Below are 127,181 nucleotides of genomic sequence, written 5' to 3' on the forward strand. Positions count from 1 at the left end.
TAATGGAATTTTCTTCTATTAGGAACGTGAGGAAGACGAAGAAGTTGAAAAAAGACCACCAGAATACCAGCCAGTACATGTCTCTCAGCCTCAAATACTTGATCACTTTTATCAGAATAGGAATCCAAAGTTTTATGATAAAAGTAGGATCCCTTCTGGTAAGATCCCTTGACATTGCACAATAATTGCTCTATGTTTTTTGGTCATTCTCAATGTCGATAACATTGCTGTTCCATACTTCCATTGTCCACAAACTGTGGTGTTTTTTTAGATTGTGTTTATTCATCTATATCTTTTTTTTATTTGAAATAAAAATAATTGCTGTTAATAATGGTTTTATGTGTCAACAAATTATTGAAATGGTATCTACAATGTCAACGGTCAATATAACTGTATGAATGATTGTTTCAGGCTTTCAGATACAATAAAACTAAAACATAGATTTCAATTTTTACTTGTTTCATTTGTGTGCTCAATATGCCCATATGAATTTATTTGAAAATTTCAAATTCAGTTGTTGCTCAAGTTATTGGCTTGTTTTCCAAACGTTTTGCAGGTTAGTTTGGTTTTCCTTCGTTGATCAGAAATAGGCTGCATCATTCCTTCTAAACTCCACTTGGTGAATCTTATAATGACTGTGTTCTGCCTGGTAAAAGATACTTTTAAACAAGTGATTCATCAGCAAAGAGTTTTAGGAAGAAAGGTATATAGAAAGGTTGCATTTCTTTTCTCATTTCAGTGCTAATACCTTGTTGATTTTCCCAGTTAATGCAAAGCATATCTCTTCTATCATTGTCTCAACCATGTAAACAGCATGTCAAAATCCTTTTGGACTATTCTAGAAATCCTAAAATATGCTTGGTTATGTTAACTATAGAATTAAAATGCATTTAGGGACTAATTATGCATTTACGGCAATGGACATGGTTATAACATTCGAGATTTTGTGAAAGTATTGTTCTAAGGGCTTGAACTAGTGCATTTCTGCTTGCTGACAAACAAGTTAGATATCAGTTTTTGATATATTAGACCTGTGAAGTAAGATTTTTTAATTGGATAATAAGTTTGACATTACATGCGATATTCTGGTTTCAGCTTGGTTGGGTCATTGATTTGACGAACACATCTCGTTACTATCAAACTACAGACCTGAAGAAAGAAGGCATTAAGCATGTAAAAGTGGTTCTTATTGTATTTTAATGCTATTCTTGTTGTTTGCAGTTCTGGTTTTAATTTTTCAGTATTTGTTCTAGTTTCAAAGCAGGGGCAGAGATGCTGTATCTGATAACTTGTCTGTAAATACTTTTGTTTATGAGGTAGATCTCCATTATAATTGTCTATCATTTCCGGAATCTACTGGAATATCTGCCTGTATATCTTCTTGAAATGTGATTCCTTTAATACATTCAGTCTCAACTGCCATGCTGCTTTTGTCACATGATGACCAAAGTTTTGGCTGGTCTTATATGTTCCCTTTCATCATGGCAATGCAAACATAGTACTATCTTGTAATCTCCAACATAAATTTGACCTTATGTCATACCGGATACTGTCTCCTTCTTTTGTCTCGTTCATCTAGTTCTCATACATTTGCTGATCTACAGAAGCATGCTAATTACTGAACTCGTGACTTGATTGTTCTTAATTTATTGCACTCATTTATGAGAGTTTTTATGTGATTTGTTTATCAGGTGTCACAATTCCTACTACGTCAGAAATCAAAGAAATATATTCTTGTCCATTGCACACATGGGCATAATCGGACCGGATACATGATTGTTCACTACCTCATGTGATCACAACCAATGTCTGTTTCTCAGGTCAGATACTGTTATATTTTGTCTTCTTCAATATCATTTTGATATCCTTCTTGGAGTAATATTTTCATTTTACTTTTTATTCAGGCAATAAAAATATTTTCTGAGGCACGTCCTCCTGGAATTTACAAACCCGACTATATTGATGCCTTTTATGCATTTTATCATGAAAAAAGGCCCGAAATGGTTGTCTGCCCTCCAACTCCGAGTGGAAGAGGTCTTCTAATCTTGATCTCAATGGTGAAGCAGTTCCAGATGATAATGATGATGATGGTGAAAGTCCAACAGCACTACCTGTACGGAATAACTTGCAGTATTATTTATTTCTCATCTATTTTAACTTTTTAGCAGAAACCTGGTCTTATGAAAAATATTATGCATGGGGTTATTTTTTACATGTGATGACATTAATGATCTTTGCTGGTGGTCAGCCTGCCTTTTCTTCTTCATCTTGTAAATTTTATAAGTTATTCTGTTTGTGTGTTATAAAAGTCTTAGTATTGTAATTGGTACTAAGATAAACTTGACTACGGTTATTCTAGTTTCATAAATGATGTTTCAGTTTTGCTCAAACTTCTGAAATTTCTGTCTTGATTTCACCCTCAATAAGCATTTTTCATTTCAGGAGAATCATGAAACAGATGTAGTGTTGACAAATGATGACATTTTGGGGGATGAAATACCTCAGGACCAGTTGATATCACTTTGACATTTCTGCTACCAAACATTTAAGGTAAATGTTGGGGTATGAGTTTGAAAGTCATTCTTTTCCTTTGATGTTTAGCTACTTATTTTAGTTGTCTAGACTATGGGACTTGGAGACAGAAAGTTTTCATCAAATTTGTGACATCATGGCATAGTTTTTTTATCCACATTTTATTTCTTAATTGCTTCTTTGCTTTATCTGTGATAATTTTGTAGAGGACAATCAAATGACTAGAGGGCTTTGAACATGTGGGAGTGACTGTTGTAATTATAATATTTGAAAAATTATAAAAACCTTCTCTTAATGATAACATTAAGATAACTTATTTTCATAAAACTAAATTTTTTTTAAATACTTTAGTACCGTTTTTTTCTAAGTTAGTTCTTTACTTTCTGTATTACTCGTACAGTTTTGGTTTAATATGAGCTCTGGCGTCAACATTTCTTGAAATCAGGTTAGAGGAAACACACAATTTCCAGGATCACATCCAGTTTCACTCAACAGGTCTTTAATGTGTTTGGTTTTATTCTATTTTTTTTATTGAAGTGGTCATATGTTTTTTTCATACGAGTAGTCTACCTATATGCTTGTTCTGATTGCTCATATTTGGCATGGCTAATTATCTCTTGGAACTGTGATCAGGCTTTTAAGCTATTTTTTTAACATGCAGGGATTCTCCTTGTTAAATTAGTAAAGAATAAAAGTGCTATGAAGCATAAGTATTCAGGAATTTGGTTGCCACTAGTAGTTATGTTTGATGCAAAGGTTATATTTTGAGAATATGCATCTACATTTTAAATAACCTTTTTATGAGAATACATTTGTTTTCCTAAGGTCTTATGCTGACACATTGATTCTCTATTTTCCATTTTTAGGATTAGCTTGGTTGAAGGTGATAATGAAAACATTTATATCATCTATATATATATTTCCCAAGGCTTTATGCTGACACATTGGTTCTCTCTTTTCCCTTTCTTGGGATTAGCTTGGTCCAAGGTGATATTGAAAGCATTTATATCATCTATTTAAATAAAACAAATAGTGAATAAAGATAAGAAGATAATGTAAAGATGTGTCTGAAGGTACAACACTGGTTCGGAAAAGTTCCTGAAGCTTGCATGAAGAACTTACCATTGTATAGAGTAGTTTTCTTTTACTTATACTTTTTCATCTTTTTATTTTTTTACATAAATCTTTACTTAAAACCGACTTCTTTATTTTGGACTTAGGGACAATTTACAACTTTTAAGGCAACGGTATTATTATGCCACTTGGAAAGCAGATGGAAACGCGATATATGATGTTGATAAGTGATAACTGTTGATGGATGTTACTTGATTGATAGGAGCTTTAACTTTCGCAGGGTTCAGATGAGGTTTCCATGCAGACACCCTACTGAAGTATGTATTTGCATCTCTTCTTTTCTGAGGAAAACTTTGGGCATTTATCTTTTCATTTTTCTTATTAATTTGACATAACTTTTTCACTTGTAAGGGTATAGGGGACGGAACTCATCATTTCACATTGCTTGATGGGGAAATGGTAATTGATACCATGCCAGATTCTCAAAAGCAAGAGAAAAGATATCTCATCTATGATATTATGGCACTTAACCATACATCTATCATTGAGATTGGTCATTCTTATGTATTAAAAAGTTATTTTTCTTAATGTTTGTCCTCTTTGCAGTTATACGAACCTGATAGTTTGTATCTTTCGAAACAGTTATCATACATAACTGTTGACTTTTGAGATTATATTTTGAACATTCATGATTGGGCTTGTAGAAATGCTTTAATGATTAGTAGACTTAATTTTTTTTTGGATAATTGTTGTTTTATTACCCAAAGAAGCAGAATTCTGCCACAGTTTACAACTCAACTCAAATACAACACACTACTCCACTATGTTCCATACTGTACATAAATGTAAATTCAAGTAGACTTAATTTTCTTTTGGATTTTGCTCTCCCTAACAAAAATTTCCAGCGAGCATTATTTAACGTGGGAAGTAGGCACTACTTGTCATCCTTTGGGGTAATCAAAGATTACAGTTAGATTACTTAATGATTGTAAAATAATATGTAAAGGGAGTTTATGTTGGTTTCCCTTATTAGTTTCTGTTGCCACTATTTTTTAGATTCAAGAATGGAGTTATTAGATGACAAAGTGCCATTTTAATTTTCAATCCATTTTCTCTTGTGAAAAAGAAAATACATGAAAGATATCTAGTAATCCTATTGATTGAACTGGTGCAGAGTCCTTTCTGTGAACGGTGGAAAATGCTGGAGAAAGAAGTGATTGAGCCGCGAAATTATGAACGCCATAACATCTACCAAAGCAGGAATCCTTATTGCCGATATGACGTTGAACCCTTTAGGGTATGTATTGAGGAGCTGCGATGTTTATTATATTGATCTATCTCCTACATTTGTGAGATGGGCTTTAAGGTTTTGCTTAATCTGTTATCAGGTGCGGAGGAAGGGTTTTTGGCTGCTCTCTACTGTAAATAAGGTTTTGAAGAAAGTTATCCCCAAGCTCTCTCATGAGGCAGATGGCCTTATTTTTCAGGTGCTTGAAGAGGATTATTGTACTCTAATTTTTCTAACTTGTTTGTTTTACACTTTATCCTTTTAATTTAAATGATCTTTCTTTCGGTTATTTAGTAAGTAGCTCACCACATATAATCATCTAATATAATCTTTTCTAATTTCACTGTGCATCCTGCCAATTCAGGCATCCTTGCATCGAAGTTTTTGTGATGCATGTCATTTCATTTTAATGAAACGGGACGTTTTGCTTATTTCTTTCTATCAGTACTATGTTGTTTCATCCTTGTTATCTGTCTTTTGTCTATCTTCTACCTATTTTCTTCTTCTTTCTGCTCGACCTTTCTTGTTCTTTGGATATTTGTAGTAACAGCTGCATCATTTTGTCATTTCACGGGAATTCTCTGTGAGGAAAGACTGTTATGCTTTTAGGCGCAAGTGGTCAGAATTTTTTTAAAAAAAATTTCAGGGCTGGGATGATCCTTATGTACCTCGCACTCATGAGGGTCTTCTGAAGTGGAAATATGCTTCGATGAACTATGTTGACTTTCTATTTGAGGTTTGCTTTCTCATTTCTCTTTTAGTTGTTTTTTTTTTTTTTAATTTGGCTATTTTGGTTTTAAAATTTTATTGTTGGTAGCACTGGTGCAAAACAATGTTTAGCAAGAAAAATAGAATCCCGTAATAACAGTGGTTAGTAAGGGGAAGTAAACTGTGTAGTAGAACAATTGTGTTAAAAGTAATTTTGTCTTGATTGATGTAATCGTAAATGGAAGTTGCCTCTAAAAGTTAATGACTCCCAGATTCGTACATCCCAAAGTAATAAGGCTCATAAACAATTGTTCCAAAGGGTTTTTTTCAAGGATTGTGGGATGCTTGTCTTTTGTCCCCTTTGCATTACCAACATTTACTGGCATTCGTCATCCTTAAACTAAAAGCTTCTATTTTGTCAGATTGATAGTGACGGTCATGAACATCTTTTTCTCTTTGAGCGTGGGAAAAAGAAATTGATGGAAGGAAACAAAGTTGAATTCAGTGGTTGCTGTTATTGTGTTCATTTCCTTTCGTCTGTTTTATTTGAGATCTTTAGTATTGGTATTTATTTTCAATTTCTTGGATTACCTGCAGATGTTACAGATCCTCCTTCGTTTTCTGGGAAGATTATAGAGTGTGGCTGGGATCCCGATGAACAGGTGTGGGTCTATATGAGGATCAGGACAGATAAGTCGACTCCCAACGATTTCAATACTTTCAAGGTCTGTCCCATTTGCCAATTTGACAAATAGTTAATTTCTTTCCATAGCTGACCGCATGAAGTAAAAGCTATTTTGTTTATGCAAGAACATGTTATGCGAAGTGTCCTAACGTTTCTCTGGGAATCCGTTAGACTTTAAAAATTTAGTTTTGGGGGAAAACGATGAAATTCGATTTGAAAACAATTTGATCTTGGAGTCGCTACCAACCTTTAAGTTTGGTAGATTGAAAACCTTAAACATCATTTTAATGAGTTTAGAAAAATCATTAAAAGACAACAAAATGGTATGCGTTTTACCAAAAATTTGTTTTTAAGAGTTTGGGAATTGGTTACGTGTGGGAAGCCCCAAAACGCCCAAATTTTGGTACCGAAACGATTATACAATGTTTAAATATTGGGAATTACAAACTATGAAATGTATTTAAATTTTGATCTTTTATTCATTCGAATTTATTTAAAATGTGAACAATCTTTAAAAACGCACTTACTTTATAGTTAGGAGACTTTTTCATAGATTCTCCTCATAAAAAACGTTATTTCACAATTTTTGACAAAGTTAAATAAAACAAAACAAAATGAAATAAAAATGAAAAGAGTTAAAAAAATAATCAAAATAAATAACATAGAACAAAAAGAATTATCGAATACAAACAAACATTTATGCGAAGAATCCTCGAAAAGATATCTTATGTATTCATAGATTTCTCTCACAATAAACATTTTTCCATTTACATATTTAAAAGACAATGATGATTTATAAAAGAGGGTGTTAATAATTATTTAAATATGCACATAAATAAGGGATCAATATGCAAGCTTTCTAAATTATCCATCGAGATTAAAAACACATCATATCGACAAGACTGTAAATAAATAAGACCGAAACAAAAATGTAAATATACCACAAACAAGATCTATGACTAAAATAAAATGAAATAATAAGTTAAGATGCCAAAATGTAAATATTGAAAACTAAATGCTGGAAATAAAAGAGGACTGAAATAAAATGCTGTAAAGTTAAAAGACAGAAAAGTAAAATACTGAAATTAAGGTTCTGAAAAATAAATTAATAAACAAAAATAAATTGCATAAATCTAAAAGTTAGTAGGCTAGTTGTGCAATAAAATAAAAGGTTTTAACTTAATAATAACAAGTAAAATAAAAATTAACAAGTTAGTATGAACAAATAAAATAAAAAGTTAGGATGTTAGTTTGAATGAAGTAAGTGTTAGAGTATTAACAAATCAGTGGCTAAAATAAAAATAACAAAAATTAATGTACCCACATCATAAATAAATAAAACAAAAAATATGGAATATTAGTGACTAAATTATGAATAACGAAACTTAAGTGCTAAAAAATGAAATATATCTAACATAGAGCTTTAGGGACTGGAATAAAAACACGGCAACATTAGAGGTTTTTAAATGCAATTTTACGCAAATATTTAGTGACCAATTTACAACAACTCGCTAAATGTTAAAGGGCTTCAACGTGAATAACTCAATACCTTAAGCGATTAATGTAAAGGATGATAAGAAATGGAGAGGCCATAGGTGATATTAACCCAAAAATCATTTTAAAACAATCTGCTTGTTATTTCAGTGAAAACCCCAAACAGATTGGCCTCATCCCCTTTTTTCACGCAATATTGACCAGGAAACAAAGGCCAAACTACCGACCATTCAAGCTCAACTTCGGCGAACGACGACCTACTTCCCGGCAACCTTGTTACTCCGACGAGCTCATCGGCAACCAGGTAAACTGAACTCCCTATTCTAATTTCAAAACTAATCATGCATATAAGAAAAAAAAATGAAAATACCTTTGAGAAAATATTGTTTATGAATCTGAAAATTTTTCATGTGTATTGATTTCTTGAGAAAAAATGGGAAGAAAATTCCCTACAATCTATTTTTCAGTTCGAATCGAGGGCCTCTCTTGCGTTTTTTCGAATCTCTCCCCTTTGTTACACTGAATTCGAGTTATATACCCTTACATAGAGAAATAAAAACAAAAGTGGAGCATGGGAAAGCTGCACTACATGGGCAACATTTGATGTTGTGATAGTGCAGGAACAACAGGGTATGGGCTGGCGTGGTAGGGTATAGTTAGGCACTTGAGTGGGGAACATCAAGGTATTATGCTGGTGAGTAGAGCATGGGCTGATGACAGAGTGGACAAAAAATGGTGTTTACAGCTGCTCCTCTTTGCTCGTTGCTGTGAAACATGAATGGAGCAAAGATTTAAAGCACCATTTTTGGCCCGAATTACTTAAATTCTCTAACCACTCGTTCTTTTCTTTATGAAATTCTTGTTTCTCTTCGGACGAGTTATTCTCTCTTCGACCAGCCCCATTTTCTTCGAATAATCGTTGTTTGTTGATAAAATTTGTTGTTGAAGACGACACTACTCATCCGCGATGAAGAGTTCTGATCGTTTTTAGGTAAATTTGGATATAACATGGTTCCTTCATGATGAGGAAGTCTGACTATCTAAGGGTGACATTGCTCATTCGCGTTGAGGAGATCATGTCAATTTGATGTTAAAGACGACATTGTCTGTCCGTGTTGAAGAGATCGGGTTGTTTTCGATTATGACGTTCTTCCTTCATGATGAGGAAATCGGGTCAATCAAGAGATAATTTTGGGACAATACGATTCCTTCGTGATGAGGAAGTCTGATTGTCTGAGGATGACACTACTCCTTTGTGTTGAGGAGATCGGGTCAATTTGATGTTGAAGATGACACTGCTCATCCGCGATGAAGAGATCGAGTCGTTTTCGATTATGATGTTGTTCCTTCGTGATGAGAAATCATGTCAATTTGGGGGACAATACGGTTCATTCGTGATGAGGAAGTTTGATTGTCTGAGGATGACACTGCTCATTCGTGTTGAGGAGATCGGGTCAATTTGATGTTGAAGACGACACTGCTCATCCGCGATGAAGAGATTGGGTCGTTTTCGATTATGACAATGTTCCTTCGTGATGAGAAAATCGGGTCAATTTTGGGGACAATACGGTTCCTTTGTGATGAGGAAGTTGATTGTCTGAAGATGACACTGCTCATTCGTGTTGAAGAGATCGAGTCAATTTGATGTTGAAGACGACACTGCTCATCCGTGTTGAAGAGATCAGGTCATTTTCGATTATGACGTTGTTTCTTCGTGATGAGGAAATTGGGTCAATTTAGGGACAATACGGTTCTTTCGTGATGAGGAAGTCTGATTGTCTGAAGATAACATTGCTCATTCGTGTTGAGGAGATCGAGTTAATTTGATGTTGAAGACGACATTGCTCATCCGTGTTGAGAGATCGGGTCGTTTTTTATTAAGACGTTCTTTTGTAATGAGGAAATTGGGTCAATTTGGGGACAACATGGTTCCTTCGTGATGAGGAAGTTTAATTGTCTGAAGATGACATTGCTCCTTCGTGTTGAAGAGATCGGGTGAATTTGATGTTGAAGACGACACTGCTCATCCGTGTTGAAGAGATCGAGTCATTTTCGATTATGACGTTGTTCATTCGTGATGAGGAAATCGAGTCAATTTGGGGACAATACGATTTCTTTGTGATGAGGAAGTCTGATTGTCTGAAGATGGCATTGCTCCTTCGTGTTGAGGAGATGGGGTCAATTAGATGTTGAAGACGACATTGCTCATCCGCGATGAATAGATCGGTCGTTTACGATTATGACGTTGTTCCTTCGTGATGAGGAAATCGGGTCAATCAATAGATAATTTGGGGACAATATGGTTCTTTCGTGATGAGGAAGTCTGATTGTCTGAGGGTAACACTGCTCTTTCGTGATGAGGAGATTTGATCGGTTTGATGTTGAAGACGACACTTCTCATCCGCAATGAAGAGATCGGGTCGTTTTCGATTATGACGTTGTTCCTTCGTGATGAGGAAATCGGGTCAATCAAGAGATAATTTGGGTACAACACGGTTCCTTCGTGACGAGGAAGTCCTGATTGTCTGAGGGTGACATTGCTCTTTCGTGATGAAGAGATCTGGTGGGTTTGATTTTGAAGATGACACTACTCATCCGCGATGAAGAGATCGGGTCATTTTCGATTATAACGATGTTCCTTCGTGATGAGGAAATCGAGTCAATCAATAGATAATTTGGGGACAATACGGTTCCTTCGTGATGAGTAAATATGATTGTCTGAAGATGACACTGCTCCTTTGCGTTGAGGAGATCGGGTCAATTTGATGTTGAAGATGACACTGCTCATCCGCGAAGAAGCGATCGAGTCGTTTTCGATTATGACGATGTTCCTTCGTGATGAGAAAATCGTGTCGATTTGGGGACAATGCGGTTCTTTCGTGATGAGGAAGTCTGATTGTCTGAAGATGACATTGCTCCTTCGCATTGAGGAGATCGATCAATTTGATTTTGAAGATGACACTTCTCATCCGTGTTGAAGAGATCAGGTCGTTTTTTATAAATTATGACGTTGTTCCTTCGTGTGGAGGAAACCGGGTCAATTTAGGGACGCTTGGTTATATGAGTTGACATTGTTTGTTGTGACACTAAGTCGATCCATTGGGCACGATATCCTTCTTCGTGAAGTTGAAATCGTGGGTGACTTCTTGTTGCTCGATCATAGTCAACTTTGGTATTCTTTTCATTTTAAAGACCTTGGTTTGAAAATTCAACTGGAAAGTAGTTCCTCGAGCTGAATGGAATTGAACTCGAAAGTTTTCATTGACAAATAGCTTTTCTCGACTTAACCTATGTTGCACTGAGCTGAAAGATTGTCCCAGATCTTCTTCTTGACTTGAAGACCTCGACTTCAACCAGAAAGTAATTCCTCGATGCTATCATGCGGTTGATATGCCATCCAGTTGAATGTAATCAAACTCAAAGGTGTTTATTGGCAGATAACCCTCCTCGCCTTGTAAATTCGACATATCCTTGAGCTGAATGTAATCGAACTCGAAGGTTTGTGTTGACAGATAGCTCTTCTAGCTTTGAGCTATGCTGTGAATTTGGCTGTACTTGAGCTGAATGAAATCGAACTCGAAGGTCTTTTATTAACAAATAACCCTCATCGCCTTGAGTTATGTTGTAAATTTGACATATCCTTAAGCTGAATGTAATCGAACTCAAAGGTTTGTGTTGATAGATAGTCCTTCTAGCTTTAAGTTATGCTGTGAATTTAGATGTCTTTGAGCTGAATGGAATCAAACTCGAAAGTCTTTTATTAACAAATAACCCTTCTCGCCTTGAGCTATACTATAAATTTGATATGCATTTGAGCTGAGTGTAATCGATCTCGAAGGTCTTTAGTTGGCAGATAGCCCTTCTCGCCTTAAGCTATACTGCAAATGATGCGCCTTTGAGCTGAGTGTAATCGAACCCGAAGGTCTTTGTTGACAGATAACCCCTTTAGCCTTGAGCTATGTTGTAAACGATGTGCCTTTGAGCTTAGTGTAATCAAACTCGAAGGTCTTTGTTGACAGATAACCCTTCTAGCCTTGAGTTATGCTATAAATGATGTGCCTTTGAGCTAAGTGTAATCGAACTCGAAGGCCTTTGGCAGATAACCCTTCTTGCCTTGAGCTATGTTGCAAATGATGTGCCTTTGAACTGAGTGTAATCAAACTCGAAGGTCTTTTGTTGGCAGATAACCCTTCTCGCCTTGAGTTATCATCCGTCGTTGAGTTGAAATTTGGCTTTTAATTGTAAAATAGTCGCTCTTCATTGAGTTAAGCTGAACTGGATTCGTTCTGAATTGACTCTCAAAACCATCTGAAGTTTATTATGAGATCTGTCGATATGTCAAGTTGGTTGAGGTATAGCTTCTCACTACTGAGTTAAGCAACCACCATCGGTCTTCAAATGTGGTTTTGAATCGAATATATGAATGGAGTCTCGTGCTTTGTCTGCCAATTCTCTATGTGGATGAAAGACCTTCAGAATATCTGATTGTTCACGCATCAAGATGTTGAATCCCTAAAGATGTCCCAATATTCGATGTTGAATCTCCAAATATGCCCTAATATTTGATGTTGAATCTTCAAAGATGCCCCAACATTTGATGTTGAATCTTCAAAGATACCCTCTATTGTTTCAGCATTGACTCTAAGCATGAGCTTTGTGTTTTAGAACCACATGTCATCTACCAATATCCACTCTAGAGAGATTGTCTTGTCTGAAAAGTGTTAATCTTCTTCTTTTATTTTCAAGATATGAAAATATCAATTAGAAGAATTTTGATAAATGCTTAATCAAAGATTTTGAAAATATTGCTCCTTTATAGGTTTTACAACTATGACAAATCATAAAACTAGAGTTCATTGGATATCAAAGAATTAATTACTTTGTTAATCCTTCAATAAATTATAGTTTTTTGACAAGTGTCAAGATCAAAGCTATCTCTGGGAAATGATTAGGTGAGGAAATGACAAGAAAGTCTCAGGTTATTGTGTTTGGTCAATGGTTTGGCCTTATTTTTTCTTTGATGTTCACTGATCTGATGGGGTAGCTTGTATGCTCATCTACTGGAAGTGTTCTCCAGCTCTCAGCTCTCATGGACATGCATTGTGCAATGTCTTATTAAGGAATTTGTGCGATCGCCTCAGCTGCACAATTTTTATATTCGAGCACCTTTTCATGTTTTCAACTCGAATCCTCATTTGGTTTCAAGATGTCATTCAGAATTTACGTCTTGAACCCCCCTTTGTTATTTTTCTCTATCATGCATTAAATATTTTAGAAAACCTTTTGCAAATAAAGATTAATCCTGGTGTGCGGAATGAAATCTAAAGATAGTCTCTTATGTTTAAAAACCCATGTATGATTAGAATGGACTTTTAAGGAACGTAATATAGGCCATGGTTCATGGTTATAAAAGAAAGGGATAAGAGGCCCAAACAAGTGTTTTAGGGTATTGAACCAATGATTAATTCCTTCTAATACTATGTCTTGGTTGATTTGAATCTGCTCGTATGTGTTTCCCTTGATTTTCTTTGGATGCTCCATGATCTTCGAGTGAAGTGGTTCTGGAATGATTGTGTTTAATCAATCTCATGATTTGAAGTTCGATGCGTCATTTGAATCGAGGAATTCATTCATGGTTCTTGTTTTCTTTTTCTTTGTTTCTTTTGATTTTTCTTTGTTTCTTTTTTCTTTTTTCTGATATATTTTTTCTTTTTTCTTTTTTGTTATTCTCTGTTCTCTTTGTGTCGATAACACAATTTGATCTTCGAGCGCTTCATATTTGGTCTACCCCGCAGTATCTTGTTATTTCTCACTTTATTTTCTCATGACTTACTTTTGTAGTGAAATCTGGATTGATCTTCACTCATGTGAGAAGATGTCCTTCATCTTTGCCCCCAGTGTGGAGGGTGATCCTTGGTTAGGGTTGAATCAGAAGAAAATACTATAGGCTCAAAATGGGACAACAAGGGATATATATATATACATATATGGATAAATGAAACAAAGTCGTTCATTATCTCATACACAAAAGTCTTCACAGAAGAGGTATCCACAGGGGGGATAAATTTTTAGGAATAATTTTATTTACATAAAAATATAATTAATGCATGATAGAATTATTAATTTTCTGCTTCTTGCTCCTAGCATGTCTCAATTTTCAGGCTCATTTTCAGGAAGTTGATACGAGATGCCCTACTTTGTGTCTTCTGGTATGAAGGTTCATGCTCAAGTGAACAACTCAGTGCCCTAGGTTCTATTGGTATAAAGATGTCGTGTTGCGTCTAAAAAGAGGATGGTGACTTTATTGACTCAAAGGTATCGGTACGACTCTTTTTATTTCCATGAATTATTCTGGGTAAAAAAATGAGGGAGTTTTTTTTAGACATGATAAGAAATGTTTTATCTTGCTATATGTCAAAAATCCATAAGTCTTGAAGAATTAAAAGAATTCGTAACTCATTTGATATTCAAATAATTAAAGATTAAAACTCATTCATTATTTCACCTTAGAAGGTAGCATAAATTCAGTCAAAAGATTAATCAAGTATAAAAAATCAAAAACAATTTCAAAAAAACAATGCTCTCAGTGCAATGCCCCCATCCTTTTTCGATCAATAGTGTTTTGGATCTTGCATCTCAATGCCTTACAATTCTCGGAGGAATGTCATGTGATTAAGACCACTTCATCGAATCTTCCATGATGAGTGCAAAAATGCTTGAATGAATGCAATGCATAATGCAAATGCAAAAGGTATCGATCTCCAAAAGTAACCATTCTTAGAAAAAGTTTCATTCATTCAAAAGAACTTTCATCTTTACAAGAAAGATCAATCTATGAATGCGGTTCGACCCTTTTTATTTAGCTCCGTGATCTTAGTTATGATCCCAACAACTTTTTTTTCTTAAAATCCAAACGGTGAGTAATTGATAGCAATATCTAAATCGTTGTCCCTCCAATCTATGGAAATCATTTAAGGATCAGAAAGTCTCTTTAAAGATAGCTAGTACATGATTTATACCTCTTTAATTTGTCAAAGAAATCTTCTTGAGAAAATGCCCCGAAAAGACACTATCTTTTGCTGAATGTGCTCTTCTATCCAATCTTCAACTTTAATCGTAATCTTCACCAGCTTGCTTTTGAAGGATTGAAATTTCGTTAGTTTGAAATGAATTCTATCTACCTGGAGGCTCTCGAAGTTGAATAAAATTGCATACTTTTCTACTGTTGATGTCAAATCTTGTCTATTTGAAAATAAATCAGTTGTATGCAGAATTTTAGCATCGGTCCAGAGCTTTAAGCAACAGATCATTTTCTTTATGCATTGGAGATATACCTTGTCTCCATATACCTTGTGAAATTTCTCCTTGGTAACTATTCTCCAAATATCTATCAGCTCTTGTATATCATTCTATTTAAAACTGACGTTGACATCTATGATACATAATCCCCAGGCAAACTGTCTCATTTTGCCCTTTGTGTTTCTTCAGACTAAGCTCAAACAGTTGAATTGGGTTCTTCCTTGTTATGAAAATTCTTTTCCATGTCAATGATCGCTCTTCTAATCTGATGATTACTTGGTTAATCAACACCTTTCTTTTATTTATGATGATCATGCAGAATGCGAAGATGCAAATGCAGATACAAAAGTGATGATCCTCTGACATGCAATGCATTCTGCAGAATGCGAATGCAGATGCAAAATTGATGATCCTCTTAAATGCAATGCAACAAGAGACGAAAAATGACACAAGAAAAAAACAAGATAAGTTAGTGTCGGCAAAATAATCAATGAAATTGAAAGATGTTATTTAAAGATAAATATAACACCTACCCAATCATTATATCTACCCGGCATGCTTTAAATAGATAACAATCCTACCTGAACATGTTTTCTACAAAAAAATGATTAATTTCAATGAAATGATCCTAACCGCATGGTATCTAGTTTGCATTCTTTTGTTCCACAAAATTTAAAGCAAAAGGAAAGGTTCAGAAACGTTTATCCTTTGTGTACACTTAATTTGGGTATCATCTGACGGACAGAGGTTCTGAATGAATTTTATCGGGGTGAGTTCGTAGGGCTTACTATATGCATGGTTTCGGCACTATAAGAAAAAAGTACTCGAATTGTCCTTGTTGGTGCCTCTTTAGGCTGCCAAACCCTTAATCCTGACCTATTACAGGCTCAAGCAGATCGAGTTCAATTCGAGATGATACATTCTTTTATGTCCATGCAGGGAAACAATTTATCTCACGTATACATAAGGTATATGAACCCCAAAGGTTACTTGCTAAAACCCTTGCGGAGAAAAAAATTATCTCACGTATGCAAAGCTTTCACCTCAACTTAAAAGGGACAAAGCTCGTAAGTGAGCTTATGATATGTAAATGCACGTGTTGTGTGTGAGGAGAAACTCACAAACCTTTAAAATATGACCAAAAATAATTCTTTCACAAGTCCCAAAATATGTTCAAATATGAGGATCACTTAAAATAAAAAATCAATTAGTTAAAAATAAAAATAATGCATGTAATGTTGAAATTCAAAATAAATAAAAGAATCATAGAACAAATACAATTTAAGTTTGTTATTCCCAAATATGAAACAATGTATAATCGTTCATGGCCTGACTCTCGAGGTCCCCAGTGGAGTCGCCAAGCTGTCATAACCATTTTTTACAAAACAATTATTTATTATTTTTAAAAAACAGTTACGATTTTAATTTTGGAAAAAACTGTGATTTGAAATTAAATTAGATAGATAATGTTTGATTTTGTCAAAACCTTCATGGCAGTTATCGTCCTAGGTTCCTGGATTCTTTTTCTTCAACAAACGGAAGACTGGATCGCATTTCTCCGTTAACTGAGATATGAACCTGGCGATATAATTTAACCTCCCCAAGAATCCCCGTACTTCTTTTGGTGTTTTAGGAGGTGGTAATTCTAGGATTTCCTTGACTTTATCGGGATCTATTTCTATCCCTTTCTCACTGACCACAAACCCGAGCAACTTCCCTGAAGTGGCCCCAAATGTGCACTTGGCTGGATTGAGTTTCAATTGATATTTTCTTAATCTTATGAACAACGTTTTGAGGACTTGAACATGTTCTTCTTCAGTTTGTGATTTGGTAATCCTATCATCCACATATACTTCTATCTCTTTGTGCATCATATCGTGGAATAAAGTAATCATAGCTCATTGATACGTTGCCCCTGCGTTCTTTAGCCCAAAAGGCATTACTTTATAGCAAAATGTGCCCCACATGGTTACAAACATAGTTTTTTCCATGTCGTCCGGATTCATTTTGATTTGGTTGTATCCTGAGAAGTCATCCATAAATGAGAAGAAAATGTGCCCTCTAGTGTTATTTACCAATGTATCAATGTGAGGGAGCGGGAAATTGTCTTTAGGACTTGAACGATTAAGATTTCGATAGTCAACACATATTCGGACCTTTCCATCTTCGTTGGAACCGGCACAATATTTGTTACCCACTTGGGGTATTTGGACACTTGTAGGAATCCGGCATCGAACTGTTTTTTCACCTCATCTTTTATCTTTAGCAACATATATGGTCTCATTCTCTGAAGTTTCTGCTGAATCGACTTGCATTCTGGCTTTATTTGTAGCCTATGTACCACAATGTCATTATCCAAACCTGGCATGTCTTGATAAGACCATGCAAAAAACACATCTTTGAATTCATGCAAGAGATGTATAAGATCTTGTCTCGCTTCTGCTGAGATCGAGGTACCAATCTTGACCTCCTTCTTATCATCAACTATCCCCAAGTTTACTGTCTTAGTCTTCTCTTGATGGGGTAAAATCTGCTTATTTTCTTGCTCAACTAATATGAGAAATTTAGGATTTAACTCGTATCCCTCATCATCTTTATAACCCTCCAATTCCTCTAGACACATCATTTTCAAAATCAACTCTTGGTTCAGAAAAGTCATTATTCGTGCAACTGATATCTGGAGACCTGCAAAGGGAGATAAATACATTTGGGCTAGGGACAAGGATATTTATTTATTCTCTTTTTTAACGACTAATGGCTATCATAAAGAAAAAAAATAAATGTTTGCCATAGAAAGAATGAAGGAAAATACATCATTTTATTAAAATAAGGATTAATAATAGTATGCCCTAACAAAAGATCCCTATTACTTTCGGGCTAAAGTAACAAGGTTGTTATCATGCATTACTCTGAGATTTGTTTGAAAAATACAGGGAGCTCCTCAACAGTATAGTTGTTCAGAACGTATCCAGGAGGGCATGGACGAATTGACTCCAGAGAGCATTCCCTACTAGTGTCATTTGTCACAGCGTTGATGCTGAGATCTTTCATCGGTGTCTCAATTTCAGTAGCTCCTTCCTCAATCCCTAGGAGCTCTATCACAAAACCCCTAGAGGTGAAAGTCTGAGTGATGGGCGGTATGACGATAGGTTCCCTGAAGACGTCATGGCCATGTGCCCTGGTCTTCTTTCTATCCCTGAGTTTCTGGGCATCTTTAACCCTGTCTTGATAGGTAGGTTTGTATCATATCCCGAAATAATTTCTCTTAGGTATGGGGCTCAATCCCTCGGTGATTCCTTGCAGCTCCTTCCCCAGTCTTTCCCAACTATAACTCCTCGGGCTAAAGTTTCCTTCAACTACATCTTAGTATTCTTTGAGAGTTAGAGATATGGTAATTTCTTTCCTTTAGGGACAAATGCGGCGTTGACAAACTCTAGGGATTGTAAAGAAGACTCGAGTGCACTCTCATTTACCTCTATATATGGCATATTAGTGGTTATCAAAGTCTCTTCCATGATAAATCTGAGTTTCTGGTGCAGTGAAGAGGGAACCGCTCCAGCCATATGTATCCATGGTCTTCCAAGTAGGCAATTATAATTCGGGTGAATGTTCATGACCACGAATTCTACCTCGAATATTGTAGGACCTACCCTCAGAGGGATTGTGATCTTTCCCATGATGCTCATTTCCCTACCATCAAATGCTCGGACATTATTGCCACAAACTTTCATGTGTGAGGTATCTACTGGAAGTCGATTCAAAGTTGCCCAGGGCATGACATTCAATGTTGATCCATTGTCTATTAATACTCCATATATGATAACCCCTTTACAGTGAAAGGTTATATGCATTTTCTTACATCTACCCTTACCATTCTCGGGTATTTCATCATCATTAAAATAGATAAAATTGTCGGCATTGATGTTGCCCACCAGCCTATCTAAACGTTCCACTGGTATGTCATTGGCTACGAATGTCTCATTCAATACCTTCATCAACATATTTCGGTGTACCTCTGAGTGTAGAAGAAGAGACAATATTGAGATACGTGCAGGAGTTCTATGGAGTTGTTCCACAATGTTATATTCCCTGTGCTTCAAGAATTTTAGAAACTCTTGGGTTTTCTCAATTTTGATAGGTTCATTCATCTTTTCTTCATTCTCATTGATTACAATAGCTCTAACCTTTTCTGTTCGATGAGCATAACATCTGCCACTTTTAGTGAAACCTTCAACCTCATCAACTTCACATTCCTTGTAACTGGGAGTGGTGATTTGACATATGTAACTCTATGGAACACTTTTGTTGTCTTTGTAGACAAATGGTTCCGGTGTTTTTATCATCACTCTTGGTACCACCTTTCCTTTGTTCACCTCGTAACTTGGCTTAGATATAACCAGAACCGACTTTTTCATCTTTGTGTCCATCTTTTCCGAATTGTCCTCGGAGGCATGAACATCTCCTTCATTCTTTGTTGGTTATTCTTCAAAGAATTGCATTTCCATCTTATCCATCAGTTTCTGGATCATATTTTTGAATTCATGGCAAACCTGGATCAGATGCCATCCTCACAATGGTATTCACAGTAATTTTTTTATTTCTGCCCCACTGATCCTTTCTTTGGACTCAACAATCCTCTCATGATCATCTGTTCATATACTCATCTTAACGGTGTCTCTGCTTCTTCAATGTTTTCTCTGACTCTACGACCTTCTTCGATAGCATTGATACCCTGATTTTGATGATTTGGGAGAGGGTTTACGGCAATGCATGGTGCCTCTAAGTCATTAAAGGACACGATCTTTCTCTTGATCAAATCTTCGACCATCCTTTTGAAAGCAATGCTTTTTTCGATTGTGTGTCCTCAAATATTTGTGTGATATTCATAGGTTTCATTTTTGTTATACCACTTAGGGAAAGGTGGTTCGAGCGGATCCAGATACTTTGGTAACACCACATGTGATTTGAATAATCCTTGGAAAAGTTCACTGTATATCTTTGGATAGATGTGAAAGTTGTTTTTTCAGTATTGTTTTCACGCTTGGTCGTTCCTTGAGGTGCATAATTTCCAGCTTTCGGTTTATTTATTGAGAAGTTCACATTGTTTACCTCTCCTTCCTTTTTCTTCATGAAGGGCTTATTCATTGAATTTTGGCCATTGACAATTTGGCTTTTCTTCAATGCCCTCTCGATAATTTCCCCACACATAACTATGTTGGAGAAACTTTTCGTGGCTACCCCCAGCATGTGATCAATATAAGGGGATTTCAATGTATCAATGAACATGGTTATGAACTCTCTTTCAACCAATGGGGGGTGGACCTGGGCAGCAATATCTCTCTAGCGTTGTGCATATTGACGGAAGCACTCGTTGTTCCTTATCTCTATATTCTAGAGAGTAACCCTATACGGCATCATATCGATGACATGTTGATATTGCTCTTTGAAAGCATTTTCTAAGTCTTTTCAAGACCTCATTTTAGCCCGGGTCAGTTGGTTATACTACATTACGGCAGATCCTGTCAGACTTGCCTGAAAGCAATGTATCAGGAGACTATCATCTTTAACAAAACCAGTCATCCTTCTACAAAACATTGTTAAATGTGCAATGGGACATGTCTTTCCTTCATACTTCTCAAACTCCGGCATCTTAAACTTAGGTGGTAAAACCAAGTCGGGAACCAAACTTAGCTCTACCGCGTCCATCCCATCTTGGGAGTCTTGTCCCCCATCTCTTTAAAGAAATCTTTGCACCAATCTTGTCTATTTGAAAATGAATCAGTTGCATGCGGAATTTCACATCGACCGGAGCTTTAAGCAACAGATCATCTATCTTTATGCAAAGATAGACCATGTCTCCATATTCCTCATTGGTAAATATTTTCTAAATATCTATCATCTCTTGTAGATCATTCTATTTGAAACTGATGTTGAAATCTATGATACATAATCCCTAGGCAAATTGTCTCATTTTGCCCTTTGTGTTTCTTCAGACTAAGCTCAAACAGTTGAATTGGGTTCTTCCTTGTTATGAAAATTCTTTTCCATTTCAATGATCGCTCTTCTAATCTGATGATTACTTGGTTAATCAACACATTTCTTTTATTTATGATGATCATGCATAATACGAAGATGCAAATGTGATGATCCTCTGACATGCAATGCATTATGCAGAATGTGAAAGCAGATGCAAAATTGATGATCCTCTTAAATGCAATGCAACAAGGGACGAAAAATGACACAAGCAAAAGAAACAAAATAAGTTAGTGTGGGCAAAATAATCAATGAAATTGAAAGATGTTATTTAAAGATAAATATAACACCTACCCAATCATTATATCTATCCGAGCATGCTTTAAATAGATAACAATCCTATCCGAACATGCTTTCTACCCAAAAATGATTAATTTCAATGAAATGATCCTAACCGCATGGTATCTAGTTCGTATGCTTTTGTTCAACAAAATTTAAAGCAAAAGGAAAGGTTCAGAAACGCTTATCCTTTGTGTACACTTAATTTGGGTATCATCTGACGGACAGAGGTTCTGAATGAATTTTATCGGGGTGAGTTCGTAGGGCTTACTATATGCATGGTTTCGGCACTATGAGAAAAAGGAACTTGAATTGTCCTTGTTGGTGCCTCCTTAGGTTGTCAAACCCTCAATCCTAACCCATTACAGGCTCAAGCGGATCGAGTTCAATTCGAGAGGATACATTCTCTTATGTCCATGCGGAGAAACAATTTATCTCACGTAAACATAAGGTATATAAACCCCAAAGGTTACTTGCTAAAACCCGTATGGAGAAATAAATTATCTCACGTAGGCAAAGCTTTCACCTCAACTTAAAAGGGACAAAGCTCGTAAGTGAGCTTATGGTATGTAAATGCATGTGTCGTATGTGAGGAGAAACTCACAAACCTTTAAAATATGACCAAAAACAATTCTTTCACAAGTCCCAAAATCTGTTCAAATATGAGGATCACTTAAAATCAAAAATCAATTAGTTAAAAATAAAAATAATGCATGTAATGTTGAAATTCAAAATAAATAAAAGGATCATAGATCAAATACAATTTAAGTTTGTAATTCCCAAATATGAAACAATGTATAATCGTTCATGGCCTGACTCTCGAGGTTCCCAACGGAGTCACCAAGCTGTCATAACGTTTCCCGTGGGGATCCGTTAGACTTTAAAAATTTAGTTTTGGGGGAAAACGATGAAATTCGATTTGAAAACAATTTGATATTGGAGTCGCCACCAACCTTTAAGTTAGGTAGATTGGAAATCTTAAACATCATTTTAATGAGTTTAGAAAAATCATTAAAAGACAACAAAATGGTATGCATTTTACCAAAAATTCATTTTTAAGAGTTCGGGAATCGGTTACGTGTGGGGAAGGGTGAGCACCCCTAAAACGCCAAATTTTGGTACCTAAACGATTATACAATGTTTAAATATTGGGAATTACAAACTTCGAAATGTATTTAAATTATGATCTTTTATTCATTCGAATTTATTTAAAATGTGAACAATCTTTGAAAACACACTTACTTTATAGTTAGGAGACTTTTCATAGATTCCTCTCATAAAAAACATTATTTCACAATTTTTGACAAAGTAAAATAAAACAAAAAAAATGAAATAAAATAAAATTGAAAAGAGTTAAAAATTAATCAAAATAAATAAACGTAGAACAAAAAGAATTATCGAATACAAACAAACATTTATACGAAAAATCATCGAAAAGATACCTTCCCTTTAGTTGGAGATGTCTTCATAGATTTCTCTCACAATAAACATTTTCCCATTTACATATTTAAAAGACAATGATGATTTATAAAAGAGGGTGTTAATAATTATTTAAATATGCACATAAATAAGGGATCAATATGCAAGCTTTCTAAATTATCCATTGAGATCAAAAACAGCATACCAACCAGAGGATAAATAAATAAGACCGAAACAAAAATGTAAATACACCACAAACAAGATCTATGACTAAAATAAAATGAAATAATAAGTTAAGATGCCAAAATGTAAATATTGAAAACTAAATGCTGGAAATAAAAGAGGACTGAAATAAAATGTTAGAAAGTTAAAAGACAGAAAAGTAAAATACTGAAATTAAGTGTTGAAAAATAAATAAATAAACAAAAATAAATTGCATAAATCTAAAAGTTAGTAGGTTAGTTGTGCAATAAAATAAAAGGTTATAACTTAATAATAACAAGTAAAATAAAAATTAACAAGTTAGTATGAACAAATAAAATAAAAAGTTAGGATGCTAGTTTGAATGAAGTGTTAGAGTATTAACAAATCAGTGGCTAAAATAAAAATAACAAAAATTAATGTACCCACATCATAAATAAATAAAACATAAAATATGGAATATTAGTGACTAAATTATAAATAACGAAACTTAAGTGCTAAAAATGAAATATATCAAACATAGAGCTTTAGGGACTGGAATAAAAACACGGCAACATTAGAGGTTTTTAAACGCAATTTTACTCAAATATTTAGTGACCAATTTACAATAACTCACTAAATGTTAAAGGGCTTCAACGTGAATAACTCAATACCTTAAGCGATCAATGTTAGGAACAACGAACCCGAACCCGAACCCAAAATGAATCCCCATCGTCGACCCCGACCCGATCCCCGACGGGTTTTTTATCAGGGAGTCCCGTCGGGGATTTTTTTGCCCCGTCCCCAAACCCGACCCGAAATATTATACCTAAACCGAACCCAAAAATATTTTATATATAATTAATATAAAAAATATAAAATATTATATATATATATATAATCGGGGTGGGTCGGGGCGGGATACCTTGCCCCGAACCCGACCTGAAAAAATCCCTGAACCTACCCGAACTTAATCGGATTTCGGATTTTCCCGTCGAGTTTGGGTCATGCTGCCATCTCTAATCAAGGTAAAGGATGATAAGAAATGGAGGGGCCATAGTGATATTAACCCAAAAATCATTTTAAAGCAATTTGCTTGTTATTTCAGTGAAAACCCCAAACAGTTGGCTCCCTCCCCTTTCTTCACGCAATACTGACCAGGAAACAAAGGCCAAACTACCGACCATTCAAGCTCAACTCCGGCAAACGACGACCTCCTTCCCGGCGACCTTGTTATTCCGACGACCTCCTTCCCGGCAACCTTGTTATTCCGACGAGCTCACCGACAACCAGGTAAACCGAACTCCCTATTCTAATTTCAAAACTAATCATGCATGTAAGAAAAAAATGAAAATACCTTTGAGAAAATATTGTTTATGAATCTGAAAATTTTTCATGTGTATTGATTTCTTGAGAAAAACAGGGAAGAAAATTCCCTACAATCTATTTTTCAGTTCGAATCGAGGGCCTCTCTTACGTTTTTTCGAATCTCCCCCCCTGTTACACTGAATTCGGGTTATATACCCTCACATAGAGAAATAAAAACAAAAGTGGAGCATGGGAAAGCTGCACGGCATGGGCAGCATTTGATGTTGTGATAGTGAAGGAACAGCAGGGTATGGGCAGGCACTTGAGTGGGGAACAGCAAGGTATTGTGCTGGTGAGTGGAGCATGGGCTGATGACAGGGTGGACAAAAAATGGTGTTTACACGAAGTATAAGGGATAACATCACGGAGGAAACGAGATTATTCGGTTGCCCATGTATGCTGATGAATAAGGATGGACAGCAAGGCACGCATGCGTTCAATTGCAGCTCGACGCAAGTGACGGATAAGCATTCTGGCTGGTGCACGGAGGCTTGGGTGTGCAGGTGACCAAGTTTCTTTTGGTTGCAACTTAAGAATTAGGTGCATCATGTAATTAGCTCTTTCTCTCCTTTTTCCTGTCTTTAAAGTTAGTGCTGTAGTGTGTGCTATGCTGATGAGTTGTACGATCCAGGGTGGTACGATTAGTCGAATAGTTCGGCCGCATTCAGGTCCGAAACTATTCTCTTATAGTTGTTCAGATCAAGAGGATTAGAATTAGGTTAACCAATGAATCAGTGTATTGTTCTTTTTCTTTTTTTGTTCCCCCTGTACCGATGATATATCGAGTTATTTTTGAAGTAGCCATTTCCCAACACGAAAACAGGACTTTCAGCTTTTGGATTTCTGCGTTTGAGATTCAGAAATTTGCTCTACTGATCCAATAGTGTAGTTAATGACTGGGGACACAATGATGTTGGTATGAGAGACATAAGATCATTGTAAACCATCAGTATTTTTTTTACTATTTTTTCTGCCATCTTCTTATATTATATGTATGGTTTTTTTAGTTTAACTATCTAAATTAGGAATTAAATTGTACTATGTAAATTTATATTTCAAGACTAGCAAGTCCGAAAAATGTCATTAAAATATAATAACAAGGATGAAGAACTCAAAAATTAGATATTAAATTTGATACCGGATTATACCATCCGGCGGCGGGGATCCCATCGAATCTCACAATTCATCTGACCAATGACTTTTTTGAAAGGTAAATAGGGCCTTGTTAAAACCCCTCATAACTCAATTAAACTAAAGTTTAACCACCATATCGGAAGGGGAAAAGAGTACCCAGAATTGAAATTAAGAAATGCCAAAGGCAATAACAACATTCAATATTCAACCAATGATAGTAGATTTCGAGCGGATTATACAGATAGTGCTCGTAGAACTATATCACGTCTTACAACTCGCGGCGGGTTTATGCGAGATACCACTGGTGCATGGATTGGGGATTTCACGAAAACTATACGGAGTTGTTCGGTATTCGATGCAGAGCTTTGAGTGTTGGAAGGATTATGCTTTGCATGGAACTTGTGTTTGCAGACTGTATTGTTCCACACATGTCTCTCTTTTGGTTCCACACATTGTTGCAATTATTCAGCGGTTGCAGTTTCTTCCGTTGATCTTCGAACTTTTACTTCTCATCCGGAAGAGATTGAGACGCTGCTGCAAGCCGAGTCACCTGTTGGCGCAAGTCATGCTGTGATGCTGGACTATTTTTACTGCTATTTCTTCTCTTCATTAAAAAAAACGATATCGGATTAAGATTAGTGTTAGGTTTAAGTTTCTTTTTCAAATTTAAACATTTTTAAATTTAAATTTATACGCAATAAATCTATCGTATATTAGATTAATTATTTTATTTTATTCAATTGAATTTAATTTCCCACATAATCTTTCGCCTCTACAAGTGTCAACTTTAAGTCTTTAACATTAAAGAGAAAAGGGGTTGTGAAAATTTTAAAAAAATATGTAAGGTAAAAAAACCATCTTTGCCTTTTCCCTACCCCTTTCCCACCTTTCAAAAGCATTTATATTATACTGATGAGTTACATGCATTACTTATACATACATAAACAACAAATGGGTGGTGAAAAGCTCTTTAATCTTATTGTAAATATCAAATCATGCCAGTCCAATGCTCAGCTCTCTTATCATTTTGTTATATAACACTGCAAAATCAAAGATCTGTTTGGAATATATGTGTGAATCCCCAAGAAAGGGCATGCCTTCCTACAAAATATTTATATATTATATAGTTTGGAGAGTCTTGAATCCAATGCTTGTCCCCTTGGCCCTATAATATACCTTTTTTGTCTTGCTTTACTAACATAACATGCCAAACTCACAATGGGATTCCTTCACTCCTCCCTCTCTCTCTTTATTAAAAGCTAAACGAGTGGCATTCTTTTCATCTCACCGTAAAAAAAACAGGGTTCATTCTCATTCTCACTGTAAAAAATGAGAGAAGAACACAACTGATATAAATCTGAAATCTGACCACAGAATCTTCAGTTGTTCACTAAAAAACAGCGAAAAAAACATTGAAAAGATTGTCCCCAAAACTCCCTAAGCTTTGTTGGCATGCCTCAACTGCTTTCCATGTCAACAGTGACACGAGAGAAGAAACATGCAGCTTAACTTTTAGCTTTGTGTTTATACTTTGTTTGATCCACTCCAAGTTCAGTAGTTTTCACCCTCAAATGTTATATATATATATATAATAGGATCAACAGTGAAGAATGGTGAAATATTTTTCAAATTTAGACATATAAGAATTAATAATAGAACTTTTTTGAATAGGGCAGGAACAAATAGAATTTCATGATGAGCACCATCAGTAAAATGAATAACTAACATATATATTCGCCATTTGATAGGATCCACTTAAATAGTGTAATTTTTTTTTATTTTACACAGGATCATTAGATAAGTAGAAATATAAGGTTGAGATTAACTTTTTTTTCGGTGTGTATCTTCTCATTTCTCACTCTAAATCTCAATATTTTATATTTTACTCATCGAACGGTTCTGAAAATGTGTAAAACAAAAAAAAATACATTGTTCAAGTGGATTATATATATAATTACACCCTTTCTTATGGACATATTTTATGTTGACTATGAATCTTTTAATTTTCTCAATAAATCACTTAATTATTAAAGTATTGTTAACCAAACTATTAACCGTTCACGGAGGACATTTCATAATTTGGAGGTCTCTTACGGAAGCTGCTCTCAACCTGGTGTTGGGGGTAACCTACTATCTTACCTCCCCTTACCCTATATATATGAGAAAAAAGGGACATCCATTTATTTATTTAATGGAGGAGTTGGGATGTCGTATAGGGCTCTATTTTAAATTTTCATAAAAAATATGATTGACAACATTGTAAGTTAGTGATTATTATTTATTATTTTAATTTTATTTAATGTATTTTTAATAAAATAATAAAAATAATATATTTAATAAAATTTATTTATGTTTCTATAATTTATTAATAAAATATTAAATTAATTTTTAAGTAATAGAATATACTTTATTTTATAATCTATTTTTTAGTTTTTGTTCAGAATTTCAAAATTTTTGAGTCGATTCTAGATGTGGATGTTAAAAATTAATATAATTATAAATTTAATCTTTAATATATATATTATATTAATTTGGTCAATTAAATTAAAATTATAACCAATCTAATAAAATATATAAATATTGAGAACTAAATATATAATTATACTAATTTTTAAACAAGCACGTCAACTCCTCCATATTATGTATATATATATTGACTGATTGGACAGATACATGCATGATGCATGGCATATAATGTTAAAATAATTATGTTAAATGTTTGAAAGATAGTGGTGTCAAATACATATATTTTGGGAATAATTGATATTTTAAGTAAATTCAAGAGTTTGAAGCATGACGTTTACGAATAAAATAAATTGGATTGGGAGGGTCACCCTCACTTCTATAGTACCTAATTTATATTAATCGATCAATAAATTAAATATATGTATTAGTGATTAATTAAAAAAATACATATGTTTTTGAAGTTGAAATAACAAAAAAAATAGCATTGGGTATGTAAGAGGTTTGGTGGGAACTGATAAAGTAAGTTGGACTGAAAATTGACATAGAAAAAGCTTAATTTTAAAGGTAAATGTTCCCTTAGTGGAACAATTTGGTATCATGTAAGCCTGGGCCTACACTGTTGGAATTTTTGTCCCAAATCTTTTTTTTTCTCCTTTTATCAATTAAATGTGGAGGTTTTTATTTATAAAAAAATAATTTTAATAGCTATTAATTTAGTATTTAAAAATTTATTAAAAATAAGATTAAACTCGCGGAAAATCACAGCTGATGTATCCGACAATTGCAATTAATCTGTGCCAAGAAACACAAAGCCTTAATTAAATTTAGGGTAAACAATATGTTTAGTATCTAAATTATTGTTTTGGTATCTCACACTTTATTTTTTTTAAATCGTACTCAATATTTAGTTTAAATTTTATTTTGGTACTCCGTCATTAAAAATTTTACGGTGATATTAACGTGTCACCACAAGATGATGTCAATTCATCATAAAAAAATTGAAAAAATACATCAACAATTTTATGAATTTTTTAACGATGAATATTAAATTAAAACCTAAACTAAACATAAGTATGATTTTAAAAGAAAAAAATAAACACTAAAATAAAATAAAAAATTAAGTATTAAACGTATAGTTTACCCTTAAATCTTTCCATCCATTAGAATAAAAGAAAGGGAAAGTAAAGGTGGAAAGGACACGGGATCCCTTTATTCCTCGTTCAATTAAAAAAGAAACAAACATACACTCCCTTGTACGTTGGCTACGGACCCACAATCACTCACACTCTCCTCTTAATATATTGGGTAAACTACACAAATTAACCCTTAACTTTTTCTCATTCCTATTTTTATCATTAAACTTTAAAAATTCACAACTTTGTCAATAACCTTTCAAAATACTCTTGTTTTATTCATTCAACAGTTATCTCTCTTTTTGCTGACATAGCTTTTTCTTTTATTAATTTTTTAATCATCCTGATTTGATTTAATGAGTTCAAACTTGACCTATGTTTCATTTAAATCCCAAAGAGAATTGAGTCCATTGACATATCCATCTGTACCCAAAATCGTTATCATTTTTGTTTAACTTTTATATCATATCACCTTATGTCACCATCATTGAACCGTCATCAACATCATCAATCACTTCCCTAACCATATGATTGTTCACCCTCATCATCATTCAACCTAAACTTTTCCAAAATCATGGACAACATCACAATCAAATGCTCAACACAACTCGTTACCCGAACCAAATCTTATCCTAACCCCAAAATCTATACAAAATCTCAATTGAACCTTCTATTCACTATCATTAAACCATATTTATCAACCAACGATCACCATCGTCTCACCAATGTGCATTTGTTCGAAACATCCAATAACTTTTATTTGAGACATCGGTGACCTTCAAACGAATTAGAAATCAAACTTGTAGAAAATTAAAAAGAAAAGTAAAAACATAAAACAAGTGGGGAAATAAGAGATAAGAAGAAGCAAAAGGGGGAGAGATGCTCATCATCTTTAGCTCATTGGAATCTTGAAGCTCAAGACCTCGATCACGAATCCAAACGGCTACGTATCATAGGATATCACATAGAATAACATAGTTAGGGTATGGACCCATCAGATGGTCAGCAGTAGGGGATTGAGTAGTTTAGATTTGGTTTTTGGCTGGATTTTTTTAGATTTTTTAGACTTATTTCTTTAAACTTTAAAGATTAAATTGTGTATTATAAAGCAAAGAAAAAATTATTTTTGGACCATCATTGATTGGAGGAAGCGACTGGAGCACAAAGATAAGATGACAATGCAAGGGTTTTGTTCCATTTTAGGGAACTTTGACCCACAAAGAGAAAGAAAAAGCGATAGCTTTCTTTTGGTGCCTAAGACAATGATAGGTGAGACCAACATGGTGGTCGATCGAGACAACTGATAGCTAAAATTTGGGCAATCAAAGAAAAAAAGATAGGAATAAAAAAGAAGACGAAAGAAGAAAGGAGATAAAAATGAAGAAAAATAGTACAAATTAATTTTTACAAGAAATTAAAATGAAGTAAATTTGATTTTTTTAAATGATGTCGTTTTGATGTCACATATCATTTCATATCATAATTGTCATTTAGACTACGCAATGAGGATTATATGGATGTAGAAGCACTGAATAAGCGGAACCAAGAACAAAAAGTTGATCAAGAAGCTTGTAAAGAAGTATCATGCCTTTTTAGCCTTTTGGGTCATAATCTCAATAAAACTAGCGACTTTTATTATTTGGAGCGCTTGTGTGTTTGGCAAGTTGGTGGTTAGAGTGGTGATTGTTGAAATAGCATCAACGTCCTCGAAGTTTCTCTATCAGAGATAACACACACAAAAATTAAAGGTGACGACGAGAAAAAAGTCGAGGATTAGTGTTTGAGTTAGAGAAGACAAATCTTTTAAGAACTAGATTTTTTTATGTTTTCTGAAGATGGTAAAATAATGAATTTTTGAAAATTCAGGGGTCTAATTGTAAAAATATTTTTTTAGTGTGAAATCATCAAATTAACTGAAGTTAACAACTTAGTGACCAAAATAAGTCAAATCGATAACCTAAGTAATCAAATTGTTACTTTCTTAAAATCGATGATCAAAATAAGATAAATTAAAAATAAAAGTAACCACTTGTGTATTCTACCCTGAAAATAATTAAGACATTGGAGATTAAAAAATATTCAAATTATAGCTTTCAATCATTTCAATACATGAGTATTTATAATCATGTGATGTACATGTATTTTCGAGTATTCAAAGATGCGAGAACCTGCTATTTTGAATACTAAGAAAAATATAATATGTGTCTCAACTCGTGAATGTACATAGAGGTAAATGTTTTATTAAATAATATATATATACACACACATGATTAATTTAATTTATTTGATTTAGGTGGTTAATTTGATTTAATTATCGATTTAAGCAAGAACAAATTGATTAATTACATGTACCTATTTAAATAAACTAAATTAAATATTTAATCTTAATATAAATTAAATGTTTTTGTTATAAATATGAATAAATATAAAGTAATATATGTTTAAATATTCATATGTAAGTGTACATACGTGATGCGCGAACTCAAGATATTAAGAGATAACAAATTCCTTTATCATTTGGTTTGTGCTAATATAGTGAATAGTTAAATATAAAATAATTTAATCTAAATATTTAATTAAAAACCAAATTAAAGAATTAAGTTTTTGAGTACTCGACTCAAACTAATATTTTGACTAGTGTTCGACCTTGACGCGTGTAACTTAAATTGGTGTTCCTTTTTTCCATATATATGGGGTAATGGGAGGTAAGATAATAGGCTACCTCCAACACCAGGTTGAGAGCAACTTCCGTAAGAGACCTCCGAATTATGAAATACCCTCCATGGAACTTGATCCCACGACCTCAAGGTTAAGAACATTGTGCTCTACCAACTGAACTGGATAGTCATTTGACGCGTGTAACTTAAAAGGCTCAAATACTCGACTCATAATTTTCGATTTTTTTAGAAAATTAATTTTTAAAAGGATTAAAAAGTTGACGACCTAAATTTTTTTTTTTGATAAATTTGAGATGAATATAATGTATTATTTATTTAATAATTCTAAAATATTTTACAATTCATATTCATGTATTTACACATGTGATGTTAGAATCTATAACCTTGAATAATAATAAATTTTTGAATCGCCTGATTCGTATATTTTTTAACACCATAATTTAATGGGATGGTGATATCTGATATCATGAGACATGGAGCACAATAGTGGCCCTACTCGCGTGGGCCCTTTTGGGCTTTGAGGGATTGAAACGTCCGTCTCACGCGCTACCCAAATCTATCTTATTTCTCCAAAATCATAAATTTTCTCTACTCTTTAATTTCTACGTTGTCTCTCATCCCATACGCTGCACGTTCTATGCGATCCCTACGCGGACACGTGTCGTCTGCCTCTCTCATTGTCTTTTACAAAATAAATATTTGCAGCTTTATTTACTTACTCTCATAATTATTTGATTTAATTTAAAATTTATTTAGTTTATAATTAATTTTATTTTTATATTATAAAATAAATATTTATATAGTATTAAATAAATACAATGACAATGTGTATTTTAATCCCATTTTTTTACTTGGTCCCAAAATATATATCTGAATGTGCCGTCATCTTAGATACCACGATCTATCTCATATATAAATATGCTCGTGTTTGTGCATAAGACATCTCTCAAAAATATTTTTTAATTTTATAAATCTCGCGATGTTTTGATAGAATTTCATATGACAGATACAATATATCTTTATTATTAAAGAATTTTATTGAGTGATCTCAAAGATAAAAATAATTGATGTTATTTTCGGAGGTTTTGAATTCGAACAATTATGTTTGCGCGGGGTGTGCTATAAATTAATAAAGAAATATTTTGTAATAATCTCAGATTATTTAAAAAAAGGTAAAATTGTCATTTATGCCCTTATAGTAGACTCAATTTATCATTTTCACACATATCGTATTTTCGTATCAGTTTAACTCTTGAGATGCTCAATTGCATCATTCTATATCCTACCACTCACTTATAACCCTAAATTAAATGTTTTAAGTTAAAGATTAAGGTTTAGGGTTTAAAGTTTATGAGGTTATAGTTTAGGTTTATCAATTTGGATTTTAAATTAAGGATATGGTATAAAATGATACAATTAAACAACTTTAAAGGTTAAATTGATAAGAAAAAACGATAAGGACGAAATGATAAATTGAGTCTACTACAGACGTAAAAAAACGATTCTTAAACCTCTAAAAAAATATTAAAGAATATCAATATGATTCTCAATAACAGGAAAAAGTATTTTATAGTGATGAATTTAAACTTTTTAGTCTAATGAAGGAAAATAAATACTACATGTAGTTTTGTTAATGAAAGAGAAAGGAGAAGCAAGTTTCCATATTTTATGAGAAAGGAACAGTCGAGCAGGGCATGCATGCAGATGCTGTATTGGTATGTAATATGCAAATCTATCATTTTATTATTATTAAAAAAAGCAATTCATTTTCTAAAAAAAAATATAAGAAAAAGAAAGAAACGACGTCACCTTAGGTAATATAGCACTAGTATAGGAAATAAACCAAGGCAGGAAAAAAAAGGTAAAGAGAAGGGTTTTGGTTAGAGAAAGTTGGTGGTGAGGATGCAGAGCAGAGTCCGATACTGATAGGAGAGATTTTGAGTTAGACAATGTCTGAATCTGCATATCATAAATAAATAAATAAATCCAAATGTGAAAACCATTTTAACTTATTTGGGGACACACAACACCATTTAAATTAATAAATTATTATCCACGATCATTTGATCTAGTAGATTGAAGTACTAGATTTATTAAGTAAAATCAGATATTTGAATCTAGTATTTACAAATATAACAAATTAAGTTAGAAAGACTACCCTTGTCTCTATAATTTTTTATATGAATTAATAGATTAATAGATTTAAAAATCAATGATTAATTTAAAAAATTAAAAAATATTTATTTTTTTTGAGAGAGAGAGAGAGAGGCAAAGCAGGATAGCGAACTGTGATGGAGAAGATCTCTCCCTCTAGTGACGGCGTGGGTTTGCTTTTGCTTTTTTCTTTTTCTTTTTCCACAGGAATCTTTGAAAATCCAAAGCCCTAGGTACCCCAAATTAATATTAATTCATCTTATTGTAAAAAAAGAAGAAGCAATTTATAAAGTGTTTATAATTGCCTTTAATCATGTGTCACTCTAAATTAAATAATAATTTTTCTGGAAGATGAATATAATTATAATATTAAATTAAAAAACATAATAGATGTGTTGTTATATATATTAATTATAATATTAATTAAATTTAATAAAGAATAAGGATCGATTTAAAAAAAACATACATATTAATAAATAAAATTATTGTTATATCAATACATAAAATCACAAAAAATAATTTTATTAATGGAATAATGTTAAAAACGCTAATAATCTTTTATTTGTGAATGAAATAAATTCAAAATTTCCACGAGATGAACAAAATTGTTTTAAGGATTAAAAAAATAGCCGAATTTTCAATGAGTTTCTTCGTGACGAAAATAGTGATAAGACATCTTCTCAGTGCAAAGATCTAAAAAAGTTACATAAATAATTTAATTAAAAATTCTTTCAACTGGACATCTAACAAAATTATGATCTTCTAAAGTTTTGAATGATAGTTCAAACAACGACATAATTTAATTTTTATTAAAATAGTTATTTTTCAAAGGAGGTAAGCTTCCAACATGTGTTGCGGACGGTATGGTAAAGTTGGCAGGAATGGATACGTATGGATGTTTTAAGTTCCAGGTCGCGCCAGGTGATGTAGCTGCTTTGCTCGAAGAAGACCTGCAGGTTTCTATGGCAGTTTGAGAAGTGCTTTAGTCGTTTCTTTACCCCCCCCCCCCCACACCAAAAAGAGTGCTTGATCAAATATATATTTTAGGTAAATCAATTTTTTATAACATTTACTAATTAATATATCATGTACGATAAAGATACATTTTGCCAAACATATTTTCTAAATCACAATTGATAAAACACGTTTTAATTCTACGTGACTAAATAATACTTCTGTAAATAATATTAAAAAAAATTATATATTCATATATTAACTTTTTAAAAAGATGATAAATCCTATTATGAGTAAATGATACCACCATGTACAAGTCATACATTGGTGTGCATGGGCGGAGCCACATGGGAGATTGGATGTCAATTGATATTTATTTTAAAATAAATTTATATTAGAATATTAAAAATTAAAATTTTAGAACTATAGCTTTTTGAATAGTTTAGAACTATTTTTTATAAAAATAAGAACACTGTTTTTTCCCTTCTAAAATAATAACCGTTTTCCATAAACTTAATTTTCAATTTATTTTCTTTACTAATAAAAACAATAAATAATGATTTTATATATTTATGAGACAAAATTTTTTCATTACTCTCTCAAGTTATTAGAATTTGTCTTGATTAATTCGGATTATAGGTGAATTTCTCAAAAAAAATTGTAATACATAAGATTCCGAATTAAGACACTTAAACAATATTAAACTATTTGTTACTTGAATCAACACTTTTATTTATCAGAAATATTTATACTTTTAGTATTATATAATATTTATGTATTTGTGTGATTTTCCTTAATTATTTTGTAATTGTTATATTTTCCGTTGCTTCATCATTCTGTTTTTCTCTTTCTTTCTTCTCACTGTCTGTTGGAACAAAACAGTTTTTGAGAAGGCTTATCGAAACTAATTATCCTCACATTTTAATTTTATTATTTTTCTTTCGCTGAAGCTTACTAATATGAGCAGACTGCTCTTCTCATACTACTACCGGTTATGAATCCCAACGTGGAGCCACCACTTCCTGGGCTACCACCGCCTCAGCCCCACCGTCCTTCCACCTCCTGTGACCGCCACCCTCGAGAGCAGTTCACTGGCTTTTGTCCCTCATGCCTCTGCGAACGCCTCGCTGTTCTCGAGCCTTCATCTTCTGCTGCCGCTTCTTCTTCTCGTAAACCTCCCATCGCCGCCACTACTTCCACCGCCACCGCTGCACTTAAAGCCATATTCAAGCCTTCTGGAGGAGGTGGTACGAGACCTGGGTTTTTCCCCGAGCTCCGGCGAACGAAATCGTTCTCGGCCTCGAAAAACGAGGGCTTCTCCGGGGTTTTTGAGCCTCAGAGGAAATCTTGCGACGTTAGGGCTCGAAATACGCTTTGGTCACTCTTTCATCAAGAAGCAACCGCAAACGGAAGGCTTTCTGGGTTTGCTGAAGCGGAACCTCGAAATTCGGCTTCTTCTTCGAGTGTTGTTCAAGACCCTGTTTTTGAAAGCAAAGAAGAAGACCAGAGTAAGAGTGAAACCGATCGCGAAGAAGAGGACATTGAGATCATAGAAGAACAACCACCAAATGTGACCGCTCCTACTGCGAATTTAATAGAAGAGAAAGTTGAAGAAATTGTGGAAGAATACGAAGAGGAACCATGTCAAGAAGAGGAGCTAAAGCCCATGAAGGACCATATAGATCTTGATTCGCAAACGAAGAAGGCTTCTGGCCGAGATTTCAAAGAGATTGCCGGGAGTTTCTGGTCAGCCGCTTCAGTTTTCAGCAAGAAATTACAAAAATGGAGGCAGAAACAGAAGCTTAAAAAGAGTAGATGTGGGTCGGTGAGATTGCCAGTGGAGAAGCCCTTAGGGAGACAATACAGAGAAACCCAGTCGGAAATCGCCGATTACGGGTTCGGCAGAAGGTCTTGTGATACAGATCCAAGGTTTTCCCTTGATGCAGCAAGGATGTCATTTGATGCAGCAAGGATGTCATTTGATGATCCGAGGTATTCTTTCGATGAACCCAGAGCTTCCTGGGATGGATATATGCTTGGGAGAATGTTTCCAAGGATGCCCACAATGGTTTCCCTTGTGGAAAATGCTCCTGTTCCCCATGTTATCAGGTCCGATACTCAGATCCCCGTGGAGGATGATCCAACTGCTATGAATTCCATCAATGAGGACGAATCGCTTCCCGGAGGGTCGGCTCAGATTAGGGATTATTATTCCGATTCTCGGAGAAGAAAAAGTCTTGATAGGTCCAGTTCTTGTAGGAAGACTGCAGCTGCTGTAGTAGCAGAGATGGATGAAATGAAGCCGGTTTCGAACACAAATGTTTCATCTGCAACTGTTGATTACTTCCATGGACCTAAACTTGTCATGCCGGATAGGGATTCAAACTCAAACTCTTTGAGAGATAATTATTCAGACACTTTTGAGATTGGTTTAAGAGACAATGCATCTGTGATTGGTAACGGGGAACAAAAAGAGTCGTCGAAGAAGTCTCGGAGATGGAGTAAAGCTTGGAGCATTTGGGGGTTTATTCACAGGAAGAGTGTTAACAAAGATGAGGATGAAGATAGGTATAGTAGAGGTAATGGCGTGGAGAGGTCGTATTCGGAATCTTGGCCTGAGTTTAGAGGGGATAGGAATGGAGATGTGAGAGGTGGGTTTAATCCGAAGGTATTGAGGAGCAACAGCAGCGTAAGCTGGAGGAATTCGAGCAGTTTCGGTGCAGGATTGTTTAGCAGTGCTAGGAAGAGCTGTGATGTCGAGCCAACTGGGCAGAGCAGGAAGAAAACAAATGAGTTTGTATGGGAAAGGAACAGGAGTTCAAGATATTCAGCAAATAACATTGACAATGGACTGTTAAGGTTTTACATGGCACCGAACGGCAGCCGGAGAGGCGGGTCGGGCAAAACCAGGGCAAGCCATGCACATTCTATTGCCAGGACCTTACTGAGGTTGTACTGAATTCGAGATCCATATGTTGTTTTCTTTGGTTTAACGTTGTTAATTCTGCTGCACTTGCTATGTAACCACACATGCCATTGTATTTTGCTGGTTGGTTTAGATGAAACAAAAGCATTCTGAAATTGTTGCCTTTCTTCCATGTTCTTAAAACATTTTGAGTCTTTCCGTTCTCCTGTTCTGTATTACCAGAAAAATGAAACATAAAATAATTTACACATGCTTCCAATTTGAACATAGTATATGTATGCTATAAATGCTGTAAGAGTATGTCACTCGTGGCATTTGACATGTTGAAAATTATTGATGAGACCAAATAAGTTACGATAATTATTGGCAATTCGTTCTTTTTGATTTGGGTAAAGAGTCGCATATGGTGTGGTGAGGAAAGTCATTGACGAGTGTTAATATTTTTTGTCTTCACGAAGAAGTAACAGAGAAGTAAACGAAGATGAGATAGTTTCATATATATAGATCATAATGGCTTTTGAAACTAGTGTTAGACATAGGATAATCATAAATAACAGTAGATGTAAACTAGGTGAATATTATCAAGTGATAATAAATTTGATTTCAATAAATCACGTAAGTTAGAAAGAGATTATGTCAAAGAAGAAACGATCTCTCAAAAGATGTTAAACATTTGAAATCAGTTTTTTTGAAGACGTTCTTTTTATATCTTTAAAAATGTTCGAAGCGAAAAAGATTTAGTGGTTGAAGTCTTCCAAAAACCTTCTAATACGGAATTGATGTGCGGAGAACCTTTCAACCGAGGTACAACAAGAACTACTACTAGGCTCAGTTGTCATGAATTAATCCATATAGGACAAGAATCAAAACAAATTTGAAGCAAGCCTTGTAATTATGAATTCTGCAGATTGCAGTATAGCCCCTGAGCCTGAAATGACTCCATCTGTGACTTGGGATCTTCAAATTTATGTGGTAGCACTTCTTTGATTCACATGATCATCTAATCATTTTTTTTCCTTTCTGAAATATTTTCGCTATAACATTGCTTTTTCACAATTATGTTGAGAAGGCTGAAGCAATGATTATTTCGGCCATTAGCAAGGGTTATTCTTTATTGAAGGAATCTACATTTTCAGTCAGAGATAAAAATCATGTTTTTTTTTTTCTTTTCTTCTCCTTTTATCTAAACATGCAAACTTTTGCCTCTAGAGTCAAAAGGTAACTGAAAAATAATCCCACAAGGGAAATACAAAACTCAGAACCCAATGTGTTCGTCACCTTTTAAATAATCAATTAATCTACATAAAATGAGGTGTTCGTCACCGTTTTCCCTCGTAAACCATTACATGTGTTCAACTAGACCGGAACTGAACTCCACCGGCTTAATTTGCAGACAAGAAATGAGAGTAGCTTATAACTTTACGGTATAACTTCTTCTGCAAGGTACTGGGATCATAGCCCCTGGGAACCACCCCAATCCACTTACATGGATTCATTTGCATTGGCGTTGGTAAGGGACTCGGATACCATTAAATTTCACATGCTTTTTCATCCATGAATTTGTTATTTTGCAATGAAAAATCAATTTTAGTCAAAAACACATTACTAGCCGACAATACTTCTTTTTATTATTATAACAAAGGATTTATCATCTTCCCAAGAAAGTTTCTTTTCTCTTTAATCTCTGAACTTGGGGCTTCAGGTTTCAGATACGCTGTTAACTGTTAAAGAGATCTTTTAACCATTTGCTGCTTTAATGTTAAGGAAAAAAAACATCTTTAATTCCACTTGGGCAGACAAAGATAACCTTTTTAGCATTTTAATACAAGGCTCAAAACAAGTGCCTTTAAGCTTTCACGACTTGGCTAAAATTTTGTCGATCTGCAAAAGCAAATAATAAAGCGTATTTAACTTGTAGTGTTTATATATATATTGGGATTCATCCTTCTTGAATTTTATTTAATACTTTAATTTGATTTGAGCTGCAACTTTGAAAACATATTCTAGTCGTACACATGGTTTTGGAGGGTGGGTCTCATAACAAAAATTTTCTGCATATTGCAAAGACTTGAACTTGAGACAATGCTTAAACAATATCAAACTGTTTATCACTTGAATCAACCCATGTTAATTAATTAATGAATTATAAAAGTATAAAGTATTGCGATAACTGATAACATTAATTAATCGAATGATTAATGGTATTTATATTATCCAGCTTGATGTGGATTGGAATCTCAACATTTACCTTGATTAATTAAAGTAAGAGTAAATTATAAAATTCGTCAAACAAGTTTACTTTTATTGTAGAATTTATAATTTATCCTTAAAAGCAAAAATGTATACAAGGAAAGAATAAAAGCAAAAGCAAAGCTGAAAACTTAAGGTCCCGTTTGGTTCACGGTATATTTATTTCCTGGGAGGAATGTTGTTTTCCCGGATGAATATACCCATGTTTGGATAGACTATATTACCAAGTGCCAGGAAAAAATTAATACAAACAGGAATTTTTTTTACTTCATTCCCGGGAATGTTTATCCCTCCTCTCCCTTAGGTATTTACTCATTCCCGTCCCCGTTGTCTAAAATAGCCTTCTCCCCTCCCCTTCGTTCTGCTGAAATTTTCTTCTTCTTCGATTTAGTTTAGATATTTGCTTCTGGCGTTCATATTTCAGTTTTTATTTTCGACATATTTCTTGGTTATGAAAGAACCCAGAGTGGTGCACCGCTTATCCTTCACTTCTGGGCTTCTTGGTGTGAGGCTTCAAAGCAAATGGACAAAGTCTTTTCCCATCTCTCCATTGATTTTCCCAACGCTCACTACCATAGGGTTCCTCTTCTATTCCCTTTTTAAGCTTCATAATGCAGGGTTCCTTGCCCAAAAGCGCCCTGACTAATGGGCTTAGGCACAAGTTATACTGAAGCCGTTGCTCTCATTGCCACTCAGGTGATTCCTACACTCTGCGATTTTGTGTATAATGTATATATATGGCAATGTCAATTTGTTATCCAGACTTGGGATAAGTGTTGGATACTGGTATATATTTGATTCCTAATTTGTTATCCGAACTTGGGATGGGTGTTGGATACAGGTATTAGTATATGTTTGATAAGGGTATGTTCAAACCAAGTGTTTTCTTATATATGAAATATCATGCCCTCATACTCATGTTCGGGTATGTGTTTGACATAGATGTCGGACACAAGTTCTTCAGGAAAACTGAAGAGTCTAGATATACTAGGAATGATTGAAATTTGTGGATATTGTATGCTGATTATGCGAGTTTTTCCAACCTGATGATTTATTGCCCGATTCTGTTGAGTTTTTCCATGAACGGGTCTATTTGTGTATTTTTTTTAATTATGTGTGTTTTTATGCAATTGGTATTCTCATGCTTCAGGATATCCAATTTCATTGTTTCTTAGTAGCTATGTTATTTAAACACAGATGTGAGTGTCAAGTTATGATTTTTTTGCAACATGTGTACGTTCAATTTGTTCTAATATTTTCTTGTATTTTAGGATCTTTGGAGGATCATATTCTATACACATCCAGATAAGTGTCTGATATATTTCCCAAATACATATACTTCAAGAAAAAATGAAGAGCCAAAGCCATACATCTTCGTAAAGCGGAGTAGATAATTTAGGATTTTGTTCGAAATTGTTCATAAATAGAGTTATTGGTTTTCAGAGCTAAGTCAATCACATGCCTGTAATTTGCTGTGTACCAGTTTTCCCTTTTTGATTTTTTCTTAAAGAAGTTTAAGGAAAATCCGAAGTTCACATCCCTTTTGATATGTTTTTTCCACCATAGATTCTCGAGTTTGTTCGTGATGGTGACAAGAGTGTGGCTGAATTGATGGACGTTGGCAAACAACTTTTGGGAAGGTATGCAACCAGTTTGCTTGGATTCTTCATTTCTCTTGAACTATTGGTGTCCAATACTACTATCTGATACATTCTGAGACATGGATATGGAGATGCAATCCTAAAATGACATTTCAAATACATGGAAAAAACTAGAAAGACTTAAATATACATGTGTGGGACACATACCCGAATCCAACACTCGCTTCGATATCTGAGTAACATAAGCATCGACAATGTTTTGCTTTGAACACATGATATATATATATATATTATTTTGTAGAAACGAATAGTAATTTCAATTGATGTATAAACAGGAGGCAGGTTTTTTCATCGGTGCCATATTTATTGGATTCTGTTCAGGTAACTATGCTTTAAATAATCATAAATGGAATTGATTTTTCCTTTTGCAATTCTCATGTTTTATATCCTAAGTGTTATGTTTTTTTAATCTTCATTTTTGTGGAAGTAATCAGGTCCCAAACATTGTTGTGGAGATCTGACCTCTAAGGATCATTCAAATACTTGTAAAGACTTTAAAAAAACTAATCATGTCATGTCAGTGCAGGATAAGGGTATATATTCGACACGGATATGGTTAGACTTTTCCTGAAAATTTTCATATATTTGGAGGTCATATCCTCATTCATGTGTTGGACATGAGTGTTGTTATGGACACATTAAGAAACATAAAGAATTGGAGCAATACATGCCTGAAGAGCCATTGTTCCAGATTTTTCTTGGCTCATATTGTGAACTCTTTTTTTCTGTCAAAATCAACAATGCAGATTTAGTATATTATGCAGATTAGTTAGAACTTGGAACTGGTCCAGCTTGTGAATATGAAGTATCCCAGTGGGAACTAAAAAAATATTGATAATGCAGTGCCTTCTAATGAGGAACCCGAAATGGATGATAAAACTGTTCCCGATGAAGTGATCCCAAAAGGTGGGACGATTACACTTAATTCCGGGAGGAGAGCAGTAAGCCTCAGAGTCACTAACAGTGGAGATAGGCCGGTTCAGGTGTTGCAAACTCTCTTCTTTTATTCATATTTTTTTCTTGTTTAGAGTTTGATCAATTCCACACCAGTTTCAGTTCAGTCTATATTATTAGGATTTGAGTGCAAGTGTTAGATAGGGATAATGGTTAGGTTTTTATATATTAATAGGATGTAAGCGTGTGTTAGGTCTTGATATGATTAGATTTTTCTAAGTTTTTCTAGAGAATCCCTGGAGGTCATATCTCCGTATCCATATGTTGAAAATGAGCATTTCAAGACGAATGTTGGGTGCCAACAGCATAGCTTTCGGTACCACTATATCTATGTGTACGTAGCTATGTAACTTGGACACGTGTGTGAGTGTTGGATACGAGTATGTGCATGTTCATATTTTTTCCAAGAGTTTTTCGTTTATTTTGTCTTCATATCCATATCCGAAAATGTGTCTGACATGTGTTGGACACGGTCTTAGTAACATAGGTACAGAGAATTGACCTACAATATAACTAACCAATAAACTTCGGTTAATTTTTTCCAAGGAAGAATTGAAAGATCTCTGTGCTAACCCTTTAACATTTTTTCAGGTAGGAAACCATTATCACTTATCGAGGTAAACCCTGACTTGAATTTCGATCGAAGTAAAGCATTAGGCATGCGGCTAAATATACCAGCGGGAACAGCTTAAAGATTTGAGGTCGAGCGAGCATTTTAACCTTCATCTGTTGATAAGCTTGTTGTTTGATCATTGATTAAGTCAATTAACGGTTATTCATTGATCATGTTGTGGGTGTTGGTTATGTATATGTGTCGACACAGGTACGTTCAGTATTTACTATGTTTTTCCATATATTTAGAGCTAGTGACCATTGAATATATATATTCACACTGAAGTTGATTTAATCCATGAATGTATATGTTTGAATGCTAGTTGCTAAGTCAATCCAATTACTTGATTACTTGTTTTCTTGCAGAATATAATCATTAGCTGCTTGTTATTGCATTTGACAATCCTAGGCTAAGAGTATTTCACTGAACACACACATGAAGATTTTCTCTTTTTAGATTCATTCAATCATTTCCCTCAAAATGTAGAGAAGTGAATTTAACTAAACTTGCCCAGGAACACATTTTTCCAACTTAAATAAAGGCAATAAATATTCATATTGATAAGGCTGGACTATCCAATTGTGTGGATGTTCTTCCTTTAATATCGCCCTTTGATAATTTGCTTGAAGTCTAGGTTTGGTTAATATTCGATTTTTCTATTTAAACACTCTTGAAAGATAAATAAGGTTGGCCATTTGATTGTTTCTGTCAGGATGGTATGATTTTTGATAAATTGGAGGGTGCAGATCCTTCCAGTCTCGCCAAAAAAGTTGCCAAGGTTACTGGGCTTATTAACCCTGGAGAAGCTGCTGCTCCTGCTAGTCTTGGGATGGCTGCCGGCCCCACCGTCCTTGAGACGGTCCAAGATTTGGCAAAGGTAAATGGTTCATCCCAGACAGGAAATCAAGTGCAAACTGGTCTCGACGACAAACTTAAAAAACGCTTACATCCTTTTCTTTTCCTTGATTTCATTTTTTTTCTCGAGTGATGATTGCAGAGTTGAAGAAGTCGTTGCACGTTGTGTTCTCACAATTCGGAAAGATACTGGATGTGTTAGCATTGAAGACGCTGAAACACAAAGGTCAAGATTGGGTTATTTTCGAGGATGTTAGCTCCGCTACCAATGCTCTTAGGCGAATGCAGGGCTTTCCCTTTTATGACAAGGAGATGGTATATGTATTTTTGCAATTGGTTTCTTGTTTCTGTCATTGATGGAGACTGCAACAAGTTTCCAAGCTCCGCTTTTAATATGTCAAAATTGTTTTTCCTTGTTTCTGTCTATGAATTATTATTAAATTCTCTATGTTTTAACATTTGTTGCGATACTAATCAGGTTAAGTAAGTATGAATCAAATGACTAAATTTAGTATATAAAGAGATTGTATTAATTGTACTTTTTTTCAGTTACACAAGCAGCAAATATAATGCAATTGTCACTATCAAACAATAACACAACTGGTTGTGAAGCTAGACCCTAGGTTGGATCAATCTCAAACGAACTATAATCCAAGAGATTAGCATATCATTAATGCTTAATTCTACTCGGCTATACTCTCTCCAATTCAGTATTATGTTTAACCAGTTGGTCACTCAAATCCTTTCTCCATCCTTGGATCAGTCTCTCCTGATTCTTGATGATCTCGGACTTCATTTTCAATTCTTCTTCCACTGTTGCAATCTCCTGTTAGAACAAGAAACAAGTTAAATTGAGCTTCTTTGGAGTGGCTTAATCATACACCGCAATCATCTACAATAAAAGTTGTTGGGTTTACTTTTCTGAGCATTTCAGCTTTGGTTGGTTGATCCTCACGTTGCAAGCCAAGGAAGTATAACTGAAACTTCTTGGCAGCCTCCATGAAATCTCTAGCATGCCTCTCCACATCAACTATGGCAATTGCAAATAAAAACACCATTTTAGAACACAAGGATTTGATCCAAAAAGCTTATATTAACTAAATTTATCTGAACTTTCTGGGTACTACGTTAGTAAGTTAATGCATTCATTCAAGTACATCTATCTGATTCTGAACAATGATAAAATATGGAACCAAACATCAGAATAAGAACAAGTATCAAAAGACTATCACAGAAGGAACATGACAGATCATCTATATATATATATATATAAATGGAAATGCTTTGGGAATTAAGGAGAGGGTGAGAGCTACTGACTCTGATGAGAAGGGTGGGGAGAACGATCAATAGCTTGAAGCTCCTTGGAGGGCAAGCATGACAACAAAGTCGTCTCCAACGCAACCACAATGTAAACATTAATATATTTTTACCATAAATTATGTAAAATTTAATATTAATTAAAATTAAAATAATACATGATATATTTAAATACTCAAATAATATATTATCAACAGATAAAATTTTTATATAAATAATTTTTATTTAAATATTTAGAATTTTACTTGTTAAAAATATAGAACAAGGACAATTTGGTAAAATATACATTCCATTAATCTTTTATTCCTTCAACCAAACACGGTAATCTTACATTCCTGCCAAACCAACCAAACACAGTAATATAATATTCTCAGTAATCCTATTCCCTGGTAATCTTTTATTCCCACCGGTAATCTTACATTCCGTGAACCAAACGCACCCTAAGGGTATATGAGCTTTGCTACAAAGATGCTTTTGCATTTTTATTCTCCTTTATTTCAATCATTAATTTTCACATCTTTCTCTTGCCAAGCAGACGAGTTAATGGAAAACGAACTGAATAAATCACAAAATAAGAATATAGTAATTTACGATAAAAATTTTAGATGAAAAAAATTTAAAGATATATGTTAAGAATATTTATTATGATCGATAAAAATATTATAAGAGACATGAAAAACATTCTAATTATATATATAAAAGTGTATGAACATTAAACCTTAAACAGTAAACTTGTATGGTCTTGGGAGTAATATCATTTTGTAAGATTTGAAAGATGTTTTGGGATATGATGTTGGAAGTAATGTAAGTGTTTGATTTGTACTGCAGCTGACATAATTTGTAAATAAAATGAATAAGGAGACGAAATGCATGACAAACAAATCCAGTACAACATATCACTTGATTTAAGATTATTGGAAGGACAATGAAAGAAATTCAAAAGGGAATAAAAAGTATATATCAGTGGAGGTGATGCATTGCTTGCAACTATTTTTCACAGCATGCTATCAGCTAGAGACGGCAATCTGCGGAAGAAATTGCTTGGGAATCTGGGATGGCGGAGCCAGAATAAGCCTGCAACCAGAGCTATTATCTTAAATGGTGTCACATACAGTGTCAGTGATGCAACTAGGCAAAATACAACGAATAGGCTGGTTGCCCTGGGGTCTCTCCAACTGAGTAGAGCCAGAAATCTCTCACCCTGAGTTGGCATGTCTCCCACCACTGTCTGGATTCTTCCTGCCACACTTCTAAGCCTGTCATATCTCATCCTCACAACATCCTGAGGTTTCGATGTTGGGAAAGTATCGAACTCTTCGTTGAGTTCGTCGGGGTTAACTACTTCGGCCCATGAAAGGTTGGTATCCATGTGAGGAGGATGCCTCGCCCGGTATCGGTAATTCCAAATCCCGATGAGAAACATGTATAGGAACATGGTGGGGAGGATTAATTCAGGGTAGCATATCAATATGAAAAACAGAAAATGTACTAGAATTGTAGTGACAGGGTTCTTCCAGTAGCAAACCTCACCAAGCCACTTGCTTATGGCAATCAAACCAGAAAAAAGTGACACAATTTTGAAGAAATTAGCTTTGCTTCTTCTCATGCTCCACATGTGGGAATCCACGTCCAACATATACTCCACGACCTCTTTCCGAAGTGGCGGTTCAGCTTGTCCGAGCCTCACCGCAACAATCCTGATATCTTAGGCTATCTAACTGGTTCACAGTGAAAGGATGCAAGTAATGCATTTTTGGAAGCAAGGGCTGCCAATAGAGGTAGATCATATTAGCAAGAGAGAGGCATGTGAATCGAACTGCTAGCTGAAGCTCCCCCATTTTCTTCAATCCGGATGGTTGTAGAACGAGAAGAGGGTACGAGTGCGTATAAATCTAATCTGTTTCGAGTGTTGATAGTTGAATTCTTACCTTCCCGATTCGAGAATCGTTTTTACCTCCACTTCCTGAAGCTGGTTTCTCACTTCCACCCAAGTGGCAGTTGTCAAAAACTCCCAATGTGATAACCGTGCAAGGATCGTAGACCTCCCAAGTATATTGCTCATTCCATTTAAGATTGAAGCTTTCGATTATAGTTCGAGTCCTCACCCATTTCTGCCCGTATTTTGCCACACAATAAGCATATGTGGTTCCTTTACCGTCTTTGGTTTTCATCGGTTGATGACCTTGAGCACTTAAGATGCCCACTTCCAGGATTGCGATCGGGTTCTTCCAAAGCTGCCTAGCAGTTGGCCTTTGGTCACTTATATACATGGTTGATTCATCCAGCACATGGTAATCTCCTTCAAGGCAGACTCTAAGGTGAATCCTAGTTGAAAATTTGAGTTCATGCCTCTTGTCACCCTCCAGCGCACCGAATCCGAACTTTTCGAGATTGAACCATTTCGAATGAACAACCCGATGATCCAACCGTCTCTCGAAGATGTTAAGGGGCAAGATTAACCTCCCTATAACTTCATCTTTTGCATCAGACACCTTATTTTCAACTGTTAGATACAGTTTTTCCTCGAAAGGCTCGGCTGCTACTAATATCAAATCTTCATTCCACATGGGATTTATATTCTTCTCGGGACATAACTTGGTTTTGAGTATTTGATTTCCAACTTGAGCCTTAACGAAAGCCTGTGGTAATTGGCTTTTATCATGTGGCTCAAGATCCTAAGCTTCAATAACGTTTACTCTAAGGTACCATAGCTTCGGGGAGGCGTAAACCTTCAATCGGATATTGAAAACACCCTCTCCTTGAACAGAGCTAGCATCTGTATGTCATGTTTCCTGAAATGCTTCATCAGCTTGTGTTCCCATCCAGACTGCAAGCATAACCTCGCCTTTCACCTTGCTCTCGCCTCGACGGTCTTCTAACCGATACCATTGCGGTTCTAAAGGGCTATCAGGTGGAACCCTTGCAGGCACTTCATTCATGTCGAAGATCACCCTCCCTATGTAATCGTCTCTACCAACCATCTCTCTGTCTCTAATAAACACCTCTAGGACCGAAGACTGAATCTTGTCCTTGGAGAATGCAAACACTTGGTGCCATTCCGGGTTCGGTTTCTTCTCGAAATGCTGTGTTTTCCCTTTATAATTCCCCAGCTTCACTTCGACGTAAGGATCGATGGTTCCGGTAACCGGATTAGTAGGCAGATCTTTGGCTTTAACAACCCTTACGTAAAGGTAAACATTTGTTCAACAAGGTCATATGTGCTTGTTGCACTTTCACTGCTAATCCAACCACCTCCGCCGCGGATTCCGCCATGGGGCCATCGTTCCCCTAGCTGCGGCTTCGTGTCCTTCAATTTGAACTCTTCTTTCTGGTTAGCAGCAGCCGTAGAACTCATTGGCTACAGGCTTTCAAACTCACCACTTGAAAGAAAATTTTGGTTGGCGAGCAAGATGAAAAACACTTGTTTTTCTAATTGGAGTTGTTCATATTCGTCTCTCATGGATTGACTTGTATCCAAAAACAAATGGATTCTTATCTTCCCAAGAACGTTTCTTTTCCTTTTCTCTTCAGATATCAATCGTTTAATTGTTCTGGATTTTTATTCCTCTTTTCCTTTTTCTCTTTGGCAGAAAGCAAAAATATATATGAAAAAAAGAATAAAAAAAAATGGCAGAAAGCTTAAGGGTATATGACCTTTGGTACAGAGATGCTTTTGCATTTTTATTCTCCTTCTTTATTCCATTCTTTAAGTTCCACTGGCATCTTCTGTTAGTGCTTAGCTGGTGAATTTCTGAATTTCGCAAAACCTTTTTCTGCAAAGCCAACCACAACCCTATTTATATTAAACCCTAAAGTTTCCAACTCTGTTATCACCATGCATGCATAGTTTAGGGTGACAAATTCCATGGTTTCTGCCAACATAATTTCTAACTTTTTTAAAAGTTAGTAGAAGCACATAACTTCCGACAATTTTCTACTCTTTATATTAAACAACTTAAGCGGTTAAAACGATAATTATTATTTCATTTATTGTAAAATGGTTAAGAATCTTTTGAACCTCTCTCTCTCTCTCTCTCTATATATATATATATATATAATGCATACTGTATATAATTATAGAAAACTGTTTAAATTGGAATAAAATAGTATCATAACATTATGAATATTTAAAATTATATTTAAACATAAATTCTAATAGCTCAACTTGACGAATTGTATATTTTTAAAATAAAGTTAGAGTTATAAATAAGATCTGTCAATTCAAATAATTCAATTTTTTGACTCGACTCGATCAAATGTTCGCTCTTAATCACAATTTCTTATATTTGCATATCTTAAGTGAATCTAAATGCGCAAACAGAGGCCAAGTGCTTAAGGGAGCTGAGGGGATTTGATTGAAAATTAGAATAAAGTAGCCAAAGTTCTTTCCCTGTGCAACTTACAGGAAAAAGAAATGATCCTCTTGAATATCGTCGAACGCCAGCTTCTAAACTCCAGAACAAACACACAGCTATTAGGGTTCTGTTGACTTTTTTTTGAATAATTTAAGTTTTATTTTATAATTAGACTAGAATTTAATTTTTTCGAGTCAAATCAATTTTAAAATATTATGATCCAGTTCAAATTGAGTCAAATTAAAAAATTCAGTTTTTTTAGTTGAGTTGAATTTTGCTTACCTATAATTATGACTAAAAGGTTTTGCTTTAGGGTGTCTTGCACAATCAAAGGTGTTGGACTTAATAGACCTCTAATTTTGAGTTTGGGCTGATCCACTTCTTGGTACACCACTTTTCTTAAAGTCATTTTAGATGTAAATTATTAATTGACTAATTATCAATATAAGTTATTGACGTGATATTTTTATATGTATTAAATTTTTGATGTGACACATATCATATCACTTAACGTGATGACAAGATACCCAAGGTGATGACAGGAATTATGCTATATTATTTAAAGAGATAACATCTCATGTTTATGTTAGTAATTAAACACTTGTAAAAAAATATTTCGTAAATAATTGAAACTGTTTTATTAGAAATTAGAATATTAAAAATTAAAGTACTTTAAAAAGATAGAAACAAAAGGTTGATGCTAATTTTGATATTATATATTTAAAGTTCAGGTTTCATACAATACAACCATTCTATTTTATTCCAAGATTTCCATAGTCTACAACATACATACAACATACAAGGCCCTCTTTGAAGCCTTGAACAAGTTCTGCAATCCCCTGTAAACATGCTAAATTCCTTCAAATTCTACCCAGCAAACCTAACATAATACATCCAAATCACCTCGACTTGATTTCATGGGACGGGAAAAGGCGTCCGGCAAGCCACTGCATAGGTCCGGTTAGCTCCGCTCGCTTCTTCCGCCAGAACATAATGGCATCGTTGTACTGCTCGTTGCGTATCGTCTCCGTGGCTGCTTTCCAATCGTACTTCTCCATTTCCTCACGTGCAGCTCGGCCAATGGCTTCTCTCAGCTCCTTGTGTAACATGGGCACCAGTTTGCTCATGCAGTCATCGATATCACCGGGAGCGAAGAGAAAGCCAGATTTTCCCTCCTGGTCTGCAGGAATTATATCCGGGATTCCTCCTGCACGAGCACCTACCACAGGGATTCCTGAAGACATGGCCTCCAAAACGACCAGTCCGAGCGTCTCCGATTCCGAAGGCATCACAAACACATCACCACTTGCATATGCCTGAGAGAGCTCTTCCCCTTGTATCATCCCTGTAAAAACTGCAGGCATGCCTGTGAACAATTTCTCTAGCTCTCCCCTGCAAAGAAATGCATCACATTTTTGCCTGATTCATTTAATACAATATACACATATTCATTGAGATTTACCTGTACGGTCCATCCCCAATAAAAGCAATTCTTGCTCCTGGAAGCCTGTCCATAACACTGTACAATCATAGATTCACGAATGATTATAAAGGAAGATATCAGCAACAATGTTTCATGCAATTCATAAATGGTACCTTTTGAGGAAATCTAAGCTCTTCTCGACTCCGAAACGTCCAACATGGATTATCAATGGTTTCTCCGGTTCACCGTTGCTGTATAAAGCATTATGAGAAACATTACTACACTGCAACTGAGAAGAGAGGAAGAATATAAAGATCAAGCAGACCTCAATCTTAATCGCATTTCGTGAGAGCGATACCGAGGGTGGAAGCTTTGTGAATCGACACCCTTGTTCCATAGACGAATCCTATTAGCTGGAAGTATTGACAAATGAGAAGCAGGGTCAGTGTAGGACATACAAGAACAAATAAAGCACAAGATGATAATGAATACATTTACCTGCAGTTACCTTTTCTGCTTGGAGATCTCTAGCAATTGCAGCTGACGGAACCAGTGTGAGATCGGCTGCTCTATGAAGAAATTCTAATAGGAAAGTGCAGGAAAAACTGTCAATGGCTCAAACTTTGGGATGAAAATTGACTAAAAAGGAGGGAAAAGAAAACGTCTTACGTACTTAATACCCACCACATAGGTTTCACCAACCAACTAAATGTGTACCTTGGGATATACCTGTAGAATGAAAGAGAAGTAGCAAATAGTTAGAGTGAGCATGAAGGATTCAACAGGTGAAACAAAGTAGAATCAAACTCACACTGGTACATGTGTGTGGTAAGACATCACGATGGGAACCGATAGTAGTTTCGCGATAGCAAGAGCACCGAAAACCTGAAATGCAGTTAGTATGAATCAGGATTGTGTCTCCTACCACTCAATAACATTTCGATCTCGAGACAAAATTGGAATCATCTCTCAATAGCTCACATAGCAACAATTAGAAATGTACCATAATCCCAGGTGAAGAGGCATGTATTATATCAGGCTTAAACTGTGAAACTGCTGAAATTATTCTTGGACTAAGTGCCAAGGAAAGGGGCACATTCTGATACCAAGGACAGGGGAAGCTGCAATGAGGAGGAGGAAGAAAAATTATACAAAAGAAAAGGCTTTAAATCATTAATTCCCGATTATAGAACAACGAAACTAACTAGATTTCTGCAAACTATAACTTGAATCTGGTTGATTACAGTAACTAACCTTCTTGATCCAATCAACTGCGCCCCATAGAACTCCGACGGAACCCCTTCGTGTGTCGTTACAACCATTACCTATTACGACCAATACCATTACTTTTAGTTCATCATTTCACAACATTTCTTCAAACTAAATAGTAAACTGAGAATGAAGCTCCTACAACATTACTACTGCCATCAGAAATTACTCCAATCAAATCACAAGGTACTGAAATCAACTCAATCTTCTTAATTTTCAGTGGGAATGTAGGGATTAAAGGTACTGCCATAAACTAATTTAGCTGACCAATTAGTTAGCATAACATCAGAAATATAATGAGCATACCTCATCTCCCATTTCCCTTAAATATCTTATAAAATTCTGGAATCTGTTTTTATACCCAGACACATATCTGCAAAATGAATGGAGAAAGAAAATGAAATCTGTGACTGCCACGTTTTGACATGGTAAGAGGAGAACAGAAGGAGTGTACCACTCAATCACTAACAAAACCATTAGCAGCAAATTAAATACGGAAAGGAATTGGTGTCTTCAAGCAATGGGGGAGAGAACTCACGAGAAAGGAGAAGGCTCAATGAAAAGAGCAATACGACGAGGCCTGGAACCATTCTCAGGATCAATCAAAGGAGCCTCTATATCGTCTCCTCTCACCTCTGTGGTAGTCATTGTCACACGCTCTAAACAACAACAGCTAAACTTCAATCTCTCAGACTCTGGAAACCGACTTCTTTTACAAATCAGGCCAAAGGGTATCGATGAAAAAGAAGAAAAAGGCAAAGTTTTGACAGAAATGTGAGTGCATAATGTAAAAGCAGAAGAATGGTAATTGCATGAAAGGTAGGCAAAGAGTGGAGGAGAGAGAGAAGGCTTTATAGAGAGAGAATAACATGTACCGGTTGTTTATAAATTACAGCGGGAGGGGTCGGGTTGGAACGTTGAACAATCAAAAGGGTAGACTTCTTTTTGATGAATTAAAAATGGAATAGAAGATTCGGTAAAGGAATTTTTAAGGGCTTATGGAATATATTCTATCAAAGCTGAGACTGAAAGGAATATAAGAGGGAAGCTCATTGAGCATGTGCTTATTGTTAGAATAGAAATGGTATTTGCAAGTGTATTATTCAAATTCAAAGGTTTTTTCCCCTCGCTCAAATTGTTAGTGAAGCACGAAACTATTGATATTTTTTAAAGTTTTGAATTTGAGTATCAAGAATATAAGCGTTTAGTATTAAATGATTAAGAGTTATTTTTGATACTATCTCGTACTTATTCTAGATTAATCAAAAGAATTTAAGACCTTTAAATGAGTGAAAATAGATGGCTAAGACTGACTTATTGTTTATATTTTGTCATTTCCTATTGTTAATTTCTATTATCTACTTTTATTCATCTAACGGTTTTAAATATATATAAATTTAAAAAAAAATATATATTGTGTAATAGGATTATATATATATATATATATATATATATATATATATAGTACGACGTGCTTAAGCTACGTTCAAATCTTCAATCTATTTTTTAATTTATAATAATAAAAATGTAAAATGGACCCATTTTTCGGTATTTGATTGGGGACATGTGATCAACATGGTTACTGTCCCTTTTCGTAATACACAATCCTCTTTGGTTGTAATTAATTTTTTAAAAATTGAATTTAGGAAAATGAATTACTAGAATTTAAATTTTGAAAAATGAATTATATTTTTAGAAATTTTTTTTGAAAAATGTTTTCCGTAAAATGAATTATATTTTTTTGGAAAATATTTTATGATGTTTAAATCCTTTTTTTCCATTAGTTGATTAATTTTTTAAAAATTATTTATTATAAATATTAAATACAATAAATAATATTATTTATCATAAAACGCAATATTATAATTTTTTAAAATATTAAAATAATTTATTTATTATTAAATATTATTTTTAAAATTTTATTAATAAAAATATTAATATTGATATATTTTATTGAAATAAAAATATTATAAATTATATTAATTATTTATTAATGTAATAGTGTTATATTATATTTTAAAAATATTAATTAGTATATTTTAAATATCTTTATTAAAATATTATTAGATTATTATATTAATATTAAATAATATTATTCATTATTAAATATTAAATAATTTATTATATATTATTAAAATAAAATTATAATATCTTATATTATATTATTATAATATAATTGATTATTTTATTATAATATTAAAATTATAATATTATATTATTATAATTATTAATAAATATATTTTAAATATTGTAATAATTAATATTTTGATTAAAATGATATTAAAATATTTTATTAATATTAAATTCATAAAATAAAATTATTCTGAGTATTTATTCTTTGAAGTGAAAAGTTCGGCAGAAAACAAAAAGGAAATTCTGTTGATCAAGAAAATGTTTTACGTTGATCAATCAGTTTTCATTCAACCAAACACTGGAAACCATTTTCTGAAAAACGAATTACGTGAAATAAACACGAGAAAACATTTTTCGAAAAACGAATTACTTGAAACAAACACTGAATTTCAAGAAAAACCAATTCAGTAATTCATTTTACGGCAAACAAACAGACCCTAATTTCACAAGTAAAAAAGATGTGAACCACATGATCTGCAAGTACGAAGTATAGCTACTGTTTGGACACCAAATTTTAAACACCACACAATGACACAAAACATATCTAAGGTGTCTTCACTCACCACCATACCCCCCTCAAATGCTGAAGCACCACTCAGTACCATTACAATAATGCAGTACCACAAAACACTTTAAACCATCCCCTCCACAACATTTATCACATGTCATCCTCTTGGACCATATTTCAAATTAAACTTTCTCAGTCTCTTCAATACCGCGAAATCGACAAACAGCACTCATTGTACCTTTAGTGAAAGCATTTCGTGGGGTTTCAAGATGATTCTTAGAAAAATAATCCCATAAAATGATGTCGTTTTAAGTCTTTTAGGTATCAAAATAGTTACATTAAAATGATATCGTTTTGGTGTAACGAGCATCGTCATGTCTCGTCTCATTATTGATTTAACAGTTTAAATATTAGTAGACTTATCAGTAACTAATACATAGCAAAATGAGAAATTCATCCCTTAACAAGTGAATGAATATGAAAGTTGTTAAAATGAGAGTAAACATATAACACATGACTAATCTCTTCTCCAAATGAGTTCCACGATAGAATGTCAGTTTAGTTAATATACCTTGAGATACCGGTAAATACTCTAGAAAAATGATTTAATATTTTTCATAAAAGTTGGTTAATTCTTCACACTTAAATAGATATGTAATTTCATTAACTCTATCTCAATATAAATTATCCGAATTATGACTATGGAATTGTTAAAAACATTTAATAAGCTCAATCTCTCAAATTTAAATTTAATGAATTCATCAAATTACTCTCAGATTATCCAAAACTTGAGATATAAATTCATTAAGAGCAAAAACTTCATCAAGTACTTCTCAATAAGATCAAGCAACCTCTGGACTAATCCTGTTTCCGGAACAGATTCAAGATCAAATGGCCAACAAAAGCAAAAGTAGGTCATGACAACACCGCAAAAGCAACGCTGATTTCGAGTGCTTTTCTCCTTTAATTGTGTTTTCCTTGTTAGTTGCTGCTACTCTTTTCTTTATTCTTTTGACCAAACCCTGCAAAAAAGAAAACTTCTTTTCATATTACCTAGCTTCAATTTCTTCTATGCACCTAGCGTTCTTTGTATTTGAACCCTAATTATAGACAAACACTGGCGTATGATTTTGTATTTGATGGTGAGTTTTGGGTACAATTAGTGTGAAGAATTGAAGATAAACAGCCAATCTTAATTTATACATTCAAACATGGCAAGTGCATGGCTCATGCACGTATCACTAATCCTCTGTCGAAAACTGGAGTTACTCACTTTAGTTTCTATTTCTTTTATAAGTATTTTAGTCCATAACATTTAGGTTTTTGATTAAAATGTTATATGTTGGATGAAAATAATTAATTGACTAATGATCGATATATATTATTGACTTGACCATGTCAGTAACATGTGTTGACTATTAATTAATAGTTTTTATATAATAAGGACCATTTTAATAAAAAAAATAAAATATTGAAGATTAAATTATTTTTAAAAAATAGAAATCAAAATCATCGTTCCAACAAACCTCGAGAGTAATTTTGAAATTATGTTTTAGTGAGAATGTTCTACAGTCAACATTTTCTTTTACCTTTTCAGTTTTTTTGACTGTTCACAATATTCATCAATAAATACCCTCATAAAACCTCACCAACTGCCCCTTCTTCCTTGTTCATATATCAGAGCTCTTCTCTTATTCCTCCAAAATTTCTTCTGTTTCTTTCCCGATCTTCTGAATGCCGAGAAGAACGAACAAGCAGGTGAGTTTCGATATCGACGGAAGTCCAACAATGTTACTGAAACAAGGGGGCAGTGGCAATGGCAGAACAAGATCGGGTCCTAGAAAAAGGGTGGTTGTTGGGATTTTCATGTTTGGGCTCGTCAAGAGCTCGAGATTTTTACCAGCAAAAGGACTATTGAGGCGTGTCGGAGCTAAAGTTGCGAGTGCTTTTCGTTTCGAGTCCATCATACGAAGGAGCTCTTCGTATAAGGTTTCTTCTTCGAATCTACATAGGTCACGATCACTGGTGGAATCTATCGACTCCCATCGCGCCGAGGCTATAGAAGATTGCATTGAGTTCTTGAATTCTTCTTCATCTTTGTTGCGATCAAACTCGGTTTCTGCTTGTTCTTGCTAGAATTGTTATCCATATATGTAAATATGAAGGAAAGCAAAAGGGATTCAATTTGCATAGCAGTGTAGAAAAATACATGCAAATACTAAACAAAAGCCCAAATCCATAACATATATCTATTTTAAATTTTAGGGTGTGAATCTTGAAAAGGAAAAACTGGATTTGTTCCGTAGAACATTGGAGGACAAACATCTATAAGAATCTTCAAATCTAACCCTCTGCTGATAATAAATTAAAGAATAAAATTTGATTTTCAAAAATTAATTTGATAATTTTTTCAGTAATTACTTTTTTATTCAGTTGCGAATGAGCTTACATGAATGAACGCTTTTGTTATTCTTTTACAAGCTGATAAGAGCACATGAAGCTTTAATTGGGAGAGAAGGCAAAGATGGTTATAAAGGGTATACTTCGCAAGTTCTTTAATTTTTATCATAGGATTTTCTACTTGAAAATGTAGAAAAATTAAGAAATGTAAATGTAGAATGCCAGCCATTTAGGAGCTTTCAGTTTTTACCAATATAACAAAGAAAATGAAAACAGTGATGTTTTAAATCTAGGGGAAAACTCAAATGATCGATTCAATACAATGTATAACGCTAATGGAGATGCACTTAATTACTTCAGTCTGTAGTTGTATGAAAAAAATAAAGATTTTAAATCATGTTTGGAGCCTGGTGATCTCTATGAAGGATACAAAATCACAGGAATGTGGAATCCATGAAATGCTCGAGCTTTTGTCATGGCTGGATCTGAGATGACATTTGGCTTCAACTGGCAGCTTGGACAGTTGCTGGCTTTGCGTCCTCGACTTTCTCATGTTCCTCGTTTCGCATCTGAAAACCAAAATGTCAGTCAAAAAAACCATCCACGAGCTCGATCATGGTATAACGGGGAATTAGGAGTTGGTTTTTCACCTTGTTATTGATTAAGTTATGGAGTGCAATTACACTTCGAATGAGAGATGACAGATATATAACCAACATCATATCATTTGTTTTTACTGCATAATAAACAGAGAATGTGAATCAGAACTTCAAAACTTAATAAATATCCGCATCTAATCTGCAAAGGTGAGCATTTTCAGCGGGAAGTTAATTTTGCATTTTTACCTGCAAAAGCCTTGATTAATTCATTTATGTTTAGGTTTGGCAGTAAGTTAAACACATCCTGCAGGTTTAACACGGTAGACCACATGTAAGATGGACATTAACCAGAACACATTCACAATTATGTACTCTACCGCATATTCAGAATATGTTTTAATCGGGTAAGTAACGTCAAAGGGACATTTAGCTTATCCAGGATATTAAAACTTAAAGTTCACAATTGCAAAATGTCTTAAGCTTCAATGTTAACTTTCACAACTTAGTTTACCTGTAAATGGTAAACTTAGTTTACCTTTCTATAAAAAAAAACTTAGTTTACCTGTAAATGGTAAAGTATTTCATGATTCAATGGAAGCTTCTCATCAATAACAAGATCAAGGTAAGCACATATCTCTCGTAACCTTGCATCCAAACCCTTCAAAGCTGTGAGTTTTCCGGTGACCTGTAGAAAAGACCAAGGTCTATGTACACTCTCTTTCTCATAGTTCAAAGAAAGCTTCAACACTAAGAGCTTTTATTATGAATGCAATTAGATTTGACAGTAAAATAAAACTAAGAAAGAAAGAAAGAAACCTCATTTGCTAGTGTACTGATGGTTGTATCCTTTACATCCCTAAGCAAGTGTTCCACTCCTGTTTATGAGTGAAAAAGGAGTAATAAGCAACCAAATTAATGGTTAACTAATCCAATCTATTAGCATCTTAACCACAAGGATAATATCCTGAAAAGATAACACTAAATTTCATCAAATGGCATACCAATCTCCTCAACTTCGTGAGCAGCAATTTCAGAAGGAACGTGAACAAAAACCTTTTGGCTCTTTTGAGTAGCATTCTGCAACAATACTGGCATATTAGTAAAAATGCTCCCCATGTACGACCAAAGGTGACAGCTTCTTTAAAAAATTATATTTAGTTGCAGTTATTCTCAACATCCAAAGGGGTGCATGTCTGCCTTAACAGGTAAGCCCCTTGGTTCCACAAGATAAAAAGAAAAAGATGCACTCAGATTGTTCGTACCTCCTTAACCTCCTCAACATCATAGTACGCCTTAGTGGGTATCCCCAACTCCTTAGGTTGGACATCAATAATCACCAAGACAGGATTTGGGACATAGCTGAACACCAAAAGAACTTGATTAATCGAATGAAGTAAAAAATAAAATAAAGAACAGAATAATAAGCGAAAACTAATAGTCTTACTTGTGGAATAATCTGTGAATGTCTAGATCATTCTCCCGCAATTTTGGGCCTGTACTATACCAACCAACAACATGCTCCTTCGCTGCAACAAATATCAGAGGTTCACATATCATGTAATGAAGGATGACACTTCCCCCTCCCCTTCCCAGACAAAACAAGAAAGGAGAGAAATAACAAATTAAAATTGGCACCATTATTTACTCTGAGTTGAGAAAAGAGTTACCATTAATCCTCTTAAACATCGAAAACATTGATTCATGGTAGTTGTGGTCAAGGAACCATATGCTCGGGTCCTTCTCGTCTTCCTCAAAAGGCACTGATAACAATAATAATAATGGTGAAAAAACCTTAATACAAGCTCAATCTTAAGAAACTAAAGCATCAGTGCATGAGGTTGGCCAGAGAGCTTAATCAAATGCTTCTCTAATGAAAGCGCCTTCAATTACATACATTTCCACATCCGTTTAAAAAATGAAACTATAAATGGAAATTTAGGTCAAGGAATCTAACAAATTGCCTTCAATTCAAATTAAACATTTTAAATGAAAAAACCCTAAAACCCAAAATTTACTCTCAGCAACCAGCGATCTCGCAAGGTATGAATATAAGATTTCAACAACAACAAAATAACGGCATTATGTAATCAGAAATCAAAACAAATCAGATCTAGAACGAAATTCGAAGGAACAAACATAAAGAAAAGAAGGGGGGAGAACCTGCGTAGCTGTTGGTGACGTCAACGGTGCCTTTGAATGAGGTGCCAAGAAGGACTCCGACGACGCGCTTGCGGGTGTCTTTAGCGACGCGATTGTAGTTGTCGACGATGCTAAGAAGAACCAAAGGATGAACTATCACCTTCTCGATTGACCGCGATGATATTTGCTGGGTTTTGATCACATCCATTTCTATTTACCCTTTTTTTCTTCTTTGTTTTTCCTCTGCGAAAGTGTAAGCTTTTTCTGCTTGATTTGCTTTGGCTTCCTCGCCTCTCTTTCTAGTCTCTACTGTGAGTATTTATTACCGCACAGGAAACCAAACAAGCATTGAATCTTTACGGTTAAAATGCCTTACAGGTCCCACTATTATAGAAACTTATTAAAATTAGTCCTTTTATAATTAATTACACCTTTTTCAATAATTTACATTTGAAGCTACTACACAAACCAATCGAACTCATTAGTTAAAAAATTTGTTGCTATCTAAGTTTCGAGTTCGAGCACCGCATATACAAGGTATAAATGTTTATTGTTAAATGATTGAGATGAATCTTTGAATATATACTAAATTATACATATATCATATTTATACAAAAAAATATATGTAACTACGAACCCATTGAATAGATTCAATGATAAAAGAAAATGTTATTCTAAGAGAATTTGAGTTTAACCGATACGTGTATATATATATATATATATATATATATATGATATTTACGCATTGTGAACCACTAATTTTTTTAATAGATATTTCAATCCCAATCCCTCTCAAGCTGCACATGTACCCAACGCATCAAGGCTGAGCATGCTTCCATCGAATTCCTAATGCAAATATGTAACTAACATGATTTTTTTTATAACCATTAGTATCCGTTTTATTAATCGATTAATCTGGATCGGATATTATAGATGCAAGGATGATTCTCTCAACCCAGCTTGCTCCATTCGTAAACGCTAAGATTCAACCTCTGGCATTACTTAAGAGATCTAGTGCCTCATCGCACTAGACCAACTGATTGAACATGATTTTTTAGTATAACATTCGAGTATTAATCCGAGCCTTAAAATTATTTTATTTCGTGTGTTCAAATCGTTAAATTAAACGTGGGCTTGATTTAAGTATATTTTGGAATCATTTAAGGTTGCAAAAGGGAATTTTGATTTGAAAAATGATTTAGAGGCTGTTTGTTTACTTCAGAATGATTAAGCGCTGAATGATTCAGAGACTCTGAATGATTTGGCTCTGAATGTGATATGTTGTTTGATAACTGGCTCTGAATGATTCAAAATATACTTCTGTGCTGAATCATTCAGCACTATTTTGCTGAATCAGTCAGTACTGAATCATTCAGAGGTGCGAAACAAACGCGCTGAATGCTGAACGATTCAGCATTCAGCGCTGAATGATTCCATTAAGAAGCAAACAAACAGCCCCTTAGAGTGTAAATTTTCCATTGAAAAGAAAACCAAAAAAATATTTTTCTTAATTATTACCACAATCAATTTTTATTTGTTAAGACAAAGTTTTAATATAAACAAATAGACAAAATAATACTATAAATTAATTTGGCTCTGAACTCTGATCCTTGTGTTTTTTTTTATCCTATGCCTTTTGCTTTTCTTCTTTTTTCTTTCTTCAATGGAACACGACCATCTGTTCCCGCAAGCATAGCATACTTGTCCTTCCTTGTCAAGTTAGTGCACTCGAACACCAATGCCCCGGCCAGCACCCTTTGAATGTAGTTTGCAACCTCAATTGCAGGCTTTCCTCCGTTGCAAGTCAGCTCTGCAGACAGCTGGTTCAAGAATGTGATCTCGTAAGTCGGCATTAGGTTCATGAATACGAAGTAAGGATCCAACAATTTGTGTCCCCGGACCGTCGTTCCGTTAAAAACAGTTTGTTTCGCATTGATTGCGACCGGCACGATTCGATCGGTGAGTTCGGCAAACAATGCGCTGAATCTCAGCAGAAAATGGTTCTCGGCAAGTAGTCCCTTCGGGACATATGACCTAGTCGCCTTCCTGTATAAGGCGCTTGATGTTAGCTGCATCTTTCTCTCGTTCCCTTGATAAAGCGACAGCTCTAATCGGAGAAATAATCTCCGTGAACTTGCTAATACTATAAGTAACGCAACTGATATTTTGGCCTAAGGCGACCGCCGTCACGACCTGGTCTAGAACCGTTCTGTGGTTACAAACAAAGAGGACATCACTTTGGCCTTTCTTAGGTGCTGGTGGATGGTTACCCGTTACCCTTAACAATCAATTTGATTCCTAAGATCATGTAATTGTATCTAGCGATTCTCTCAGGCAAAGGGATATTAAGATAGACCCTTAGTAAGGACAGAATAAAGCCAATGGGTAACCATAGGAAGGTCAAGAGGGCAGCCAAGGGGGTTGGTCTTTGGACCAACCGCCCTTCATGAAATATGACAGGGCTTAGAAGCTTGGTTCTCGGCAATGGCTCCCATTTGGTTCTTGGCACCATGAATCCTTCCTGCACACACACACAAACAAAAGATAAATTATCATGTTTGAACATCACAAGGATAGTGCTGGTGGAACCAATGGTCAAAACTAGAACTGAAATAGAAAAGCGGGTAGGGCAGGGCAAAGTTGAGCTTGTTGATTAGAATAAATTTATCTTGTTGATTATTAACGGTTTATTTCTTCTGGTATGGATAGAGAGTCGTAATTGGTGAGGTAACAACCGTTAGTTGGTATTCTTCTGTAGGAGAGAATGAATAAGGGGACGATGAGAGTGAAAGAAGGAGAAGTGGGGGGATCCCTCACTCAATTGTGGTTGAGAGGTATTTATAATAATCCTAGCTGATGATGTCATGTATTGGGAAATTATCATCACTCGTAGGTGAGCAAACTAAATAGATATGATTATCATATTTTGGATTTCGTTCTAGTAGAGCAGTGAATCTGTCAGAGATTTTATCTATTCAAAGATCTCAGCTGACGTAGAGCTAGTAATTTTCGGAGATGACCTCCGTGTGTGTAACAAGTCTAATAAAAAATGGGCTGAAAATTATGAAATTGCATGATGTGGAAAATTAGTAACAAAGTTAAGAAGGCATGAGCAAGGGAACCATGTGGACCATAGAAATTTAAATTTTGTAAACTAAAAAAAGCCAGCAGCTCTATAAGGGTGGGGAAAGACATAAGGGGGACATATCAAACAAAACATTATGGATCATAAATACTCTCACCAACCCTATTGCAAGGCCAAAGTTAATCTCATGTTTCAATTATGACAGTAAAAAAAGGAGTGAGCTAGGGTTTAGTTAATGAGACCGAACCTTGCATAATGACATGAATCCATGGTCAGTTTCTGTGTCTCCCAGGCCTAAATCTGGCAAATCTCTGCCAAATTCCTTCAATATGGCAGCCCGTTTGTGTTCACCAACAACAACTCCTGGTTTAATGGTGAAACCGGTCGCTCTGCCTGATTTCGACACCCTCAGCTCTGTGCCAATAACCTTGTCAGCGCCTAAATATGTTTTCACAAATGGTTCCACCATGATTCCAGGACTCGAGGAAATGATGTATCTTTTCCCAAAGGACCTGAAAATTCTCCAGTTCTCGGGATGGACATCGTCGGCGTAAAACTTCGGCAACACGGACCTCGAAACGAGCTCGATGTCTCGTATTTTTAACCCGACAAAGGAGATGAAAATGAAGGTGTTAATGGCTATGGATTTGGAGTTGAACGAGTACGTAAAATACACGAATGGGACGGAGGCTAAGAGAACGAGTGCTCTAACAAGGCTGCCAGCTTCAAGAGCAACAAGCATGAAATAAGGGAAAGCACTTCGTGACACGAGGAGGGTTCCGTCCAAATCCGCAGCCACCGTCTGATTCGACTTTCATTCGCTGCTACATTTCGAAATAACAGGAAAACAACGGTGAGCTCCCATGATTATAGGAAGAAAATTAGCAAAGGAAGAGGTTAAATGTTTTAATGGCAATTGGCAATGGGAAATGATATTGTTGAAGCTGTTCGTTGGCCTTATGTAGCATGAAAAAACTGTGGTTGAGACCAAGAAAACAATGAGAAATCCAATAGTTTTTCATTTTAAAAAAGGGAAAAACTTGATGAAAAATCGAATAATGAACGTTAACAAAGATGAATATTATATATTTTACGTATAAATATGGGCAGTTGTGAAGAGGGGGGGTCCGAGTAGTTGGAGATCGACACCAACACCCACATTCATTCGATTAGCCTGCTTTTCAGTTTCCAGACGCCGCTTATTAAAACGCTCCGATTTACTAATCGAATAATTTAAATTAGGCACTGCAGAGACAAGAACGATCTTCCCACCCAGTTTATTCTATTCGCAAACATCAGGATTCAAATCTCTGATCTTATTTCAGAGATCTAATGTCTCATCTCACTAAACCAACTAATTGTTGATAATGTTTTCTTCTTATGTTTATCAATTTGATCTAGATTCTAGTTAGATTAAACTTTTAAATAAACATAACTTTTTATTTATAAGATTCAAACTTACAACCTTACTAAAAAAAACCCTCCATTATACATTAGAGGTAATAATTCATAATGATAAGTTCTATCAAACATAATATGTTTCAACAACAATCCTTCGATCTGATAGATGACAAATATAATAATATAAGGAAAAATAGTTATCGCATTATCAAACAAATAGGAGAGTAATGAAATAGGTATATTATAACTTGAATAAAGCGATCTCCTCATACTTTGTTCGATCACATGTAACGTAGGATAAAATAAATATAAATAATCATTTCTCTTCGAAGAGGGGAGGAGACCCAAATCATTTCCTTCATCCTATATATTAAACCTCCTCACACTTTACTATTCGATCCAACATACAAAAACAACTATTAATATTCTTCTAAATGACTTGTTTTACTTACGCACGCAGACAAGTTGACAAAAGTTTCCCATTTGCTTGAAAGTATAAAAATATCTGTGAAGTCATATATAGTGTATCAAAATTAGGTTGGAAAGTTACACGAATCAATTTACCTCAGTGGTTTAAAGAATATTTATTTGTTCTTAGAGATTATAAATGTTGAAAAGTCAAATATGCATTTAGCATATGGGCGGCTAATAATGAGGCGGCTGGAAAAATGGCTTTGGGCGGCTAATGTAGTCAAATTTAGGTAACCAAATTGTTGAATTTATGTAATGGGTAAATGGAAAATTTAGTCATTGCAATTTAGGGTATTTATAAGATTAGTCCTTAAGCTTCAACTATAAATACCCTAGTTTATTTAGCTTCAAAACTATCCCAAAGCATTCTAGTTTTCTTCCAATACTAGAGAGAATTTAGAGAGTTTCTTGAGAGTTGTTTTCTCCTTTTTATCAAGAGAGAATTATCATTGTTTTCTCCTTGGTAGATCGAGAGAAGTTGTAATTCCTATTTTCTCATAGTGAAATTCTTCTACCGTTGCCCGTGGTTTTTATCCTATATTATTTAGGGGGTTTTCACGTAAATTTTGTGTCTCTTTTATCTTCATATTTTATTTTCTCAAATTATCAGTTGTGATTTTGCTCTATCCGATAGCTGTGTTCCGCAACAATTTGTATCAGAGCCAGATTAGAGTGTGTAATATCTGCTTATTGTCTCTGTGGTTGCCACCAAAAGGTGGATCCTCCAACATAAGAAAGTAGGAAGTTATTACCCATTTTTTTTGAAGGCTTCAGAGAACTATTCACGATAGTGAAATAGTGGGAGTTATCCGTAAAAGAAGCTATGGCAACGAAATTTGCACTACAACAAAATTTCTTATTAGTGGCATCTAGGTTATTGTCACTAAAACTTCAATTTATGTCACTAGATGTATTTTGTGACGTAAAAGTCAATGTCATGACGATCGTTACCCTAGGTGTGTCACTAAATGTCAAAAGTGACGATGTATGTGTTATCGTCGTGTATTGTTAAATATATAGTGACACTAATGGATAACGTCACAATTTAATTTGCATTAAGTGACAATTACCTTTGTCACCAAATGATGTATATTTTCATCATTAATAAATCATATCGTAACTAATAACACACTAATTTCATTGTATACATGATGAAAAGAAAATTGTCACATTGTTAGTAATGTAGTATATCGTCACCTAATAGTAGCATGGATGACATTTATATATATAACGCCACTATATAATTAATACTCAATGGCAACTAATAATGTCACTAAATTATGTAAATTTTTGTTATTAATGATTCATATTGTCACGGATAATACATTAAAATCAACCTATATGTGACGAAAGAGATATTGTCACATTTTTAGTGACATAATATAAATGTTACCTAATAATATTATAAATAACCTTTATGCATAACGTCATTTTATAATTTATATTTTATGACAGTTGGTTATGTTACTAAATTAAATATGATTTCGTTATTGATAATTTTTATTGTCACAAATAATGCATTAAAATCAACTCATATGTGACAAAAGAGATATTATAGCAAAACACAAATAATTTATATTCTATAACATTTTTAATGACAATATATATTAAAATAAAATTATTTATACAAATCTAAATAAAAAATAAAATAGTTCACTTATTGAAAAATAATAAGATTTAAACAAATGTTTCACTAAATACATAATAATATCATTTCTATAAATATAAAAATGTTTAAATGTTTACAAAAAAATAAAAATTATATGATAATATTATGACTTGTAGAATATTTCATTGTAACAATCTCAATCCAAACCTTGAGTCGGTTGTGGTTCTGCTGATGTTGAGTTTGTGGTATCATTTGAAGCTACAAATTAAAATAATCAACATTAGTTACTACAATTAATATTATATAATAATTTTTATTTGATTAACTAAATTGTTTACCTGAAAATTGAAGTGATTCCACTTGAATTTTCAATTGTTGTATCTAGATCAATTTCTTCATGTGTTTGATTATTTTTTGTAAAAGGGTACTTTGTATTGAAGAAATTACAAAGTGACCACTCCGAGAACCTCGTTAAAAAACCTTCCTATACCTAGTCGGAGGAAAAAGAGTTCGTCCTAGAGTGGAATGAACATGAATGAGAGACTGAAAATAACTGCAATGAATTGAAATCATGACAGTTGACTCACTGCCTAATTCCAGTACATACCAACTCGAAAGAACAAAAGCAAAAATCCCGAACTGGCTGCCCAAAGCAGAAACCAAGCAGAGCAACACTAATATCCACTGCACTCGTTCAAGTGAAAGCAAACTAAGACCAAAAACAGAGACCAAACTGACTAACCAACGATTGGACGAACAACAGAAGCAAAGCAGCAGCTGGGAATGCCATTTACCGCAACTGGGAACGTCATTAACCGCCACCATGGACAAAGGCAGTTGGATTTCTGATAAAATCCGACACCACGGGATAAGAACTCGGCCATAGATAATTCGCCCATAATCCTATCAGCAGTAAAGCTTTTAAAAATATGTGTTCCGCCGAGAAAGAAGCCCCATCTAGTATTATTTTTACAGATCCAGACTGTCCAAATCAAACCAAAGAAACCAAGACGCCACAGCAGCTTCACTCTCGGTCTCACACTTTGCGCGAACCAAACCTCAATCAATAATTTAACGTTCTTAGGAAATACTAAATTAACATTCCACACAATGCACCATCTTTGCCAAGCATTCCATACAACAGAACAATGACAAAGAGCATGATTTACCTCCTCCGGCACAAGCTTGCAATGGAGACAGCATAACTGATCGGAGCATTTAACTCTCCTTTTAAGCAGCTCCACCATAACAGGCAGTCTTTGGTGCACTGCTTTCCACACAAAGGCAGAGATTTTAGGAGGTACAAGCTTAAACCAAATGATTCTCCACACAGGGTCTTCCAAAAGGCCATTGCAGGAGACTCTATAACAAAAGGATTTTGGGTTATATAAACCGTACGACGAACCAACCCAGATTACCCTGTCTCATCCTTGATCTACTCCTACCGCTCTATTTAGAACCTGAATGAAATCGCTCCAAATAGGTTTTTCCCATTCAAAGAGAGCTCTTCTCACTTCAATCCTCCATTCCCAACTATCGTGTACCCGACCGCCAAAATCATGTATTTTTCCGGATTTACGAACTGCAAGATTGAATAATCATGGATAAGAGGATTTTAAAGAAAAATTTTATGTCCAGTAATCCGTCCAGAAATCAATGTTGTGACCATTACCCATAACAAACCTCAATTCTGAGAGAAAAACGGGTAGCAAACTCCCTGAAGGATTCACAAGTCTGCGACACACCCAAGAAGAAGATCTATAGGGAACAGGTTTAGGCAAGAGCGCATCTTGATCGTAATTATACTTAGCTACAATAATCTTCCTCCATAAACTATCCTTCTCCACACTGAATCTCCAAATCCATTTATTAAGTAAGGAACGATTTTTAATTTTGACATCGAAAAACCCCAACCCCCATGAGAAAAAGGTTTACAAATGTTGTCCCACTTAATCCAATGGATACTCCTTTCCGACTTTGTATTCTAGACAAAATTAAACAGTAACTTGTTGATGTTCAGATTCTTGGGTTCGATTTAGTTTACCTGAGACTTTTGTGTTTCATTTTCTTGTGTTCCAATCCTTTTACGAGATACTTTGCCTGGTGTCATCCTAAAACATATAGAAAAACCATTATAAATACTTGCAGAGCATTCTACAAATTAATTCATAAACACAACAGTTCGGTTACACTGAGAGAATGATTCATTTGCAATCCAACTACATTAATAATTATGCTAAATTACAGAATTTTGTAAACTTACACTGAAATGATGCTATTTTCAATCAGTTTAAATGGAAATGTAAATAAATTAACATAAACAAAAGGAATGATATAAATTCAGAATTCACAAATACATGCACCTAAAGGAAGCATAAAAACATAGCATAGTTTGAGCATACATTGTGAAGGTGAAAATTTACATAAGAAACATTTATTTTTAAATGAAGAATTATCAATGTGGAAAGGAAACAATACATGCACAGGTTTTTGAATGAGGTTTCCAATCAGACTACACAATATCGAATAATAAAAGCAGCAACATTTAGCAAAATTTAAAAGAAAAAACTAACAATTATTTTATAAAAACATTAGCTTTTAACAAAAAATCAGAAATTGAATAATAAAACTAACCCTAAATCATATGAATTCAACAATATCAAAAAAACCATATTTAACAGCAAAAAAAATAAATTTAAAAGAAAACAAACAATTACTTCCAAATTAAAGTTGAAAAAACCTTTATACTACTGCAATCTGAATCAAAACAAAAAATAATTATAAAAATAATAAAACTATAAAGACACCTTTTTGAAGAGTATAATGACCCAATTTACTTTTTTTTTTTGAAAAGCCAAAAATAAGATGTATTTAATAAATAAAAACATAGCGATTAAAAATCAGAAAAACAAAAGGATGAATTCCTCTACCGCCGAAATCTACGCCGTGGCCGAGAAAAAATTCCAAAAAAAATACTCAGCCATGAGTGTTAATAGCTTCCCACAACAAATTCTTAGGGGGCGGGGTTAGTCAAGTCCCGAGCTTCCAAGGCGGCGGTCCTCAACGTCCTGGTCGTCGATTTATTCGCCTCCCAGAACGACAAGCTCCGGTAAGGCAATTTATGCTTCTTACACAATTCCCTCACCAACGGCGAAACCTTCCTTAAATGGCAATTAGGCAGCCTGGGGAACAAATGGTGCTCCAGCTGGAACTGTAACCAACCAAAGAACCAATCCATCGTTGATGAACACGAAATGTCGATCGTCCCACTCGTTTGCTTCTCGAATCAGTCGTTTCCCGTTGGTAGTCCGACGTATACATTTGCAGAAAAATGGTTTAATGTGAACTGAACGTGTTGGATCGACGTGACCGCAAAGCTTGCAAGAACAAACATGAATCTCTTCGGCCAATTCGGTAGACATGAAACCAGGAGAGGGAACCAAATCCAGAACACCATGATTCCTGCTATGTTGAAACCTCTGTCCGGGACTTGACGTTTCGAGAACAAAAACAAGAATGTTTGAACGAACAAGTTGATTCTTGCAACAATCATAACGGGGTTATTAAGAAGGGAGACTTAAAAGAAAGAAAATGGGGAAGTGGGTTGTGTAGAGAGTGAACGGCGGCTGAGGGTTATTAAAAATGAAGTGTACGTTTATATTAAACCTAATTAAATTTTATTAAAATACTTCACATGTTGCCGTTTAGGTATATAATCAGCCCATTTTTCTTTATTTGGGTTAATCATTGTAAGGGTCCTGTCCATGTTTAAAGTAACACATTTTGGTCCTCATTTCAAGGCTTTTTCTTTTTTAACTTTGTGAATCTGGCCCCTTAGTTTTCGTGGAATTTTGTTTTAGTCATTAGTGCCTTTTTATTATGTTTTTCTTTCTTTTACATTTAAAATATTTTTATAATAATGTTCATTTTAGTCATATAGGATAATGGTTATACTTCGATTTGAATATGATCCAAATTAATCGATAAAAATTACTTTATACAACTATACACTCATTTCAAACTCTCGCCCATCTAATAAAAAAATGTCAAATTAAATTCTATCAAGCGGCCTCAATGGCTAAGGGAGTGTTATTCTCCCTTGAGATTATAAGTTCGAGTAATTACATTTATATGACGTGTGTACGTTCTCAATAGTTGAAAAAAAAATTCTAAACAGAGAGTATTCTTATAATCACTTCATATTGAGAAAAAATATCAAATGAAATCTGAAGGGAAGTTTTGATTTGAAATAACGCGGTGTCAAATCGAACCTAACTCGGGAAGCCCTAAATTCAATTTGTTCTTTTCCTTAAAAAAACTAACTATTTATTAGTTTATTGTTTAATTGATTGAACTTAGAGGAAAGTTGTTAATCAGTTAATCATGATTAGAAGATTGAAATATGACAAAATTAACCTTGATTTCTGCCTTTTCTTTTTTTTATGGAAAACAAAGAAGTTTCTTAAAATACCTACTTCGATAAAAAAAAAATTAAATTTGACTTTAACTTTTTTAAATAATTAAATAATTAATTTTACTAAAAATATCAATGAAAATATTGAACTTTTAACACCATTAATATGATAGTCCATGTATTTCATGCAAAAATTATACTTTTAAAATTTTTCCATTATTTTAAATTTTTAATATTTTATAAATTTGATTTATTTATCGACGTGTATGCAATTAAATTAGTCTGAACTAATTCAATTGGGAAACTTAAATATTTTGTATCCGAAGATTGGGTGAGTATTCAAGTAAAAAAAATTGAGTTAGTTGAGTTGATGAGTTCTATTTTATTACTCATTTTTTTTGATTTTTTGTTTAAATTTAATTATAAATATTTATATTTTTATGATACTATTTGATTACAATTTAAATGGTTTTGTTATAAAAATAATATACATATTTTTTAATATATTATACAAAGTTAAGAGACTCGATTCGAACTTAAAAATTAATCCATAAGTACGAGTGTTCAATGTCAAATTATTGATAATTATCTTTAAATATATATTACCTTATAGTTAACTTAGACTAATAAAAAATTAATTGTGAATTTAACACTTCCGTTTAATGAAATTCAAGAAGTTAATCATTCTATTTTATTTTAAAAATAAATTCTATCTTTATATAGGAAAAGATACCATATTCTTTAATGAGGTTAGGAGTTCAAATTCTAAAGTTTACGAATGGAGCAAATTGAATTGAGAGGATCGTATGTACTTCTGCAATACGCAATCTAAATTAATTGATTAATAAATTGAATACTTAGGATTATACCAAAAAAATAATACTACTAATCTTATCATTACATCATTGGCCTAGAAATCAGTAATTCAACAATTTATATGTAAGAGTAGAGAAAAATCAACCATTAATAATTTATATACAATAAATTCGAACAAACCAACAATTTAAATCCATATATTTATCAATAACTAAATTAAATTATCAATTTTTATAAAAGATAAAGATCAAATTTTAAGAGGTTGGTTGATCAAGTCTTGTGTGGATTCTAATCATGATATTTGTCTTGAAATTATAATATTTCTCCACTTAATAAAAATATGTGAATTACATATTTAGTACTTAAACTATTATTTTTGTTTCAGTTTGATAACTAAATTTTATTTTGTTTCAAAATCATACTTACGTTTAGTTTATGTTTCATTTTGGTTCCTGTCGTTAAAAACTTAACAATAATGTCGGTGTGTTAAGATAATCCAGTTGATAGTTTGTTTGCTTCTCGGTTGACTTTGACGTGAATGCTGAAAGAAGCTTCCTGTGGGTTCAATGGTCTATGCCACAAACGTATCCAACCATTCGTGCAATCACTACAGCAAAACAGGTTTTTAGCGGCATTTTTATAGCGGCGTTTTTAATTGCCGCTAAAAACACATGCGACGTTATGACAAACGCCACAAATAGCACCGCCGAAAATAACGCAGCTAAAGTTAGCGGCATTTGTTCAACAAACGTCACAATAGGGTTTGTTATTTAGAGGTATTTGTCAGAAAAACTTCGCAATAGGTGTTGATGTTTAGCGGCGTTTTCCCTACAAACGCCGTAGTAGTTTTTGAGATTTAGCGGCGTTTTACTTACAAACGCCGTAGAAGGTTTTGATATTTTGTAGCATTTTTCCCACAAACGTCGCAGTAGGCTTTCAAATTTAGCGGCGTTAATATCGAAAATGATGAAATAAGGGTTAAGAATTAGTGGCGTTTTTATTAAAAACGCCGCAATAGGTGTTGAGATTTAGCGGCGTTTTCATACGAACGCCGCTAAAGTTAGGTATATAGCGGCGTTTCTAGTATACAAACGACGCTAAATGTATGGTATATTACGGCATTTTTGTACAAACGCCGCTAAATAACATAGAATTTAACAGTTTAAAATAATGATTGATTACCCCAAATCTGTTTTTCAACCTGTTCCATTATCCAACAAACAAAACAACAATAACATGTTCTCTTTATCCATAACAAACAACATCAAATCCAATATAATAAATAAAAGATTTCATTAACGTAATATAAGTTCAGTTAAACAAGGTTCAGTAACATTAACAGAATGCTCATAACATAAATGAGACTACGATGGTGGATTCTGAGGTTGTGTTTTTTGTATCATTAGCATCATATCATTGAGTCCTTTTTCAAATTCTTCACATCTCTGTTGATATGCTGCTTCTCTTTGTGCTTCCGCTGCTTCTCTTTGAGCTATCGATGCTTCTCTCTGTGTTGCCATTGCTTCTTTCTCTGCTTCCGCTACTGCTCTGGCTGCTTCCGCTGCTGCTCTGGCTGCTTCCGCTACTGCTCTCTCTGCTTCCCTTGCTTCATTTTCTGCTTTCAAGTTAGCCATTTGTTGATCCATCTCAGCCAACTTTTCTTTTAAATGACTAACTTCAAGGTGGGAAGATCGAGACTATGATGACATGTACTGTGATGAGCTGGATCCAAAATATTTGGTGGGAGTAACGAATGATCCTTGACAGCGCACCCGACCATATCTTTCATGACCCAAAACATCATTAATAGCTTGGTTTTCAATGTCATCATCATTAACAATACCTCGACTCAAAGCAGTAGTATGATGCTCCGCCTTTTTCTCTCTCAATTTTTCCTAATAATAAAGTGAATATTTAATTAAAATAAAAAATGTCATGGTACAAATATAAAGAAAGTCATGTAAATTTAAAACGTCTACCCAATAAACGTACCATAATTTCTGCAGCGTCAGCAGTCATAGGAGTGCCATCATTCTTCGTATGTGTCATGTCGAAGAGTTGGATTCAACCAACTTTAGAACCGGATGTATTTTTCTACAATGTACCATAATATAATTACTATGAGTTAGTATGTACATGGAATACAAAAAACTATTTCAATAATCTATAATACCTCCTCATGAGCTATACAAGCAAAGCTCTTTGATCCAGCCATGTGCGTAAACTTTTGTTGTTGTCTGCTAGCAACACCAACATGCTCTCGGTCCTATAATGTGAAACAATCACTTTTAATGATGATTTAAAATTCGTTACAATTATTTCTGAAAAATACATCATACTTGTCCTTTTTTTGAACTCCAAAATCTGATTGCATCTTCCCATTGGTACCTGAGCATTCCTGGTGGGACTGTTTGCAACTTCTTTTCAAGGCTGAGATCATTCTTGAAGTATTTCTTCTTTAAAGAGCTCTTGTGGTCCCTCTATCTCTTCCCTAACACTTGCTTCACATAATCGTCAGAGACCTCTAAAGAAAATTTCTCCTATACAGCAAATAAGTGTGCATCGTAAGTATAAATTAGTATTGAATTTCTATAGAGTATATATTATAATGACATTATTACCTTAACAAAATCCAATGCTTGATTTTTGTTACTATTAGGCATTTCGCGCCATGACTCGTAATTGATCGGTAACAGATTCGTATTACGTCCAAATATGCTTAAGTAACCTGCTAGAAGACGTGATTTTGGGTCAATAGGTTGACCGACATCATTTCTTGAAACTTTGACACGATGCCCAAGAGGAAGTTGGTATAATTCCTTCAAAGTTGTACGTCCTCGAGTCTTGCGCGTTCCAGCATTTTCAACTATATAATAAATTATTAAATGCCAGTTTTGAAAATGAACAAAGTAGTAAATAATGTTTCGAAGATTACTTTGAATTTCTACTTCTTCTTCAATAGTTTCAAGAACTTTGGAAGACTCAGGTGCATTCGATTCCTCGTTATTTCTTTCTTCATGGTCTTCAGAAGCTCGAACAACCCGCAAATCAGTTATTTTTCTCCTTGGCATGATATCTATAATAAACAAACATGAGTAATAAAAAAATGAATTAATTAATGAATATATTGAAAGACAATATGTTAAAGGTTATAACATTATAAATAAATAAATGAAATTGTGTCAGTTGTCATATGTAAAGGTTACAACATGTTAAAGTCTTATGTAATGTCAGTTGTCATAAATATCTTCATCAACGTCCTCCCGAACCCATTGAAATTGTGTTGTATTAGTGATAGTTTCATCTAAGTTTTGTGGTAGTAGAGGTAAACATTCTGATCTTGTTTCAATGTCATCTCTACTTCCATCCCCGATGTCTATCAAGTCTCTGGGAGTATTTCGAAGCACAACATACCAACCGTCATCCATTGGATCGTGACAATAAAATACTTGTTTCACTTGAGAAGAAAATACATATGGTTCATCCATCAAACGTTGACCCGTGTGAATTAATAGAGAGAAATTCACCATTGTAAACCCGAATTTATCTATTTTTATACATCTGTTTACATCAACCCAGTCACACCAAAACAACACAACCTTTCGTTTTCCATAATAATCTAACTTAATAATGTCTGTAAGATTTCCATAATAATCGACCTCTCCCTCATGGGGATTATTGTCCCTTGCAGTAGCATAACTTGTAGTTGACGAAGTAACTATGACTCCACAATTTTGTGTCCTCCTTAATCTTTCACGAGATTTCGTGTGGAACCTGAACCCATTAATGAGGAAGGTATTATATCTTTTAACTATTCTATTCGGACCTTGAGAAAGCCATTTAACTTCATCACTAACTTCTCTCCCACTCCAAACTTATTACACATGAATGGTGAATTAATTTGCATTGATGTCGATATAAAAAGCAAGATATATATAATTTATAAGTGTGCCGTAAGATTTAGTTGCTTACCGTCTGGACTAACCATTAATGAAAAGTTTCTGTGAATAACTTATGTAGCTCTCGCTGATTTAATCTTCGGGAGCGTGCTCGAGATCTCAATACTTCTTTAAACTCACTATAATTAATATTATGTCATTAAAAATTGATAAATATAAAAGATAAAGAGATTTCATTAGGATTGGGTCTAAAAGACTTACATGCAAAAGGGATCTATTGAATCGTGATGGAAAAGAACATATCGGTGTGCTTGTACCCAAGACGTGTCATCTAAGTGTGCAATTTCAACTTTCCCTAATGGTTGACCATAACTTCCAAACAAATAATGTTGAGGAAAGTCATCAGTACTAAACACATCATTTCGATTTGGTTTATTCCATCTTGTTTCAACATCTTCCAAATATCTTGAGCAAAATGTCATGCATTCCTTTGCCAAATACCCTTAAGCAATTGATCCTTCCGGATAACGCTTATTACGACAATAAGACTTCAACTTGCCCAAGAACCTATACACAAAACAACATACTACGTAAAAACATTTGACTGAGAGGTATAATCAGTAGTTCATTCATTTCATGTAATTCAATTAATACCTCTCTATAGGGTACATCCATCGATAGAAAACTAGACCACCAACTCTTGCTTCGTGAGGAAGATGAATTAGAAGATGCACAATAATTGTGAAGAATGAAGGCGGAAATATCTTCTCCAAATTCCATAAAGTCAAGACGACTCGATCTTGTAGTTTATCAAGTTCTTTAACCATTAGAACTTTCCCACAGATGGCTTTCATTATATTAGAAAGTTCAATGATACAAGACGTCACCTTACTCGACATGCAACTGTGAACAGCTACTGGCAGTAAATCTTACATTAATATGTTATAATCATGTGACTTTAAACTATAAAGTCTTCGATCTTTAACACTGACACATCGAGAAATATTTGATGCATACCCATCTGGGATCTTTATATCCGTCAACACCGTGCAAAATACTTCTTTTTCTTTCATCGAAAGAGAAAAAATAGAAGGCGACAAGAAATTTCTTCCATTTGGACGTAATTGCGGATGAAGATCATGCTGAATTCCCATGTCCACTAAGTCAAGTCGACTCTTAAGATTATCTTTAGATTTTCTGCCATCATTCAGAATGGTCCCGATAATATTCTCACAAACATTCTTCTCAATATGCATTACATCAATATTATGTCTTAAAATTTGCTTTTCCAATAAGGCAACTCGAAGAATATACTCATCTTTTTCCACAAGCATACCTCATTTGGATCATCCTCTTCATCAGACTCATCATCAGTTTGTTCGTCAACTTCAACCTCTTCATTGACCTACTTTACCTTTTCTTTGATAGTGTACTACTTGGTTGATTCATCTTTCCATAAGTAAAATTTATATTTTTCAACATTCTGAATATTTGAGAACCGGTTGTTTGGTCAGGAGCATTTCAAAACTCTTCATCACCATCAAACATATTCTTTTGACATCTAAATCTATGATTATCTGGTAACCACCGACGATGTCTCATATAAGAGAACTTCTTTCCATTAACTAACCACTTTGAACATGTTTGTGCAGCACAACAAGGACAAGCATAACGACCTTTGGTACTCCAACCAGATAAATTTGCATAAGTTGGAAAATCATTAATTGTCCATAATAAAGTCGCACGTAAATTAAAGTTCTCTTTTGTCAACACATCATACGTTTCGACTCCTTCCCATAACTGTTTCAACTCAACAATTAGCGGCTCCATGTAAATATCAAAATCATTTCTGGGGCCTTTCTCGCCAGGGATTATCATGGATAAGATGAAAGATGATTGTTTCATGCAAATCCAGGAAGGCAAATTGTATGGAACAAGTACAAAAGGCCAAGTACTATACGAAGTACTCATTATTTTGAATGGATTAAAGCCATCAGTTACAAGACCGAGCCTGACATTTCAAGGATCTCTGGAAAAACTTGGATACTTGTTGTCAAATGACTTCCAAGCTAAAGAATTTGCAGGATGCCGTAATACTCCATCATCGGTTCTGCCATCATGATGCCACCTTATAGAGTCAATAGTCTTGGAGGACATAAACAATCTTTGTAGCCTAGGTATTAGAGGGAAATATCTCAGAATCTTGACCAGTTTCTTTCTTGATCGTGCTTGAGCTTCATCCTCAGTAACATTTTCTGCCTCCATAGTCATCCATCGAGATTCTCCGCATACATGACAAGATTCTTGATTTTTTCGATCATCCTAATACAACATGCAATCATTCGGACAACTATGAATTTTTTCATATTCAAGACCTAAATATTTTATCATTTTGTTCATATCTTTGCATGATTGAGGGATTTTTGCAAAAGGAAACACTTCTCCTAGTAACTCCAACAATTGCGTAAAGGAGTTTCCAGTCCACCCTCCCAGGCATTTTAAGTGGAAAATACGAATGCATAACGAAAGCTTTGAAAACTTTGATCCCTCATAAAGTTGTTCATTCATTTCATTCAGTAACTTGTAAAACTTTGCCGTTTTTCTATTTGGCTCTTCATCACATCCAATTCTTCTCGTCTCAATGAAATCATTAACATCATCCTGACAATAATTTTCTGTAACATACGACTGTTGATTGTGCATATTAAATGCATCTCGTAGCATCCCTTCCATGTCATCTTCTCTGAAAGTTGGATGGTGAGAAGGAGCAGGATAAGTCAAATAACTCGTGGAAGCAGATCTATTTGATACAGACTCTCCATGAAAGATCCATTTTCTATACCCCCGAACAAACCCAAAAATAACTAGATGCTCATACACAACTTCACGAATGTTCCAATTAATGTTCACACAATTCTTACAAGGGCAAAGAAACATATTCTCTTGGCTTGCATTCGCAAAAGCTAAATTTAGAAAGTTTTCGACTTTATTTTGATATTCGACGCTTACTCTTGAGAAATCCATCCAACTCTAATCCATTTCGTATTTCTAGAGTTTCAATTTAAAATGTTAATTGCTAATATTATAGATACATTTATAACCTAAACATAAGCATTAAACTATCAGATATAGTCCATAATAATTTAAAACCTAAATTGGAGCTGCTCAACTCAATTAGCAGCTACTGAGATAATTCAAACCGATGAAAGTGTATAACAAAATATACAAGAAAATATCAAATCTAAACAAGAATACTTTAATTTCACTCATATGCACGCATAATTTAATTTCACATAATAATTTAAGTTCACAATTATTTGCTAATATTATAGAGAAAAGTAGAACCTAAACAGAATTTATAATTTAAATTTTAATTGTTCAATATAAATCGACATCATAATAAATTCACACTAGAGGAATAGAACGCTTGGACCTTTATATATAATGCAATCATAATAAGTTTGTCTCTTAAAACAATACTTCATTTGTCTCTCAAAATAACACTTCATTATTTGTCTCTTAAAAACAACACTTCATGCATCCTAAGAAAAGTTTAATAGTAACCTGGGTTTCACGTTCAAGCGTATTGTCTTGAGGAACAAAGCAGTCATGTTGGTATCGTTCAAGGGTCTTGTTCGTACTGCCAAAGAACAAAGTAAATGATGAAGTTGCATGCAAGGACTTGAGAAAGTAAAAGCAAATTCTTTCAATGCAGGCCTTAAATGTTTGATCGTGTACTACTGTTCAATAATTATTTAACTTTAACTAATTGGCGCAAAGCAAGGTTCAAACTTTACTGCAGACAACATAAATATTTAATTTTAGTTCAAAATATAGCTGTGAATAAAATGATAAATATGGTATACATGTTGTAATTCTAGATGACCAAGAAGTAAAATGACACCCCATTTTTATAATCCAAATCAAGATTCAAATATCTAATTCTACAATATGTATAAGTATCGCAAATACAGATAATATTTGGGGTGTTCAATTCTACAAAGCATAGTAATTTTAACAACTTAATCTAAATATTATTCGAATATTCAAAGACAGATCAAATATCTAATGACATCCAAATCTACAATCCGAATTGCACTTCCTTTGAAATTAAAGATTAACCAGATATCCTTTGGTCGGATTAGAGAAATAAATGAAAGTAATGGGGATAAATTTTCCAATTAATCAATGTTCTAGCGCAGTTCTAGCATTGCCTAGACAAGACCGATTTAGAATCATTATAAATGCAACTTGACATGGTGTCGTGGATCGAAAAGAAAATAAATGATTTGAATCATTTCCCAATTGTGGATATCAAATGGGATTTATCGTTTGGGAGTGTGATTCGGTGTTTGTGAAAGCAAATATATAGTTTGATTTTTTATCCACATTTCTCTCATTTCAAGAGTGTTGTTCATGAGAGTGCACTTCTGTTCATTGTAGTTGAACGAGCTATGACTTCAAGGGAGGGTGGTAAAACAATTCTTATTGGGACTAGTTGGGTAGTTTAAGCAAAACACTGACAGGTCTAAACGGATGAAGTTAATATTAGCTATGTGCAGTGGCATCATTAGAGATCACTAGGGAAAATGGGTGTCAGGTTTTTCGAAGTATATTGAGTGCTAGTCGATTATTGATGCCGAGCTATGAGGAATTTTAGAGGGGTAACAAGTTGCTTGAGATTTGAGAATAAGAATGGTGAAAGTTGAGACGGATGACAAGGATGCTCTTGTTTTGCTTCTCAAGGACTCGAGATTAAGGGGTGCTTCATCCTTGTTGTTAGGAGCATTCTTAGAGGGCAATATTGTTGTAATGCAAAGAATTTCGTGAAAGTTGAGGTAGAAAGTGTTGTCTATTTCAAATATTTTAATATTTAAGATGGCTATCAATAGCTCAGGTAACTCTCATCGGCAACAGGTGTCACTCTTCGTTCAAAATATACCAACGACGTTACATTGGAGTGGACTGAGACAATTATTTGGGAGGCAGGGTGATTTTCTGGACTCATTCATTACAAGGAAGATGGACAGAACAGGGAAGAGATTCGGATTTGTTAGGTTCTCCAACAGAAGTGTTGCGTTCAGAAAAATAGAGAGATTGAACGTTTTTAGTTTTTATGGTTTTCGGTGATAAAATGCATATTAGACATATTCTATGATATTTTCCTCATATTTGAATAACTAAAATTGATTAAATTATGGATTTTGATTATATTTCGTATTTTGTGGATTAGGTTGAAGATTTGGATAAAACAAGTTCAAAATCTTATGATTAGCATGATCTTCAAAAAATCCCCGAATTAAGGAGAAAAATCAGAATTCAAGAAGCTAGCAAGACCAGAAGAGGTTTTCGCGTAAGGTGTGGGCACGTCTTATTCATCCTGAACTACCGCATAAGAAGTCTTCAGTTAAGGCGTGGGCGTGCCTTACCAGTTCGTATAACCCTAAATTAGGGTTACAAATTTATAGGGAAAAGTGTTTAATGACGGCTGGAAGACTCTTTTGAATTATTCTTATCTTTAGAAAAAGATGAGTACATTTAAAACTCCTATTTTTATGGGATTTTCTTTAAGGGAAACTTCTTTATCTAGAATAGGAAAATCCTTATAAAAGGGGAGTAGGGCCATTAGTTTTACATCAAGTTTTACATCAAGTTTTACATTAAGTTTTCTTTATTTTCTTTTGGTTTTCTTTCAATTATGAGTAGCTAAATACTTTTGTTCCAAATAGAGGATAATTGTAGCTTTGGTTCTTCAAGGGTTGTGAGATCTAAATAATTTTCATTGTTCTTTTACTTCTTTGCTATTTATATATCTTTTGTTTTTATTAAGAAATATTGTCTTGATTGATTGTGCAAAGGATTCGTTGTTCAATTATCAAGTTGATAAATTGTCATTTAGAAATTTAAATCCGTAATTGTTTAAACGTTCTAATATTAGTGGTAAAGTAACATGGTTGATTATGATTATGTTATAAAGGTATATAACCTAGTCTAAATGAATCGAGCTTGTGTATTCGTTGGCTAGAATTGGTGGTCCCTCTAGTGATTAATGATGTTGGTGGATTAAATCTTAAGAGCTTGTCTAGGGTTGTTCATTAACTAGGGAAATAATCAAAGAGCTTCTCTTGATTATCGAGAAACTAAGGAGAGATAGGTTGTTAGAGCTTCTCAATAACCATACCCAATTTAGTGAAAAGTAGAAGATTTTATCATTGCATCTATGATCAATTCTCTGAACCAATTCTGAAATTATACCTTTAGTTGGATATTTGCTTAATATTAATTTCTCTCAATTTTAGTTGATTAGATCTGCTTTTATTTTTACTTTCTCAATTTTAAAACCCATTTTCTTTGCTTTAATTTCATTAAAATAAATCTACCCAATCCCTGTGGATTCGACATTGCTTATCGCTACTACAATTTTCTATTTCCAAAAGCAAGTATTATTATTTGTTGGATTCGACACCTACCAAATTTTTGGCGCCATTGTCGGAGATTGGTGTCATTTAGATTTATTTTGATGCCCCGTTCTTCTCGTGTAGGTGAACTCCAATACGATCCTAAAATCGAGAAGACTGCTCGCAGGTTAAGAAAAGAAACTAACTTGCGCAACAAACAAGCTTCTTATTCTTCATCCCCAGAATCAGAATCTGTAGTTAACTTGGTTGATTCATCCAGCGATTCTGAAATAGAAGGAACAATGGCCAACAAAGAAAGAACTCTAAGAGAATTGGTTGCACCAAATGTGAATCAACAACCGTTCTGCATTGACTACCAAGCTTTGGAGGTAGCTTTTGAATTAAAATCTGGTTTGATTCATTTGTTGCCTACTTTTCATGGACTTGAGAATAAGATCCTCACAAGCATTTGAAGGAATTTCATGTGGTATGTTCAAGTATGAGACCGTAAGGAGTGACTGAAGAGCAGATAAAACTACGCACTTTTCCGTTCTCGCTAACCGATAGAGCTAAAGATTGGCTCTTCTATTTACCCCTTGGTTCTGTAACTACTTGGGCCGAGATGGTGAGGATGTTTCTTGATAAATTTTTCCCTGCTTCAAGAGCCGCTGGCATTCGAAGGGAGATATGTGGAATAAAACAAAAAGATACTGAGACCCTTCACGAGTATTAGAAATAATTCAAACGACTATGTGCCAGCTACCCTCAACATGAGATTTCTGAGCAATTTATCATCCAATATTTCTATGAAAGATTACTACCCATGGAGAGGAAGATGATGGACGCAACTAGTGGAGGCGTCATAGTGAATAAGACTCCTCACGATGCTAGGAAATTGATCTCCATCATGGCTGCCAATTCACAACAATTTGGCTTAGGCAAGACACATCTTCAAGAAGGGTGAATGAGGTAGGTTCGTCCTCCATTGAACAACAACTATCACATCTCACCTCCCTTGTTCAACAACTAGTTATAGAAAAAACGCAACAAGTGAAAGCTTGTGGGATATGTGCTACGATAGGTCACCTAACTGACATGTGCCCTACACTTCAACATGATTCTCATGAGTACGCCAATGTAGTTGGAAGGTTTCCAGATCCGCCACAAGGGAAGTATGATCCTTACTCAAATACCTATAATCCAGGATAGAGGGATCATCCTAACCTTAACTATGGACCAACACCATCACAATTCCAGCGTTTTCCACCTGAGCAATCTTCTTCAAAGCTAGGTATGTCCCTAGAAGAAATTGTCAAATCACTTGCAACTAATACACAACAATTTTTGCAAGAGACAAGAATAAGCATACAAAATTTAGAGAATCAAATGAGTCAATTGGCATCTTCCGTGAGTCGGTTAGAATCCCAAGGTAAGTTACCTTCACAAACCATTGTTAATCCAAAGCAAAATGTTAGTGCAATCACATTGAGAAGTGGAAAAGAGTTGAAGGAACCTAGTTCATTGGCACATGGGAGAGCCTTACAGGAAAAAACTGAAAAGGAAGTTATTGCTCCTCAAACTCAGAAAGACCAACCTAAAGGACTCAAAAGCGAAAAACCGAAGGAATTTGTCATAGAACCTCTTTTTCCCTCTAGATTCGCTAAATCCAGGAAAGAAGCAGAAGAGAAAGAAATTCTTGAGACGTTTCGCAAGATCGAGGTAAATATTCTTTTACTTGATGCAATTAAACAAGTACCTCGATATGCTAAAGTTCTTAAACAATTGTGCACCAACAAGAGAAAGCTCAAGGGTAATGAAAAGGTAAGTATGGGGGAGAATGTTTCAGCTGTCCTCCAGAAAAAACTACCCCCAAGTGCAAAGACCCATGTATGTTTACTATCCCTTGTAAACTCGATAATTTTAGGATTGAGAGAGCAATGTTAGATCTAGGAGCCTCAATAAATATCATGCCTCTTTCTATTTACTCATCTTTGAATGTTGGTCATTTGAAAGAAACATGAGTGATTCTTCAACTTACTGATAGATCTAATGTATATCCTGAGGGAGTTTTAGAGGATGTTTTGGTGCAAGTTAATGAATTGGTTTTTCCTGCAGATTTTTATTTGCTTGATATGCAAGAAGATGATTATTCTAAGTCAACATCAATTTTGTTAGGAATACCATTTTTGAAAACAGCTAGGACAAAAATTGATGTAGATGATGGTACACTTACCATGGAATTTAATGGTGAAGTTATTAAATTCAATATTATGATGCCATGAGATGTCCTAGTGAAGTGTCCTCTATTTTGTCATGGATGTTAATGACCCTTTAGCACAGGAAACTTTTAATAAAAATGAAGATGACAAGTGAAAGATACACTCAACATGAATTTCACTTCTGAAGAATTACAGGGAATCATGAAAAAGTCTGTGTTGGATCTTGATTTGCAAGATACAATCCAAGAACTAGAATCACTCAAACCCATGAGGTATGATGTATCTTATATTGAGTCACCTCTTTCTCACACCAAGCTTCTTCCTTCTTGTGCATGCACCAAAATTGGAAACGAAGCCTTTGCCAAATCATCTGAAGCATGTATATTTAGGAGAAGAGGAAACTATTCCGGTGATCATTCCCAACAAACTCTCTTGCTTAGAAGAAGAGAAGTTTATTCGAATGCTTAGAGATTACAAGGAAGCTATTGGGTGGAGAAAAAATTTCTCTATTGTTGAAACACAAAGTTTGGATACAAGTCAAATGTTTAAGGCCAACGATCATCGTTTGAAAACTTTTTATGAAGGTTCTCTGGCGCATACTACTGGTCAAACCATTTTGGATTACCTAACATAGGATGATGAGAAGCTACAACTCTAGCCAAAGACGTTAAAGAAAGACGCTCTTGGGAGGCAACCCAATTTTTCTTTTTTCAATTTCTATTTTTGTTGTTTTTATTTCAATTTTTTTTTATTTTTTCCTTGACTTATTGGAGTACAATTAATCTTGTTTTCCTCTTTAGGTCAGAAGATGAATTTTTGCAACCCGTGGGCACGCCTTACAAAAGCAAAATTATTCCTAAAGTCTCTCACTATCTAGAATATGTTTTTGTATAAGATGTGCCCACGTCTAAACTCAACACCACTTCTGGTTTAGGAAACAAGATTCAAAGAAATTTTTTAAAATATTCTGGTTTAGGAAACAAGATTCAAAGAAATTTTTTAAAATATAAATATGCCTTATCTTTTCTTGATTTTCTGTGCTCCTTCAGAAGAATGTGTGTCACAAACCGTCATTCGCGCTCTACCCGACCCATGTCTCCGCTTAGACTGATAACCAACCCAGCCGACGAACAACACCTTCACCACCAGCTCATGACATATATCGTGGTTGATGCTCAACATTTTCAGGGGAGTTTTCTACTCTTATTCTTTTATGGTTTTTGAGCATCTACTTTTGATACATTGAGGACAATGTATGGATTAAGTGTAGAGGAGAGTATTTCATAAATGGTTTTGCTTTGAACATAATGTTGCTTCAAAATTTTTTTTTTTAAAAGTATGCTTTAGTTTTTTTTGTGATTTTTCTCTTCAAAATTACAGATTCTTTCGATGTTTATCTTTACATGATTTAGATTGTTGTGAATTATCGAATTAAGTTGAAGCATAATAGGGGATTAGCTTGAGTAGTTGAATTCTTATTTGATACACACTGGTTGATTACTCTTGATGACGGATTGAATGAAAAATGTGTGGGAGTTAATACATGTTTACCCTTTTTACGAGTTTTTGGGCCAATGAGCACTCACTTTTAGTATGTCCATTTCTTGATTGAGTGATTGTCATACATAGTTAATTTTTCTAGATCTTGCTTTACTATACATGTCAAGACCACATTTTAGAATTGAATGCATCAAGAACGATAAGGGCATTTAGGTAAACCACTTTTAGCTTTCTTAAAGAGCCTACCCTAATTATCATCCTTAGAAAGCCAATTTTGAGTCTGAGCCTTTTTGTTTGAAATTAACCATGGTATAAGCAAACATCAAATCCTTTTTGTTAATTTCCCCTCTTTTGAACCTTGAATTGGAGGATTGTATGAGCTCATTCACGTGAGAATTCAAATTATCTTAAGAAGATCGGAAGATGTTGGAATATAGTGATTCGAGTTGCAATCTCTTTCATAAAAAAAGAGAAGCAAAATTGTGAAAAGGAAATAAAGAAAGAGAGATTGTGCAATGAAAAAAAATTTATATGGCTTGAAGAGAACATTTGAAGATTGAGTTCCATGTGGATAAGTTTGTATGACTCCTTCAATAAAACAGCTCAAATTCCTCTCTTACTAAACCTCGCCTAAACCCCATTACACCCTGTTTAAGACCCTTAGGTTTTTATGCATTCAATTCATTGACTAGTGGTGGGGATGTGATAGGTTAGCAAGCCTATGGTAAAAATTTTTATGTTTTGGCTTGAGAGTTTGTTGACACCTTTAAACACTTCGAGCGTATTGAGTGAATCCAATGTGAGGGTATTAGATCCCACTGCATTTTGATTTCAAAAAGATTGATGGAGTGATTATTCATGTGTGTTGGTTTATGAGAATTTCTTCTACGAATTGCTCGTTCCTTACTTATGTCTAGATTTGAGTCTTTAAGGCATGACAATTTTGATTTTGGAATGATGAACAAAGGAAGAAGAAGGATTGGTGTTGAGAAGAGTTATGAATTTGAACTATTGTATGCTTGAGGACAAACATTGGTTTAAGTGTGGGGGAATTTGATAAGATGCATATTAGACATATATTCTATGATATTTTCCTCATATTTGAATAACTAAAATTGATTAAATTATGGATTTGATTATATTTCGTATTTTGTGGATTAGGTTGAAGATTTGGATAAAACAAGTTCAAATATTATGATTAACATGATCTTCAAAAAATCCCCGAATTAAGGAGAAAAATCGGAATTCAAGAAGCTAGCAAGACCAGAAGAGGTTTTCGCGTAAGGCGTGGGCACGGCTTATTCATCCTGAACTACCGCAGAAGAAGTCTTCAGTTAATGCGTGGGCGCGCCTTACTAGTCCGTACAACCCTAAATTAGGGTTATGAATTTACAAGGGAAAAAGAGTTTAATGACGGTTGGAAGACTCTTTTAAATTATTCTTATCTTTAGAAAAAGATGAGGGCATTTAAAACTCCTATTTTTATGGGATTTTCTTTAAGGGAAACTTCTTTATCTAGAATAGGAAAATCCTTATAAAAGGGGAGCTAGGGCCATTAGTTTTACATCAAGTTTTACATCAAGTTTTACATTAAGTTTTCTTTATTTTCTTTTGGTTTTCTTTCAATTATGAGTAGCTAAATACTTTTGTTCCAACTGGAGGATAATTGAAGCTTTGTTTCTTCAAGGATTGTGAGATCTAAATAATTTTCATTGTTCTTTTACTTCTTTGCTATTTATATATCTTCTGTTTTTATTAAGAATTGTCTTGATTGATTGTGCAAATGATCTGTTGTTCAATTATCAAGTTGATAAATTGTCATTTAGAACTTTAAATCCGTAATTGTTTAAACGTTCTAATATTAGTGGTAAAGTAACATGGTTGATTATGATTATGTTATGAAGGTATATAACATAGTCTAAATGAATCGAGCTTGTGTATTCGTTGGCTAGAATTGGTGGTCCCTCTAGTGATTAATGTTGTTGGTGGATTAAATCTTAAGAGCTTGTATAGGGTTCTTCATTAACTAGGGAAATAATCAAAGAGCTTCTCTTGATTATCGAGAAACTAAGGAGAGACAGATTGTTAGAGCTTCTCAATAACCATAACCAATTTAGTGAAAAGTAGAAGATTTTATCATTGCATCTATGATCAATTCTTTGAACCAATACTGAAATTATACCTTTAGTTGGATATTTGCTTAATATTAATTTCTCTTAATTTTTAGTTGATTAGATCTGCTTTTTTTTTACTTTTCTCAATTTTAAACCCTTTTTCTTTGCTTTAATTTTCATTAAAATAAATTACCCGATCCATGTGGATTCGACCTTGCTTATCGCTACTATAATTTTCTATTTCCAAAAGCAAGTATTATTATTTGTTGGATTCGACACCCATTCGGCTATCGGTGTCAATAGCAAAATATAAGGCAAGATCAACATACTATCGTAAGTCTGGACAGTTCCAGCACCAAACGGAGAGAAAGTTTACTATTGAAGCAGGAAATGAAAACTTAAAGGAAAACAAACTACGAACGTAGAAAAGTTGCAAGGTGAAGAAGGCAATTCTAGTGGATCTAGACCTGGAGAACCAAGTTTGCAAACGGAAGTAAAAAACAAGAGAATAGCTGGACATATAATAAATGAGGATCTATGGAAATTGAATAAAAGCTTGGTGGGAAAGATGATAACGGTGTGTTGCATTAATAGCATAAGGGGGAGGTTACACAATTGGAGTCTTAGATAAAAGTCTATAGAATGAGTGTGAAAACTTTCTTAATCTCCATATAAGACGAAGATCTATTCATGCTATTAGAGGACCTTAATTGGTCTTATCTAAAGGAGATATTTGCAGAAGTTAGCTTGTGGACCGAAATGTCAAAACAAGAACCAAGAGCAACGTGGATTGAGATTTCTGGTCTGCCCTTGCAAAGCTGGAATCAAACGACATTCAAAAGGCTGGCTGAGTTATGGGGAATCAGTGTTTTTCTCCATAGATAAATGCCTTCATATCAAAGAACACAAACAAAAAACAATATCAATCTTAATGAAAAAGAAACAAGTTTGTCTCCATAGCCATCAAAATTTCACTCAAACCAAGAATTTTGGCAGGGTCATAAACGAAGGTTAAAGTTCAAATAATCAACCAGGAAACAAGATTTCTGCATGCTTATTAAAATTCAGATTCTTTAGTGTTTTAATGCATACATACGTACCATTCGTTCAGTACAAAAAAATACCTTGTTGAAAGATGAAACCCACGGTGCAATTACAAACGGTGATATGGACGAAAGTAGAAGAGGTTTGTGTTATGGATTGATGGAAGCGCGAGAGTCAACGGTGATGGCGCGACATTGGAACCGACGGCGTGAATGGTGGTCACTGCAAGGCCGATTGCGGTGTTTGTTTATGAGGGAGAGCGGAGGAAGATATGGAGGATAGATGGAGATGAGAATAGGGCTCAGGATTCGAATAATTTGGGGATTTATCAATGTTTATAATCCAAACGCCGCTATAGTTATTATATCGTTTTCTATAAATGCCAGTATAGTCCATATATTGCGGCGTTTTTGTTTAAAAATGCTCCAAAGCCAAATATATCGGCGTTTTGTGAACAACCGCCACTATATCTTACACCTATTGCGGTGTTTATATAAAAACGTCGCAAAAGTACTATTCTATATCGGCGTTTGTTATAAACGCCACTACTGTCCAAATATTTGCGGCGTTTGTGTTTAAAAACGCTACTATATATTACAACTATTACGGCGTTTATACAAAAACGCCGTTATAGTACAATTTATTAGAGGTGTTTTTATAAGATTAACTATGTTGCAGCGCTTTTACATATAACGCCGCAAAACGTCAGTTATATAGTGGCATTTTTAGATACAAACGCCGCTAAATACCTTTATATAAATAATATTTGATTTCTTCTCTACATAACTAAAATTAATACCATGTATTTTTATGTAATTAACAACAACCATACATTTTAATTAAGACATATTGATGCATAAAACTACTTAACAACAAGCATACATTATAATTTATAAACATTAATTAAAGTTATGCAAACATTTTTCACCATATTACACTATTGCGGCGTTTGTACTTTAAAGTTATGCATAAACAGTCTTCACCATAAAATTAATACTTAACAACAGAATACGTTAAAATTTAGAAACATTAAAGTTATGCATACAAAGTCTTCACCATATTGTTCACTTGAATTTATTCTTCACTGCTCCTTCGTGGGGAAAGGACATAAGAAAGTTGTTTTCCTTGTTTGACGACACATCGTTGCGTTTTTCCTCTGTGTAAACTCTATAGGAGAAACTCTTCGTCCATTTCACCAAATAAATCTCGTACATCCGGTTCACCAAGAAGATTCCTTGCACGCTGCAGTGCTTCACTTGAACAGATAACAACCTTCCACCTATAGTATGAAACTTGATTGGAGGTGGCTTTGGAACTGAATCAAACATTAAAAAAAATTAAATAGAAGAAAAAAAGTTTACTTGGAGTATCAGTAGAGGCAACGTTGTCTTCATTGAGGATAGATATTGCTTTTGCAATTGAAGATTCTTTCAATGCCACAGATTTAGCAATTTCGATTCTAAACATCGAGTCTTTATCCACTTCTCTATCATCGTTCTCAATAAGCTTTGAACATCCTACATGTGTGCGATCTATGAAATTTGGGAGTACAAAATAAAAATATAGTGGCATAAACTTCAGCGATTAATTATTACCTTCAATTAGGAGATCGGCCATGGAAGGGTATTTGCAATATGAGGGCCTTTCGGGTCATCATTGACTTTTACGGCAAATTCGGACTGATAGCCTCCCAACGATAATTCGATCCATCGTCAGAGCAAAGACGCCACGTGGACATTCCGATGATAATTTGTCTTACTGAATGAAACACCTGCTATTGTACCACAACCATTTGTTCACGTTTTGAAAAGCTATTATTAATATTCGAAAGCTATTATTTTTGTATTCGAAAGCAGTAAACCAGTAAAACAATATGTATAGATATTCTTTTCCTATTCGAAAGATATTATTTTTCTCCATTACACCAGCTTTCTGGGTTTTCCCCATTTTTAGAATACCAACAAAAAAATATGAAAAAGTTTTGTACTTACAGAAGGGATCAAACTGTGCAATCGTGAGATAACTGTTCGCCGGTGAGAGGACCGATTTGGTCACCGAGACAAACAGAAGAGGACGTCGCTTGGAATCGGGTGAGTGCTGTTATTGTACCAGAGAAATCCCTTTTAGGGAAGTAGCATTGAAATGAATTTAGGGATCGAGAAGGAAAAGGGTGGAGCATATATTAACCCTTTGGCGGCGTTTTTTTAAAAAAACGCCATAGTTCACGTTTTTGTGGCATTTTTAAAAACACCATTATAAACAACATATGGTAGCGTTTGTATAACAAACATATGGCAGCGTTTGTATAACAACGCCACTAAATTATTAATCTATTGCGGCGTTTTTTGCACAAACGCCGCTATAAACAAATCTATTGCGGCATTTGTTTGATAAATGCCGCTAAATTAATTCTCTATAGCATCGTTTGTTAGACAAACGCCACTATAAACAACCTTGTTGTGGTGTTTTTATACAAATGTCGCAAAATTATTACTCTATTGATGGCGTTTACCGCTAAATTACCACTTTATTGCGGCGTTTTTTGGAAAAAACGTTGCTAAAGTATAATTTGGTGGCATTTGGATAGTAAACGCCGCTACATGCTTAAATTTTGTGGCGTTTACCCTAAAACGCTGCTATAGAACACTTTTGCTTGTAGTTTACTATGAAAAACAAAAAGTGGAGGCAAATGATAGTGGAAAAAGAGAAAGGTTAAGGCTAAGATGATAATGGGATCTTACTAATTATCAGCTTAATTGTTAAAAGAAAGTGAAAGGTAAAGCAAATTCAATTCAAGACGCATACTATTTGTGACAAATGAGGTCAAAAATGAGCTGAAAGCACCCCAAAATGATTAAAGTAACCTAAGGGTTTCACGTGTAAGATGGGAACTGCACTTTCTTCTTTTATGATTAGGTTTTCTACTTTCATTTCTCATTTTCTGTTTTTCATACCAAGTTTTAGAGCCGTAGGGTTAAACCCTTAAGATCTGGTTGGATCGAATTGAGATAGAGAAAACATGTTTTCAAATCAAGTGAAGGGTATATATTTTGGGTCGATCTAATTGATAAAAACTCGATCCAATCCAATCCATCTCTAAGTATTGCAGAACTTTTCTTGGTTCTTGAATTATATACAGAATGGAAACATGTACCCTTAAGTCAAAAAGATGCCCACAATTCGATGGTGCCAATATCTCAACTTGATTGGACTTCATCAAAGGGTCTTCAAATATCTCAACCTTCCAAGCCAAATCCATAGACTCACAAACAAACAAGCTGAGTCAGTCGATTTCTGCATCCAAAGCACGTCCAACACTACTTCAGATTGGAGTTTAGATTCATTCACGTCAACATAAGTTCATCCGAACAGTAAAATCATAGTATTTTTACGGAAATTATTTTTAAGTAAAATCTTAATATCTATTTAATTACGCAATCATTATGCCTGTAGTTATCATCTAACATGTTCATTTGGCAAGATCATCAGCCATTGTAACAAAGACATCAAGCAAGAGATGTTGAGCAAAGATAATAATTCATGGAAGCTGGATAAATAGGTGTGGCATTGATGGAAAAGGGACCCCTCTCGAATGTTTGTCTCCGGCACCTCCAAATAATTAAATACCCCTCTAAATGAAGTTAAAACCAACATTAGAAATGTCAATGCTTCCTTTTTAAGGTGATGGTACCTTTGATGATAAGGTATACCCTTCAACAGCTAAGAACAAGAAGTAAAATTTAAGTGGTTCGGAGGTGAGGTGAGGACATATTGATTCCAAATAAACCCTTATCTTTCATATCTAATTGGATCCCACTAGTTAAGATCATAGGGTCCTACAATCCATCAATGGCCACCATGCTTTGTCAATTGCCAATGGTTTTTTATCAGTGTTACTGATTCGTGGTTTGTTTTAGTTTGCGGAATGAATACGAGATCACAATTCATTAGTTTTACTGTTTGCAGTTATCGGGATAGTTTTGTTTGAAACTGATTTTAAGATCATGATTTGTTGGATGGGATAATTTGGTGATGACTGATTCATTACATTGATTAGAAATGGACTTTATCTTTCCATTATTTAGAGTTCATCGAATACTAAATGAAAATGGAATGAATGTCAATAAAATGATGCCGAAGATCGAAAAGATTGATGGGAAAATGAAGCCTGAAGAAATGCATCAGCATCCTCAAATCTCAATCACCACCAATTGTTGTTTCAATGAATGGAAATGATGTGCAATCAACTTAAAGCTCTCAAGTCATAAGCAAGCACGTTAAGATAAGAGACAAGACCCATTAGTTTTTACATTTGCAACAATGAAAGTGGGGATTAATGAAAACAACTACTGCGAGATAATCTGCAAATTTTGATCAACTTCATACAAACCAAGACATTATTAGTTATTATTATTTTTTCACTAAATTTAAACTTAATATATGGTTCAAGTGGTAAGCAGCTTGATATTGTTTAAGCAATTTCTTGAGTTCGAGTCTTTGTATGCAGAAAATCTCGACTGCGAGACTCACCTACCACAGTCAGGTGTGTGACGCAGGTCGATTCAGATTAGTCAAGACAAAAGATTACAAACGAGAGGGATGAATTACCATTAGTAACTCTGCTATGAACTGTCTATTACGGCTTTCCGTCTAATTAAAAGGGTGAATTATCTATGGCCTAGGTCATGATTGGTACTCGTAGGCTAGCAGGTTGAGTATATGACCACCTCGCAACATATTTAACCTTGACAGATTTCGTGGGCATGCCAGAGGTCTTATCAAAGAAGACAATTGATCGTAGAATATAAATCTCGAAGTTTATAAGTAATATAGGAAATATTTCAGAGGTACTCTTATTTTGTAGGCTCTGATCATCATGAGTTAATCGTGGAAGGTCTGAATGAGGTATAACACTTGTCCCCTTTGTGGAGAAAATAAATGAAATGATTTGATCCGAGACTTGCACATAGTTTTGCATTTAATGGGCTATTTCTGAGGAAACGTCATAATTATTTTTCCAAACGACTAGAGGTTCGTATTCATGGCATTTTGTGTTTGGTCTAATGAAAGGCGTGATATTTTGATCGTTGGGAATGTATTTTTTCGAATATTTAAGGGGAATTTAGGGTAAAAACCATAATCCCTTTCTACTACATTTTATTTTCAAATCATAGCCTTCTCTCTGTGAAGTTTCTTGTTTTCTGTTTGAATTTTCTTGCCACGATGATGAAGAGCGCAACGAAAACGGTGAAGAAACTAGAGAATAAGGTAGACGGAGGTTCTTTATATGCAAAACTATAAAGAATGACGCCAAAAACTTATTATTAAGTCGTGGTTTACTGTAGGATAAATTCGAATTTGAGTTTGATATCCCTTAAGTTAGTGTTGTATGAGTGATTACGGTGAAGGCACCTACGGGAATCGGAGTGATTTTACCTTCTTGTATTTGCTCTGGAGGGTAGGTTCTCATTGTGCGCAACTTTTTGAAAGATGTGTTGAACACCTATGAGGTAGCTCCAAGTTAGTTGGCAGAAATTTCTTGGTAGATTATCATATTTTACTTTATTTACTTTCAGTAGAGAAAATGGGTGCCTTCGGTGGTCGTATTACAAAATTTCTTCACATTGAGCATTGTGGCTCAAAGGAGTTGTTTGGGCCTCCTAAGTTTCATGCGGAGACGTGACAAAGGGCTTGAGATTGCTGAACCCATTGTTGGTTGGATCAACAAGCAAAGTTTGGCTTGGATCGCTCCAGATTCATTAAGGTGACTCTAAAGTTACCTGAAGAGTTTGGCTCCTCTCCTATGGGTCACACTCAGTCAGAAGGCAAGGAATCTTGTCCCATAATTAGAAAGAAAGGACGAGGAGTTTTACTATTTTAAGAAAAGATGTTTCAGTGGCCGTCCCAGAGAAACTTATGTCTAGAACGTCTTTAGATTTTATCTCAGTAAAGATAGCCCTAATGGGTTCAAGGGCGGAGGTGGGAGTTAGCGGCGATGGGCTTGGGAGCATTCGAGATTGTAGGGGAATGTGGCCATACGGGTGTACAGATAGTTTGGCGAAAGTGTTGTTGGGGGAAATGGTGGAGGATGAAGATATGCTACTTGCTTTCTGTCATTGCCCTCCTTGGTCAGACGGGAATTTGTCGACGGATTTTGGGCCGATATATGTAACACCCCGATGGAGTTGTTACATCATCTTCACATGTGGAATGTCATATCAGTACTATTGATTGACATGTCAGTACCGTTGACTGTCATGTTAATACTGTAAAGATCAATTATTGTTTTCATTGGTAAAAAATAATATCAATGTAATTCAATTAATTCAAATAATGAAATTAAAAACGAGAAACAACCATAATAATTCAAACTACCATAAGGAGAAATTATCATTTAAGCAAAAATTAAACGAAATATATATTAAAAGAAGCACCCCATGTTGAGGGGAAAGAAGTGTGCTATAGTTTCACATGGGATCCAAACAACAAACATTGAACCTCTTTGCATGAAAAAAGAAGAAGCTAAAATCCCTTCCCAAGGGGGAAGACAAATCCTGTGGAAATAACTTGGGTGTATCATCCAACATTATTAAATTTAAAAGCTTATGTATATCTTCAGAATACTGCAAATTAATGAACATCCCTATTTTCGGCGTGCAAATGGGGCCGAAATTGTTCATTAATTTGCAGCGTTCCATTTCAAAACATGGTATAATATACGCATAAACAAGACACTCTTATCATGCATCATCATTTATTATACAAGTATTGATCAGGCAAATTTGCCATGGCCATGCACGGCTTTTCGAAAAACCCTAACATGGCAATGTAAACAAAAAGCCAGACATCTGACAAGTCTCCTAATCCAAGGCTTTTCTTTTCATCATCAATCTTCCACGGAAATATACAAGGGAAAAAATCTTTACCTTTGTAATTTACTCCTTAGCCTTTTCTTAAAGTCGCACTCAAACTAAAAAGAAGCGGCTCTATTTCAAAGTATATTTGTCAACCCTAAACCTTAAATCCTTAATCACTGAACTATTTGATCCGCTCATAAATGAAAAGGATTGACAAATTCAATTTATCATGCACGTTTCTCATTGCAATCGTCAATGATTTTTTTTTACATTTACATGGTCGAACTAGAGACGTTTAAAATTTAAGTTATGTTTGATTCGAATTAGGTCGAATTTATATTCAATCGTTACATGGTACATTCATAGCAAACATATAATGAATCATTAGTTCATTTAATTAGGAAACAAATTTTGTGGACAAAAAGGTTTAGTACATAAATTCGGTGGTTGAGGCTCCAGCTTGCTGTCCGCGTTGTGTCGAGTGGTCCATCACTCGTGATATTATTTTCATCAAGCAAATCCTTGTTTGCTTTGAATAGCCGCATCAAGATTTCCCTCTTAATGCTTTGCCACTTGCCCCACCCTTCTCCAACCCCGAACCTTACAATCTATATTGTTAAGAATCTTTCATTCTTTTTATTAGATATTTATATTCTACTCTCAAATATAAAAATATAATATTGGCTTTCGACGATAACATTGAGAAGAAAAATTATAGTTAAGACGAATTTCGGCAATATATCTCTTAAGTTTGGACGAATAGTCGTGGTTAGTGATTTCAATGAGTTGAAGAAGATGATACTTGGTGTGAAGAGAGGGATTGAGAGAGAGAAAGAGGGTTCATGATATCTTCTCTAGTCATACATGATGGCTTAATATGGACCCTTATCGCTGGTTGTAAGAATCAAATCATAATAAATATAAAATCAAACTCAATTAACCTAAGATTTAATCATGTTAAATCATCAAGAATGAAATATTAGATTTGCGGAAGTGTGTCTGAATCCATTGTAGACACCCGTTTTTATCCGGGTCTTTTCTATTTTAATTTATTACTATTATTATTTGTTTATTATTATTAATTATTATTAATTATTATTATTATTATTATTATTACAAATGGACATATTTTGTAGGCTCAGTTTGAAGCCATTGCAAGTGACCTAGCACTCAACCTGACCCGTCCTGGACAAACCACCAACCCAGCTGATGCCCATGCCCTGCTCCACAGCACCCCACGCCAACACCAGCAACTCACACCATGCCCTGCTCCAGTCACCATGATGTGTTAGCTCCATACCCAACACCATGCCCATGCCTCAACCATGTTTCTGCTGCCCACGCTTAACCCACACTCCACCATCAAACGAAGGCAGAAAAGATTAGGAAATTAGTATTATATGATGGATATTTTGTAATGGGTATATAACCTGGGAATGAAGCAATGTAAGGGACCCGGATCAGAATAGAAAAACAACAGAGAGGGAAGGAACCGAGGATTGAAAAAAAGCTATGTAACAACAATTTTTCAGCAATAAAAAACACAGAACCAAAATTCTAAGAAGGTATTATTTTTTTTCTCGATTTACTTTGCTGGATTCTTGAAAGGTAATTAGAAAAGTAGAGCTTTTTAATTTCGTTCTTGTTTGTTTTCATGAGTTCAATGCTTTCTAAAATAAATAAAATATAGGGTTTTAGTTTACCTTAGTTTGCTGCTGGTGTGTCCTGTCGAGGCCAGGGGTGTCGTCGGGAGTGATTGAAGGTCAGGCTAGGTTCGCTTAGACGGTTGCGCCGCCGCCGCTCATGGTGGTCCGCCTCGGGTCTGGACCTCTCGGTCAAGGAAGGGACGAGAGGATTAGGTTTGGTTTTCGTCGGGGTCTGTTGCAGACGGGTTCAGTGCCGTCTATGGTGGCTAGTCGAGGGGAATGGCCACCATTACATGGTGGCCGGAGCATTCGAATTAATTTTGGGGAGGGAGGTCGTCGCTGCAATTGAAGAGAAAGGGGAAGATAGAATGTTAGGGTTGATATTTCGGGCGGATTGAAAATCAGGGAGGGGAATAACTTTTATTTTGATATTTGTGGAAATATCACTATAAGGTTCCTGTAATATTAGGGCATTTTGTGTTTCAGTCACCATTTTTGTGGGTTAATCTCCCTTAGACCCTTTATATGTTTGCAGTGTTTTATTTAGATCATTAGGTTGACAGTTTGTTTATTTATTTATTTCAATTCGGGCTGCATGTTCAGTTTTATTTATTTTAGTCACTTGTCTATAAAGCTTAGTTATTTTATGTTATTTGCGTATGGTTTGCCATGTTTGTATGTTTATATTTTAATCCATGTTATAATATTAATGTACATATTATGTTCCAAAGGTATATGTGCATGTATAAATTTATTTATTTTTATTTTTATTTCATTACATACGCGTGTTGTATCATATATGTCTATATACATAAATTTATTAAATTCATTTTACCCTTGTATATTCGTATATATATATATATATATGTACACATATTACCAATGTTTGTTCCATATTATTTAATTTGATTTATTTTAATTTGTAAATTATCTAGTTGTCAATATTTTATGTTGTTCATTTGAAAATTTTCAAGAACAAAGATTTGTAGAATGAGCGTGGAAAGTATCACTTGATCGAAGTGATACAATCCGATACGACATTCGAACAAACGTGAACTTGAAATAAAATTGATTTCTTTTTGCTAATTAATTCCTTTTATTTTAAGTTGAACAATGCGATGTATGTTACTAAATAGCGATGTATTTTATGCGAAGATCGATTTTCATTTTATATTCGATTCACGTTTTTTAAATATTATTGAGGAGGGAATATTCTTTAACTGATAAGAAATATTTGAGTTAGCTTTCCCGACGGAGGATTGCTAATTTTGAGATTTCTTTTCGAGTTAAAGAATTTTCTCTAATTATTTAATTCGAAGCAAATTAATCAATGTTCGATAAATAGATCACATTTTAACTTTATATTCGATTTGTAATTTCCACCATTTACGACAATGTGTAAGCGACACAGTACCAGTTTTTGGGCGTTGTGGGGTGTTAATCCTTCCCCACACGTAACCGACTCCCGAATCCACTTAATCTAATCTTGGTACGCAGACCAAATTTTGTCTTAAAAAATGATTTTTCTTAAAATTGTTTTAAAAGATGTTTTTAGGTATTCGACCTACCTAACCCAAAGGTCGATGGCGACTCCCTTTTCCATTTATTTCAATCAATCCAAAATCCCCAATATTTCCAAAATAAAGTCATAATCGTTTTTTAAAATAATATTTAATAGTTTTATAAAAATGGTTATGACAGCTTGGCGACTCTGCTGGGGACATCTAGAGAGTCAGGCTGTCGGTCGCTTATATATGGTCGTTATGGTGGAAATTATAAGTTCGAATCTTTAGTAAACTATGATCTATGTATTGAATTTTTATTTATTATTTTATCTCTTTATTTTATATACTAACATTTTAATTGTTTTCATTTTTTCAGATATTTCTTAGTTCTCGTTGAGTGTTATTTTTTTTATTATATTTTTTCCCTGTTTTTGAGTCAAGGTTTGTTTGTTTCTCTTCACACACATCACTTTCATTGGCATAACATGAGCTCTAGACATGAGCTTCGATCCAAATTAGTTAGGGTGATTGCTTTACTCTCGTAAGAATTTATTCTTCGTACGAGTTTTTGCAAATAACCCATGGGATACATACCTTATACCTTCGTAGGAATTTATTCCTCGTATGGGTATAAGCAGTGAATCCCCTCGAATTGAACTCGTTCCGTTTGAAACCTGTAATGGGTGAGGATTGAGGGTTTGGTAGCCCAAGGGGGCACCGACATCAAGGACAATTCGAGTTCCTTTTTCCTGATAAGAGCCGAAACCATGCACATAATGAACCATAGAACGGTCACACTAGGTAGAGTCATGCCGAACCTCTGTCCGTCAATAGGTACCCAAAATAGGCGTACACAATGGAGAAACCTACTCTAACATTTTATTTATTTATTTATTTATTTTTGGTAGAATTTATGTGCAGTTAGAATTTAATTAAATAAATTTAGGAGGGTAGAGAGCATGTTTGGGTAGGACCTTTTTTGAGGAATATTATTGGGTAGATAATACATAAATGGAGGAGATTTATTTCCCGTTTTACATATCTTTTTATGCTAAATTTATACAATTATTTTGACTAACTGTTTTGTTTGTTTTGTTTGTTTTTTATTCATACTGCATAGACATATCATTAGAAAAGGCGATTGATCTGTGAGTATCGATAAAGTGGAAAGACTTTCACGATGGAAAGGAGTTTCCTAAACAAAGAGGTGAATCCAGCAGATGTAAGGAACTTGGTCCGAAGCCAAGCAGAAAGAGCAGGGAGATAGTCTATCAGGGGACTACGTGTCGGATCTGTCTGATTATACACCAGCTTCTTTAAAACAGAATGAGCTTCAGGGATTGAAAACAATTTGGGAAAGTTGGAATCTTATTGAGAGGCAAGCTTTTCAGCAGACTTATGGGGATATATTTCATCTGATATACGTGAAGGTAGACCCGGTTCTCATACGAAGCATAATACAGTTTTGGAATCCGGCCTATAGTTGTTTCACATTCAACCGAGAGGACATGACTCCAACCCTCGAGGAATACCACTTTCTGTTAAATTTGACAAGCGTTAAAGTGGACAAAGTTTACTCCCGATCGATAAAAGGGCCTTCTTTAAGTCAAAGCTTGCAAAGATCTCGGGCACGAGCGACAAATGGGTAAATGATCGCCTGCAAGGAAAGGGAGAAAGTGAGGGAGTGCCGTGGTCTCACTTACAAAAGATAGCTGAAGCACGTAGATGAAAACATGCGTAGAGATGTATTTGCTTTGGGTATATATGGTTTGGTAATCTTTCCAAAATGTTTGGGGCTGATCGAGCTAGCAGTAGTCGATTTGGTTGAGAAGTTAGGAAGAGAGGTGAATCCAGTCCATGCAATTCTTGCTGAAACTTTCCGATCTTTGAATATATGTAGAAGGTTAGGGGGAGGTCGTTTTATGGGCTGTGCTCAATTGCTTACTGTGTGGATCAGAAGCCATTTCTGGAAGGAGGAAAAAGTCAACTATAATCGTTTTTTGAAAGATTCTCTGTTGTGAGTACCTTACGAAGGAGTGGCCTGAAGTATCTCAGAAAGATCAATGGATTGATTTCTTCCGGAATCTACAAAGTCAAAACATAGCATGGCGAACACGTGGCTGATGCATACACAAATCTTGTTCAAGTGTGGATATTTGGACTGGATTATATTATTGGGACTGTGGGGAGGAGTGGGATGCGCTCCATTATTGGTATTGAGACAGTACGGTGCCCGAAGTTTGTTCCCGTGACTCATGGGTTGACTGGTGCTGAATTTGATTATAAGGAAGGCAATTATAGAAAGAAAATCAAAGATGTGACTGATTCGGATGACTTCAGGACTAAAGTGGTTGGAGCGGATGTTATCTTGACGCCCGATTATGAAGCCTGTAGAATCAAGAGGGTAAATGATAAGATACCTTAACATCTGGAGAGGGATCAAGGTCGATAGAAGAACAAATCAGAAATATCCCTTCGAATTTGGAAATCCAAAGAATTGAGTTTGAAATGGAAAAGGCTAAAGATTCCAAGAAAATAGAAGAGATGGAGAGAGAAAACTTCATGTTGACTATCGAGGCTGATTTCATGCCAGACAGTTTATAATGATGAAGAACGGAAAGAGGAGGTGGAAGCCGATTTAGAAGACTTAAAAAGGATTATCAAATGGTGCAGCAAGTGAGAAAGAGACTTGGATCCAGAGAATTAGCGGCTGCAAGACGGCGAATCAAAAGTCTGGAAATTGAGAACAAGTGTCAGATCAAGAAGATAGAAGCTGGAAAAGCAAAAGTATGCGAGCTAGAGGCTGATAAAAAGGAATTGATCAAGCAGTATAAAGCTGAGGCTCGTAGAGCTCAAAAACTCCATGAAGAAAAGAAGTCAGCTGAAAGAATTAGAAAAAGAAAAGAATCAAGTCCAGGGGTTAAAAACTGAGATGAACAGTATAATTGAGGACTTTGGGGACAAAGATCGAAGAATTTTAGAGCTCGAAGAAGAAAGAAAGCGAAAGAAAGAAGAGATGTGGTCTGAGAGACAGGGATGGAATCGAATCCTCGATAGAAAGCAGGCATAGATTGGATCGTGGATGCAAATTCTCTACAAAAAGTCAGCAAGTAGATGAGCTCACGGGAGAAATGGGAGAATTACAGATGAGATCGAACAGGAGATGAACCAATCTCGAGCTATGAATGATGAGCTCAAAAGTCATGTATCGAACCTTGAGCAATCCCTCCTGCAAGTGCAAGTTCCTCCCGCTTCAGTGGACCTAAGAGTTGCTCTCGAAGAAAACAAATCCTTCCAGAAGGAAATCAGAGAATTGAAAGGTGAACTCCAGAAATGTCGAATTCATATTACCAGTCTAGAAAAAGAAATCAAGCGCATCAATAAAGGATGGAAAAATACATATGAGCATTATCGATCCTTGGTAGAAGAACGCGAGCGCATGATGGGGGAAGCTATTGCTCAAATGGGTGAAGTGGCTCGGTATGAATGGATTGGCCAATAGAGCGGAGATCATCCAACTGCGCACGAATCCGGTTTCTGAATATACAAGGGAGATCATCGCCATTATGGATGAAATTGTAGAGCTGAGTCTGAGGGCTAGGCCTTATATGTAAAAGAACTTCTTTGTAACGAGTGAAACTTTTTATCCAATGAAAGTATTTCCGAATGGTTACTGCTTGGGTCAACACCTTTTATTTGCATTTCATACTTGCATCATTCATTATGCATAAGTAAATTCATCATTTATAATGTATCACCAATAAAATGTATCATTTATAGCACATTACCAATAATATGCATTCGAATTTAAAAGAACAATAAAATTAATTTCCGAAGGGTTATGTGACAGACGATTCTGGCAAGTAAAAAACTCCAATCCTTATCACACGCGAAGTAGAGCCATGGATGCCAAGCTTGATCAATTAAAGAAAGAAATGCAAGAAGATTTACTAAGAATACAACAAGAATGGCAGGCAAAGATGGATCAGTCACAAAAGTCAATTATAGATCAAATCCTGCAAAGCCAGGCTAATATGATGAAGGAGATGATGACCAAGATGTCTGGGTTACGTACTGAAACAGTTAAAGAACCAAGCACTGCCCCTGTTGAAGTTTCTAGGCAGGAGTCTACCCCGAGACTAGTTATCTCACCTGAAAAGCTAGTTGAGCATCCTGCAGGGTCTTCAGCGGTAAAGGTTCAAATGGCCACGACTAACCCTCAAAACAGTCCTTATGAGTATATTGATGTAGATCCTGAGGAAATGGAGAAACCTAAAACGGAAGTACCAGAGCATTTAAAGGACGGTGCAAAGGGTTTTTTAAAGAAATGGGAAAGCAGGGTTCTCAAGACGGAATGAATGCAGAGGAATGAGTCTTGTGCCAGACCTAGTATTACCACCAAAGTTCAAAATGCCGGAATTTGAAAAGTATGATGGAAAAACTTGTCCTGTTGCTGACCATGTTTTGTCGAAGAATGACAGGATTTTGTGAAGGATGATGGGCTATTAATTCACTGTTTCCAGGCCAGCTTGACGGGGTCAGCTGTCAGATAGTATAACCAATTAACCCGAGCTAAAATAGGGTCTTGGAAGGATTTGGCCAATGCATTTAAAGAACAATATCACACGTTACCGACATGATGCCTGATCATGTTACTCTCCAAAATATGGAGATGAAGCATAATGAGACCTTCCGACAATACGCTCAGCGCTGGAGGGATTGCTGCTCAAGTGCACCCACCACTTATTGAGAGGAGTTTATAACCATGTTTATAGATACGTTAAAATCTCCTTATATTGATCATATGTAGGAGTGGCACTAAGAGCTTCTCTGATATCGTGATGTGCGGAGACATGATCGAGAGAGCATTAAAGAAGGGGCAGATTGTCGGTAGCCAAACTCCTGTAAAGAAACCCTATGTGAAAAGGAAAGAAGGAGAGGTGAATAATGTAAATTTCTCTGTGAGTAAGCCGAAGATGGGGAATTCTTCTTCATCCAAGGAGAGACTAAGCGCGCATAAACAATGAAAGGATGACGTTCATCCCATCCAATGACTTACAGTGAGCTCTTCCATGGATTAGTCCAAGCTCACGTAGTGTCACCAAAATTCATTGATCCAATTAAACCACCTTATCCAAAATGGTTCAACGAAAATGAGACATGCGAATATCATGCAAATCTCAGAGGACATAACATTGAAAAGTGTCTTGCTTTCAAAAGAGTGGTTGAAGATCTGATCAAGAGAAAGGTGGTGTCCTTTAATGATTCTGAAGCACCCTGTGTTGCTGCAAACCCGCTGCCAAATCATCAGAATCAGGGAGTGAACGCTATTGAGAAAAATCAGAGAATTAAAAGGAGAATTGAGAAGTAAGAACACCACTGAAGTGGGTATATGCTCAAATAAAGGAGAGAGGGTTGTTGAGCCCTAGAAATGAATGCTCAACGGAAAAAACAAAGAACTTTTGTGAATACCATGGTGAAAATGGTCATCAAACTCAGGACTGTCAAGAATTCAGCAAATAGTCCAAGAATTAATGAACAAGCAGGAGTTGCAGTTTATGAAGAAAGAATGAGTGAGAATGAAAGATATATCTGCGCTTCTGAAGAAATTCAAGGGAAGCTGAAAAGAATTTAAAAAAGCATGTCCTGGTCATATCGAAACCAATTATGAGGCCAGCAGTGGAAGTATAACATCTAGGGTGGTGATCAAAACCCCTGCGCCTTTTGCCTACAAGAGTACAAGAGTGTTCCTGGGACTATACATGCCAAATACTCCTGAGAGTAAGGAGGAAGAGGTTGCTGAAGTTGGATTTTTCACCAGGAGCGGAAGATGCTATACTCCTGGAAAGGCTGATAAAGCAAGAGCTGTGGTTATTGAAGATCCTGATGATAAATGAATGAACCTGTTAAGATTGAGGAGGCTCAGGAATTTTTAAAGTTTCTGAAACACAGCGAGTATAACATTGTGGAACTTCATAAGACCCCAGCACGGATTTCAATGTTATCTCTACTGTTGCATTCGGAAGTACATCGAAATACTCTGATCAAAGTGCTGAATGAAACTTTATAGGGAAGGATATACCAGTGGAATGTGTGGACAGGATGGTAAACCCATATTAATGCAGATAATTTCATTTATTTTTATGATGATGAAATACCTGAAGAAGGAAAAGGCAGGGGCAAGGCTTTACACATTACGACTCATTGACAACGGATCGGCCTTGAATGTTATGCCATTCGCCACTCTAAATAGACTTCCTGTGGATGTATCACAAATGAGGGTTTGTGGCATACTGTAAGGGCATTTGATGGGACAGAACGCAAGATAATGGGGAAGATGATTATCCTCTCAGAATTGGCCCTACAAACATTTGAAGTAGATTTGTTGTCATGGATATTCATCCGAGTTATAGTTGCTTGCTAGGGAGACCCTGGATTCACATGGCTGGGGCAGTTCCTCCTTCACCAAAAGCTCCGATTCATTGTTGATGGGACTCTGGTGACCATCAAAGCGGAAGAAGACATCATGCCTCTATCACTACAGATGCACCATATGTAGGGGTAGATGAAAATGCACTAGAGTCCTCTTTCCAGTCCTTGGAATTTGTTAATGCTTTTATCTCTGAAGGCAAAAGAATTCCCATTCCTCATCTTTCAAAAAAATATAAAGATGCAATTAAAGGAGACATTAGCTAGAGGAGCAAAGATAGGGAAAGGCTTGGGAAAGAAACTGCAAGGCATCACTGAAGGGCCGGCTCCAGTTCCTAAAAGAAATTATTTTGGTCTCGGATACAAACCAACGTACCATGATAAAGTCAAAGATGCACAAAAGCTTAAGGAAAGGAGAAAGGCAAGAGTAAAGGGAGAAGACCTTGTTTGGGGACCCATGGTCATTCCGCCTCTCTCCAAATCTTTTATGTCTGGAGGATTTGTGATTGACACGTTGAAACAGTCATGGGATATTGAAGATATAGAATTGTTGAAGATTTATTGGGAAGCCTGAGCATCAACGTTATCACAGATGATTCTACTGGAGAATGCATTGGCATCAATCCGTCCGTGTCCTCCTGGCTATGTTTTGAACAATTACACTGTTGAAGAACTCCCTGTGTTCTATAAGCACTCTTCAAAGTAATGCATAATAACAAATCTGTCTCCTTTTGACCCAAATATAATAGGGCTTTTGTAAAAGACAAATTGTTATTGTCATTGCTTTAATGAAACAGTGTTCTTCTTTCATTCTAATCTTAGCAAGTATTTTATTCATTTCTTGAGTATTCTTTATTCTTTATTGATAATTATTCTCTTGGTAAATATTAGATAAAATTCTTGTCCACAGCCAATATACTCCTTTTTGATTCGTAGGTCTTCAGATCAACTGTTCGAGTAACGGTACTTTTGAACCACAAATTGATTTTGAAAATGACATGTGTCTCGAAGAATCTGAGGGTTATAAGATGAAGAGGAATGTGAGTTAAACTCTGAGCTTGTTAGAATGATGGAGCAAGAAGATAGACAAATATTGCCCCACAAGAGACAACTGAAACAATAAATTTGGGAACAGAAGAGGATATAAAGGAAGTTAAAATTGGCACTTCACTCTCACCAAAAATAAGAGATGGTCTTATAAGCCTTCTTCGGGAATATAGGGATGTGTTTGCTTGGTCTTATCAAGATATGCCGGGGTGGAGACTGACATGTGATGCACAAGCTACCAATAAAGCCGAAATGCAAGCCTGTTCAGCAAAAACTTCGAAGGATGAGACCAGATATGCTATTAAAATCAAGGAAGAAGTGAAGAAAACAATTCGATGCTGGATTTTACAAGTGGCCAAATACCCTGAATGGGTAGCAAACATAGTGCCAGTTCCAAAGAAAGATGGCAAAGTTCGGATGTGTGTTGACTACCGGGATCTCAATCGAGCGAGCCCCAAAGATAATTTTCCACTCCCACATATCGATACTTTGGTTGACAATACGGCTGGTCATGCTCTTTTCTCTTTCATGGATGGTTTCTCAGGTTACAATCAAATCAAGATGGACCCAAAAGACAAGGAAAAGATAACTTTTGTGACAATGTGGGGTACGTTTTGTTACAAGGTGATGCCCTTTGGACTTAAGAACGGCGGGGCAACATATCAAAGAGCCATGGTTACGTTGTTCCACGATATGATGCATAAGGAGATAGAAGTGTACGTGGATGATATGATTGCCAAATCACAAACCGGAGAAGAACATGTAAAAGTCTTAAGGAAGCTATTTTTAAGATTAAGAAAATACCAGCTCAAGCTTAACCCAACCAAGTGCACATTTGGAGCTACTTCAGGGAAGTTATTGGGATTTGTAGTCAGTGAGAATGGGATAGAAATAGATCCTGATAAAGTCAAAGCAATTTTGGAATTACCTCCCCCTAGAACGCAAAAAGAAGTACGAGGTTTTCCGGGGAGGTTAAATTATATTGCCAGATTCATCTCTCAGTTGACCGAGAAATGTGATCCAATATTCCGATTACTGAGAAAGCGAAACCCAGGAGAATGGGATGATAGTTGCCAAGAATGCTTCGATAGAATTAAGGGTTACTTAATTAATGCTCCTGTCTTGATGCCACCAATCCCAAACAAACCATTGATTTTATATTTGACTGTCTTTGAGAAGTCAATGGGATGTGTGTTGGCCCAACATGACGAAACTGGAAGAAGAGAACGAGCTATTTACTATCTCAGTAAGAAATTCACTGACTGTGAGACTCGATACTCCTCTATCGAAAAGCTGTGTTGTGCTTTAGTATGGACTACTAAGAGGCTGAGACAGATTTGTTGTATCATACTACCTGGTTGATATCAAGACTGGATCCGTTAAAGTACCTGATGGAATCAACGGCTCTAACTGGAAGGATGGCGAGATGGCAAATGTTGTTGTCCGAATTTGATATAGTCTACATGAACCAGAAATCAGTTAAAGGAAGTGCTATTGCAGATTTCTTGGCAAGCAGAGCATTAGAAGACTATGAGCCAGTAAAATTTGATTTTCCGAATGAGGACTTGATGAGTATATTTGTTACTGAAGAATATACTCCGAAAAATGAAGCATGGAAAATGAACTTTGATGGCGCTTCTAATGCTGTGGGACATGGAATTGGGGCAATACTAGTTTCACCTGAGGGAGATCATTATCCTTTTACTAGTAGGCTCGCCTTTGAATGCACTAACAATATGGCAGAATATGAAGCATGTATCTTGGGTATTCAAGCTGCAATTGAGCGTAAAGTTAAAAGCCTGGAAGTATTCGGCGATTCTGCTCTGGTTATTTATCAGCTTCGCGGGGAATGGATGACTCGAGACTCCAAGTTGATAGAATACAAGAACTTGGTGATGGAGTTGATCAAAGAGTTTGAAGAAATTTCTTTTACTTATCTTCCTCGTGAAGAAATCAAATGGCAGATGCCTTGGCTACGTTGGCAGCTATGTTTAAGGCCGATGATCAATCTCGAATGATGCCTATTCGGATGAGTATAAGAGAAATTCCAGCTCATTGTTGCAACATAGAGGAAGAAGAGGATGATAGTCTCCCATGGTATTATATTATCCAGTATGTGAAGTATCGGGCTTACCCAGCGGAGGCAACTGAGAATGATAAACGGACCTTAAGAAGATTAGCAATGGGGTATGTCCTTGATGGAGATATATTGTATAAAAAGGCAAGGATCAGGTGCTTTTGAGATGTGTGGATAGAATTGAGGCCAAGAAAATACTGAGGAAGTCCATGAAGGAGTTGTGGAACACATGCTAATGGATTCACAATGGTTAGAAAAATCATGAGGTTTGGGTACTATTGGTCCACTATGGAAGGAGATTGTATCAGATTTGCTCGAAGATGTCATAAATGCCAGATTCATGATAACTAAATACATGTTCCTCCTTCACCACTCCATGTAATGAACGCACCTTGGCCATTTTCAATGTGGGGCATCGATGTCATTGGGGCAATTCACCGAAGGCCTCAAATGGACATCGTTTTATCTTAGTGGCTATAGACTACTTCACCAAATGGGTTGAATTTGCCTCTTATGCTAATGTCACAAAAGGAGCAGTGTGCAGATTTCTAAAAAGAGAAATCATTTGTAGATATGGAACACCTGAAAGGATCATCACAGATAATGCATTGAATTTGAACAACGATTTAATGAAGGAAGTTTGCACAAAGTTAAAGATCAAACATCACAATTCGGCTCCTTATCGCCCAAAAATGAATGGGGCAGTAGAGGCAGCGAATAAAAACATCAAGAAGATCATCACAAAAGCAACTGAAACATATAGAGACTGGCATGAAAAATTACCTTTTGCGTTGCTTGCTTATCGCACGTCCGTTCGTACATCTACTGGGGCAAACCATTCTCTTTTGGTATATGGGATGGAAGCAGTTTTACCTGTTGAGGTGGAAATACCTTCTTTGAGAGTATTGATGGAGTTGAAACTGGACGAGACTGATTGGGTACAAAGTAGGTTTGATCAATTAAATTTGATTGAGGAGAAAAGGCTGAGAGCTATCTGCCATGGCCAAATGTACCAGAAAAGGATGATACGAGCATATGACAAGAAAGTCAGACCTCGAGAATTTCGTGAAGGCGATATGGTGCTAAAAAAGATCCTACTATGCAAAAAGACTTTCGAGGGAAGTGGATGCCGAACTGGGAAGGTCCCTATGTTGTAAAAAAGGCATTCTCAGGAGGAGCTTTGGTGTTAACAGAAATGGATGGAGAAGATTTGCCTAATCCCGTGAATTCCGATTCGGTCAAACGATATTACACTTAAAAAAAATTAAATAAAGGGGGTTCAAGATGAAAACCCAAAATGGGCGTCTTGAAACCAAAGGAGGATTCGAGTTGAAAATCCGTAATGGACGGCTCGAACAATCAGAAATTGAAATGGTGGATTCCCTCGGAAGCCTAACAGTTCAGGGAAAGACTCTCATGCTCACACATCTTTGTACGATCTGAATCTTCGAAAACACATGTCAACTTTCGAGAAAGATTTGGGGTGAAGAAATAGAAGGACTCATCATTTGATATTCACTATATTTGTCTTTTGTTCTTCCTTTATACTTACTTGTTTTCTTGTCCCAAAAGATGTACTTTCTCATTACCTATCTTCAGTGAAATTTTGAATTTGATTCAATGTCCTCGCATATATTCACCAAATTATTGATTATTATGCCTTACTCTGAAAAGTGTCAGAGTATGGGGATTTTGAAACAGGTGTTCGCTAGAGAGCACATACAAAGACACGCTCCATCAATCATTAAACAAATCATTGAAAAAGAAGGGTTTAATCAAAGAAATCAGTTTCAACATAATCATACTTTTCCCAAGCAAAGAAGTCCCAATTTAAAGGCATGCAACAAGGAGAGGCCATTCTGAATGAATTTTCTCTGAAAAATCAATCAATGACCAAAGAATCAAAGAGGCAAGATAAACTCTCTCGGGGTAGATCGGAGGGACCAAGTCAAAGAATATTTAATGAGAGGTCAAGAAAGTAACCAGGCATGGATAAACGCATAAATATCGCATATTCCGATCAAAGAGCATGCGAGATTCCCAATGCCAGGATCGAACTGAGCATAACCCTTTAAACATGCATTTAGATCATTCTTAGAGCATATTGACAACATGAAATCATGTCATATGACCATTTTTTTTAACAGGGTTTTCAAGATATATTTCATTAGCAAAGCAATGAATCAGTTAACATCAGCTGACCAGATCTCCTCATCATGTAGGAGCAACGTCAACATTAGATAACCAGCCGTCCTCATTACGTAGGAACTATATTATCGCTATAAAATAGCCGAGAACTCTTCATCACGTATGAGCAGTGTCATCCCCTGATTAGATCTCCTCATCACGTAGGATTCGTGTCACCCCTAGATAACCAGCCGTCCTCATCACGTAGGAACCGAGTTATCACCCTTCCTAAAGATGGCCAAGAACTCTTCATCACGTATGAGCAGTGTCATCCCTCGACCAGATTTCCTCATCACGTAGGAACCGTGTCACCCTTAGATGACCCGAACTCTTCATCGCGTATGAGCAGTGTCGTCCCCAACAACTAACATTATCCAATTTTTATGCAGAAAGAGAGAGAACCAGACAAAAACGTGTTGTCTTGTCGTCTTTACCCTATTCTTGTTAACACAAGAATACGCAAAGAGGGGCAGCTGTAGACACTCATTTTTGTCCGGGTCTTTTTATTTATTATTATTATTTTATTTAATTTTGTTGTTACATGCTTGCAGGCCATACCTCTCTGCCACCAGCAACTCACACCATGCCCTGCTCCAGTCACCATGATGTGTTAGCTCCATACCCAACACCATGCCCATGCCTCAACCATGTTTCTGCTGCACACGCTTAACCCACTCCACCATCAAACGAAGGCAGAAAAGATTAGGAAATTAGTATTATATGATGGATATTTTGTAATGGGTATATAACCTGGGAATGAAGCAATGTAAGGGAGGGGGATCAGAATAGAAAAACTACAGAGAGGGAAGGAACCGAGGATTGAAAAAAAGCTATGTAACAACAATTTTTCAGCAATAAAAAACGCAGAACCAAATTCTAAGAAGGTATTATTTTTTTTCTCGATTTACTTTGCTGGATTCTTGAAGGTAATTAGAAAAGTAGAGCTTTTTAATTTCGTTCTTGTTTGTTTCATGAGTTCAATGCTTTCTAAAATAAATAAAATATAGGGTTTAGATTTACCTTAGTTTGCTGCTAGTGTGTTCTGTCGAGGCCAGGGGTGTCGTCGGGAGTGATTGAAGGTCAGGCTAGGTTCGCTTAGACGGTTGCGCCGCGCTCATGGTGGTCCGCCTGGGTCTGGACCTCTCGGTCAAGGAAGGGACGAGAGGATTATGTTTGGTTTCGTCGGGGTCTGTTGCAGACGGGTTCAGTGCCGTCGATGGTAGCTAGTCGAGGGGAATGGCCACCGTGCGTGATGGCCTGAGCGTCGGGCTCCGGTTCTTCGGGGTCAGCCACCATGGGTGCACGAACAAGAGAGGAAGGGAGGCTGGGGATTTAGTAGTTTCAGGCAAATGAAGAAAATGAGAGGAAATAGTTTAGGTTAATAAAAATGGGTAAATACCTTTAAAGTCTTGAGTTCTTGTTTCCTGTGTTAGAGTCAACTATATTAATGAAGTTCTGACTTTTCCTTTTCATTTTACCTATATTATGTTTTAGTCTTTTTGCTTGTTTATTTATATTTTGTTGTTTATATATTTGGTGCATGATTTTAATAATTTTGTTTTAGTCCTAAATATTATTTGTGGTTATTACCATCCCAATGCTCCTGCTATATGGTATTTGTATAGGTATCATGACTCTTGCTATGTTAATTGTCAGGCATTTAAAGTTTTAATTTTCTTATTAGTCACATGTTTATAAAGCTTACGTAGTTTATTTTATTCTCATTATGATCTACCATGTTTATATATTTACATTTCAGTCCATGTTATAATATCCATGTATATATTATAGAATGTACGTACATATGTAATATTTTTTATTTTCTATTTGTTTCATTACATACCCATGTTGTATCATATATCATTATATACATATATATCTATAAATTTATTTTCTGTCCTTGTATATTCATATGTGAAAATGTATTGTAAATGTTTATTCTATTTCATTCAATATGATTTTTTAACTTGTAAAAAATATATAGTTGTCAATATTTTTATTTATTCAAACATTTTCAAGAACAACGATTTGTAGAATGGGCGTGGAAAGCATCGCTTTATTGAAGTGGTGTAATCCGATATGACATTCGAACAAGTGTGAACTGAAATAAAAGTGATTTTATTTTGTTAATTAATTATTTTTATTTAAATAATGCGATGCATGTTACTAAATAACGATGTATTTTATGCGAAGATCGATTTTCATTTTATATTTGATTCATTTTTTTAATATTAATGAGGAGGGAATATTCTTTAACTGATAAGAAATATTCGAGTTAGCTTTCCCGACGGAGGATTGCTAATTTTGATATTTATTTCGAGTTAAAGATTTTTCTCTAATTATTTAATTCAAAGCAAATTAATCAATACTCGATAAATATATCATATTTTAATTTTATATTCGATTTGTAATTTCTACCATTACGACAAAGTGTAAGCGACACAGTACCAGTTTTTGGGCGTTGTGGGGTGTTAATCCTTCCTACACGTAACCGATTCCCGAATCCATTTAATCAATCTTTGGTGACGCATACCAAATTTTGTCTTATAAAATGATTTTTTTTAAATTGTTTTAAAAGATGTTTTTAGGTATTCGACCTACCTAACCTAAAGGTCGATGGCGACTCTATTCAATTTATTCCAAATTAATTCCAAATTCCCCAATTTTTCCAAATTAAAGTCATAATCGTTTTTAAAATAATATTTAATAGTTTTATAAAAAAAATGGTTATGACAATTGGTACGCTAAAACTCATCAAACCATTTCGATACCGACACTAAAAATTAAGTATTGATACTAAACAAGTGGTATCGATACACAAATTGACACTCTCTTCATAACTTGTTCAAATTTAAGGTCTTTTAATATAATATTGATATTGTATGAATAATATCATTATCGGATCTAAATATTATATTTTTAGCCTAAAAAAGTGTTCTAAATTAACTATAAACACTTAGTTTGAGGCCCTAGTAGATCTCAAAGGCCTATGAGAGTATTATGACACTATTTAGTATAATTTTTTACAATCTTTTAAGGCCAAATACTCAACATGTATCCACCAACAAGAAAAAGATTAAACTTATAATAACTATAATTGAAATTACGATCCCAATCGTGATTTAAATTCATGCCTATGATTGGAGCACTTTGTTTGGTTTTGCAACATGGCTGATTTGGAAACAAAGGAATGATTTGATCTTCTATGATAAGAATGCATGTGCAGCTACGTTGCTGGTTACGATCTCTAGCTATGTATATGATTTTGACAATTCCGTGGAAATTGCAGTCAAATATGGATCGAAAGAATGGGTAGGGATAGTTATTCTTGTAAAATTTCTAGTTTTCTTAAATTTTAAATTTATTAATAGTATAATTTCATCTCTATAAAATTTTATAATTCGCCATTTAACATAAAATCTTACGTCAATTCATGATTGCAGCTAACCCAATCCAAAAAATCTATGCAGCATGGGTACGACAATTCAGTGTCGAACCAAGTACCTTATTCGTCCCCAACATGAGTATGAGACGGTTATAGTTTGGGTACGTACTAGGGATGTTCTATGTTTAAGGGGTAGGACTGAAATTAATTGGGCATTGGAGAGATTTTCGAGGATATATCGCCTTATCGGGGATGATATTTGATGTTCATGTGCGTACTTAGGATTATTTTAAGACTTAAATAATAAAAAATGATATAGATAAATTAGGATATGATTTATTTTAAATTATGATGTAATTTCTCTTACAAAAAGTTGTTCTTCATATCCAAAAAGTGGCAGACTAATTTTGGTGTCGAAACTCCATTGCTCCGATATTTGGCTTTCAAAATGCTTGGACAACCCATTTCATCTCTTGTTGCGAAAGAAATTAGAGTACTTATTCTCCGTCTACTCACTTGAGAGGAATAAGTTAAATTCAAATCGTATTTGGATTTAGTTTATATCCACACAAAATTCCTTCTTTTGTTAATGAATATTTATGACTTTTTATGTATTTATATATTTACCATATCCTTATATACCCGTATACTAATAAAATGGATATGTTTCTTAATAATAGAGTGAAATGCAAGGTTAACGGAACTTTCCTCATAATTTAGGTAAGGGAAGGTGACATTCAATGTATTACTTACTATCTCTCTAAACTCCCCTCCCCTTTTTATTTGTTTTTGACTTATTTAGATTGGGATGAAAAATTAATCTGAATTCAACATATTTGATTCGATTCAATTTTGTAATACTTAAGTTTTAAAAAAATCAAATTGAATTGAATTATGTCTAGTCGTGTTCGGATTTAGGATGAAACATATTTGATCTGACTTGACTCAGAAATAATATTTACTTATCTTTTATATATTGAAGATAATTATTACAAAATCCTTTTATCTATATTTTCTTTACATTCTTCAATCTTGTATGATTCAAAATCACTACAAATACTAATCTTTTAGATACAAAAGTTGTAGGTTAGAGAGAAGAGTACATGATGAGATGGATGAAAAAAGATACAGGACGAGGGTGATATTACGTAATTCGCATGTCCCTCTCTTACACGTCCAAATAAGAAGAAATAAATAGGATTCAACCCTGTCTTCCAACAATTACTAAATCTTACTTTTAATATATTTTTCATTATCAACTCATTTTTATGATCACTTGGATATGATCTCATATGATTAAGCTTATATTTTATCTAATAAATCTAATTAACATTTGAATATTAATTAAAAATATAGATTGTGATATTTGGACGATTTTCCCAATAAATCATCATTTCCCTCTTTATTTCCCTGTCAGACACCTTTCATCTTTATTTCCCGATCTAACACCCTTTGCAGAAGGCGCGCCTCATGCACCGCGCCTTACGCTGATGTGGCACCACGTGTAAATATCGGGTGTTAATTTTGTAAATATTTTTAAAATAGTGTCTAATATGTAATTAATTTTTATTATGATGATTTTTGTGTAAAAACGTTAACTTTATTTATTTATATTATTTGTAAAAAAAAACTTATACATTAAAATCTTTAAATATTATTTTGCAAATTATTTATAAATCGACAAATTTTGATTTTTTGCATAAAATTACATTACGTATAATCTAGTATAGGAAAATTTTATAAAAGTTTTAAAACTAGTATTTCTTTTACAAAACGATGATGATGATGATAAGAAATATTTTAATTTAAAAAATTATAAATTTCATATTTTTTGAAAAATTTATTGACTTTTAAAATTAATTGTTTAAAAATATAAAAAATATATAAATAATTGATTCTTTAGCTTTATATCTTTTTTATTAAATTTTATTCACTTTTAATTATTTTTTTATTATATTTTGATGATTTTTAAATAAATGAGTTACAATTCAAATTAATCATTTATTCTGTATTATTCAAATTAATTAAGAAAATTATGGTAAAATGTTTCTAAAAGAAAAGTATAAATACATACATGAAAATCTAAAGATTTTCCTTTCTTTTGTGTTACTCTCTAAACTTGTAACAAAATTAAATAAAAATTTAAAACTAAAAAAATATCATATATATTTAAAATATTCTTTCTAATATTAATTTAAAAAATAAAATAAATATTAAAATTTAATTTATGAAAAATGAATAAACATTATTAACTGATGTTAAAAATTAATAATTAATGAATAATAATTCATTTGATTCCTCAATTGTAATTAAAAGTTTATTTTAATATTTTTATATTTTAAACAATTAATTTTAAAAGTCAATAAATTTTTCAAAAATATATGAAATTTATAAGTTTTAAATTATAAAATATTTCTTATCATCATCATCAATTTGTAAAAGAAATACTAGTCATAAAACTTTTATAAATTATTCATATTTTAAATTATTTATAAAGTTTCTTACACTAGATTATATGTATTGTGTAATTCCATACAAAAATCAAAATTATCGAGTATAAAATAATTTGCAAAAGAAATTTAAAGATTTTAATGCAAAAAGTTTTTTTTGCACATACAAAAAATAAATAAATAAATAAAGTTGATGTTTTTACATAAAAATTACCCTAACAGAAATTAATTATATATTTGACACTATTGTTAAAAAAGTACGAAACTAGCACCCAATTTTTACACGTCCCTTTTATGGGGTGAATAAATTAAGTTGGACGAGTTGGAATAAATTAAGAGATGAGCGTTGTAGTCCAATGGCCAATCTGACATTACTGCAGTGGAACGAGGGGCACTTGAAGCTTGGCTTGTTCATATAATAGGGATGAATATTCCATCAAGTAAAAAAATTCTAAATTAGATGAATCAATGAGTTCAAATTTATAATTTAAAATTCCATTTTAATATTTTAGTTAAATTTATGAAATTTCGAGTTTAAATCAATTTTTTAACATTAAATCGAATCTAAAATTTTATTTTTAATCAAGTAAATTTTGCTCACCCCTATTTGAAAAAACTATTAGGACAAATAGTATCCTAACGTATCATCCGGTCTATGTTATCGAATTTGAGATATAAACACCATATATATTGCATTATTTTTCATTGAACTTTACTATCTTTCCTATTTACTTACTATATTTTTAATTTTTTTAATTTACTCACTAAACTTTCGAATTGCTCTTGTTTTGGTCATTTTATATATTTTATTATTATTTCAATATGATGTGGCATTTTTTATGATTTTAATATAAAAATAATTTAAAATAATAATAATAATGCCACATCATACCAAAATAATAATAAAATAACTCAAAATGATCGAAACAGGAGTAATTCGAAATTATAGTGACTAAATTGAAAAAAATAAAGTGCAATGAGAAAAATATGAGAGAAAGTAAAGTTTAGTGAGGAATGATGTACTTTACCCGTAAAAAAATATACATAGAGACTCTGATCCTTAGCAAAAATAAAAAGTGTATTTAGCCCTCTAAAAAAATATTTGTTTAAATTAAAAATTTAAACACAGTTATTAGTTTCTGGTCTCCATAAATTTTATAAATTTATCTCAAATTTTCAAATATAACATTCTAACTTCATCTGACCTAAAGAGGTAAATCCATCCTTTCCTTTTGAAGATATTTTAAATATTTGAAAGGTCTTTAATCATAAATCCTTATTCTCATATCCAAATGTAATATTAAATATAGATATAGATATGGATAACAAGTGGTGGTTTAGAGAAAAATAAAGAGTTAGAGTAATATATTTCTTGATGAAACAATGCATCCAAAAGGATAGTCATTTATTAAAAAAAAATTATATGTGTATGCTTTTGAATTTTATATTGTTTTTGTTCTTTTTTAAAAAAAAAGTTGTATACGCCATTTATATAAAATATCAGTTTTGAGAATAAATATAAAATCGTTCAAGGACTTTCAAGGATATGAATGTTTTTTAAAGAAAATTAAATAAACACATCATACCCAGTTTCTGAGTTTGATTGTACTGTATATATTAAATAACTTTATATCCGGATGCATGTTTACGATTTTACTTTTAAAGCTAACACTTGAATAACCATATAACTAAATGCAGGCCACATTATTTGTCCTATTGGTATGGCAGACATGCAGAATGACTATTAAGAGAAGCAGTACCTAAAAAACCAATAGTAATAGAATGACATAATTTTAAGGTTGCGGTTTAGAAAATTGGAATTGTATTGATTTCCTTCGAGACGAATTTGCAGCAAAACTATATTTACTGGTCTTTATCATGTCTAAAGTTAACTGTTTGCTAGATTGTAGATTCCATTGGTTCAATTGATATTCACAGAAAACTATATATTTCTTAATCTATTTTGAACTCGGGCAAGAATAACAAATTTGGATATGTGTCTGATACAGAAAGTTTTGGACATTTAGTACATGTTAATATGTTATGTGCAGAAAAAACTAAAAACGGTCATCGCAGGTTTTAGTGTTACAATGGGCAACAGAAACTATAGCTCTCAAGGCGGTGCTAAAGGTGGCCATGGAGCGTCAAGGCTGAAGTCCCAATTGAGTTTCACTATACAAGATTCTCTTTCTCAAATCTCCGAAGTAAGTGAGAATCTTGTTGATGGTGTCAACTCTAACGGTAACCGCCAAAATGCTGCACATTCATTTGAAGCTGCTGGCTTTGGAATGGATTCATGGGATATACAAACTCCAATGCGTTTTCTGCCCCACCAAGCAAGAGGGCTAAAAATATCGATGGCGATTTTTACAAATGTCTCAATGCCTTGGAAACTCAGGTACCAATCATGGAAGAACAACTTAACGGTGCTTGTTTCCTATGAAAATGAACATTTAGGAGGCTGTTATGGTTGTTTGCCAAATAGGAGCATGATTTGCAGCTAACAGTAGCACCATTGATCAGCTTGTCATCACATTGATGGATATCAAAGTGCTTTACAGTCATGTCATTTACTTCTCGTTATTGACCTCATATATTCCCATTTGATCATTATTTCAGTTTAGCTTGCCCCAAACAACACTTGAGATGGCCACAGTTGAACAGCTGCTACATACTCCTGAAGATTCTGTGCCTTGTAAAATCCGAGCAAGCGTGGATGTGCGACTCACCCTCGAAGCATTGCTGAAAGAGTAAGTTAAGATTCAAGAGAGAATTGCTATAGCTGCTCAGAAATCAAATTGTTTATTAAGATGCAAGAGGAAAGCGTATTAATTAATATGCATTAGTTCTCTAAAGAATGATAAATAATATCGAGCATCATTAAAACTTCATATATATGTACAGGAGAGAAGAACAAGAATAAGTGGGAAGCTGAAGAAATTACAAGAGCTTGTTCCTAACATGGATAAGGTAATCACATATATATTTCTATTCTAGCCCTTGTGTTGAATCTATATATACGTTGCTTCAAATCATTCATTACCTTGTGAAGTTACGGTTTTGAAGTTAGTGTGACAAAAAGATCCAAATTTTATTTCAGATAAAATGACGTATCTTTAAATCTTCTTGCAGCAAACGAGCTACGCAGATATGCTGGACTTGGCCGTGCAGCATATTAAAGGTCTTCAAAATGAAGTTCAGGTTCGTAAATATGTCGTGCTGAGTTTCAAACAATATCATTATGATCCTTATTCACATGATAGATGCATTTTTGCAGTGGTAGTGATATCGAATCTATCTATGATATGCATGTGCATGGTAGAGTACATTCAATTTAACTTTTCTCTTGGCCAAAAAGTATCATTAAGGCTTGGAATCCAAGCAGGGACGGAACGGATTGGGAAAACAGAGATAGATTGAAGGGGATGACTCCTAAAAATCCTAAATTCATATATATTTTAGATATTTTTTTTATAAGTTCGTCTCCTCTTAAAATTTTATAAGTGCGTCCCTCCTAGCTATCATAAAATCATATGTCTGTCCTTGGAGAGAGATTTCCCCCACCATAACTTTTATATTGACAACACGCATACACACTGCAACTGCTCAAACTCGGGTTTTTCCAAGAGAACAACATCCTTTTCACCACACTAAGTTCACTCAATAGTTCAAAAATCTTTGAATCAAAGTGGATAATAACGTATGTATAAGTATGCATTCTCCAAATTAAGGTGTCCAAAATTTAGGGTCAGTTGTAAACTACTTGCCTTTAGAATATGTTTAAAATGGCTTTCAAGTTTCAACTCCAACACGTGTTTTCTTCGAGTTTATGTTTGACATTATAACTTTCCTTTTGCAGAAACTCCACAAAGAAATGGAAATTTGTACATGCGGGGTCCAAAATTTGACTGACATTGTTTCCCTTGTTTGAGAAGTGATTGAATTGGAAAATGGAAAAAGAAATGCAAAATGTTCCAGATTTCTTTGTTAAAATCATGTGTCTGTCATGTAACATATGTTTTGGCTTAAGAATTTTGGATGAGAATGAAGAATTCGAGTTGACATGTTTTCCCTGCTAAAATTCAGTGTCTGTCATGTAACATATTTTGGCATTTATATTTTAGTTGGGAATGAAGAATTCCGTTGACATGTTTGGGTGTTTGATTTAATATTAGGGTTTATTTTTATTATCTTTAGTGGTTTCCTTTTTTTTTTGGTGTAGAAAGGTTAAATGAAAATGCAATGATTTTAATTCCGTAAAGTAATATATGTTAACTATCCGACATTAAAAGTTTATATTCTAAGAACTCATGATGTTTAAATTCGGACTTCAAAGAATAATGACTCTTTATCACCATCGAAATCGCTTAATCCACGTTATATCATTTATTTATTTTATCATAATCAATCGATTAAAATTATTGCATGGTATAATTGATTGATATTTTTTTCATTTTCCTGAGAATTGCTAAAAATAAAATAATTAAAATAATATTTGAAAATTTTCTGGCGAACTTGTCTGCCATACCCAACGGCCAACACCGAACCTATCGCTTTACTTACAAACGGAACGAATTTCCCGCTAAAGTAATCGGAGAGAGAGAGAGATAAATAAATTTAGCTTACACAGAAGAAAGAGTTCTTTTTCTTCCTCAATGCATTCTCATGCATCGATTTTCTTTAACAAAGAGAAAGTAAAAGAGAAAGAATTTATAATTCCATTTTTCTTTCTCTCTCTCTTCAATCAATAATTGCCACACCAACATGTTGTTTTCTCTGGCAAACCGACGGGGGATTTGGCGACTCTTTCATTTTTATTTTTATTGTTTATCATCTGTGTTACTGTCGTCGCCGTATCACCTTCATGTAACAATACTATCGAATCGGTAATTTTGTTTTTCTATTTTTCTTAAAAAGGGTAAAGTACACAAATAGTCTATCGATTATAGGGTATTACTTTTTAAATCCCTCAACTATTAAAAGTTACATGATGGTCCACTGACTATATAATATTGATTTTTTAAGTCCCTTGAATATTAAAAGTTGCAAAATGATCACTCGAATATTCGTTATGTGCCAAACTCGTTCTTTTCCATCAAAAAATTAGTGGTTGTCTAAGTTGGACGTTAACATGATGACTGAGATATGATACTAGTTTGAGATTTTGGGATAAGATTTATCATATCACATTCAGCATGTTAACATTAACTCAAGATATCGTTAAATTTTAACGAAAAATGACAAGTTTGGAACATAATGAATAGTCATATGATCATTTTATAACTTTTAATAGTCGAGGGACTCGAAACACTCTATAATCAGAGGATCATTTTGTAACTTTTAAAAGTTGGAGGACTTAATAAAACAATACCATATAGTCAAGGGATCATTTGTGTACTTTACCCAAGAAAAAAAATTTATTAGCATTTGCATGCTTCGTGCTTTGTGCTTTATTAAAGGGTAAGGTATACAAATTGTCCTCTAATTATAGGGTGATATTTTGTTGAGTTTATTGATTATTATAAGTTACATTATGATCCTTGATTCTAGGGCGTGCTTTGTTGAGTCCCTTTGATATTAAAAGTTATAAATGGCCACACAACTATTTATATTTTTCAAACTTGTCATTTCCATTAAAAAATGATTGAAGTCTGGGATTAACGTTAACGTATTCACTGAGATATAATAAAATATGATTTCAGAATCTGAAAAGATTATTATATCTCAATCAGCATGTTAACGTCAAACTCAATGATGTCAATCTATTAACGAAAAATGAAGAGTTTGAAATATATGAATAGTAAAGTGATCGTTTTTAACTTTTAATAGTTAAGGGACTCAACAAAATAGTGCCCTATAATTGAGAATCATTTTATAACTTTTAATAGTCGGATGACTCAATAAAGCAATAACATGGACCATTTGTGTACTTTATCCTCTATTAAATTGGTTCATTTTTTTCCTTTATCTAAATTTCCACATTATTTGACATTGTTATAATTTTTTTATTAAGATTCTCCATTTTCATTTGTGAAAGAAATAGGAAAACGAAAATATCCTCTTTCTTTAATTGGAACAAACAGTGGAAATTAATGTTGGTGCGATAGATAGATTATGTTACTGATTTGTGTAGGATTTGTCATGGACAATGGGGATATTTGTTGCTACCAACTTGCATTGTTGGTTGTGAATTAGTCAAATTATTACAAAATTTATTCTTGGTAAAACAATTCAGATGATATGTAAACTCAGGATTTGCATTAGTTTCGCTATCTTATGAAATAAACTGATTGTTTTGTTGGTTGATTTATATGAATTCATATGTTAAGAGTAATAGTGTGCGCATTATTCCTTAATAATTCAGTTCAAATCTTGCAGGCCATGGTGAGGATATGGATTGATGGTGATGAAGGTGAATATATGACTGGGTTAACGGCAAGCTTTGGAGCAAAATTGGCCGAGGAAAAAGACAAAACTCCCAAATTGACTCCTGTTTTCTCAAATCCCCTAACTGGCTGTTCTACCTCTTCTTCAAAGGTTTTGTCTCAATTTACTGTCTCTCTCAATTGTTTTTAACTTTCTTCTCCAATAACTGTTTGGCATTGTTTATTTATTATTATGAGTTAAGTGCATCCTTGTTTGATTGAGTTAAACATGTGGAAGTACAGTTCAGAGATGACAATTTACTAAACTTTGAATATTTCTTATAGCTAGTTTCATAAGCACTACACTCTGATGTAAGCCAAATGAATTTTCTTAAAACGTCACGGCCAGAATATTTTATTACAGCTATCTGGTGCCGTAGCCTTGTCTAAACGCGGGTGATTGCGACTTTGTAACCAAGGCAAAAGTTGCACAGTCAGGAGGTGCTGCAGCCTTGCTGGTGATAAATGAAAAGAAGGTTATAAATTTTGTATTTTAAACTTGTTTTGAAGTTCAATCGGATCATTTCATTAGAGGAATGTAATGGTTATTAGTCTCTTAAAGCTTTCTTTTTAATATTTGTCTAGTGGTTGAAAAGATGGATTGTTCTGATGATGGTACTCCTTTAAATATTTCGATACCTGTTGTGATGGTTCCAAAATCTGTGGGAGACGACCTTAACAAAACTATGGCGAACAAGCGTGGTAAGCTCTTGACCTCATGTGATGTTTTTCCCCGTTTATTTTTGTTCTTCAGATGCATATTGGATCATTTCTAATTATTGTAAACCAGATATCCTGTTCAAAAAGTGGTTTGTAATGTTCTAGGATGGAATGCAACTATTTGATTAAGCTGTTAAGGCTTGATTGAATGACTTTAGTGTAAATATATGTCTGTCCTTTTGTTTGACAAAACATTTTCAGGAAACATTTTATCATCTTTAATCAGGTAAATAAAGAATTTAAATGGTTTAAATATAAATGACGAAATTCATTCCATTAATACAAGTTTTCATTTTGCAATTATGAACTTGTAATACAATAATTTATGGCTTTATGCTTTTTCTTGAAAGCAACTTAAGCTTTACATGAACTTGCACTAGAATAGTATTCCCTTTTCTGAATTTTCAAGCAGACAGTATATAAATGGGGATTTAGGAGTAGAATGTCTTAGTAAGAAAGATAATTTAGGCCTGATTTGAATGTGGTGCTTTTTGAGCAGAAGCTTTGAGGTGCTGGAATTTTCTGCATTCTAATAATTAAGCCAGAGAAAGTTAAGAAAAGAAGTAAAGTACATGTAGAAAGAATCGTATATCTTGAATAGCTATTGCGGGTTGCCCTTCTTCGTGATTCAGTTGTATCGTTTTTTCTGAAGAAGGTTCATGATTTTAATGTATATATTCATAGTCCCTCTCTCTTATTTTATTTTATTTTCCTTCTGAAGCCCTATATCAGCCTAATTCCTCATTGGGTTTGACCTTGGTTGCTATTATAGGTTCTAGCTCTTTACTTGAGGTTCACACTTTTGTTTAAGTTCTCTACTTGAGGTTTTCTTTTGTGTTGGTTCTTATTTGTGGTTCACACTTCGCTATTTCCCTGGGCAAAAGTCCACACTTGCATTTAAAAGGATAAAATTTTGTCTATATATTTTACATGAAAATAATAGAGCACTATACTGATATAATGGTTTATTAGATCTTTTATAACCTGTTGTTTGTCTTGTGTGTGGTTTTAGCTTTTGGTATGTTTAAATGTACATTCTTTGAATCTTTAAGTTATTTTGATAAAGATTCATATAAACCAAATCGTGCTAATTTTGATGCAGTTGAACTCTTAATATATGCACCAACTCGTCCCATCGTGGATGCTCAGTGGTATTTTGGTGGGCAATGTCTGTTGGCACTTATTACTGTTCATTTTGGCAAGAGTTGGAGCTTCAGAGCAACTGATCAACACTGTGATGTATCATCGCTTAAGGTTTACCACAATCTAGTGCTATCATTGTATGAGTTCATAGTTGAATTTGTATATTTATGTGTCTTAGAGATATTTCTTGATACCGGAATAATTGGTTATAATGTGCTTGACTAACATGTCCTATATGGTTCTCATAATCAACTTCTGCTGTTTTGGAAGTTTAGGTGGTTATTTGTATAACCGTTTTTTATCCAAAGTATGTTCTTAGAGGTCCTCAGTTACTGTTCTCTGATTGGTTTGTGGCCTCCTAGACATCATACACTTAGGTTTTTCTTTTTCTAGATATTTTTATATTATCCAATGAGTTGGTGTTCATGATTAGCATCCTTACAGTTTCTACTTTCTCATACATCTACAATGACAATTTGATGGGTTGAATGGTGTTGTTCTATTATTGCAATATTAAATGTTTCTGTTCACACATGACACTGTAATGAGATCTTTTGAGTTAAGGTCCTTTGCCAGGAATTAGGAGATCTATCTAAATATGCAATTAATGCTACACCATCAATGCTTATTTATGCAAAGCTTCTGTAGAAGTTCTGAATTTGAACAGATGAAGCACGGTTCTAAATGTAATTTATATATGAAAAATATCTATTTTATGTTATATATGGGTATGATAGATGGTTAGCTTGTCTCCCTGTAGCAATTACCCTAAAACTTTTGGACTTGGTACTCATAAATTACATCGAAAGACCTTCGATGCTTGTAGAATTTCAGTCCTCGTTCATCTAACCTCATCACTGTCAAAGGAAACTGGTTTATTGTTACTTGTATTTCTGTGTGTGAAGAAAGCATATCCGTTTTATATAGTTTCCCTTCCTTCTATTAGTATATCTGAATCTTCAGTTCTTTTGTTCTAATATTTAAGCATCACATCTGATTATTGGAGGAATTTAAGTGATATCTTTTTCCTTCTGTTGCCTAGGGATATCCAATACTGGAACAGGAAGTGGTGGTGAGAAGGAAACCCTGATATTACTGTAAAGGGTGCAATAATTTTGTGATATTAGCATCTGTTTTTCTGTTGCTACTTCTTTTCATGTCTGCGTGGTTTATCTGGGTGCTGATTGTACTCTTCTGCATCGGTGGCGTTCAGGTACCGTAGTTTTGCTTCTAATTTTTTGTTTCTCCTCATGCTTTTCTTTTTATCATTATATGCTTGTATGCTAGTTGACTCTACCGATGGTCAGACATGGTATGTTAAAAGCAAACTACACATCTAAGTTATTGGTTTGTCCCTGTTTCTTACATTTTTTTTTTACTGGCTGTTGCAAAATGGAAATACAATGCAGAAATATTAGCACTCCAAATCTATATATCCATAGATTAGCTAATGAATATATACAAGTGTTTTTAAGAAATGAATGAGTAGAGGTTTAATGTTGTACTTCTGCATGCTTCTGTGGGAAAACACCATCATCATGTTTTCTTGTTCTGCACCATGCATATGAACAGTATTGGAATAGCTATTTTATTTCATTTTGGTAAAAAAATAGCTATATATATACATTTCATACTGATATATTATTATTAACGCTTGTTATATTTTTTGTTTCCAGGGGATTCACACTGTCATTATGACTCCTATAAAAGGTATGATTGTAACTTTGATTATCACAACCAAACCTGTCAAATAGTTGTTTACAAGATCTAGCTTCTTTTATTGTTGTTCCTAATATAAGTGTACAAGCAGTAAATGCAAATTGTCCACAGAAGACAGTGAGATTGCCTGTCATTGGGGAGGTTATATTGTTTCACTTGGGGTTTTTCTACTCTGTGTGGTATTCGCTGTTCTCTGGGCTGTTATCGACGAGCATTTATTCATGGGTGGGCCAAAATATTCTCGTAAGTCTTCCATACCACCTTATGTACCCCTGAATGATTAGGGAATCTTTTAGGAAATGATTTTTTTGCAAATATTGTGCACCCTATTCAATGGTAAT

General features: G+C 34.4%; 6 protein-coding genes, 1 long non-coding RNA gene and 5 pseudogenes across 11 annotated transcripts; 7 read left to right on the forward strand and 5 right to left on the reverse strand.

The window, feature by feature from the left end:
• The first annotated feature begins 584 nt into the window (after positions 1-584).
• LOC120217116 lies at positions 585-6,421 on the forward strand (annotated as a pseudogene).
• Positions 6,422-35,769: 29,348 nt separating this feature from the next.
• On the forward strand, positions 35,770-37,971 carry LOC120217196 (protein OCTOPUS-like). Its single transcript, XM_039214400.1, has one exon. The coding sequence runs from the start codon at positions 35,873-35,875 to the stop codon at positions 37,835-37,837; it is 1,965 nt and encodes a 654-aa protein (XP_039070331.1). The 5' UTR covers positions 35,770-35,872; the 3' UTR covers positions 37,838-37,971.
• Positions 37,972-40,689: 2,718 nt separating this feature from the next.
• LOC120217125 (urease-like) lies at positions 40,690-42,694 on the forward strand. The gene is made up of 4 exons (XM_039214339.1): positions 40,690-40,750; positions 41,621-41,694; positions 41,991-42,036; positions 42,559-42,694. Exons 1-4 carry the CDS (start codon positions 40,700-40,702, stop codon positions 42,610-42,612), a joined length of 225 nt encoding a protein of 74 aa, XP_039070270.1. The 5' UTR covers positions 40,690-40,699; the 3' UTR covers positions 42,613-42,694.
• Positions 42,695-43,206: 512 nt separating this feature from the next.
• Positions 43,207-44,590, forward strand: LOC120217136. The gene is made up of 2 exons (XR_005525126.1): positions 43,207-43,492; positions 43,995-44,590. It is a non-coding gene; the product is annotated as an uncharacterized LOC120217136 (long non-coding RNA).
• Positions 44,591-44,797: 207 nt separating this feature from the next.
• Positions 44,798-45,554, reverse strand: LOC120217150 (mediator of RNA polymerase II transcription subunit 28-like; the record flags this gene model as incomplete). Its single annotated transcript, XM_039214359.1, has 3 exons — positions 44,798-44,963; positions 45,055-45,167; positions 45,455-45,554. Coding segments are annotated over 3 exons (348 nt in total), but the record flags the coding sequence as incomplete, so codon positions are not given.
• Positions 45,555-46,295: 741 nt separating this feature from the next.
• On the reverse strand, positions 46,296-48,881 carry LOC120217206 (annotated as a pseudogene).
• A 1,729-nt stretch (positions 48,882-50,610) lies between these two features.
• On the reverse strand, positions 50,611-53,247 carry LOC120217216 (sulfoquinovosyl transferase SQD2-like). 2 transcript variants are annotated; one of them, XM_039214421.1, is made up of 11 exons: positions 53,040-53,247; positions 52,808-52,874; positions 52,487-52,557; positions 52,236-52,353; positions 52,044-52,117; positions 51,906-51,961; positions 51,731-51,814; positions 51,558-51,645; positions 51,406-51,483; positions 51,272-51,328; positions 50,611-51,201 (listed from the first exon to the last, which is right to left on the reverse strand). In XM_039214421.1, exons 1-11 carry the CDS (start codon positions 53,147-53,149, stop codon positions 50,709-50,711), a joined length of 1,296 nt encoding a protein of 431 aa, XP_039070352.1. In that variant the 5' UTR covers positions 53,150-53,247; the 3' UTR covers positions 50,611-50,708. The 2 variants fall into 2 exon arrangements, with proteins under 2 accessions (XP_039070352.1, XP_039070346.1); XM_039214415.1 differs by having other exon boundaries at positions 52,487-52,612; positions 53,040-53,058.
• Positions 53,248-56,876: 3,629 nt separating this feature from the next.
• Positions 56,877-57,278, forward strand: LOC120217158. Its single transcript, XM_039214368.1, has one exon. The coding sequence runs from the start codon at positions 56,877-56,879 to the stop codon at positions 57,276-57,278; it is 402 nt and encodes a 133-aa protein (XP_039070299.1).
• Positions 57,279-57,896: 618 nt separating this feature from the next.
• Positions 57,897-74,763, reverse strand: LOC120217234 (26S proteasome non-ATPase regulatory subunit 7 homolog A-like). 4 transcript variants are annotated; one of them, XM_039214436.1, is made up of 11 exons: positions 60,409-60,629; positions 60,302-60,366; positions 59,809-59,901; positions 59,586-59,667; positions 59,404-59,500; positions 59,143-59,218; positions 58,958-59,016; positions 58,704-58,826; positions 58,388-58,445; positions 58,193-58,278; positions 57,925-58,111 (listed from the first exon to the last, which is right to left on the reverse strand). In XM_039214436.1, the coding sequence occupies exons 1-11, from the start codon at positions 60,486-60,488 to the stop codon at positions 58,046-58,048; spliced, it is 885 nt and encodes a 294-aa protein (XP_039070367.1). In that variant the 5' UTR covers positions 60,489-60,629; the 3' UTR covers positions 57,925-58,045. The 4 variants fall into 4 exon arrangements, with proteins under 4 accessions (XP_039070374.1, XP_039070367.1, XP_039070358.1 ...); XM_039214427.1 differs by adding an exon at positions 74,753-74,763 and having other exon boundaries at positions 57,931-58,111; positions 60,302-60,510; XM_039214443.1 differs by lacking the exon at positions 59,809-59,901 and adding an exon at positions 74,753-74,763 and having other exon boundaries at positions 57,897-58,111; positions 60,302-60,510.
• LOC120217168 lies at positions 61,789-73,596 on the reverse strand (annotated as a pseudogene).
• Positions 74,764-118,863: 44,100 nt separating the features above from the next.
• Positions 118,864-120,253, forward strand: LOC120217179 (annotated as a pseudogene).
• Positions 120,254-123,214: 2,961 nt separating this feature from the next.
• On the forward strand, positions 123,215-127,083 carry LOC120217189 (annotated as a pseudogene).
• The last annotated feature ends 98 nt before the right edge of the window (positions 127,084-127,181 follow it).

This window comes from Hibiscus syriacus, unplaced genomic scaffold (assembly GCF_006381635.1).
Source record: "Hibiscus syriacus cultivar Baekdansim isolate YM2019G1 unplaced genomic scaffold, ASM638163v2 tig00000767_pilon, whole genome shotgun sequence".
NCBI classification, from domain to species: Eukaryota; Viridiplantae; Streptophyta; class Magnoliopsida; order Malvales; family Malvaceae; genus Hibiscus; species Hibiscus syriacus.

Bases quoted from the DNA above. Each gene is read 5' to 3' on its own strand.
- LOC120217196 (XM_039214400.1), top strand. From the start codon at position 35,873: ATGAATCCCAACGTGGAGCCACCACTTCCTGGGCTACCACCGCCTCAG.
- LOC120217125 (XM_039214339.1), top strand. From the start codon at position 40,700: ATGGGCTTAGGCACAAGTTATACTGAAGCCGTTGCTCTCATTGCCACT. The intron at 40,751-41,620 runs GTGATTCCTACA...TTTCCACCATAG, and splicing joins TTGCTCTCATTGCCACTCAG to ATTCTCGAGTTTGTTCGTGA. The intron at 41,695-41,990 runs GTATGCAACCAG...ATGTATAAACAG, and splicing joins GGCAAACAACTTTTGGGAAG to GAGGCAGGTTTTTTCATCGG.
- LOC120217216 (XM_039214421.1), bottom strand. From the start codon at position 53,149: ATGACTACCACAGAGGTGAGAGGAGACGATATAGAGGCTCCTTTGATT. The intron at 52,875-53,039 runs GTGAGTTCTCTC...TTCATTTTGCAG, and splicing joins ATTGAGCCTTCTCCTTTCTC to ATATGTGTCTGGGTATAAAA. The intron at 52,354-52,486 runs GTTAGTTACTGT...TCCTCATTGCAG, and splicing joins CAGTTGATTGGATCAAGAAG to CTTCCCCTGTCCTTGGTATC.
- LOC120217158 (XM_039214368.1), top strand. From the start codon at position 56,877: ATGCCGAGAAGAACGAACAAGCAGGTGAGTTTCGATATCGACGGAAGT.
- LOC120217234 (XM_039214427.1), bottom strand. From the start codon at position 60,488: ATGGATGTGATCAAAACCCAGCAAATATCATCGCGGTCAATCGAGAAG. The intron at 59,501-59,585 runs GTAAGACTATTA...TTTGGTGTTCAG, and splicing joins ATTCACAGATTATTCCACAA to CTATGTCCCAAATCCTGTCT. The intron at 58,446-58,703 runs GTAAACTAAGTT...TTAAACCTGCAG, and splicing joins AAATACTTTACCATTTACAG to GATGTGTTTAACTTACTGCC.